Below are 144,179 nucleotides of genomic sequence, written 5' to 3' on the forward strand. Positions count from 1 at the left end.
CGTTTTAGGTGGGCTATGGAATCATTTTGCAGGAATGTCAATAATATTTATGCCCTAACTTGCATGTATCTAACTAACTAGTTAACAGAGACACACAGTTTGTTTGCTAGCTGTCGCTCACACACAGAGAAGCACACGGCCAACTACGCGACTTCTGAGTTCACACAAAGGCTCAGCAAAACTCCTGTTTCTTACCGGGCAACTTCCGGGATTGCATTTGCGGAGGGGAGGTAGAGGAACAGCAAGCTCAATTCAGTACAGGCGGTTTCAAGTCGCCCTTAGTTGGGCTCTACTGTAGCTAGAGGTTTGTTCACGGCGTTTGAAATCGGTGGAGGAAGAGAGGGTTGATCAGAGTAGACTTGAAACATTTTAAACTTCTCAATCTAATGGTGGTTTTATCGTGCATCTACAGGACATCGTAAATAATATGTGCAGTTGGAACTGCAGCATAAAACGTGTCACCCTCTGTTGACTGCTGAATCCTCCGCGCCACACGCTGAAGGTGTGGGACCGAAGTAAATACTTCATGAGAAAACTGACTGTTTAAGTTAATGTTTATCCCTTCCACGTAGTTTTACTTGAGTGGCATTTGAGTTAACATTAAGCTACATTATTGTCAGTAGAGGTAGTAGCAATTGCATTTACAGTAATTGTAATGGTAGCAATACCTGTAGGTTGCGGTTTTTTAGTTGAAAACAGTAAACAGGTGAACTTCCCTTGCCCACTTGCACTTTGTCAGAAATCCTGACAAAAACCTATATTTAATATACAAATGGCATAATATTGATGTCATCCAATAGCCCTGTTCTGTACTGGTGATGTTTTAGCATTTGTATTGTGATATAGGCTTTATTCTGAGATACTTTATTTGTCTTCTCTGAACTTTAGGTTTTAAAGCATGTGAATGAGACCATGTTTAAAGACTTATAATTTAAAGATTCATCATTCATTCATCAGATAGAAACCAACAAATCATACTATTAATTGCTAAAACATACAAAGTGCTTGAAAACATTGGTAAAGTACTGAGGCCTGCAGAGTGTCAGGGCTGCTAAATGAATTGCTGGGTAGACCAAAGTGTTTATTTTTACAAAATGTTGACATCTAGAGGTAAGTTTTGGAATAAACTGAAAGCAATTATCATAAGACACCTACCCTTAAGTACACTGTGTTGTAAACGAATAGGATTTACTCTCATAGCAGACAGAAGGGTCTGCCAATGATTGCTGTCCAGGATATTTCTTAACCAATACCTCACCATGGCTTCAGCCTCAGTGTTAATGAATGACAAAATGCTTATTAACATTTTGTTCTGACTTCTTGCTGTTCCTCTCATGCAATTTTTGAGTGTGTCAACAAAGTTAATTTTAGAGAAGCTTAAAAAGAGGGAAGGTGATAGTTAAACAGTATCTTTATTCATTTTTCCATTGTTGCCAAAGTAGACACTTCCAAATCTGTTGACTATGATCGTTGGCTTGGCAACAATTATTTTTGGAAGCAACTAGCAGGCGATTTATTCAGCAGCAAGAGACTTCTTTTTTAAGCCTTATTTTCCTAGTACTGTGTGGGCCTGACAAGAACATCCCTTGAGTATAATTGACTCACTCTAACCCTTCCTGCTCTCATCCCTGTGTGACATTTTGGCAGTGGCCACCAAAAGTGTGATTTAAAAACATCATTGATGAATGCCAAACAGACAAGTAAAGCGACAGATATTTCCAGAAACACCCCAATCAGGCAATGAAAATCTCTTCCAGGAACTCTTCCCAATTTTACCTGTTGGCAAAGTTCTTTTTTCAGCAAACAGTATTATGCATAAAAAACATGAACATGTTATACTGCATTGGAACAAAGTTGATCAAACCTGTGGGATGAACATCTCCCAGGAGCTGAATTTAAAGTAGCCAGAAACACCACTATGGTAGTGGAGAAATGATGTGGAGCAGCATAGCCAGTTGACTGTGGTCAGTGGCCAAAATGCCACTGAGACCAAGTAGGCTGAGAGGGTGCTGAAAAGTGAAAGGGTGGCAGTATCGGAACTGAAAGAGAGGGACTTTAGCCACAAGTCTTGTATTATCATCATATGGAACCTTTTTTTTAGAAAGATTTCTCTTGTGCTGTAAAACCGTCTATACCGTTCATGTGGTCTACGGTAAATCAGAGCAACTCTTTATTTTTTATCATGTCCCAAGTTTGCATCATCATCATCATCATCATCATCATTATCCTTGGTAATTTTGAATATTTTTAGTATGTTTGGTAATTTTTCAACTTCAAATGAGAGTCCCAGCATATGTTGTTTAACAACAAATTTACTCATATATCATGTGAGCACACACAGTTTCCCCCATGGTGGGAAAGGGCTGATATCTTTTTCAGAAATTGTACCCTGTGGAAATGGGGCAGAACCTGGGGAATGTGAGCTGTGAACTGGACCAACACGGCACAATGTGGTTTCTGTGTACAAGGATGTAAGACCTTTAAGATACTTAAGATACTTTCTCTATCCAACGTATCATATGGATGGCTTTTACCAGATATTTTTTTTTACTTCTGTACATGCAGTTTTTTAACTCTCTGATACATCCTTTCTAAGTAAAGAAAGCAAAGCAAAGCACCAAGGTAGCGAATCTTTTCAGTCTCCCACATGCTCAAATATTAATTTAGTTAATATCAAGAAGGAAGGAAGTCATCACATATTGTAGCAATATTTGCACTTATTACTTTTTTATGACCTGGGGGGTTTTGTCTAAGGCATAATAGAGTAATGAGTGCTTTGACCAATGTGCTGATTTAAAAGTCAGACTGCATCAGAAATGATACAGAACAGAGGCAAGGTACTGTACTCTCTTAGCACTGTAATGCTTGCTAAATCATTTACTGAGTCTAATGCATATGTAAAACACTGCAGCAATTAATCTCCGACAATTGTTTGTCTGAAAACATAATTGTCTGCTAATTGCCAAGCACAAACTGACATCTTTAATTGAAACAACATGATTACTTGTCAATATTTTTATAATGCGTGAGCATTACACTCTGTCATTAAATTAGAATGCCACTGCTGGCCCATTTAAAATGGGCAGCGCAAAGCATATTCAATCCATTCTGAGACTCAGAGGAAAGATATTTAAATGCTACCTAATTCCCATTGGTGTTTGGTACCCTAAACCTCAACTACATCAAGCACAAAGTGAAGAGTCATTTTCTGCTCCGCTCTCTATTTTCATGTCTAAATTAAAACACGGGCATGAGTGTCTAGACGTCCTTAATTAGCTGGCCGCAGACAGAGGGTTCAATCCAGACAGTGGCTTGGAGAATCCAATGTGGAGTCCACACGTGAAAACAAAAGTGTCATTTTGTTGGAATACCATATCTACAAAAGCCTTCATGAACAGTTCTCTTGCATATTCCTAAAAACAGAGAAACAAACCCTGTTGTGGGATAGCACGTCAGATTTTGACTAAAGGCTCTCAGCCACTCTGAAAGTTGCGAAAAAGTGGGAGGATAAACACACAGAAATTAGATTTTAAACATTTTCATAGCTTAGGTGGTCAACAGGTATACCCTTACTACATAGTTCTACTACATAGTTTACTACATAGTGTCATTGTTTACATGTTTGTCTTTTAATGTACACTTATCCTAAATTTCTTGCAGTTTCCGTGATAACCCAAAATAAATCTATTGTAATATACTGAGAAATGTGTTGTTCAGCCCACGAATATTGCAAATCCATTCAAAAAAATATGAATGCATACCAAATGTTATATATTGCTATATACCAAAGTATTTTCATAGATTGATGGAGCTAAAAATATATATATTTTCTAAAATGTAGTAATATATTAATATAATAGTATAATAATAGTATAATAGTAATATAATAAATGTGTAATATATTGTTTTTTGTATGGGTAATAATGTATGTGGCAATGCTAGTGCAGAGTGCAGCTATTAAAAACTTCTCTAAAATGATCAGGGTGCCCTAATGATTTATTTCATTTGTGATGTAATCAGGTGTCAGACACTTCACAGGGGTGTGAAAAGACTCCAGGTCAGGTGTGGGAAAAGCAGCAGTTGCTGTGAGCTCAAGATTCACTGTAATGTATGGTGCGTTATGTTCATCAATGGGTCAGAGTCTGTGGCAAAACATTTTGTGACCATTTTCCAATCATCTTGTTTGGTAGCCTATTTATCCATTTAGATTGACTTGAGTGCCATTGTGGTCTGTGACACTGATTTTCCTGATAAAAGGATTCTATAATATAATTTAATCACAGTGCACAACATGAAGGAGCTGTGCTCAATTTGTGAAAATGCATTTACAAGATGGCTCAAATGCCTGGTCCAGAGGGCTGCATGAGAAAATTGCAAACAAAAGGCAAGACATTGGAAAAAAAAAAGAATAGAATGGCTGGAGATCTCTTCAAGACGCATCTTTTTTGAACATGATGCATTGAGTGTTCAAAGTACGCTGCAGTTGGAGCATTTACTTTAACATCAGAGAAATGGCAAGGGCGGTTATGGCTTCAAATGGCAGCGGTTTCCCTGATTCAACCTCAATTAGCCATCACAACCTGTCATTAGCCAGCACAAGCTGAAACTGTCCTGAAGAGAGTACTTAGCGCAGGTGGTTGCAGTCTTCAGAAATGTTTAGTAATGGCTGGGCAGCACACACTTAGTGCTGTGCATGGAGAGATGCTGGAGCAATGTGGGGGGACAGGCCCCAGGAGACCTTGTTAATGGCATGTCAGATAGACATCGATTGGTTGATTGACTGAAGTGTCTGAGCACCGAGACCAGCAAGCGATGCTGTTTGCCGTCAACTTGCTGAAACGCCATTCTGAGGCACAGCTTCCAAGCCAAAGTTTGCCCGCCACGGTTTATTTATGGTGGAAGCGATTTTCACGTGTGTGCATCCATATCAGAATGCCATGGTAGGACTGTTTTTCAGGGCAGGCTATGGGCTGGTCCAGGAGCACTGATGGTTTTCTAACCTAGAAAGCTAGAAGGTGACATTAACAGGCGGTGTGGGAGAGATCGAACAGAGCTGGATTATCACACAGTGACGGCGGTGTGGAAAACACCATTGACTTTAATGGAATGTGACTTTTTTTTCAATCCAGTACAAAAGTGACCCTTTCGTGTGGAAGACCTGTTAGCTGTGGAACAATTCTCCAAGGACCCTAAGGCACTGGGGTATTGTTCATGATCACTCCAGGAAACAACATCCACACATCCTAGTTCACTTCTTAAGTATACCCTTGTTCAGAGGAACCATTGTACATGCTAGATTTATATCGTAGCCTAGCTCCTCATTAACTAGCTTTTTGAACTGTTAATGTATTTTTGATAGGGTTTATCTGAACCACCACTGTGAAATATTACACTAGGTCATGCTATAACTTGAAACATAAATGTTTAGTATTGACCGACTGAGGGTATTACCTGTCAAATGAGTGGTGGAAGGGCTTGTTCTATTCTCTTTCCATGACTTCGAAAATGTGATCAAACCTGTCAAGATCCAAGTCTTTCGTTTGTTCTAACAAGGAAATTATTATGGCAAAAGCAAGGACAGTCAGTAAAGACAGGACCGACAACTGGAGTTTCTGAACCTAGTCCTCTTCTTTACTAGACATTTGTGTTGCTCCTTTCTTCAAACTATCTGTTAACCTAAACTTTTTGCAACAGAAATCAATGGTATTGAACAGTGTACATCTGTTCCTTGTCTCATTTTTTCAACAACAGTACACACTGTGCTATCTGTGGTGGGGGCCCAGGGATGGCAATCGATACAAGGGATGTCTACATCATACCACGGCCTTCTACAACACAGCACAGCCTTACAGCAAGGGAGTGCTGAATGAACTCCATCAAAGAACCTTGCCAGGGGTTTCTTATATAGCATCCACAGCCCAGCCTCCTTGGAGCTATTTGCCATGGAGTTTCTTCAATATCCATGACTGCTCTCCCACCTGGAATCTGATGCTCAGTGCACTGTGGGCCATTACCTCTGCTGCGCCAAGGACCTGAGAAGAAACAGAGAGAGAGAGAGATACAGAGAGTGAAACTCTCTTTCTGTCTCTCTATCACACACACATACCCCACAACTAGTTGCTTCTGATCAGTTTCTCACTGAAGCAGGATTTCAGCTGAGCTGTTGTGCTTAAAGCTGGAGTGACTGAACTGTAGACATTTATATGTTCTTATATGGATACTAAAAGTTGGGGTGGGGGAAGACCTTACCATTTCAAGTGGTGGAAAAATGGAAGGATGTAAAATATTTGCTCCAATTGCCAACTACAACTTTGGAATTAGTAGGTTCTAGCTACATAGTATATGGTCACGTTCAAGGATCAATCACTCAAAAAAAGTGGGGATATAATGGTTAGTTAATATTAATACTAATTTATGGTGTTTAAGATATTTTTGTATTTCTGTGCCAATGACTCTTTTTTGTTAGACAGCAGTTAATAAATGTTTAAAAGCACCAAGCACCATGAAAAATAAATATCTTAAATGTAGGTAAGTACTTCTCAACTGACTTTTTTTCTGGTGATTTGGGTTGTGAGTGCAGAGTTTGAGGGGCTCGTCAGCTGGTGCTAGTAGTGGACATTTCTCCCATCCTGCCCTGCTTCACCGACTTCACTGCTTTCCAATGTTCCGCCACCTTGATGGACGACTTTCCATATGTGGACTGACGGGTTGGATCAGTGGATCTCAGAGCACTTTGCTGTAAAATTCCCCACCTGATCTGCTGGACTGAACTGGCTGCCAATCCTATCCAAGGTCAGTGCCAGAAAATTGTCAGTTGGTGACCAATATGACAGAGAAAACACCCATGCAAAACACCGTCTTGATCCCCTCAAAATGCAACTAGGATTGCTCTGTGAGAAAATCAACCCTAGAAAAGTTGCATTAAATGGAGGTGTCAGGGCAGAGCATTAATCTGAATTTTAAAGGACATTTGCAGGGGGTAGACAAAATAGAGGAAACACCAAATGAAAAGGCAGTTGTACTTTGAAGTAACTAAATCACAAATAAAAAGGTGTTTACACATACTGTATATGTCTCATATTAATTTTGGTAGTAATTATCAATATGTTTTCGCTAAAAAGACATTTTAAAATCAGTACTTTAACATGTGAGTTTCTAAAGCAACATGAGAGATCTAAAAGATTTTGAAATCATTTTGACAGATGGTACTCAAATTGCAGGTTTGTAAGTCAGTAAATTATAAAATTATTTAATGGGTCAGGATAACATATGTCAAAGACGGAAAAAACTGTATCAGGAAAGAGGAACAATGGTTGTAAGTTTACTGTCAGGGATAGACGGACACTTAACAGTTTTTAAATAGTTGTGAAAAAAACACAAACCAACAGCCTCAAAAATGACCACTGGACTAACACTAGACATCTGTGACCCACTCTCAACAAAAACTGTATGTTGCGAGCTTTACAAAACTGATATATATGGCAGGGCTGAAATTCAGAAGCCACTGTAATGAAGGCCAATGTGCATAACCTGTGTAATGAGCACAAAACCGAGACTTATGAGCAGTGGAAGAAAGTAATATGGTCTACTGAGTCACCGTTTACTCAAAAGGAAGCTTTCAACCCACATTGAGTGTTCCCAGCTGTTAAACATGGTTGTGTATCTCTTTTGGTATGGGCAGCCATCGTGTTGGAGTCATTTGGCCTGATTCTCTGTATGGTAAAATTATGGCTAAGTAATACAAAGCCATTTTGGGAATCCTATGGTGCAAACATTATTTCCTGAAGATGTTCCCATATTCCAAGAGGATAATGCCCCCATACACACTGCTAAATGGATTCAAGAGTGGTTTCATGAGCAGCAGGATGAAGTCAAACACCTATCATTGCCTGCCCAATCACCAAATCTCAACATCACTGAACCTTTAAGGCATGTTCTGGAAATATATTTCCACCTTCTGTTTCTTTCAAAGAACTGGAGGTTCTCTTTCTTAATTAATGGTCTAATAACCCCCTAGAAACAGTTCAAAACTTGTACAATGCCACCCCAAGAAGGACTGATACTTTTCTGAAGGCAAAGGGCAGTCCAACTCCTTATTAGTTAATAAATATTGTTTGCTGCTTCCAATGTTGTTTGGTGTTTCCATTATTTTGTCCACCCTTTTACTTTTTTGTATTTGGCAAACTAACATAAAGCTGTGTCTGTGGTTCAGCAAGTGCTTACGCACCTTTACCAGAAAACAGAACACTTAACGATTATTTCAAGATTGGATGAGTTGTACATGTCAAATAGTGATTGGATGAAAACTACTCAGAATTTTCAGGGAACAATTCAGCATTGTACTGTTTGTGTTGAAAAGGAATTAGCTTTGCTAACGTTTGATTGCTTGATGCTTCAGGACAAGAAAAAGCGTGGTAAAAATGCTTAATGGTTCCCCAAAATCCAACCCCTGATAGCTGCTTTAGGTCAATAGCAGATAGACTTGTGCACCGAAGGCAAGGAAAGTCCTGGATATATTTAACATTTGCAGCCTATTGTTATCCAGGGTCTGCACAGCACAATGCAGAACAAACCTGGCCTCAAATGAACTACTGAGTACACAAGACTTCTGTAACATGTACGAAACTCTCACATGTTATTTCGCACATGTTTCCTCTTGTTTGATTGATGGTGACATGACAAAGCTTTGTCATGAAAGAGCTGCTGGTACACTGGGGACTAGAGTACAGCCGCTCTAAATGGAGAAGTCAATTCTGATAGATTGCAGCTGCAGCGTTCAAGTTTGCCATTAACCGGGTTTGTGGGAAAGTCTCTGGGGCTTTCTTTGAGGCGTTGTGAGCACTCCCACCCAGGTTTCCTTCTACAGTACACATACCTTGGAGCTTCCACACCATCAGCTGGAAATGTTCACTGTTCAGTCTGCTGTACAGTCATGTAATTAGATCATTTTATCTGATATTAAACCCTCCATGTTTGAACAGGTCCTCTGGCTGTCAAAGAAAACTGGTGCTAAATGGGGTGCAGTAATATTTCAAATTGTTCTCCAAACTGAAACAATTAATCAACAGTAAAGTCCATTTCCTATCCAGATTATGCTACAACGTAAAATCTGATTTTGACATTAATTCAAAGTGTTTGGTTCAACATACCAATTGTTCAATTGAGTTTTTGAGGGGCTCATATTAAGCAGTATAGTACAGCTCTAATACACTGAAGGTTCAGTTTGATGCCATTTTCAAATTCCACCCAACATAAACTAGAGGTGGCAGGGTTGCAGGAAAAAAAACACCTGGATAAAACTATTGCTTAAGACAGGAATTCAGATCAATTTACCTTACATACATCCATATACCTGTGTGTATGTGTGTATGTAATGACATGTTATCTTATTCTGTTAGACTTGAATTGAGCTAATACAGATTATTGTCTGGGCAAGGGATATCTACGAAATTAAACTTGCATACCAGGCATATCTCATGTCTGTGTCGTTCAGGCAGTCAGAGATGCGTGGCCTGTAAGCGAAGCTACAGCAATGCATGAACAACAGAAGTGAATGTTACAGCTGCACAGTGAAAGGTTACAAGTAGAGGTTGTGTGACATAACAGTGGGTAGCCAGTACGTGAGAAGTGTGCCTATATATAATGGACCTATAACATATAATGGATATAATGGACTTCATTATGGGGGTTTAGAGAACTTTATAGAGATATTGGGGAAGCTGTGTTTATGTTTTACAGTGGTGGACCCTACATCAGGCAAGGAATCATTCTTTCCCCTTCCAGTCTGCTCAGTCTGATATTATCACAGACCAGCTGGTATGGGTTTGTCAACTAGAACTTCCAAATTCATAACCATGAAGAATTGCTAGAATCTTGTATCCATACATTTGTTTCTTCTTAATGCTTTGTGCCTTAAAACACAGAATCTTAGGTCTCAGCACTTTACTGATATTCCAAAGTACCACCTTGATCTCTTGATCTCTTGATCTCACTGTTAAAATATCACCTTGAATATGGCAGTAACTTCCTTCAGGGAAGCATAAAGAATTTTTTTTACTTTGCTTTTCTGGGCAAGAGGATGCACTTCTGTCTCTTAAAGTCTTCGACTTGATACTGGTGTGAAACCCCACCTCAAAAGATATGCCTATTACTGCAATCATCAGTCACTGTGGTGATGATTGGCCCCTTGGCAACTAATTCCAAAACTGAAAGTCTTGTGCATTGAAACAGAATGTTGTTTCTTTTCCCTTAAAGATAACTTTACTCAGACCAACTCAGAGCAAACCATTTATAGTGCTGAGGGCATTGGCTCTAAGTAGGTCACTTTCAGCTTTGTGTATGTGCAATATTACTGGCTAGTTACTCCCATGTAACTCTGAGGAGGGTGGAATTATGACAGAAAGTTTATGTCCCTGCTGCCTCTGGGCGTATTTCATCCTGAAGAAGGTGAGTTTGCCCAAACGTGGATTGCTGCTATTGCAGAAGGGAAAGATTACAGAGGAGTCACATGCATTTGATACATGAGTTTTTGGCTTTTTAAATGTCCTTTAAGATATCAAATATTTGCTGTATAAGATATCAAATATTATACAGTGCTCCTGGATGCATACTGTCAAAAAGAATATTGCTTCTCTATCCTGTGTCCTGAGAGCACACCCCTAAAACCACTCTTTTTTGATTCACCACCACTCCGCAGCATGCAACACTTTCACTTCAATACGTGTCTGAAAGCTGTTAAGTGGACAAATATCTTCTAATACCCGTACAGGGCCTGGAAGTCTTTAAAGAAAATGTGAAGAAGAACTTAGACCAGGTACCTTTAGCTGTATCTGACAGGGGCCAGGGATATGTGCACACATAAAGAATCAAGACATCCAAATGTCTGTCCAAATATAACGAGCCCCACACTGTCCCTTCAACCTCAATAGGCTACTATGCTTGAAAAAGCCCTTTCAGTAATTCTGCGTCTTTCTTAGCCAAGTACTTATAAACAGTTGCTTAAAAGTTGCATACCATGGATATTACTGTGTGTAGCTGTTGCAGTGTATATTTTACTGTCTATGAGGCTTTTGAAATTCAACATCATAATATTGTACACACAAATCCATTTCGTGTTTGCTAGCTGACCGAGCACTGTCTGTCTGTAGAGGGTGTGATTGTCTATAAAGGGAACAGCCAGTTGTTTAAAATCCTCCTCAGACGGTTTCAAATTCCCCTTCGAGCAAGGGGGGGGGGGCCAGCGAGGGGAGAAAAGAGGGAGGGGGGGGGTGTGTGTGTGTGTGTGTGTTGGGGGAAAGATCGCAGGCGGCGCGCGCTCCCAACAAGCTCAGCTAAAGGCGGGCGGAATGAGAAAGATAGGAGACAGCAGGAGGAGGGGTTGTGCTGCGGGGGGGGGGGGGGGGGGGGAGGGGGTTGTTTGGAAGGGGCGGGGCGGACTACCTGTCTGTCACGGCGGTAACCACTGAGAATGGGCGTTTCCTAACGGCAAGATATCCAATCGGAAGCGACGCTCCTTGTGTCGCCATGGTGACGGGGTTGTGCTCGGGGAGGCTGTGATGGGTTGACAGGTGCGTGACAATCGGAGCTCTCTGCAAGCATGTACGCCAAAGGCAAGAGTAACAACGTACCGTCCGACAGCCAAGCAAGGGAAAAGTAAGTTTTATTTATGGGGGGTAATCGCGATAATGAAGAAAGCGCATGAATAGCGGGGCGGCCACAGCAGTAACTACAGTGCATTGGCGAGGAGCAGATAATGTAGCTAGCTGGGTAGTGATAGCGGCAGAGTGCTGGTTGGCTGAGAAAGTTATTGTCAGTTGTCAGCATTGTGCAAAAGAAAAACGTAGTTAGATAGCTGTAGCAAGCTAGCAGTTCATGTAATGCTAACGTTATTAAATATGACAATACCTACTCCGTAGAAATGTGAGCGAGAAGGCACATCATTGGCATACCAAGTACTAGATGACTATATCTACCTAAGTTACTGAGTAATTAAAGAGTATTACTTGTTCGTTAGCTAGCCTGTTATATTACTTTGAGGTAGCTAGACAGACAAGCTAGCTATCTCAACGGTAGAGTTCTTGTAAGCGCAATTTTAAAAAATGGCTAGCTTCACAACTAGCTTGCTGTTTAGCTTTCTGGTTAACTAACGCTAGCTATCGTTGCACGTTTTTGCTTTAAGAAATGCATGATTAAAAGAAATCGCTGTCTAACAGTAGAAACGACGTGAGTCTAAACTTTTCCCGAGATGAACAATGCTAGGTTCGACGAATCAATCTAGCTTAATTACTGGCTGCTGTGCCAATCCATTATATCAACTCATTTGATAATATCTAGCTAACTGCCTAAGGTGTGACAGTATCAGAGGCTTGTGTTTGCTATCTTGGAAGCTGACTCGTAACTAGCGAGCAGATACAGGGTTTGGAACTGTGACGTTAGCTAGCTAGCGGCTGGACATCTACAGATTGGAGAAGTGTTTGAAAACACATTGATCGCTAGCTAGCTGACGTTACCTTGCTAGACTCGCTGGAAAACAAGGTCTGTGTTGGTGATAAACAGCGATAGTTTCATTGTAAAATTATGTTGTCTACCATGAATAATATGTCATTATTACGGAAACACATTTCAAACGAGTTACTGAACTAGCTAGCTACATTAGCTGTGTGCCTCACTGATATGTGCAATGATATCCGTTTATCTAGCTGTGCTAGCGAAATGTAGCGATTGTTAATAGCTATCTTGGTATCTTGTAGTTGTCTACACAGCCCTCTGGTATCATACGATCGCATACACCCTGGCTTTCTCTTTGCAAGCAAGCTAACTAACGTTAGTTAACTTAAATGTCATAGTGCTGTTCACATTTGTAGACGGGGGGAAAGTTCCCTGTGACTTACATTAGCGTTTTCAAGTTATAAATAGTTTGCATTCGATGCAGTATTTCTTCGCAGTTTAAGAAGTTATGAAACAAAATTGGCCTCCATCGCCTTCCTGTAGGTCGGAGTTCTGTCCCTGTCACACACAAACACACCTTCCTGTAGCACACAGTTTTAGCTTCGTGAATTGTGCAGCAAACACGTCACATGTCGTTGTGGCTGTTAACTACCTGCAGATTCCAGTATTGTTACACATTTGCAAACGATATGGTGGGAAAGTAATCGCAGCTTTTACACACCTACCTACCTGTCTACATCTAGAACCTGTCTATCGTTCGTTGATTACATTACCCTGCCCCACACCTCAACTGATGTTAACAATCTGCTGGTTGGGAAACTGAATGGAATAAGTCTGAAACCGCTTGGCGTGAACATCTGCGTTTAATTCCTTTTTGCCACTGGCTAGCAAAAGATGTAACATGATATCACTATTTGTCCTTCTGGTCATGGGTTTTTTTTTTTTTTTTTTTTGCATGCTGCAAGTTAGATATTAGCTGGCTAAAATCTGAAGACGATTTTCCTGTTTTGCCTGTTCTGACACAAAATAGTTGCTCATGAAATGTTCAACTACACTCATACATCCATAAAATATGTCCATATAAACATGACATACTTATATGGACAAAATGTAATATTAAATGCCTCTGTGCCTACAGAGTAAGTAATTGTGCTGGACAGTCATTGTGTTTGCCCATACAGCTTTTCTGTCTGTAGTTGCGACTGTTGTTGCATGAACAACAGTCCGTTATGATAGTCTGCGAGTACAGTAGTTATGCCTTTGGGGCTATGGGTGATCTCCCCACTTTGGGAAGATGTATAGTGTCGCTCCGGTTTCTAACCAAGTAGTTGAATGTCTGAATCTTAAACTCTTCCTTCCTCTTCCTCTTCCTGTTCCCGTCCAGCGGAGTTAACACAGCTGTGTGATTCTTCTAATTCAGTGCAGGGTTTGCTCTGTTGGGTTTTCACAGGGCAGGGACGGTTGGGAGGCGATGTCTGTGTTGTGATAGACGAAGTGACATCTCATGTCAGAGACTGCGTTCTGCCACCTCCATCGCTTATGTTAGCACCACCTTAAAAAGGCCTGGATGCACACTCAAAAGAATTGAGAGTGGAGAATTATATAGTAAGACCGTGAAATGGAGCAGGATTTGATGATTGTCATGCTCGTGTTGCTTAAAAGATGGGACGTTAGGCTTGTCTGTGAAGTGTATAAAAAAGGGTGGGGGCTAAAAATTGGGGTCGTTGCATCAGTACTTTGCTACGCTCTGTCAGTCATCCGGAGAGATATGTAGCATTTCCGGCCCTACAGCTGTTCTTTCTTCCTCATAAATTCTGAGAAGTTAGGTTTTCTGCAGGTTCAAGTAACATGACTAATTATTGACAGGTGACTAGCATTCATGTCATATAACCCATAGGGTAACCGAAGAAACAGCTGAATTTGTGTTAGTCTGCTGCTGGCAGTTCTGATCATTTAAACGGAGTCTCTTGTCATGTTATTTGAAAGGATAGATCATGTGTGTGCATGTTGCTTCTCAGTTAGACCCATGTGATGACACTGCTAACTTTGAGTTTTAAGCCTCTCGGAGAGCTCTCCTCTGCAGATCAGACAAGACAAATACAACTGCACGTGGACCGCGAGGGAGAAAGCAGGGAGTCGTGAGGGGCGCGCTTCGGTCGGATATCCTGATTAGCGCTTCAGAGACGTCATGTGTGGCCGTTCTTTCTTGAAACCAGCGAGTTAATGCATCCCGGCAGGGCCCCTGTGAAGGCACGGACAGGGCACGGTAAAGACAAAAAAGGGCTGCAGCCTCATTAATTTGCAGCTGACCTTTGGGAAGAATCCCACTGTTACACAGCTTCCCCGTCGCGTCCGCGCGGGGTTCTGCTGTTGTGTTTATCGAGCGCGGCCTCCCGCATGGAGCCGCGCGAGGGGAAGCCTCCTTTGAGCGTGAGGGAGAAACATGCTGACGAAGTGTTTACTTGCCAGCCGAGTTCCTGTGGTTTTGGGGCTCTTATTGCAACCAAACGCGGTCTTCTGCGGAGGTCTCACGATGAAAAAAACCTGCAAGGCGCTCTCTGTTGTACAAGTGTTATTAGTTTAAACGCCATAGATGGGGAAAATATTTGGTACAGGTTTTTGTAAGGTTTCTGTGTGATTTGCATTGTAGATTGGAGGTGTTAATATTTTTAGGAAAAGAAATGATGGAAATTAAGCGGGGGGGGGGTCAGTTAATGATAAAGAATTAGCAAATTGAAGTTGGTGGAAAGTGGTGTGATTGGGAGCTTCTTGTGGAAGCATGTGCATATTTGGCTACCTGTAGTGAATGTTCCAAGCTGCACGAACTCATATCTTATCCGTATGTGCACCTGCTGGTGGGAGAAAACATAGATGGTGTGTTGCCCTTTGTCATATTTTGGTTTAACAACTTTGCCAGTACATCAAGCAGCATGTAGACTTTCAGGGCTGAACCAGTCCAGCAGGGTATTGGGGGCTGGTTAGAGAACACCGGGAGTAAAAGAACACCACTATTTCAATGGGAGGGATTGGGAGCAATAACTCATCCTCAAATATGATGGCTCTGTGTACAAATAGAGGAGAAAATTGAAAACGCACGCCTGATTGAGAGTGAGGTTTTGGTTCCTGAGAGGAAGTCTGTACTGCACTGAACCATGTGTCTGTTTCCAACCAGGGGTGCTGTAATATGGTGACCTCACCTTACAAGGAAGTGATGTGGATGTAATTATTATGATTGACATGGTTTAATTTGTTTTAATCATTTTATTTTGTGCTCTTTTTTACATTCTCACTGTCATATGTGACACGTCGGCCACTTTTTGCGGGTTAATATGCTCTGGTTAGAAGGGCTTTCCGTGGAAAAACTAGGACTACGTAGACAGGAGGAGGTAAGACTCCTTGCAGAGAAGTAGTCTGTAAGGCCAGAGGGCTTTGCTACTGCATATCTAGCTAATGGTTTTGACTGACTGAGCAGTAAACATACACGCATGTGCAAATACACACATGTGCGCACACACACAAACACAGTGATTATCTTGAGATTCATTGCTCCTTGGTTGTGCTCAGTAACTTTCCCAGTTTCCATAGATATCTTCTCATTTTAACAAGTTATGCCTGGCACAGTAAGCATGAGGTTGTAATCCTGGGAGGAATTCTGCCGCTGTTTTCCATGATAACTCCAATGACAACCTTGATCATTCCCCCAAGAAATACAATGACTAGTCTCCCTATCACACTGTAGTTGACCTGTTATAACAATGTCAGTACAAATGCAACAAAAAGAAACAAGAAGCTACATAAGCTTATATAGCTGCTTGTCCATTGTACATTCCATTGATAAACTAAAATAAATAAGTAAATAAATACTTAAATAAAGGGGAGAGGGCAAAGGTCTGGTATTTTGATCCTCTGTGTAGTCTAGGCCTAAGAAGTCCTAAGAAGTGTTAGCAGAGCTGTTGGGTCAGTGGGGTCAGTAGGAAAGTTTGGCATCACGTGGGGGCAGACACATTGCCATAGTGCTGGCACAATCTATTCCCTGTGCGCCTGTCCCCTCCTATAGACGCATCTCATCTCTGCACACTGCTCCCCCGCCAGCTCTGCGCCTCTGTGTCTGCCCTTCGGTTCGGTAAACGGGTGGCCTCAACAGATCGTTGTGTGCTGTTCGATTATAGCATAACAGATCGTGTGGATCTTGGAGGAGCCCAAGATCTGCAATTCTTTCGCGTGCGACAGAGCCACAGAGCAGTCAGCTCTACGCATCTCACCTGCACCGGGGGTGTAGGCCACTGGCAGCCCTGCATCACCCAGTGGCCACCTCAGTGCTACCTCCATCTGTCCGCAGGCCACCAGAGAGCAGGGACCTGCTGGCCGCGGGTCCCTTGCGCCGAACAGGCAGGAGCCCCAGCTGGTTCGGAGTGGAGCGGTGACGTGTGTTGGCCCGGCGACCGCCTGGCACGCCGCCCGCTTGCACAGGAGCGGGCAACACCAGTCCCGCTTGTTCAGCAAGCCAGACGGCACGTGTGCCAGACACGCGTTTTTTTCCCCCCTCTTTGTATTATTAATCTTGTCCCCGTGGCTTCTGCTGCTAAGGAGACAAGGGTACTCAGTAACGCGGCTTTGTTCGTCCCCGTGCCCAGCTGAGATGGGGTGGCACACGTCGGTGACAGCGCTGCCCAAAGGTGCCACAGCCTTGAGATGTTAGGAGAACCTGCCCTGCCACCCTAAAGGAGGAGTCTGAATAGTGTCAGCTGCCACCGCGGCTACAGAAAGCGCTGCGCTTGATCCGGCGGTTTCCGGAGCCGCCCGGGACGGAAGGCGGAGTAGTCGGACGGTGGAGTCTCCAGGCCCGAGGTCGATCCATTTTTATTTGGAAAATGCTATATGATCACTCTTGAGCCCGAGCGTAAAGCTTCGCACAAGAGCAAGACTGCTCCTGCTATGGACTGCCAAAAGGCTGAGCTTGAAAGAGCTGGTACCAGCATTGCTGTACGGGCTGATGAAGCGGCTGCATGGCTTTGTTCTAAGGCTTCTCGTCCTTCTGTTTGCAAAAACATCAAAAAAAATTCTCACTCAACGTGTAGCGTGTCACCCCACCACTCATTTCCATTGATTAAACTCCAAAAATGCATAGCGTTTCCTAATCCAAGCAATAGAGCAGATGCATGTTTGTTCAGGGTTTTTCAAGATCTCTGTGCACAAACACTGAAACACTGTTAACTTATTTAAATAGATGCCAGACAGATCCAAGCACTGGATAGTGAAACAGTAGTTCCAATGAACTGACTGTGTGGTGCATGGGGTGGTATATATGTATATAGCACGTTGGTAATTATGGAATCGAGACATGACTGTGGTTTCCCAGAGCTTCATTAGGGAGCCTCTTGGATCAACTCCCTTTGGCTTGCTTTGATTTGGGGGAAGTTGAGAACCGAATGCACATCACTCGCACTGACAGCTGGCAGCTCTGAGAAAGAGTGGTTCTCAGTCTCCAAAAGTCGCCCAGCATTAGAATTCCTGTGTCACCCCCAAGAAGTGTGTACAGTGCCACCAGAGCGGTATGTCTGATAAGAGCGGAGAGAAAGGCAACACGGCGTTTTAACAAAAGGCCCCTCGCCAGCCGGCCTCTGAGGACGTTCTGTGAGCCGCCGGACGTGACGGTGGCGGGCGAGCGGTATCAGATAACACGAAAGGCAAAAAAAAGGAAGGAGCGCTTAAAGGATTCCGGGAGCCTTTTTATCAGTCCCGTTAAAGACAAGGGGAGAGCGAGAGAGCGTTTCCCGTGTTCAGGGAGGGGGCAGAAATCCCAAGCTGGGGGGGTTGGCTAGAAGAAGGGCTTGGACCCCTCTGGCTTAATTAGCCACATCTTCTCTCCGTGCCTCCAGAGCGCTCTGAGACTTTCAGGCTTAAATTTGCGCCCATGAACGCAGGCCTGCTTCGCGGCTGAGGAGAATCTCGCTTCGCCTCTTCGATCCTGTCCTAGTTAGGCTGCACAACCTAGCCAGAGATTTCCATCGTTTGCACAGAAACGAGCACCTCTCCCCCCTGTCATGGTCACGGTCGCTGGGGGAAAAACAGGGTCAATACTATAGAGTGAATCTGTCATTGTTTACCGCCATACCTTGATCTTCACTGTATTGTGTTTAAGGTGCTATTTATCAATAAATCGGTGTTAATTCAAGCCATGGGCACACTTCATCAGTCAAAGAGCAGGAAAGTAGGTCTGGGGTGCTATCAAAGTAGTTCAATATCACATCCTTTCATTAGGAAATGGCTAGCTTTGATGTTTTGTTCCAGCACGCAGCCAAAAGCCCAACATGGTAAACAATTAACACGAGGGCGCAGTCTCGACGGGTGTCTGCAAAAATAAGCGCCAAGGTTTCAACGAGTATGAGGCGTGTTGACTCGGAATGCTCTCTCCCTTTGAGCGATGACGTCTGGAGGCAGACTCAAGATTCACGGCCAATTGCATTTCAACACAGCAGCACTGTGAAGAAGAGTTAAGTCATTTGCAGCAGGAGGGAGGGTGGCAACGACAAAGTGCTTGACTCCTTGTCAGACGAAATGGGCCTTCCCGCCATCCAGCATACCCAACTCCCCATATCCCTTCTTCTGCATGTGTAAAGGATAGGCAGCTACCTCTAGCCGTTATGGTTGTGGCAGGAAACCCAGTCTAACCACCCCTCATATTAAGCACCCAGTGTTGAATTTGAGAGAGCGTAACTGAAAGCGCTCTAGCGGACATATTTCTAGTAACTTGAGTGCAGGCTAAATTTGAAATGCTATGGTGGAAACCTTCACCGCATGGTGGTTTAGGAAGGCTGGTGAGAAGTGACATCTTTTTCAGCAGGCAAAACAGCTGCAACTGGTCTGGTGCTTTATTAAGACGGGGTTGCCAACTTGCTGAGTTTGTCTCCAGAACTAGACACTTTCACAGCATTCTAAAGGTGATGACACACAGAGGTAATGAGAGCACTAATCAAATCACTAATGTGTTTTTTCATAACACAGAACTCAAAAATAAGGAGACACATAAAATCCACAGAACATGGGATAATCTCCAGTCGTATAATGTGCAACTTCGGTTGACAGAAAGCAACTTTTGGATGGCAGTTAGTCAACATTTTGCTCTTAATTTAATTTACACTGATTTTTTTTTTTTTTTTTTTTTTTTACAAAAGATGTGTGAATGATAATATAGTTAGTCTACCATACAAAAGAACAGCACAAATTGTCTTTGAGACACAGTTATGATATGATTTGATGGCTTCATTTGCAGTAAAGCTTTTTTTCGATTAAAATATTTGTACAGAAATAAATTAGCTGTAAACATAAAATGTCTTCATTCAAAGTTTTGTTTATGAGCATGAGACTAAAAGTATTTTGGCCTATTACCTCAGTCAGTGAAAGGCACTGTTCTGTTCGACAACCTCTTTATATACCTAACTCTGAAACTTCACTACGCATGTACTAATTAATTGGAGAGGGATTGCCAATCAGTGCCTTTGTTTGCACTAAGGTTATTAACAAGTTCCATGGTAGCAAATCCCAAAGGGACTCTAACTTTTCAGTTGAAGAGATTTTTTTAAGGCAGTAGCTTCTGAAATTCTTTTGATCTACACACCTCTGTTTTTTTTTTTTTTTGCTCATAGAATCTTAAAAAAAGCACAATCCATTCCTGTTGAAAATGCAATTAAAGGGGAAAAAAGCACCAGTGGCAGGTTCTGTCACTTTGTCTCCTGTTTGTGTCATCCTGATGTTTGGCTCTTCAGGATTTTGTCGTTTTGATTATTGACCACCCTTGATGATGTCATCTTTCCTTCACCTGTCTTTTCTGGCCTTTGCAACATTTCCATTGTGAAGGGCCACTACTTGTAGTGGTGTATTGAGTCACATTTCATTCATTGATTATGTACATTGCAGCGTTTAGGTATGGGTTCTGTCTTCCTACGCAATGCCCCCCACGTCTCTCTTGGAGGGCCCTGGAGGTAGACCTCTCCTCATTAATATGCGAGGGGTGTCATCCTCGCGCGAATGCAGGGCTAAGCAAGCATGACGGAGAAGGCAAGACGCTATAGGGCTGCGCTGCTCTCCTCTCAGCCCCCCTCCCCCTCTCTCCGTTTGGGAATGTTAATGATAGAGGTCTCCTTTCTAATCTGTGTAAACGTACCTCAAACATTGTTTTGTCCTTTTTGAACAAAGGCTGTATTTTTTTAACCTGAGGTGCCTTGAGGGTAGAGAATTTTTGTCTCTGTTCTCAGCCCAGTCAGTGCTGTTTTTCAGTCAGACAGAGATGACATCATTGCATTCTTGCCATAAATGCATGTGCTCTTACAGTATTAAGTAGGGATGTTGCCAATCTGTTGATTATTGCACATCGGCAGTAAAATCTGACCGTCGACAAACTTTTTTTCCCCCAACCATTGGAAATAAAGGAGGACGGTTTATTGGGCGATGAGCTTTCTCTTTCTCATCTCAAGCTTTTCAGCAGAGGAGATGGCTAGATTGCTTAGGGGTACTGCATGTTTACATGCAACTGCATGTGATTGCAAAGAAATGAGTGCTTTGGCATTCAGTTTAGCTCTGCGTGATAATATTAGGCTTATTCATTTAATTATGTCAATATATTATGGCAGATTGTTTCACATAATTTATAGTCAGTCTAAACCAGTCAATACATCCCCTTGAGAGAAGAACATTGCAGTGTGATTTCACAGTACAGAAATATGTTGCAGTGTGGTCCACCTGAAATAGTACAGCACTTATTTTTCTTTTTGCTTAGGCTAGTTGGCAGCAGTAGTGTTAGATTGAATGGCTAACACTGGACACACTAGTTTGCTTAATAATCTCTCACTGGCTGTCACACTGAGCTAGCTAAAAGGCTAGCTCTGTCAGCTAAAATACGAGCAAGTTAATGTTGACTCCCTAGTTAGAATGTAGTTTAGTTGAGTTTCCTATCAAGAAATGTCATTATCCTGTTCACTGAACATTGGATTCTGCAGCATCCAAATCATTTTCAGCAAGTCGCTGTGAGCACAAATAATGTACAGCTAATGTTAAAAGCCGGCTAAATTTGCTGCCAAGATAACTAGCAAATGTTAACATTGAAACGTTATGAAACTTAACTAATGTGGTTCAATGGCAAAATGTGCATTATGGTAACTGTGAAGACTGTTTCATGTAGAAAAGCTTAGGCTTTTAAATAGTCACATTGATTATTTTGTGGAAACACCATATTTTTTTAATACATGCAGTGGTGTTATGACGGAATGTACTTGCAACAATAAACACCTTATTTCATTAAATAAATGCAAGTTCTTATTCATTAGTCGTTTGAAACCATTTAGGCTTATTCTGACAGGGCTTGCTGTGACAAAGCATGATGACAGAGCATCTGTTAATGTGTGATGTGTGCAAAGAAGCATAAAATGATAGTTTGGGGGAAATAATATATCAGGCACATTTGCATTTGGTTATGTTTTTATCTTGCAGTTTGCTTTGATTCAAGTAATTGATCCATTTTTCTCAGCAATATCCTATCAGAAAAGAATGTCAATATTATTTGAGATATTTCATCCTCCATTAACAAGTGACCAATAATTACCTTTCTCAGCCATCAGCTAATTGACAGTCAGAAGTCATTTACATTGCTTGTATTAAGTAAGTAAGTGATCCTCATAATGATTTTAGATGTTTTGGTTTCAAATTTATACTTTGTTCAGTAGGGTACAGCGCACGTGTACCCTATTGAACTTTGTGCACGGGCATATATTATGTTTCACACATGTCATGGGCGGTAGTGTAGCATAGTGGTAAGGAGCAGGGCTTGTAACCAAAAGGTTACTCGTTTGATTCCCCGCTAGGGCACTGCTGGTGTACCTTGGGCAAGGTGCTTAACCCCACATAGCCTGCTGTACAATTGGATAACATAAAAATTGTAACATATGTAAATTGCTCTGGATAAGAGCGTCAGCTAAATGACAATAATGTAATGTCATTAGAGCTGATTGTATGGAACAAACACAGCTTCATGAGAAACACACCAGAAAACACCATGAAGGTGTTTATACTTTCCATTAAGATTTTAATTTCCCTTGAAAATCTTGTATTCTTTTATTTTACACATGGAAGAGAAAGTGTGTTTCATGTGAACGAGGGTATCCAAGGTTGGACACCTATCTCCAGTAGAGATTACAGTGCTGGGCATGAAGGGACCGAACCATCTGTCTGCATATCTTATCCACAGAATGTGCATCTCTCTGCCATCTGGCAGCTTCTGATGTCTGACAGACAGGTGTCAGACTCACGTCTGATCTAATGCAGCATTTATCTGAACCCCTCTGAACTGGGTTGGAATTAGCAGAGTCAAGTCAAGGGGTCACAAATAGAATTGTAACAAAATGTCACAGGTATAAATTAATCCCACCAGCCTCTGACAGGTAGCGCCACGAGATGGGCCCTCGACTCCAAGGAGTGTGGTGTTTCATTTGGCTAATTTAATTTTCCAGAGATCCCTGTGTCTGTCATCAAGGTGGTCCATTGATTGAGTGGGCATTTCTGTTCTGTCACCACGGGTTATTACAGCGCAAATAGGATCAGAGTAGGATTTTGCAGGGTGTGTTGTGATTGGTTAAAAAAAAAAAGTACCAGCCAATTTCAAAATGGTACCAGCAGGCTGAGGTCATTAAAGGTCGCATGATACTGATCAGTGGAGTCAGAGGTGGTAAAGGAGGTGCCCCCTTCCTCAACATCTGGTTGCTTTATCATCTGTCCTACAGCTGGTTCATTCCCAACCCTTCTTGTTTACCCTGGTCGTTACTTAATTGTCAGTTAACCTTTCTGGTTAAATAAAATTTTAAAAATGGCTTTGTCTTGTAAGGGGATAAAATAGAATGCATTTAGAGAATACCACATACAGTACGTGCTGAACCATCGCTAAAATGGGTGCATTAAGCAATGGGAGAACATATTCATTTCCACCGTAGGATTTTTTTGTGTGGTTGTATGCCTTTCCCACCCCTGTAGTGTGTTCAAACTTCTGCGCACTGTGAACACAAAGCTTGTCTCCCAACAATGACATTAGATCATTCAACTCAATAAGAATGTGGAGGGAGATGATAGCCTATATTTTACCGTGACACTTGAACAGTAGTGAAAGGCTTTGGGAAGAACATAATGTACAGTACAGTGGCTCCTCACCGTCGTACATCTTTATGAGCTGTCCTCTGTTCTACTCAATCAGAGATTGGTGTTGGAACCTCTGGCAATAACACCAGGAAGTATTTATAAGGGTCTGCTAGGAAGTAGGGTAGGAAGTATAGTTATTAATTGATGGAATAGATTAGCAGAACTTGTAATGGAAGCAGAGGCCCTTGGGCTTTTCAAGACCAGCCTTGACACCATGCCAGCTAGATACTAGATACGCTGTAGGCACACTGGGAAGCTTCATTGGGCTGAATGGTCTGTTCTTGTCATTAAACTGTGTTGTGTTGTGACTCCTATGGATCCCAGCACTTGCTTTGGTAGACATTGAAGCACTCTCTTAAAGTACCCGTTTTGATTTCAAAAATGTTTATTTGACCTGTGCTGCTCAATTACCCGTGTACTCCTGTCACGGCAAACAGCGCCTCCTTTTTTCTGTAGCTTTGGGTCCCCTTGAAATTTCCCCCCCCCTCCCTTGTTTCTGTGTCTCTTGGTTCCCTTAAAACCGCTCCCCTTTTGGATTTTCTGCAGCTCTGGGTTCCCCTATAATCGCCGCATGGAAGCTAAATTTGTTTCCCCATAAGCGCATATGCAATTATGGCCCATTAAACACGCTGAAGTGGAATTTATTTCCCTCCACTTTGAAGTTTTAATAACACCTTGGTAAATTCTTCTTTTGCTGATTTCTTCTGGGCTCCCCGTGTACTCTTAAATGCACGGTTTGGGACTATGGGAACACCTCACCCCCCCCCCACCGCTCTCTCGCAACGCCCCCGCAGGCTTTCTGAACGAAATTGCGTGGCTCCTAACGAAGCGGTGAGGAATGCGGGGAGCCGTGATGTTTCATCTGCATTCGGCGCAGCAGCGGCGGCGGCTCGCCGAGGAGGCTGGGATGTCCGCGCGTTATTGAAACCTTGTTTGTTCGGTCTCCCGCCGCTTGTTATTTCATCTGTTTACGTGTTTGCGGTTCTGATGAATCCCTTTTCGAGCAACATTAAACCCCAAAGCAAATGCGTTCTATGTGGTGCTTTACCTTACGACTCTGTTTAACGTCTCTACCCTTACCTTTAGTGGCCACGAAAATTATGAACAAATAGTTTTTTGTTGGGGGGTGGGGGGGGGGGGGGTGGAGGGCGTTAGGGGATGAGGGTTGTAGGAGCTGTTCCTTTCATTTCTCACCCAGTTGTCACTCACCCTGATGTTGGAGTGTTTGCATCTCCCTCACATCTTCTGTCTCCAATTAATTGGAAACACTTTTAATCACATTGTATTTGTTCAGGCATATGTTTACAGTGGAAATTTCCACAAAGTATTGAACATAGGGAAGTGAATGGGATACTTTGCTTCAGACCTCTTGCAGCATGCCAGTATGAATCCTCACAGCATGTTCAGGCAGATGTCCTGGACCAGTTAAACTGTTTATATTTTCATGGGTATGTTCTTATTTGGTAAAATTTCTCATGGAACAGACCGTGATCCTTGCAACTTTGCATCTCTCTCTACAGTCCCCAGCATGCACTGTAAGTTACTGCGGTTACTGGCATCCCCTCTGTTTGTGGTAAAAGGAAATGCAATCTAGGACTTCAGCTACCATGGAGTCGCTTGCAGAACTGCAAAAGTAATTCAGAGTAGCTTGTTGTATTGTTTAGTAAAGAATTTCATGCTTAATTTAGCTACACTTTAGCTATATTTATAATATTGATGTTGAATTCTACTTGAAGGCTTAAGCTGTGCATATAAATACCGTCAACACCTGGGTAAATGGGCCTAATACTGTTCACCCTTTTATTCAGAGTATTTACTTAATTATTTAATTATATTATTAAATTATAGCTGCCAAACAGTGAAATCACTGTGTAGGTCTGAGTTGTGCTGCACGCTTACTGTGCCGGCCATACTGCACGCGTAAACAGATCATCAAAGCAGTCCTGTTCCGTGAACTGTGACATTAGAGCGAACCCCCAAAAGGAGCTTATTACCAACAAAGCGCCAAAACGAGGCGATCCTCGGGGGCTCGTCGCTCTCTGAAGCGCAAGCGTTTTCTGACGCAGCCGAGGGGCCTTTTTTTTCCCCTCCCCCCTGCTGCGACGGTAAGCCGGCAGGGGCCCGGGTCCTGTTAATGCATCCGCAGCGCTTCGCCACGGAGGCCTCAGAGCCCCCCCAAGTCTCGCTCCTCCCGCTATGTTTGATAAGCCGGTGGCATTTCCTGTTATCCCGGCGAGAAACGCCGCTTTGGCTTTCACAAGCGCGGGCTGTTACGGTGGCGGAACGTCAAACTTTCATCGGGACGCCTTTCTCGGGTACTGCAGTGGAGTACAAGGGGTGGGTGGGGATGCTTTCTCTCAGGCTACATTCCCGTTGTAGTGGGTTGTTTTGTTTTCCTTCTGGGAATATGAGACACTGGTTTCCTGCTTATGGACCAGCTCAGGCAAAGAAAGTAATAGGAAGACGCTTTTGTTTTTTTTTTGTTTTTTTAAATCGGGCCTACATTGAGAACACACCCGTCAAGTTGCCATCAACACTTAGTCATGCTGGATATTGCACACTGGGTCTATATTCACATCCTCACATCCCTTTCCTTTTGGTTGTTTACTGGAGAAGAGGTGCTGGTAATAGTACTGCATATACATACATGTGTGTTTTTCAGTGAACTAGTAATATAAATACAAAGTTATGAAGTTGACTAAGACTGTGATTCCAGCAGGTTGACATTTTACTTTATACTATATTTACCAAGGCTTTCAGAGGCAAGATATTTCAGGCAGGGATAATCAGAGAGCTGGAAAGAGAGGGAGAAAGAGAATAGCCCCACATAATTGTATTTTATGTCCACCCTTTGACATCATCACTGTCAGCTTCTGAATTCACATCAAGCTGCCGTTGACCTGGCAACGCTGAGGGAAGAGGGCTGCAGAGTAGAAGTCTCAACCTCTCTGCACTTCCTGTGTCTCGGGAATGCACCCCAGTGCGACAAGATCTGAGTGGCATTAGAGGGTGGACTTTGGCCAGGGTTGGACCGACCCAAGTGACAGAGGCAGTGAATGCGAATTAATCAAAGGCAAACATCAGGGCCACAGAGGCGCGCCAAAGAATACTCCGCTCGGCCCAGCTGTGCCACTTAGCAGGACAGCAGGGCTCGGGACATGAAGCTTATTTACTGGTGCCTTGTTTCGCATGTTAACATTTCTCTGATGTAGGGAGCCGATCGGGGGTCAGTCAGAGGCCACTTGTTATGAATTTGTTGCCCATACCTTAAAAAAAGTACATGGAAAGCTCTGCTCCCAGAGCTGTATTTAGAACAGGCTTCAGTGCCAAGTCTTTACTTAAGGTTCAAACAAGTTTGCAGTACACGAGAGGGCTTGACCCTGGAGGTAATGTACACAGATGAAACCACCAGGCCCACAGGATGCGTTCTGCAGAATTAAGCGGAACCTGTCTCTTTGTGGTCATGTTCCTTTGAGGTCTCACTTCAGGTTACAGCGGCAGTGGTAGCGCGGAGGTGAACAGCAATATGCATTCTTTTAAAAGTGGGTGTCATTATTTATTTATTGTTTTGGTACGTTTCATTTACAAGCGTTGATGTGTTTGAAAGTGATATGACGCTTTGAAAAAAGAAAATTGAGAGACCTACTGATAACATTTGCATGCTGTTTTCCTGAAACTGCACTGTATTTCAGTCCGTTTTGTTGATAAAACCAAAATTGCTACCTAGAATGTCTGATTCCAAAGAAGAATTACAGCGACTGCTGGAATGAGATTTTGGCTAATTGTTTTTGTGAGTATATTTCTGACTTTGTGCTGACATGTTTTACCGGCATTAGCAGGTCGCTTGCAGTAAATGGCCTGATCAGTAATGCATCAGCACATGAGGTTGCAGCCAAGTCTGGGCTTAAGGGCATATGGGGACATACAGTAGCCTACACTTTTAATGGGAGGAATGGATGGAGATCCCAGGCGTGCAGGCAGTGGTTTTGACTGTAGGGTAGGACTGTGTTTTCCTTTTAGAATATCTAATGGCCTCTCTAAGTGCATTTTTTTGAAAACCAATGTGATAACTAAATAAATAAAACAGAAAGTAGTACTCTGTGGATAGTGTTTTTTCACATATTGAAATGAAAACTGCTCTGTACATATACAGTTTTAGCATGCAGTTCTTAAGCATTTTGTTGTTTTTGTGTTTTCTTTTGAGGGGGTGGTGCTTTAGAACATGCCTGAGATTCTTCTAAATTACAGTAAGACTCAGGAAAGTTACGGTTGGTTGGAAAAAGCATTTGTTATTCAGCTATGCGAAGACCTTTTGCTTGGCATTTGTTTGGTACTTTCAGTTCAGAACAACTCCCTTGCATTCATTTTCAGTGTTAAATATGTTGTGACTAAAAAAAAATTAAACTGTAGTTATATAAAGGCCTTTGTGCCTAACTAAAATGTGTAATTAAAAGTGGTCCAGATACTAGGCGTTACGTGGGCTTTGGAAGGTGTGGAATGTTTTTAAAGAAGGCCTTATATTCTCACCTGACACTCACAGGAATAACGCCTTAGCACTCTGTGATTGGATTCAGTGTCCTTGTGGTGAGAGTGTCAGCCCTGACCCATGAAGGCTGTGGGCTCAACCCCTGTCCAGGTCATACAGATATCCTGAAAATGGCACCCACTGCCTTACTGACTGGCACTGAGCAAGAAGAGAGACACATTAGATGGTTAGGGCCCTTCACTAGGCTGCCGGCCCATCAGAATTTTTCGAACCACAGAAATTCGGGGGAAGCAGTTCTGCGCATAGCTGCAATGCTAAAGTAGGCCTAGCTGTTGATGTGGCGTAGCTACAATCCTTAAAAAGCTGTTGGTGTTGCTGGGATCCTGAATCAGCTCTGGTGTTGCCGGGATCCTGAATCAGCTCTGGTGTTGCCGGGATCCTGAATCAGCTCTGGTGTTGCCGGGATTCTCAATCAGCTCTGGTGTTGCCGGGATCCTGAATCAGCTCTGGTGTTGCCGGGCTCCTGAATCAGCTCTGGTGTTGCCGGGATTCTCAATCAGCTCTGGTGTTGCTGGGATCCTGAATCAGCTCTGGCGTATCTGGGATCCTGAATCAGCTCTAGCGTATCTGGGATCCTGAATCAGCTCTGGCGTATCTGGGATCCTCATCAGCTCCGGGCGTAAACCTCTACCCGGGTGTTTGTTTTGTTTCTGTAATTTTTCACAGCAGCACAGCTGTCAGAATGGTGCATCTCTTCTTTTTTGTTTTCCTTCCCTCGCGCCTGTTATAGCTCCCTCGCCACCCACTCGTCTTGGCGCTGGGTGTCTGCGGGAGATGCGGGGATGGCAGCCTCCCTGCTCCACCCGATCCGTCTGATTAAGACGGTGAGAGCGCAGGGGTCACGACTGGATTTGGAGCTCGGCTCCAGCGTGACCATCCACCAGCACCCACTAACCCTGCAGCACCGAACACCCAGTCTCTAGAGCAGCCAGCTTAAATACAGCCCCCTCCCCCCGCCTCACAAAGCCTCCGCCATCCCGACCGATCCGGGTTCAGTTTGCAGGCCACTGCAACCCGCCGCGGCGTTGATGCCTAAGAAACTCGGTTAATATTTGATTGAGCAGCACAAGCATTGCCAGGCAACGGCGGTGTGATTTCCTTATTTGTCTCTCCCTCTCAGGAGCACACGGTGCATTATCTCCGAACATGACAAAGCCTGACGGCGCTACCTGAGCAGGGCGCCAGACAATCTATTTGTGCTCGCCCAGGTTTCGACAGACCCCCACCCCCCCCTTCCCCTGCCGTCCTCTGGAAGGGCGACAGCAGGAGATGTTTTCTGAGCCCTGAGCGGGGCTGGCCTGAAGGGAGAGGAGGAGGAGGGGGAGGAGGAGGAGGAGGAGAAGGAGGGAGGCAGGGAGGGACAACAGGGCAGGCGAATGCTCGGCTTTCCAGGGAAAAAACAATAATGGTCTTCAGAAACTGAAATGGAGAAATGGAGATTGGCTGTATGTTATCAAAGTGTGATGTTGATGTGAGACTGAATGGGCAGGATAATACAAAGTGAGCTGTGGGGCTAAAACCGATACAGAAGATAGAACTGTGTACAGTGTGTGTGTGTGTGTGTGTGTGTGTGTGTGTGTGTGTGTGTGTGTGTGTGCTTGTGTACAGGTGTGTGTTTGTGTGTATTTCAGGATTAAATTAATGGTGGCATGAACGCTATATGCATCATTCCAAAATGACATTCTTATTTGCACTCACCTCCACCTTTCACCAAATCTTTAATTGTCAGTGGAAGCTGTGCAGGTGTGGTGAGATCAGGCGTGTCTTACCTGCCTGCCCGTAAGGACATGCTCCTGTGAGTCTGATGGCCTTGGCGTGTCCACGGGCAGAGGTTTCAGAAAGGAAAATGAAAGGGAAGATCCTCTGTGTTTTCTTTCTTCCCAGGCCCTCTAATCATGCTCTTCGTCTCCCATCCTAACCTACATCGCCCAGCGCAGTCCCTCAGTCATGAAATATTTATCCTCCTTTCCTGTCTCTCCCTTTTATTTCTGGTAAACAGAATAAGGAATGCGATGCAGGCCTAAGTCAGGGCCTGCAAATGCTGACTCTGATTGGTAGGAGACTCCCTTAGATGGGCCAAAGTTGACTTCAACACGTGGCTAACGCCGCAGTCGATATGTTTGCCTGGGCTGCGTCATGCTTTTCAAGTGCTCCATTAAGACAACACTGTTATCTAATGAAAAGGGGAAAAATACTGATTGCACAAAACCACACTCTATTTGATGTGTTTAATAATCTTGCTTTGGCAAGAGTGGTTGTTTGCATGTTCTCACTCTCAGGATTGAGCTTATTTGCGAGCGTTTTCTCCAACTCCCGCCTATCTATTTAGCTGTACCCCATCACCTTTGTTTTTCTCCGTGGAAAACAAAGTGTTTGCTTGAAGGGGGAAGGGTCAGACCAGCCAATGACTCAGTGCGAGGTTGTCGTTTTCTCCTTTCTCAGGGGTGAAGCTAAAGGTGAGAGTGAAGCACCATCTTAACGTGCTGCGAAATAGTGCTCCAGACTCCGCTCTTCTCTCGAAGCAGTCCTGTGGCGAGGCAGAAAGAGCCACCAGAGTGTGTGCAGGCAACAGTGACCATAGAGCTTGGGTACAGACCCACTGGCCTTAAACTGGTCTGAGCATTTGTGGAGTTTGTCCCCCCCGCCCACCCCCGGTGTTTCTCTTCTCCGCAGCGTCCACGGCTCAACTATTGCTAGCTCTCCCGCTTTAGAGGCAGGCCTGCAAACGCCGCGGAAGCCTGCGGCACCTGTTCACCCATCCTCGCTGTGGGCCGGACGTGTTGAGTAGGGATCCCGCGCTGGTGGAAAGGATGAGTGGGGGGGACGACTTGTGGGGGAGGTGTTACACAGACTGCTGACAACCTAACTGCTGATAACAAGCAGTTGCTGCCTTTCAATCAGGATGGGGGGAGCGAAAAGGGGAATCCAGGATTATACCGTAATGAAGATGTGCGTCTGGAAAAAAAAGTTTCACGGTGATGACATTAGCTTGACATAAGTGACATAACTCTGTTGTCATATGCCAGACTACAAGGGCTCGGTGTCATGCCAAGCATATCCTCTTGCTTGTGTCACTGTTCCTACATGAGGCATGTTAGAAAAGCCTTGAGGTTCTTAAACTGCTCTGTGAAATAATGGTGTCACACACATTCGCCTGTGCATGTCAAGTATGTGTTTAATGTGAAAAGCTCGTGGCACGCTATGCTTACATTCAAGTAGGGCTGCAACTAACGACTATTTTGATAGTCGAATAATCTATGGATTATTGAAACAAATAATCGACTAATCGGATTATGAATCGCACAATTACTCAGTTGTTCTTATTTATCTATCGGCTTTTAAATTTAGCTTGAGGTTGTTTTAGGCATATATGCTAACTAACAATAAAAACAATGACGATGAGAACTTCATTCAAAAATACGTCTTTTAATGAATGGTTACTAGGACTAATTCAGTGAGGGCAGTTGCTTGCTGGGGAGTACAAGTCTGCTTCCTTTGAAGAAAGCCATCCATGGTAGCATTACGAGGTCCAAAAAACCCATAGCTCGTTCGAATTAATTCGAATGCAACCCACATTGGGCACGCACGAGTAGACATGAGTTGTAGAAATCTTTCGCCATTTAGAAAGTAAAAAATTCTGTGGTGTTCTCTAAACTTGTAAATAAGTTATGTGCGAAAGGACTGAGAGTGAAATGCTGCCACACTTTTGAGGTCTTTGGTTGCGAAGGTGTTGCCATCTCTATTGTTCACTCCAATCAATGTCTGAGCATTCTGAGTCAGCACGAAAAACACACGTGATGACGTCACTAACCAACTAATCGACAATTAAATTAGTTGGCAACTAATTCTGGTCATCGATTTTAGTTGATTATGCCGATTATTCGTTGCACCCCTACATTCAAGTTACATTATGTGGTTATGATTTATTTATAGGGTAACTGAAGTGGTCACCTACGCATTAGACATTAGGTTAGTGTATGGTCAATGACTGAGAGGGAAGAAGTATAAATGGCAGTTTTGACAGTAATCCATTTAACACTGGCTCATTATGTGTCATTAAAGATGGGTAGTTTTGCATGAAAAGCGTTGACAGCAGAGATTAGGTAAGTAATAGGTATATATATAATATATATATATATATATATATATGGAGTATTAGTATACGTGTGTGTGTGTATGTGTGTAATAGAACTAATTAAGAAAGTTCAGAATGAACTTTGAAGTGTATGTGTCTGTGCACACACACACACACACACACACCCAGAATGTAGCCCATGCCAAGCTGTGGCAGATATTAAGGGAAATGGGTTTTTGAAGTTGATGGAGATGAAGACTAATGCACTGCAAGCCCCTGAAAGTATTTACTTCACCCGTTCTTTCGGCCTGCCTGCGGTTTGGACTTTTATCTCGGGGAAGATCCCGGAATTATTCCAAAGGCAGCCTACTTCAACCCCCCCTCCACACACACACCCCCACACCCCGCCCCCCCCAATCCCCACGTGAGTTCTGTGGGTTTGGGTTGATTTGTGGAATTGAGGACACAGTAGGGGGCACTCCGCCGGCTGCTGTCTCTCTGTCACATCCATCACCGTCAGAATACCAAAGTTTCCACACCTCAGGGGTATTAATTGTTGCGCTAACCCCCCCCCCCCCCCCCCCCCCAAACTACCCTCCCTTTCCCTACATCCACCCCCACGATCCCTCCTGTCGCCATACCCTTTCATCTCAGGATACTTAAGGACTCTCACGTCATCATAACGTTGTGTACTTTTATTCCGTTTGTTTTGTGTCTCTCCTTGTCTTATATCACACCCCAGTTGTTTAGCATGTACAGTAGGCACTGTCCTTAGTACCACAGCAGACACATTAAATAGTGAATGTCTGTTTGTGCGGCCCTGTCTTGTATGTACTGTTACATACAGATACTTCCTTGTTCATCAGTATGTAACAGTACATTCAAGTGTAGCAGCCTCTCAGCTCAGACATGTGAAATAGTGCAGCCACTTACCCCTGGACTCGGTCAACACACGCTCTTAACTTTGGCTCACAATGAAATGCAAGTGCTGGAAGGATAAAATGTTTATTGAGTCTAGTGGTCCGTCCTTGGAACAAGCACAATTGGAACTGGCAGATGTGCTGCTCATTAGATTTGGGTTGTGCTCAATGGTTTTTTAAAGTTGAAAATTCTCCATCTCTCTCTCTCTCATTATAAAAATACGTTATTTTTTAAACTGTTCTGTTTCGCTTGCTTTTTTTGGGCCACGCTTTGTTGCGGGCTTGTTGCTCAGTGTAGCCGCTAGTTTTGGCAAAGGCTAATCAATGTGGCTGCTTTATCTTCATGGTTCGTTTCAAATTGCTTAAAGGCACACCGTCTCAAGAAGAGACTTTTCAGGTAACTTTCAAGGCTCTTAAGCCTTTTATAACTTACAGTGAATAAGCCTGTTTATTGAAGCATTACAAGCTGAATGCTTTTGTTGCACGTTTTATAGTAGTACTTTAAATTCTGAACAGAAGTAAATTCTCCATTGGTCATTACGTTTAAAGTCTTTCTGCGGTAGACCTCATAGGTCCGCAAATGGAACTGACCTTTGGAACATATTGTTGCTTTCGCGTTTTTGACAGAGATCCATGTAATTTAATTTGACCTCTTTAATTTGATCCTGCACCAGCTGAAAATTGTCCTTTATTTGAAAAGAAAGTTGGTTTCAGAGTTGTTTTAAAGCTAATTAACTAGGCTGTTACATCATCCTGTAATTTTTACTGAAAAACTGGAAAATTAAAAGTCACTGGGGTGACTTCTTGACCTTTGACCTCAATTAGCTCAAAGTCTGCTTTTTCAGATTCAGATACTGTAAGTTAGCACCTAAAGTGGTGGTGTAAATAAATCTCAACTGCTTTATGTAATACAACTTCCGTTAGATCAATGTAAACTATAGAGAGACTTGGCAGTCTTGTCGTCCCTCTTAATAAAATGATGTTCGATAAGTGATCGATCTCAAACTGATATTTTTCAAAAGGCTGATAACTGAGTTGCAAAATTCTGGCCATAACCAGAACTCCCACATGTCTTTAAAACCCACTGGGTTGAAGTAAAGACCAAGCCCTGCCTGACTCGTAGAAATGTGTGCTGTTGATTTGATGCATTAAAGAATGCAGTAAAACACTGAATTTCTTCACTCGTTGATCCAGCCAATCAAAATGAACACACCTACACCCTTAAGTAATTAGTGGTTGTCTAAAAGCCTCAGACTGCAGTGTTCCAAATATTGAGAACTGCCAAGATCAGACTTAGTGAGCGATCGTATCTGTGTTGTCTGAGAAAGGTGGTGAAGAATCACAAAAATATGCTTGGGTCTTTAGTCAGTCATAATTGGTCAAATTAGCAATGACAAGATTTTTTCAAGATTGACTGAGCATGCACCTTTACCCTTGATACACAGTCAGTTATATGTGGAACATGTATAACTGGGATAACAGTCAAAATGGAAGTGTAGAAGTAGTATGGAAGTAGTATTTTGTAAAGGTGTTCCATTGAATTTACTGAAGACAGTTTCATATTCATATAATTCATCTGGAAAGCAGGCTTTACTTTTTGACTAAAACATTTATACCAATTGAGCATCTATAGTGAAAGATAAAGGTCTATAGACATGATTTGTGGATATTATGTGTAATTATATCAGAATGAGCAATAAAATGCAATCAAAATGTTCTACAATCAATTATGTAAAGCAGTCAGGTACTTTCAGATGTTTGGTTTCATGTTGCTGAATAGGCAATATAGCTACCTTACTCTCTGCCTGTTTAGGATGCATCTGTTAGCATGCTGTACATGTGATTATATTATATATATATATATATATATATATATATATGTGGTACTTCCAAAATTTATTATTATTTTTGGTTTTCTTTGTATGTGTCCTTATGACTTTTACCAGGTGACATGCTGTTTACATTTTGTGTTATAAATGTTATAAACTGCATTTCTTTAATAATGTGTAACTGCTTCAGTAAACGCACATAATTCAGTAAACTCAGTAAAAATTCTGTGCATGTAGACTGTGAATGCTTTGAACCTACATGTTTAGAGGTGCTCCTTTTACCTAGGTAGCCTGAATCTGGCCCTCTGTGGTTTGCTGTGTCTGCACATACTGTAAGTCTAGACTGGAATGTATCCAGCTGATTTATTTCAGCTGCAGTCTTGCACAATTCACCACTGAGCAGGTAATTGCTATCCCTCATGGGTGTGGACAGAAGTCTGGAGGAGCAGAGGGGGCGCAGACAATGGGGGAATTATGCTTAAATTAGCATAAAAAGAAGAAATGCTTCTCCATGACCTGACCTGAGTGTGACTTCAGGGAGAGATATCCTCATTTACTACAGGGTGCACCTTGGATGAAACGGTTTCTCCACCATGTCCGTCGAGGTTTTCAGCCTAATGTCAGCCTCTGAAAACAACGCCCACCCTGGCTTGGTCCGGAGGGTGTCTCTCCACCCACAGCTGCCCTTAAAGCAGACCTCCCTTTGAAAGTATCCCAGACTTTGAAGACAATCACGAAATGATGCTTTGAAATCAGTGCTTGACACACATAGGCCCCGGTCCTGAAAATCACAGCCGTTCCTGACCGGAGTGCAGTAATGGAATACACAGAGGGAAGGTTATGCATTGCAATACACTGCACACCCTCCGCTCAGTCATCACATGCCTTTTGACAGCGACCACGGAGGGCTTATATCAGTGCATTTCAGCTGCTGTGACACAGCACATCTGGACCAGAAATTCAGCTAAATTAATAGCAGCACACAGCTACACCCAGTAAGCATGTGGGTGTTGGATTTATCATAGGAATGCTGTTCTGTGTACGTACTTTTTGTTATTGTTGTTATTATTACTACTGTTATTAACTTAGTAGATGCTTACATTTTCCCATATTATTTACTTATATAGTTGGGTAGTTACTAAAGCAACTCAGGCACCATAAACCTTGCTCAGGTGTACAATGCCTTACAACACCCACAATACTCAATAGTTGCTCAGGGTGCAAACCCTGATGACTGTCCTTGTAACTTTCTGGATAAGAGGCTCAGCTGCATAACCTCTGTGCTATGTTGCCCTCCCTCGAAGGAGGTGGCGTGAAGTCGCCAGACCGTCCAGTCAGTGTGCGGAACGCTTCCCAGCTCCGCAGGCTGGGGTGGGGGTGGGGGTGCGCCGTTAGGGAGTTCTGCACGCAGGGAGTCTTTTAGAGTTCAGCAGTCCCAAGGGAGCAGCATACTTCAGGGGAACGCTCCTCAGCCATCCCATCACATTAGACACAGTGGGGCGGCCAGGGTCAAAACGGGTGACGCCTTGAGACTGCAAAGGCTGCTGGTATTGGGCACATGCCTGAATCGAGGATTCTCCAGTTCGAACAAGATGAAGTCTAGATCTGCAGACGGCTCACATTTAAAATTCTGTCGTTGAACAGTGATGAGTGGAAGGAAGGTGCCATCAACTGAAGTCAGCACAGTGGTCCATGTCAAAGATAATAATCATCCCACTCTCCTGTTCACTGTTCATCTGATGGTACTTTTAACAGTCATTCTGAAGGCACAGGTCTCCCCCCCTTACAGCAGTAAAGTAAGCAGGTTTGATGGTATCATTTCACTGCATGCCGGTTTCATACTCCACTTTTTAACCTTCTCTCCTGGTGGAGTTCTGATTCGAGCAGAAGTGCTTCTCTGATCAAACGTTTAGGTCACGCGACCCTGTGAAGTGGAGCACTTACTCATCAGACAAGTGGAGTTACAGCCATTGTGAATCACCAAGGTCCATTAGGCCAGGGATTTAGGCTTTAAAATTGAGAGTGTCCGCTGGTTGTACAGTCTAAGGTTAACCTGTTTTACCCTAGGCCGGCTGGTCCTTGGTAAGGCTCTCTGACCCTCGGTAAGGCAATCTCTTCGCTCTCCCCCCCACACTCCCTCGCTAATGGACATTTGCACAGACTAATGGGCTAATGCTTGTCTCGTCCGCGCTGGGATAAAGCTGCTCCTGATTAGCACTGAACTGTCCTCTCTGAGAATTGGGTCTCTTTTACGAGGTCTTTCCAGGTGTCCGTTACACGGGTCATGGGTTCCGTTTTTCTGAGGCTGATCAAAGCGTTAGGCTTACTGCTCATTACAGTTAGGTGTATTTCCCTGTAGGCTACTCACTCTGTTAGGAGGAAGGGCCTGCAAGGATATGCAAGAGAAACGGTTGTGGAGCACAAAAAACAGTAAACAGTAACTCCGCACTTTCAAGGTATTACATGTACAATGTGAATTCTTGACTCACTATGGCCATTGATGACCCCTTGGCACTAGTCAGGAGAGTGAGGGTGTTAACCTCTGTGTCCTGGTCAAAATCCCACACTGGCTCCCTAAATCTGTCCACCTGGTACCTGCCCTCCACCCCCTACATTTGATTGGTGTTTCCTGCCTACTTTCATTCCTCCAGTCATAAATGTTAAAAGGGAATGGCTTCTCAGTTCACCTTCCTGATTTAATAAAGCTTCAGTAAGCATCTTATTATATATAATGTCATGGCCAATTGTAATTTGAAACTCATTTACAGTAATTCCTCGCACTACAGAATGAACGTGATTTCCTTTTTCAGATTTTATAATGGAAAATGCAGCACTTTATACATACAGTATAAGCAAACACATTTGCTTCAGCATCTTATGCATTTAAATATTCATATTAAATATTGAACACATAGCGTTTCTATTTGTAAACACATTTTATTGATAACTAGATGTTATATGGCTCAGCAATGACACACAGTCATAAACGATGCACCATATTCAGCCACAGTGGTTAAGTATTGCGAATGGCAAAATGGGCAGTCTTTGTGATGTAATATAATGGAGCTTCTTTTTGACTAGATTATCTTAAATTAAGCATAGGCCTAGCTAAAGCTGTATAGACTGTTCCTAAGGAAGAACGTAACTGTTTTCTTAAAGGGCAGTATTGGGAAGGTTCTTTATGTGCTGTTATCAAGCTGTCCTTCTTCCTGTCACTCTGACATTAATTCCAAAGATTGATTACATCTTGGTTTCGCATCTTAAATTCCCTCTCTTTGGTTCCACGTAGCTGTGCAGAGTGTGATCGAAATTGTGAAGATGAGAACGCAGCATATAGGTACAAAAGCTCCAACCTGGCACCGCTCTCCTGTTCACACCCCCCCATTAGTGGGGCAGTCTAAAAGAGGTTACCACACTGTTGCCTGAGCATAAAGAGAAAAAAAAGGTGAAATTCCTAAGAATTTTCCTCAGGTTGAATCAGTGTGGATGAATGGAACGAAATAAATATGAGGGGTGGATGCTTTAGGGATTAATGTATGTTCTACCCTCGTTCCATGGCAGAACTCCAAGTCTCCAAGTCTTGTGAATGTTTGCATAATTTTCCCCAGTGTGCATACAGTAAGGTAAAGCTAGCAAAGACAGTGGGAGCTCTTAGACCTGAATTCAATCAACATTTGTCCTTAACTATTAACTACAAATGAAAGTGCTACTTTCCTCAATACAGATGTTTTTTTTGCATTCGTTTTGGTGAACTCAGGTGATCTCGTGTTTAATTGTGAGTTGGGAGTTGAGGACAGATATTGATTGATTCTAATCCTCAGCCCTCGGAGGAAGAGGACAGCAATGGAGAAGGTGGGGCCTGATACAGACATTAGACAGGGTGTGTGGACACGAAAACGGGGGTTGGCTGAGATGGGCCTGAGTGAACCATTGGAGACAAGACCGGCACTGGTAGGAAGGAAGGAACAGTAACAGACAGAGATAAAGAGGGACCCTGGGAAGTGGGGAGGCAGAGGAAATGTTTCATTCACATCAGTGCCCTGAGGTGCCAAGATCACTGCTAATGTATGTCAGTGGCTGGTCCTTCCCCTGTCATAGCTCTGGTCAGCATCAGAACACTTCAGAAGTTTATATCCTGGATTTTGTGTTCTTCTGTTGTTAGTGGGATGAACAAACCCACGGACGCATGCTTATAGTATTCCACTAGGAGTAATATAGGTGAAAAGTTTTGGGTTGGTGCATTCTGGGATGCTTAGGTGTTGGGACCAGAGGCTGAATTTTCTGGAAGCGACAGATACATGATTCAGTGGACTGCAGGGCTCCACGAGAGCAGCTCTGGATCAGAACAGATCAATATAAACAGAACGTTCTGATCCTCTGCACACTGAAAGAGGCAGACATTCCACCAATTTATTTTATTTTTATAAAGTCTAATTCTGTTGACTGAGTTACTTTATCCACCTCGAATGACTTTTTTCTGCCTGCCAAAAGGAATGTTACACTCTGACAAACATCAGGACATCTGTCACAGGCTCCCTCAAAGCCAGGGCAGAGTCCGCTCTTCCAGCAAATGCTCCGAAGGCTGAAAAATCAAAGGAAATAACGCCGGGGAATGCGCGACTACTTGAGATGTGGTTTGTCATAAAAATATTAATTTTTTAACGAGGCCTGATATTTCCATCAGTAGGAGTAGGGCCCTCCATGTCAAACCAGTTCCACCCTTTCTGAGGCCCTGTGTCGGTTTCTCCTATAGACGTCTTTGCCTCCACCCAGACAGGGACATTTGTCCAGTTCATGGTCGGTGACAGCATTAAAGATAAATCCAGACCAAACTCTCACTGAGGTGTACGGGCTCCCATGTTCATCTCTGCCTCAGCTGTGCTAAGATAAACCAAACCTAACAAAAAACCAAACAAACCCAAAAATCCTCCTCTTCAGTCTGTCATGCCTGTCCTGCAATTCCAGCTTTTGGATGCAGACTTGAGATGTTTTTCTGATGAATTTTTCACGGTGGCCAATCTGTTCTGCTGTGCGCTGTTTGTGTGTTTTTTGGGGGGGGGGTTGGGTGGGGGGGGAGGCCTGTGCGAGGGGGAAAGAGCTGAGGTTTTTCGGGAGGAAGGTCGAAGCGGGTGTCGGCAGATGTCCCGTTTCTCCTCCCGCGACTGCAGCAGATGATTCCTCTTGGCCGGTGGCCTGAAATGAACCCTGTCATCTCATCCCTGCGCTCGCTCTCTTTCTGTCTGTCTCTCTCTCTCTCTCTCTCTCTCTCTCTCTCTCTCTGCTGTTCAGTTGAAGGGGGGCCACCTGCTTTTTGAGCGTACACTGCATCATTGCTGTGCATTATCATTTGCATGGAGGAGCTAACAGCCCCTCTCCGTTTCATCCAAACCATTCAGGCACGAAAAGCTGTCTCTCTGCCTATGGATTTACACGCATTTACTTTGCGGGTCAGAACTCATTTTGGCTGTGAGTGGTTTATCACAGGGTCTGTAAAATTCTTTAAAAAGACTTTGTCTGGATAAAAGCTTGTCTGTGTTTGAGGGTGGCGCGTCTATAGATCTGACACAGGCAGTTCACAACCCTGCTCGTTTCCTCAGGGAGAAACAACTGGCTCTGACATAAGACTCTTAGCCCTACCTAACAGACAGGACTTCTTGGTGCTTCTCACTACGTACCCACAGCTTCTGAGCGTCTTGTGTTATCGGAGTCTGGAGCATTACCACCGCAGTGAGTGATTTATAGAGGATTCTGTCAACATTGTGACCAGCTGGCTTGGCAAAACCAAGGACAGAAAACGCCCGCTCAGAAGCTATCAGCTTTAAAGCCTGTATCCAGCTGTCTTTCGCACTTAGTGTTGCTGCGGTTTGGATCTGCTCAGTGATGTCTTTATAAGACTGTTAAATTTCAATGGATTTCATGTGGCTGGTGTAAAAACAGTGTCAAATGAGGGGGTTATATGTGGAAAAACCAAGCATTTGGGGTTAGGAGTTTGGCTTTATATGGGTCAGTTGAGTATATTAGCCTCAACATAGAAGATTTTGCTTCAGACTGCTAGTTCCCATATAAAGATACTATTATACTCACAAACACTGTGTGTATATAGTCCCTAACCCTTCACATGGGTCAGTTCCTGTCTGTGTGTTCCACCTTTACCTTGAATAAACCATATCCCAGGCTCTGTTTCTCAATATATTCATTTGAGATACCATGTTTTAGTGCAGTTTTAACATTTTGTTGGGGGTAGCAGTCACCCCTATGTCAGGTTATTCATATTAATTTCTTAATTCAGCATCTTGGATTAATCCACAACCATGGAACTGGACTGTGTGTTCATTGTTTCCCTCTCTCCCCCCCTTCTCCCCAGGTTAGCACTGTACGTGTATGAATATCTACTCCATGTAGGAGCTCAGAAGTCAGCACAGACCTTCCTGTCAGAGGTGAGTACAAGGCCTAGGGGGGTTTTATTTTATTTACGGCCCGGTTATTGCCCGGCCGAGAGCAGACTCAGCCCGTCGGCCTGCACTCTTGGGCCCGCCGCTAATTTGATTACACATGGACGTAATGCTGAGCAAGCAGGACACATTAGCTGCGAAGCGTCCATTAAACGGGGGAAGATTGAGAGACGGCGCATCCGAGCAGAATGAGGAAGGCGCCTCAGCGAATTTCTGCTCTCAGCCACAGTACTTACGCGCTTAATGAGCGGAGCGTGTCAACACTTAGGCCTTACTTGAACCCAGTTGTGTTTCCGAGCCCTTGTTTTAACGAGGGGGGAGCACTTGATGCATTGAGTCAGTGGAGTCACAGTGAGGGTGGATGGGCCACTTTCTTTACCTGCTGTATAGTTTATGTGGATGGGATTGCAGCAGGTGGTGAGAACGAGACGAGTGCATTCAGATGATATAAAGATCTATGAAGCTGCACATTCATCGCCCAGGGCTCTATCATTATGACTGTTTTTGGAATGAACTAGACATGGGTTTGTGAAGCTTGAAACTCTACTAATGATCTTAAGAAAATTATAGAATGGGCTGTTATTTTCTGTCAGTGTTGATTTTTACAGTGCACAAACAACTACATTTCCCAGTGAGCACTGCAAACCAGTCCCAGAATCCAGTGCGCAACAAAGAAAGGATTCCTCCAGCTTCTAACAGGTGGCCTCTCAGCAGTGTATAAAGTGTAATATTAGCTCTCAGTGCAAGTGGATCAGGAGATGAAAGGGAGACGGTCACGTTTGTCTGAATTCTGAGCGCAAACGCTGCTGTGCATTTCGAATTAAAACGGGAATAAACAGCTCCGTGCCTTTTGAACGGCGTGAATGAGAAAATTGGCTTTAAAAGACTGTTATCCGCTTGATCTCTGTTTATTGGGCCAACTTGTTTTCTGAGGTTTCACCAAAAGCTGCAGCCTGAAATGGGTGACAAGGCCATCGTCAGTTCTTTTTTTTTTTCATGATTGCTGTCATATTATAGAGGAACAGAGAGAGACTGCGGAGACATAGAGCAAGGAAGACAGGAAGAGGCAAAGAGGGTGTCCTAGAAAACAACTTGCACTTGCCACTACTGTTTTCTAAAAAAAAAAATGCCTTTGTCACCACAAAGCAATTTCAGGGAATGTGTGATAAAAGGTGATTAGAACATACATAATGTTAGCATTCAGTGCTACAAACCACAATAAGGAATGCTCACAGCCTGTGATATGTTCTACGGTTTTTAATCCGGTCACTTATTCCACTGGCTGAACCGAGAGGCGTTTGTGTCGGAATAACAGCCCAGGTGCTTTGAGCCAAGGCCCAGTGTCTGCTGGCCTCAGAACGGCGCTGCGCTTTGATCCAGATAAGGGCCGACACGCCCCCGTTATTCGCGACGGCGGAGCGTTCTCCTAGCAGGGCCGCGGAGCGCGATACGGGTTAACACGGCGACCTTTCGCGGCGGTCCCCCCGCCGGTCGACGGTGAGTCACGCTTCTCGCGAAGGCTGGCTGAGGGGAACGGGACAAAGTTCAGAAAACAGCGGGGCGGACTTGGAGCGCCGTGTTTACAGGAAAGGAGGCGGGGGGGGGGGGGGGGGTTGAGGCCGAGAGCCAAGACAATAGACACGGTCCTGAGAGCCGAAATAAACCGGCTGCGGTCCGGATGAACCGTGACACTGCGGGTGCCGTCAGAGGGGCCGGAGCAAACGACAGCGATTGAATCTGACAGCCGTGTCTGTCCAGAACCGGTGGACACAAATCTAAAAAAAAAATAAATAAATAAATAAACAAGAAGAACAGATTGTGTACAGTAATGTTTTTGTCCACAGTTGTTAAACTGGGAAGGGTTGCTGATTGAGAGAGCAGCATGACTGTGGCACCGGTGGCTTTATCAATGGGACTGCTGTTTAATTGCCATTCATTACCCAGGCTCACACAGCCATGTGGAAGCAAACAGGTGACTAATTTGGCATTAATACCACATTATATACACAGAGCAAATGGGGTAGGTCACTCCAGATAAATCAATGCGGGGAAAAAAAAGAGCAAATGTGCTTGATAGACTTCTGGAGGGCTTCCAGCTGCTTACTGTAGGCTTTCGACCCGAGTCGTCATGATTACTTTTCTAATTAGGGCTCATCAAAGCCGATTGATCTGTCGCTGTTTACTTTTTCCCCCTCACAAGTGGACACGCAATCTGTGGAGTGTTTTGCGATGCAGTGTTGATGTTATTAGCTTGAGTTGCTTGATCATGACTAGCTACATTAAAGAGTAAAAATAAAAAAAGAACTTCACGTTCTCAAATTTCATCCTGTCTTACGATATATGTTCCACTGTTACAGGGTACATATGTGGAAAAGGGAAACATAGCTCCGTTGTAGAGTGAATAATCTAGAACACCAGCCTCATTGATCTATTACAGAGTACATAATGTAGAGCAGGGAACCATAGATGTATTGCTAATTACATAATGTGAAGCAGGGAACCCTAGATCTATTACAAATGACATAATATGAAGCAGGGAAGCGTAGATCTATTGCAGAGTACATAGTATAGAACAAGTAGCCACAGATCAATTGCAGAGTGCATATGTAGAACAGGGAAGCACAGATCTGTTGCAAATTACGGTTCCCTGCTTTACATTATGTAGATCTATTGCAGAGTAGAGAATGTAGAACAAGTAACTGTAGATCTATTGCAGGATGCATATGTAAAACAGGGAGCTCATTGATTTATTCCTAGCAACGTTGTCTGCAGTGTTTTCTGTATTTGAGGATGGCACCTACATTGGTACAGCGCTGCCAAAACATGAGATTATAAGGGCCGGGTTGCCGCGGGTTATGCTTAACTCTCCCCAGGCACTCCTGTCAGACACTTCGTCTTATTTCCTGAAGGTACACATTTTGCCGACTCCGTATCCTCCGCTCACCCCGTTCTCTTCTTTTCCTCCAAGATCCGATGGGAGAAGAACATCACGTTAGGAGAACCTCCGGGGTTCCTGCATTCCTGGTGGTGGTAAGTACTGTTGGTCGGCCGGGTTTTATCTGAGCAGGAATCCAGTTGCCGCCTTTGTTCATTTCACCACACTTCTGTGCAGTTCTCTCACCATGCAACTCGGCTGCAAAGAAAATATACGCAGGAGGGAGCTGAAATGTAGTCAGATACACTGCATACCACCTTTCTGTGCAAAGTTACCGCATGAGTGTGGTTGAAACAGGCTTGGAAGTGATTGACTCTCGATGCAAAATCCCCCGGCTTAGTTCGTCACGAATGATGATGCATTTACGCGCTGCAAGGTCTCTCTGTGATGACAACTCAAGCAGTCTGCCTTCACTGCGACCCCATGGTGTCCTGTTTCTTTGCCTGAAGTGGAGAAGGTGCACAGTGCCTGCGTTCACTTATCCGCCTGTGTGTTGCAGTGTATTCTGGGATCTGTACTGCGCGGCGCCCGAGAGGAGAGAGACATGCGAGCACTCCAGCGAAGCGAAGGCCTTCCACGACTATGTGAGTAAGCTCCTGCCACATGCCATGGGGCGATCTCCTGTGGACCGGCAAAACTCTGCTTGCTTTTTTTTTTTTTTTTTTTTTTTTCCCCTGTTTTGTCATTTCGGTTCAGTGTGGAAGCTTTGGGTTGGCTTTTCTCCTGAAAAAGCATAACGAGTTGCAGAACTGCGTGTTGTGTGGTTGGTGCAGTGAATTATGGAGCTCAGTGTTGGGTTGGGCTGGTGCAGGCAATTGCAGAGCTGGCTTTCTTACTTGCTGACTGATTCTCTGAGTGAGCAGCTATCACGATAACATTGTTTCGCCACTAGAAGGCAAAAATGGCATCACGGCAGTCGTGGCTGTTTTACAGTCCCCTAGTTATGTTATTTGTCAGTTCTTCAAAACATGCCAACGCATCTTATCCCAGTTTTTGGTTGTATAGTGTATCAGTGCGGGGGTTCCTGTTAGCTCTGCTGCCACAGAAGGTAGGTTCTCTGGATGCTCTGTTAACACTGGTGAGGAGCGTAAGCTTGTGGCTAAAGCCATACTGTGACGAGTTGTAACTTAGCAGGTGTTGGTGTCCAAAGCCAGAGTAAGCCAAAAGGCTATATGCTGTTGTTGAACTGAGCTGTGTTTTGATAAGTTCCTCGGAACTTGCAACGGAGATGTTTTCTGGTGAGTCATGTTGCGGTAAATGCTCTCATCTGACATTGTCCTCTGATTGGTTAAATTGAGGATGATGGCAATAGAGAGGAATATCATTCCAGCAGAATTTCAAAACATTGAAAAAAGCCGCTGTGGAGCTGCAGTCTTGTGGCGACACCCCTTAGAGCCATTTCCCCTCTAGCTAAGTGCAACCGTCATGCTAGCCGGGGTATTGGAACGTGGAGTGCTGGGGTCGGATGGTAGAAGTGCTGACCAAAAAGAAGCCGGTGCCACCCTTGCTGGAGCTTGCCTGAAAGCAAGGAAGGAAGTGGGTGGTGATTTCCCTGGTACCTTTGGCAGTTCGGCAGGAATGCACCGACGATGCTCAATCTGCGACACGCCGCTGTCTGTGCAGCTCTGTGTTGTTTGTGTCTGGGCACCTGGGAAGGTCCAACTTCAGTCTAAATGAGCCCTGTCGGCATGACCATATAAACACATTAACAAAGAACTGGAATTATATGAACCACAGCACTGCGGTCAACCATAACTAAAGGATAAATACATTTATTTAAAAAAGTGAACTGAAGAAGAACAAGAAGCAAGCCTTTCCCTTTCTGTCTGCAAATGGAAACCTGTGGTGACCAAACTTCTACTCATTTTCCCTCAGAGTCTCTTCATTGCCCACATTGGAAGTAGTGCATATAATAGCAAATGCATTTATCTGTCACTAACAGAACTAATGTATTGGATGGAGTGTACATGTCAGGCAGAATCCCTGCTTTTTTCCACCAGAGTGTTACTGGCAATGTCTGAGTAGACTCATGGACAAATGTAATTAAAAATGTAAAGCAGGCTGTTTTGAAATTCAGTCATAGTTCCACTGGTATTTGCTCTATTGAAACAGATGAGGAGGCAGTCATGGTTTGTACACAAAGCAATAAAGTAATAAACAAATGCACTCAACAGAAAGGAAAATTATGAAATGTTAAGCTTTATCTATGTGTAATGGAACAATTGTTAATGAATAAATGAACAGTCAGCTGTTGCTTGCTGTGAAACATTTCGATGACCTTTCTGCTTGTTAGAATAAGTATTTTAGTTTTTATTAAACATGTTGCTTCCTGGCAACGGCCTATTGATTGGCATGAAGACTGCACATGTGAGAAACCCACACTTGTATGTTAGCATTGCAATGGTAATACTTTCCCACAGGGCACAGGCAAGCTCAAAACTGGGAAGAAATATCTCGCCAGCGCTAAAATTTTTGTTGTGAGAGTGATGTTGGCTCATCTCTGCCTTCCTCCTTCCGACTCATTCCAGAGGATCATGGGTATTTTGCTGTTGACTCAGTACCTGAGTTTGGGGTGGGACAGCTTCCAGGACCAAGGGCAATGATGCCATTGATATTACTCTCCCTCTCTCTCCGTCTCTCTCTCTCTCTCTCTCTCTTTCTCTCCCCCCCCCCCCCTTGTTTGTCTTTGTGTCTCTGTGAGGAAAGGTAAAACAGCTGCCGGGGCGAACGCAGTTGATGAATGAACTCGAACACCGTGTGCTGGAAACTCTCAGTGCTTTAACATGTTGCTCACAAGCGTTTGCAATGCTAAGTGACGAATTTTACTAAGGGACAGACAACGAGATGTTATGAGAAGACATTTGCGTATTCATTTATGAAAAGTATTTTGTATATAGGTCATTCTAAACATGCACATTTTTAATTGGATACCAAAAAACAGCGTGGGTGAAGTGCTGGGTGCAGTTTTTTTTTTTTTTGTATTGATAGCTGTCAGTAGGTTTAAGGACTACACAAGTTTAAGAACTTAATGACATGAGAACATGGTGAAGTATAATGATGAAAACAGGCCATGCAACCCATCTAGGGCTCATGATTTTACCCAAAATTCAGAGAGAATCTACCACCATGCCCAGTTCTGTCTTGGGTCCCAAGGTCTCTGACTCCACTACGATTCCTGGCAACCTATTCCGAGCATTTTTAACTGTGTGGCGAAGCGCTTCCCAGCGTCAGTGTGAAATTTACTATAGAAGAAGAGATTCGGCATTGTGACGTGATGGAAGGGAGGGGGGCGGGGATTACTGCCGGTAACCGCGGTGAACAGGAACTGCTGATTGAGGGCCAGAGAGCTCCTTCTCCTCACAAGGGCCACACGGTTTGGCCCTGAGCTCGTCTTTATTTTTTTTTTTTCCTCTATTGCCAATTAGCTGCATTTCCTTGGAGTGCTGTTGGAGAGCAGCAGAATGGGCCTAATTATAGATTAAAGGCGCAAATTAGAACTTTTCAGTCCCAGAGATCAGCTGTGGTGTATAGTTAAGATCCGCAAAGCCTACAGTGCAGAGGAAGAGATGATGAATTATACAGTGCAGCGATTACAGTAAATAAATGCACTGGATTTTAAACGCCACCAGTCCGCTATAGCGAGATAATGGGTCACCGCTGGGAAATCCCTTGCTTTCCTTGCGATCCTAAGAAAAAGAGAAAATGGAAATTGGGAAGCATAGACTCACCAGCTGAAAAGTCAGCGTAGTGGTGCCACACAATGGTTGGGGTGTAAGTACAACAGTGGCCACGCATCTGTGATTCTGCCGTTCGTCTGCTCATCCATCTTTGCTAAGAGCAAAGACAGAGCCGAAAGCATTTGTTCTATGCAGATTTATGCTAATGACATATGATCTGCTTCGCGATTACCGAGGCTGAAGTTTGTTGATTCGGAGTGCGGGGGGAGAGGCGACAGCGCCAGCCATTGGTGTTTGTTTTAGGTTGTGCAGCGTCAGAATTGCGGAAAATTCATCTACAACCCAAACATACAAATGAACTGGTAGTTAGGAAGCATTTTGCCAAGTAATTGCATCTGCCAGCTTCACTACAGCGGTATTACATCTGCAGAAACGTGGAGCAAAGCAAAGAATAATCTCTAACCTGTCTGCTCATGGCATTAATCTGATTGAGGATGTTTAAACCGCGCTGTAACTCCTTTATGTTTGACCCAGAGTGGCTCTGCTCAGTTCTGTCTGGTTGGTTCTCCTGGGTGCACGGGGTCCAGACGGTGCTCCACGTGTGCACCTTTCAGGCAGACCAGAGACTGGCAGTGAGGAACACAGCACACTTCACACACACACACACACACACACACACAGGAACAGATGATCATGTCCTCAGACAAGGTCACACCACGGCGCATCATGTCCACAGTGCAAAATGCTAACAAGGAGCTACTGTGTGCCCTCCACACTCTTCCACCTGTCTCCTTTCTCTCCCTCTCTCTCTGTCCCTCTCTCTCTGTCTTTCCCCCTCTCTGTCTCTCTCACTCTGTTTTCATCCCTCTGTCTTTCTCCCTCTTTCTCCTTCGGTCTCTCTCTGTCTCGCTCTCTCTCTCTCTCTCTGTCTCTCTCCCCCTCTTCCCCCTCCATCTCTCTCTCTCTCTCTCTCTCTCTCTCTCTCACACACACACACTTTTTCTTCCTGTGCATCTCTCTCTCTCTATCTTGTTTTCTCTCCCTCCCTCTGTGCTACAGGACCCAGGCTTCCTGGCTACTGCTTTCCTGGCCCAGGACTCTGCCCCATGTTACCTACAGACTCATTTAAGCTCATAACAAACGTCCTGTTGCATAATTCTTTTCTGCTTATGCCACCTGTAATGCAAAATACACAGAGACCAAGAAGGGGAGCTTGTATATACCGCAAGCTCATGTTACAAGCGTGTGTATCTGTTTACATGTTTACATGGTAATGATTTTAAATAATCCTCAGACAATAACTTAAGAAGTGGAGTAAAAATGGCATATCTATGAGATTAATGGAAAATGCATCAGTGATGAACCTGTACATTCACTCTAGCCCTGTTCTGCAGTACTGCTGAGCTTGCTTGGCATTAAATAACACCTCTTAATGCCTCCTTAACTCCTCACCACTTGTTCTGTGTGTGTTAATTAATCTTCACTAGTGCAGTTAAAGGTAAAGTGACTGTGCTCAGTATGAGGTCAATATTGTAATGAGTGAATGAGTCCTAGCTGGATCATTGCCCTTTTCTCTCCCAGCCCAACATTAGCTTCCCAGTACAACTGCTTATATCCCCCAGCCCAATGTTAGCTGCCCAGTGACTCCTCAGTATGCTAACTGTCTTCCCCAAACCCAGCCTTAGCTCCCCAGTATGTTGCCTGTCTCCCCCAAGCCAATGTTAGCTCCCCAGAACGTTGCCTGTCTCCTCCAAGCCAATGTTAGCTGCCCAGTGGTTCCCAAGTACGCTGCCTGTTTCTCACACCCAAGCCCAAAGTTAGCTCCCCAGTACACTGCCTGTTTCCCCCAGGCCAGTGTTAGCTCCCAGATTGCTGCCCGTACTACAGTATGCTGTCCCACACACCATGTGTTACCATGCTGGGGTCAGTTGCCAGCCCCACCCCTTTGCGAAGAGCTACATGCCACACCAGGGTCTGTGCCCCCCTGATAAAACCCCTGCCAACGCTGTGTTCGCCGATACCAGGGAGTGGAGACTGGCTGAGACAAGCGTCGCAGACCCACCCCCCCATCTGTCTTAGTAACGGAACGGAGCCACAGCCAAGGCACTTTATGGTTTGTGTTAATGATTGTGTATCAATGGGCCCTTGTTCACCCCAAATATTAGTCTTTTGTGCACTTTCCAGAAGGTTCTGTGGATTCTTCCATGCAGGAAATGGATTGTTTTTTGTTTTTTTTTTTATTAAGAACACAAGGTAGACTTTCTTTGTGAGTTTTGTCAGGGAGAACCTGGCTTTCTTTTTATTTATTTATTCATTTTACTTGTTCACTTCATTTATTGGAACATCGCTCTGTTTCCATTTTGTGTTGGTGACATCCAGTTATTTTTATCCTGGCTTCTTGGTTTGGAGAAGGAAGAAAAGGGGTAAACACTAAAACAAATGAAAAAGATGAACATTGTCACTCAGGTTGTTTCCAGTGTCTTATCTGCTGAAGGCGAGTCAATACAAGGAAGCTTTTGAAGTTCAGTGCTGTGTCACCCTCATAGCAAGACACCTGAAGGATTCACAGTGATACTGTGCTTCCCAAGGCCCCCCATTTGCCATCACCTCCGAATCGCCTCTTGTTTCTCAATGACAAGGCATGAGGAGAGGAAAACGAACAGGTTCAGGAAAGGTTAAGCTGGCGTGCGCTCGATGTCTCTTGATAATAGACTGTGTGTGGCTGTTATTTGGGGACACAGTATGTTGGAATGTGTGTCCTGCTACCTGCTTGTCACAGCATGGAAGAGGGGGCACCGAGTACTGAAATGGGGGCAGTGTGTTAATGCGTGTGTGTGTTGGGGACTCTTCTTTGGGCGGGAGTGACAGAGCTGTGGTCAAAGCCTCTACCTGTCAAAGGCTTACAATGAGGGTAAGCGATACGTGTCACTGCAAATCACTCAGAAGCGCTCAGAGATCGATATCCCGCATTTCCTGGCTTCACACCGCGCATCACGCTGGGACTAAGTGGTAACAGTAACGGATTTACTCCACAGAGATGGGTTTACTTGTGACTCAGATCACACCTAAGGGGTCTGAGAGGGCCTCTTTTTTTATTAGATGGCCGTCCGGGACCGCATTTTTGGGAGGATTTACTCGTGCCCTCATCCTTTTTGCAGTCACGCGCTCTGCACCTCGCCAGCTCTCCTCAGCAGTGTGAAAACAAAAAAACCGGATTTGCAAGCGGGAGGTTGCAGGTTTGACTTCTAGATGAGGCAGTGTCACTGCACACCCAGGCTGAATTGTGTCAGCGCACAACCAGCTGTGTCAATGGACAATCTCAGAACCGTGAGCCATAGAAGTCACTGAACAGGGGTGTCCACAAAGCAAATATATACAACGGGAATGAGAATGTGTCCAAACTGTGTTGCATGCAGAGGTGCATTACCGTGAGAAGCAGGGCCATTGCTTCTTTACACAGACTGGAAATCAGTTATTGCTGTTCTGATGTTATAATTTCTTTTTCAGCTGTTTACTCAGTGGTATGAATAAATATATTGTTTAAACACTGTATAAAAGAGATGTACATGTGCATACATACATTGTCTCACTGTATATGTTAGCGTCGTACCTAGACATCATTCGTGTTTGCGAATCAGCAGAGATTAAAAACGCAGTACCTGGCTGTTTCTGTGATACTGTCACTAGGTGATCTGATCTCTCTTTGTCATTGTGTCGTCGCTCCTCTTTTTTTTTCCATTCCATTTCATGTTTTATCTGTGATCGTTTACATCGCCTCTCTGCGACACGCGCTGTGAAGCGCCGTGTGACAATGCCTTTGTTAAGAGGGCCGTATTAAGTCAAATTCGATTGATTGCGGGCCCCCCCCCTCGCTCCCCCACCCCCCCTTTAAGCCAGACACGTCCCCATGCGTTTTACACAGGGGGCAGAACAAAGAGTTCAGCACAAACACGAGCAAATTAAACACGAAAATTGGAAAGAGCGGCGGCATGAAATAGCTTGTTATTCCAATGAAGGCAATTCAGGGATGCTCATCCCAGTGGGGGGGAGAAAAGCGGAGGCATTGAGCATGTACTCCTGCCTGGGAAATCTTTCTGAGGTGCACAGGCAAGGCCCTTGCCTGTCTTCAGGATCATCCTACAAAAGGACAGAGCCCATTTCCCCAGACTGAACCAACCCCAGGCGCCTATCTCTGTCTAACAGGAGAACGGCTGGGATCACCGGGCTTCCCGGTGGCGTTGTCTCCTCACTGCACGTCTTAACTTGCTCAGGTTGTGTCCAAAGCATCGGCATGTCGCTGGGAATTGTCTGGGAATGGAAGACATTGTATCCGTTCCAGCAAAGGTCCCCTTCTCTGCATCAGAGTTTTTTCGTTCTTTTCTGGCAAGTTTGTTAACCCCAGGGGGAAAGGGAGAGAGGAGGAAAGCACCACTTCTAATGCCCTCGAAGCTTTGACATTGCCCCTGTTAACAACCGCACACAGTCATCAGCCAATCCCCTTTCCACCTAGTTTTTGGGAATAGGAACAGGAATGGGAACCCAACAGTTATTTTTGAGTTTTGTCACGTCATGTTTGCTGGAACAATGTTCTCCCTTTTGTCATTTGCTTAATTTTCTTTTTCAGACATCTCGTTTTGCAGCTGAGTTCCACGAACGTTATAACTCGAAGACGTGGCCAGACTGTAAGAATGGGAGTTTGCTGCACTGGCCTCACTCCAGGGGACTGGTGGTCCAGGCCCAAATGCGCAATGTCAGGCGAAGGACTCCGGGTCCCGGCGCCGACAGCTGCTGGCATAGATTGCGAAAAAAAGCCACCACCGTTAGAAACACTTAAAACGTAATGTGGGCTTCAGTGGGGATCAAAGTCTGCGACGGGCCCGGACGTCCCAGCGCCCTGATCCAGTATTTTCTCTGTGGATTAAGCTCGGCGCGGACGATCAGCGGCCGACAGTATTCGAGGGGATTTCTTTGTAGCGGGCTTTGGTGGGGTGGGGGGGGGGGGGGGGAGAGATCGGCGAGCGCTAAGCCTTCAGCTTAAGCCCCACGTTTTCCCCCCTCCCTCTTTTCCTTGACACCTCGGTTTGGGACACACACGGCTCAAGGAGAAAACTATCTTGTTTTTTTTTTTTCCCCTTGCGTTTTTTTTTTCTGTTCGGTATCTCGGGTCAGCACCGGTAAGCGGTTCCTGACCGCTGAGCCGTCGCTAATCTCAAAGCTAAAGACCAGCCGGCAGTCCCCCCACCCGCTGTGCGCTGAGGCTCTGCAGGAACAGGCTTGACACCTGGAGGCCCTGCGCGGCACAAAGTACTGCCTGGAACTTATTGGCCACCTCCTCTATTTGTTCTGCCCCCATCTCCTCCTTCACTTCGAGCAGGAAAGTTTTTGCCGCTTCGTGCCTTAAAGTGTCAGTCAGCTGGAGCAGCGGTGTGGTGTAGTGGTATGGAGCGAGGGTGTGTGAAAGTGGTGGAGGAAGGTTGCCGGTTCGATTCTCGGGTGGGTCGCTGCTGTTGTACCTTTGAGCAAGGTACTTTACCCAGATCTAATCAGCGGATATCCAGGTTTGTAAGTGGATGAGATGTAAATTGCTCAGGATAAGGGCGTATGCTAATATAATAAATAGTTGTGAACTAAGTGTGTAGTTATTTAAGACCATATTAGCATGTCACCAAGCACATCACTGAGGTCACTCTTTCAGCATGCTTAGGGACTGATGATGTTAAAGGTAGGTCGAGGGTGTCTGAGCCCAGGTACGGCGAGTGACATCCGGTGAGCGTGGCCATTAAAGCACCATGTGGCAGGGTGGCTTAGTCACAGTCTCTGTTTGAGGGTTGTAATGTGAAGACAGGTAGGGATCTGCAGTTCAAGTGCAGCCCCATGGGTAAAAATCCCATCCACCTGTGTAAAAAGCACAGAACGCATAAGAACTGAAAGTGAAAGCATCATAAGTCTACTAGTGAGAATGAAGATGAAATAAACAGACGTGTTATTCATTGACATCTCCATCCCACTGACAAAGCTTATTTTTGCAGGTATATGGATATTTCATGTTACATACCTTAGTCTATGGTGTGACAGTGGTATCCTTGGATTTGAACCTTCTGAGTACAACCCTAGTTCCCTAACAAATAATCAACATGGCTACCCCATGCATCATTTAATAACATATGGTAGAGATGATTTCAAGGAGATGTCTCACGTTCATCAACTGAGGGAGAGAGACTGACAGAGAGACACATTCTGTTTGTTCCACTCCATATTATATCTAAATGCAGAATTTTCTCTTTTTTTTTTTTTTTTTACCTCGGCATTGCTAGCATACTTCATGTCTGGTCTCTCCAGTAATGCGTGTGTGGCGTTAGACACTGGCTTTTCATGGGACTGTGGGAATGTTGAGCCTGCCCTAGCTGGTGTCGAAAGAGCGCAATGGTTTATTCGCTCTCTCCCTGCTCCAAGCACAGGCTGGCTCGCACCCTCACCAGCTCTCCATACACTCTCATAGTCGTAATCCAGAAACGTATGAAAGGGCCTCCCGGTGAGACCCGGTAGATTTCTGAAGGCCCACCCCCTCCAGTAAAGGGTTAAGGAGCTTCTGTGGAGGCGAGAGTGAAGGGTTTCTGGGAGCCGGCAGCATTGGGATGGGGTAAATGATTAATGGGCACGGGGGGGGGGGGGGGGTGGAGGGTAGATGCGCCGGGGATGGTGCGGGGGGTTTGCCGCGCGCCTCACGCTCTCTTCTATAATGCAGGAGGCTCAGCCGAGAGGGGCGCATACCGGGATTTGGGAGATGCAGGTGGCCCTTTTCAATCACCCCCCCCCCCCCTTTTTTTTTCCTCCACGGTGAGAATTAATTTTTAATGGGACGAGAGACAGCCGGGGAGCTCTGTCTCAAAGCTGGTAAGAAAAAAAGCAGATAAAATCCACGCTTCATTGAAGTGAGCGGGGAGCAGAAATCCTCTGTGAACACACCCCCGTCTCGCCTCCTCCGAGTTTGAAAAAGTTCCGACGACGCGCTCGGCTTTGCATAATGTTTGCATACATTGTTTATATTACTGCATACGCAACAGCACGTATGTCGTATGTTGCTTTAGTATTCAGTCGTACCTAGCCTGGCACATTTGCTCATTTAACACCTCTGTATGATGCACCTTTCTAAATCAATCAGAAGTGAATGATGTGAAATGTGCCAGAAATGTGACAGGATCAGTAAGTATTACAATTGGGCAGCAGTAACTTACCACATGAATCTATGGTTAGGACCTCTATGGAAAGAACTCCAGTGCCTGTGATCTACATGTGTCTGTAAGTGAAAGAAGGTCAGTGGTGTTATGCTGTGCTGTGTATGGTAAGTGACTGAGAGGGTGCACATGTGGATACAAGATTGGTGTAGAGGTTAGAGACCTCTTCATTCTTCCAGATGGCGCATGTTAGCGTTACCCATCTCTTACTTCAGTGTCAACAAGTGGACCCTCCAACGTATCGCGCAGCGTAGCGCGGCTCCCAGACAGAGGCATCTTCAGGAAGCCGTGCTGAATTAATCAGGCATCCAATTAGTGTTAATCTGCATATTAATCAGAGGGGGTTCTGACACTCACCAGCTTTTTAATGATGAGGTTGATGATTATAATATTAGAGATGATAATGACATTAGGAACACATTCCTTCTACCTCTTCTACTTCCACCGCTCCAGATAGGAGTTGCCGCGACGGTAATCGCCCTTTCCCAGACGTTGGCTTGTCGCTGCATATGCTATGAACTGGGGCCAGAGTCAGCGGGCATGTTCGCACACGCACACTCAAGCGTAGAACTGAGCACAAACATATAATCAGAGGTTCTAATCGCACCAGGGAGAGCGCTGCTGTTTGATGTTGACACAAGGAGAACAATGATGTTATTGTCAGGGTATATCACACACTGCCACTGTTTCAGGAAGGCTCTGATTGGTGCTTTATATTGAACGCTGCGGTCTGGTAGTGGGCGGGGCTATAAGAACAGAAGACTGCTGTTTCTGTGTTTGCACAGACAGTCGTCTCCCTTAAGTTAATTGAATTGTTTAATTGAACCATTACCTTCATCTTCACAGATTAATTTACACTCTCACGGTATCAGATTTCATTGTCTACTTCTTACTTACATGCACATTTGCAAAAAATGCTTTGAGGACATACCAACTGGCAGCAGCAGTGATCGGCTGAGATGTAGACTGTACATCAGCTGGGTTGACTGTTGCCCCTCAAGGTCCACAGTCCTGAGAATTCCACAGACCTCTTTCAACTGGACGCTTATCGACACCTTTAAAACCAGGTGATCTGAGTTCTCGTCCTATCAGTGGCTCCAGTTTAAGTGATCAGAACCCGACTGAGCCTGGAACATGAGGGAAAGATTGGATTCTTGTGCATGCCGGTCTGTCTCTCCCCAAACAGCCAGATATGTGTCTCTGAACACAGCATGACTGACACACTGTGCTGTTAGATTTATTATTATTGCTGTTATTATGATTGTCATTGATTATTGTCATCATCATTTACTTTGCTTCCTGTGGGGAGTATGCAGAACGTATACTGTTGTTATGGCTAATGTGCCAGCAGTCCTGGTGTGCATATCAATCAACCAATCAATCAGACAAATTTAAGTGTAGCACCAAAGCACTTGACAGTGGGCCATTTTCCAGAGGGAATTAAATTGAAAAGGAAGATGCATGCAAATCTCAACATTGGCCAGAAGGTCCCAGGATTTTTGGGATGGATATGAAGCCCCCCCCCCCCCCCCCATGTCAGAGTCTGAGTTATCTAAAGGAATAACAGTGCCCGTCACCATCGTAATCTTCCATCATCTGCTGCCGTCGGGACAATGTGTGACACCTACCAGCGTGCCGCCTTGTCGCGGTGACGGCGGGGACATTACGTTTCAGCAGCGGGAGACCATTTCAACCTGAAAGGGCCAGCCACGAAAGCTTTTCCGCCGCGCGGGAGAGTGTCATGCCAGCGGGACGGAGCGTCGAGCGAGCTCCACGGCGCCGCCGTTCCCTCCGGGTCCCGTGTTCCTGTGACAGCGGCGTTCAGCTGCGGGTAACGTTACGTTCTGGCCCCCGGAGAACACAGCGCGCTGCGCACAGCGTCGCTCTCCTCTCTCCCCTGGCGGGGGCCTTGTTTTCTCCCCGAGGACGGCAGCCTGAAACTCAGGTGCAGCAGGCAGATAACAAAACTGCACCCACAACTGGTTTCATGGCCTGTAGATCCCAGATCCCTCTGCCCACCCAAAGCCCATATAAAAGAAAAGAAAAGCTACCTCAGTAATTATTAGGCAAAGAACAAAACATGATCATGTACAATGTTAGCGGAGCAGAGGTTCCGTCTGTACCCCCAGTTTACGCTCTCCAGTGTTGTTTCAGTGTACTGTGCTGTGCTAGTGTTCAGCGCTTTACCACAGTCTGCTTCTGTGTCGGTATACTGTGTTACTGCACAGCTCTCCGCCGTTAGCATAAAGCACGGTGGCTGCGCGCACTGGGTGCGGTGCTGCGACAGTGCTCTTCAGTGTTCTCTCTTTGCACCGTGCCGTCTCAGTTCGCCGTGCCGTGTCCACGCTCCCTTGCATTCCAGGGCCAGCTTACAGCACAGAGCCAGATCAAGACTCGTTCGGGTAAAAAGCAGGATGTGACGGCTTCGTACGGACGCTTGTCCGGGGGACGCGTTGAACCGTGTTGCAACAGCCGATCGCATTAGCATTCAGAGCACAGGGACCAGACGAGCCACAATTAGCCCCACTTGTGAGAAAACCTTCCACCGTCTCCCACAGGGGCTGTCTGGGTGACAGAGGTGACAGCACTGGCACAGTTGCAGGGTCAAACGTGGGCTACCACCACACTGACTCAGAGCTCATTCTCGCACAGACGTCCAATTCACTCTACCCAGACTGCCTGTATTCTCTGCAGTTACAGCACAATGACTATGTCTCCTTCACTTTTTTGTGTCTTGAAGTTCAAGTTTTAAAGACCTTTGACTGAAGACGGAAAATTACTTTTGGAGTTAATATATCAAGGTTTTTGGACCCTTGATACAAGACATTAACAGGATACACAGATGAGCCAAAAACATTATGACCGCCTGCCTAATATGCTGTTGGTCTTCCGTGTGCCGTCAAAACGGTGCCGACCCGGCGAGGCATGGTTCAGGCGACCTTCTTCCACTGCTCCAAGGTCCAGTGCTTGCGTGCCCATAGTAGGTGCTTTCGACGGTGGACAGGGGTCATCGTGGGCACTCTGACTGGTCTGCGGCTATGTAGCCCCATATGCAGCAGGGTGCGATGCACTGTGTGTTGTGACACATTCCTCCCGTAACCATCATTAAAATATTCTGTGACCTGTGCCACAGTAGACCTTCTGTTGGTTTGGACCAGACGGGATAGCCTTTGTTGCCCTTGCACATCGATGAGCCTTGGGTGCCCAACACCCTGTCACTGGTTTGTGGTTTGTCCCTCCTCAGACCACTGTCGGTAGCTCACTCACTCACAGCACTTACCACTGCTGACCGGGAGCACCCCGCAAGCCTTGCCGTTTCAGAGATGCTCTGACCCAGTCGTCTGGCCATAACAATTTTGCCCTTTTCAAAGCTCAGGCCTTTACTCCTACCCATCTCTCCTGCATCCAACATGTTGACTACGAGAACTGATTGTTCGCTTACCATCTAATCTACCCAGACCTTGACATGTGCTCTTGTTTGGAGATGATCAACGTGATTCGGTTCACCTGTGAGTGGTCATAATGTTTTGGCTCATTGGTGTACATAAGTAATAGATTTCTCCCCTGATTTGTTAGCTTTCAAAATGACAATATCCTGACTTCATGTTCTCATTCATGATATAGTCAGTGTTCTTACCTTTGCACTTAAACTATTGGGATCTTTTCTTTTCACCTACAGTCAATTCAGATGAATTGCGACGTTGTGTGGGTTCAAGGCTGTAGATAAGCGACTCAAGAAAACCTTTAGTTCAGCCTCTCAAAAAACCTCAAGCAAAAATATAATTGCCATTCAGAGTAATTATTCCATAAAAAAGCCAAGGTGCTGGCAGCTGGGTTGACTAATAAAACTTCTGATTGTCTCTTTGTGGAGAAAAATTAACCTGTACAGTACACCATGAAAACAAAACTAAAAAGAGTGGCACCCTATTATAAATAAGAGCTCAGTCAAATGAGAAAGGTGTGTGTTTATCTGGCTTTTCTGCCAGTGTGTTGAACTACTGTTGAACTTTTGAGAGTACATCTAAAAAGATTGCTCCAGCACAAATAAGCCTTTATAATTCAAAATGTATTAGTTCTGTTATTATTAGTGTTCGTTTTAGTGTAAGTATTAAGAGCTGCTGTTCCTGCTCTTGTAACGACATCAATATCAGTAATACTAATAATTTATTTAAATTTGAAAAAAAGACTTATCATTTTTGAAACAAGCAAGAATAATATTTGAAAGATAACTTTGAAAAATCCTTAATTATAGCCCAGTCCCTGCTGCTTGAACTTAATTGGATGCAGTTGATTAATTTCACCCCGATGATTCACCTTGCTGGAGGAAGCTTTGTGGTCATACTTAACTCTGTGTGTATGTGTGATGTGTGTGTGTGTGTGTGTGTGTGTGTGTGTGTGAGAGAGAGAGAGAACACCCTGCTGTTGTGAAACTCAAAGTCTGAGGGTGGGCGTGGTCCCTTCTGTACCCTGAGCCAACCATCTGGCTGCAGCCCAGAGAGTGGAGGCAGGGTGAGGGAGGGGCAGGCCAGCAGCAGGGCTGGGTCCCGTTTGAGGTTAAACCGAAACACCCCCTACGCACACATACACGCACACACAGACAGACACTCCTGTGTCCTCATGTGGCCTGCGAATGCTGCCTCATCATGACTTTGTTCCGTTAGAGCCAGAGAGGTGCGGAGTGTGACACAGCTCAGTGCCTCACACACACACACACACACACACACACGCACGCACGCACGCACGCACGCACGCACGCACGCATGCATGTGCAATCATGAGATTGAGATGGAGATAGTGTCCCTATCATATCTGCCCGTGACGTTGCCGGACCTGTAGCCGTGGGGTCAGAAGAGGGTGATCTCTCAATCTGCAGCAACCAGCAGTCCAGAGCTGACGTCAGCCCTGACCGCGCTGCGTTATGTCATCTCCTCCTCATCTCATCTCCGGCCTCTCGGGGCACAGACATAAACCTCCCCGCCATCCAGGGTCAAGCCCTTATTCGCTGTCACCTTATTAACCAGCGATTTATAGAAATATCCCCCCGGTCCTGCTGAGCGCAGAAGGGTAACCGATTTGACAGGGCCAGCGCTGATCGCGGTAGTCTGTCTGATGAAACTGAGAGTGCAAACGGTAATAGAGGGCTATGAATGACATAACTCTGGTAACAGTGCTCAGCCATCATTGTGCGAGAGAAGGGGCTAAAAAGTGTAAATTCTCCAATGAAGAGCTACAGGTGAAGAATCAGTGCTCTTCTGCCGTTCATCCTTAGAATGCACAGCAGCATCATCGATATTTACTATATTTGCAATTGTTTTCAAATGACCTCTCACCTTGAAAAACTACACGCGTCACATTTTGATACACCAGGCAATTGGTTTATGTGTTAATTGCGCAGCACCCTCCACCTACTTAAGACCAGACCAAGTGTTTTAACAATAACACCATGGGCAAGCATGGCCTTTGCTGACTTTTGGCACGACACTTTTATAGCAAGCAATGCAGGAATAGAAGGTCTTTGCTGAATCTTGTCAGGGCACCATACTCAGCCATAAAACCTCCCAGTGTGCACCGCCCGCATAAACAGCGGTATCTGTGTTTTCCGTCAGGTGTGGTGTCATGATAAGCCTTTCCGCACATGCTCCATGGGCTTTGCTGTGTGAGAGGTGCAGTTTGACAGCGATTGAGGCTCGGAGGGGTTTTACCAGCTTTGAGGCCAGCAGGAATGCTCTGTGCCATGCCGCATGTGCTGGTTTCTGCTTTTTAAGCAAAACTCTGACCTTTGACACCCTTTCAGCAAGGCGGTGTTTCATTAAAGCCAAGACAACCCCAGACAGCACACCCCACTTGACAACATTCAGCTCCTGAAAAAGGCTTCCATGGCCCCAAAGGGTGATGGGAGTGAGAGCGGGCGGGACCTCCTCACATCGCCCTTCTGTAAGCAATGGGTCGACATCAGGCAGCAGGTCACCTTGGGCACGCTCGCTGTCTCGAGGGTTCTCCTGCCCAGGGACAGCACACGCGGGGTTCTCCGAACTCAGGGTTCTCTGGGCTGTGAAACACGCTCTACAGTCCTCATTTCGGACCACGGCATAGCAGATATACAAGCCTCCCTCAGCAATGACCTGCGTTCAGGTCCTGCGCACGTTGCACAGGCGGACACTAAATAAAAGCTGCCGAAAACGAAATCGCAGCAGAATGTGAAGTTGCTGCGTAAGGGGGTTTGTGTCCGGTCCTGATGCGCCTGTGCCTATCGATTTGGGGAGCGGCTGAGGCTCAGAGGCTGAGGAGCAAAGTGTCTTCATCGCCGTGGTAAATACGGGAAAGGGAACCTAATTTGATTCTGGCGGAACGCTGTAGACCTCCAGGGAGACAGCACGGCTCTGGAGCCGTTTCCACGGCAACGGATGTCTTTTCCTTTTTTTTTTTCCCTCCCTTATTCCAGCAGGGCTGCGAAATGAGGCCCTGACGTGATTGGCAGGGCTGTTGAATATGTGCCCCCCCCCCTTCAGCCGAGCTGGAAAAACTGCAGCCCGGTACAGGAGCGAGAGAACGCCAGCACAGCCGAAACACACCGCTGCCCAAAAGCGTTCCTGTCCCTTTATTAAGAAAATACACCTATTGAAAGACTATGGTGCCCTTGGGGGCGGCGGGGGTCGTGGAGATCTCCATTCTGTGCAATATTAATATCTTTGTGATTTTATCACAGATGGGAATATCAATATTTTCCTGCCTGGGGCAATATGTATTAATGCAATCTAAATGCTCTTTCTTTGCAGAACCTCCCAGCTTTTCCTTCACGTTTGCAGTCTTGGGTCTGAATTTTGTGAATCTATTGCCCTCCCGTCCCTGGCTTCATACAGCCTGGTGTTGTTTGTGACTTTCTCCCAGTCCACAGATTACTGTCCGTTGACACACACGCTAACAGGCACACATGCTAACAGGCACACACACTCACCCACACACACACACACACACACACACACAGAAGCACACATGGGAGAGGCTGTGTAATTACCGCAGAAACAATAGTTCAGTTCCCACTAATTCTGTAAGCGAATAACAATACTTCTATTAATATTACATGAAATATCTACCACTGGTTCAGCAGTAAATGATGGCAGTAATTGCAGGTTACCATATTTAGTAAAACACCCAAATGGAAGTCACTCCCACACTGTGTTGAGGGACAACTGCAAAACCTTGGAAATGCCCAAGCTCGTATGATACAAGCGAGGGCTCAGTGCCTGGCGTTCAGAAGCATAAGTGGACTAAATGAGAAGTTACCAGTCAGCTCTCTGTTGAGATATGGAGAGTGAGAGTACTGGGGAGTGAAAGCTAGAAACAGCAGTGCGATAAAGAAGTACCTGCACACTTTCAGCACACGACTCTTTCTTTATGGAGGACCCAGATCCAGCCCAGATGCTGCCAGATCTGTGGTCTCAGTGCTCTCACTCCTAAACTCCTGAACCTAAACCTAAACCCCCCCATAAACCATCCCATACCCCCCACACCCTCACATGCTTGTCGAGCTGTTTCGATCAGTTTGTGTGATGCTCGGAGCTGCTCCCTTGTGTCACATCGGTCATTGCATCCGCAGTCTGGATGGCCTCGTGCATTAGTATTCTCCTGGTAAATCTGCGTTGTCAGATTGTGAGAGGAATGTGAGAAGGCTCACTATTGCACAGTGGTCAGAGTACTGGTCTCAGTGCACGACCGAGAGACTAGCCGAATAATTCCTGTTCAGGCAAGCTATCGATGTCAGTGAGTGACAGAATGTTTGTGGTACAAATTGTTTGCCTTAAATCCCCTCCCCCTGGATGAATATGTCTGTCAAGCAGATTAGTACTTATAATAATAGTTTGCCTTGTGAAAGCATTCTTGTAAGTTAATTTGGTGCACTCTTTTGTCACATTTTTTACTTTCTTACAAAGTGTTGCATTTATAACACTGATCCTGGCAGTACGGTTCTAAATGCAACACTTAATAGTGATATGGAAGGAATGGATATGAAGAAATATTATGTTAAATATCGTTAAATAAATGATATGAAATATTAGTTGTCCCGTCACTTTGGAGTTGGGGAGTTAAGAGAGGGGATGCGCAGTCTCTGGGCCAGAAATTCATGCGAGCGTGACTTAATTGGCTGTTTGTGGAGTGCAGAGGAGCTCCTCTCCCTGACTCTCTGGAATATAATGAGAGAGTGTACAGTGCAGTGGAGGTGCCAGGTACTGCCATCGCCCAGCCCCCTCCGCCTGATGAAGTAAACACACTCTGTAATTAGGGAACGGTGGAAGGCGTGTTCTCTCTTTAAACTTCACCGAGGGCTGGAAAGTGATCGGTAATTTACCTCGCAATTATAGTTTAACCTGTACGTCTGTGTCCAGGAACAGCTTTAAATTGCTTTCGAGATGTCTGGGGAAGAAAATCCTTAGCGTGTGTAAATAAGAAACGTTTAGCTGGACAAACTGTAACAGCGACACACCAAGGCAGTGGTCCTCATTAGGCGGGTTTGTAAAGGCTTTCTGTGGAGTGTATTTTCTCAAATAACCAGCACAGCGGTCTTTTAATTGAGGTCTTAGCTCCTTCAGATGTTTTGGAAACATGCACGGAGATTCAGGACAGACAAACCCAACCTCTGAGGAGTCACCACATGGCCCTCCTTTCCCAGGACGGGGATCAGCCCCCCAGATGCGTAACCCTCGACCTATCGCTCTGCTGCCGTCTCTCCCCTGTGTTTGAGAGGCCCAGATGGACCCTGCCGCTGGTGAATGGGATCAAGGGCTCTGGAACGCCTGCCTGAGTGTGGTCCCCCTTCAGCATTTCTCTGTTTTGCCGAGCTGAGGCGGGTGGGAAAACACATTGGTGTTTGCAGTGGTCACGGGGGTTTAACTGTTCTCCTCGCTCGACGGTAAGAATGTCACCAGAATGGTCTCTCCCGACTGGTGCTGGCCCTGTCTAGACAGGGGTTAAATTTAGTGGACCGGGCCGCACTGTGGTAATATTTGCCCCCGTCCCCCCTCTTGTTCATCTGCACGCTACGAAGGAGGCTGTGGAAGTGCTGGCAGACTGCTGCTGTTGGTTTTGGCTTGGAGTGGGTGGACACGTCCTTGTGCTGGCAGGTGTGCACCTACACAATAGGAAAGCAGGGGATGCTGGGATAGCAGGGTTCCCTGTGCATGCATGCATGTGTTTGCATGTGCATGTGACCTTTCAGCATCATCTCCTAATCTTGTGTACATGTCTGTGTCGGGCTGTGTAATTGTCTTTTCTTTTATTAGTGTCTGTGTAACTATGCAGCAGTTAAATTTTTTCATAGGTCGAGCAAAGTTGAACATGACCTTCACAAATAGACCAAACAGAACACAAGTAATAACTGCAAAATAATAGATTGCATGGTTAATTTAAGCATTGGAAAATGCGAGCCGTTAACTTTAGCCCTTTATTTTCCAGTGGTTTGATTGAGTCCACTTAACCAGTTGACTCATTTAACAGACCATACAGGAGTGGAGAAAAAAAGCAGGATTTGTGGTCCATAGTATCTTCCACAATTTGCAAGTGAGTGCATGTAAACAGCCTTTGTGGAAGGTGTACATTGCCACTTTCTTCAGTAAAAAAAAAAAAAAAACTTCTCTCCAAATGTCCATCAGTGTAAAGCATAACCGACAGTGAGGCTTTCAGCTTGAAAAGTACCCTCATTATTGTCTTTCAAACAAATTCGTCCCCTGGGGTGAGCCAGTTGGTCCCCTATTAGCCTCCCGTAGCCGCCTAAACCGTACCTCTCCCCGTGGCCAGAGCTGTCTGAGAACAGGAGGGTCTGGGCAGTGGGGGGTCCTGAGGTAAGGAGCTTGCAGGGGGATTGTGCTGTACCTCACAAAGCCACCTCCTTCCCCTAACCCCGACCCCGCCCCCCCCCACTTCCACTGCGTGAGCTTCGCCGCCGTTTCATAACAGGATTGGTTCTGTTGGGTTTTAACCGCACCAGCACTGTCTCTGGAAATCGCAATGCCAGATGGGACCCTTGTTGACAGAGGTACTTCTTGTGCTTTGGTACGGCTGAATGCATTTGTCCGGCCCAAATTTTTACAGTGCAGTGTAAACTTTTATTTTAAGTGTCAGGGACAAGACAAGTCTCCTTCCATATCTGGCCTCAGTGCCTGGATGTGATGGTCGTATTCTACCGGATGCACTCCCAGAATGAAACATTCTGCCGACTCCAGAATTATTTGCAAGAAGCCATTCTGAGCTTTTTACAGACCGGTGTAACCATACCCAAAGCGATTAAACCTGACTGATTCTTTGATGTTTGGCAGAGGAGGGAGATGCAGGACTCATATTTTCTGTTTCCTCTGACCGGTCAGACTGCAGACTTGATTCAGGAAGTAGACAAATGGCATTTGGGGGAGGGAGGGAGTGGGGAATGGGGGAGAGTCTGGGAGGGGGGTGGTTGCTGGGGGGGGGGACTGGGGTGGGATTTATTAACTTCCTGAGTGGTGTCATTTGAATTTCCTGTTGTAAGTATGGCCTTAAAACCAAAGAAAAGCAAAACCGCCTGTCCTCACACCCTACAGCAGACTGCTGAAATGGCTATTGATCCTTCACCCCCCTTGGCAGAGAAAGAGAGTTGCCGTTCCTTTTTACAGACATTGTTCCTTTGAGCAAGTGTCTATTCACTTAACTCTAACAAGGTTTTCACTCTGAGAGCAGTGTAATTGTGGCATTGTTCACTACAGTGACATCTCAGAGAAAAACGAGGGCAAGACCTGTGTGGAACAACATGGGAGAAAAACCTCTCCATGTAAATAAAGTTTTGTGTTAGTCAGTTGATTGTATTTCTCATGCACTGCAGATTTTTCTAGAGTGATTTTGAAAACGTACCTTACACACTGCCACTTATGGACAGCGATCTTTGACTTTATTCTAGTTTTTTAAAAAGGTGGCTTTCTCTATTTCAAATTCATATTTCTAAGTGACAACAAAGGGCTGCTTGCCTAACGCAAACGGCCCTTTGTTAGGTTTTTGTCCCACACCCTATCCAAAGCAGGACTTGGAATTCTGTGTGCGTTTCCTTGAGAGAGATTTTTTTTTCCTAATGAGAATGGAGAATAATTCTAGCCGTGTGCGACTCCTGGGGCAGCTCTCCTCTAAGGAGGATGGTGTGAGTGAGACGAACAGGAAATAACCTTGAAAACACAGTGAAATTAACATGCGCACAGTGTACAAGCGTATAGATAAACCTAAAAGCTGATTAGAGGCAGTGATGAAAGGAAACACAGGAAGCTAAACACACAGAAATCTTAGCATTAATATATTTAATACTCTAAAGGGCAGATCAGAATGACCCCTGAGCTCAGCTGCAATGCATAGATCTAATTGGAAGATATTTACTGTACCAAACCAATTACCTCAATTACAGACCGGTTATAAGTGGAAATTTCTGCTGTATTCCAGATTGAATGGCGATAACACTTATGGCACTAACGGGATCCCGAATACCAAGCGGCAATTTTACTATGTCGTAAATGTTGTTTATTGTAACCACCTGCCAGTCCATTGTGAGACACGGTTGTTAGCTGGAGATATAAACGATAACACCGTCAAATTAGAAAGCGATTAATCAAGCCGAAATATCAGCCGCTGTTACTGATCGGGGACTGGGCTGCTGCGGACATACGGCTCATGTTTCGGGGGTTCCCGGCAGTCAATTTAATTGTCTCGCTGGGTCTTGGCCTCGGCCTCTCTCTCCCTACCTCAAAATCGGTACTCTCCCAGCAGTAAGGACACGCTGGTATCGGAACGCTGCGACGTTTTGGATGGATGATAACTTAACAAGCTGTGCGCCAGAGAGGCATTCCATTCATGCCACTCAGACTCCTAGTTAGGCTCTCCGACGCAGCTAATTGATTACATTAATCACCTCTAATCAGAAACCCCCTCTCGCTACCGGGCAGATAGGCTTGGAATGACCCCAGCGCACACTGTTGATTTGTTAATCCTGTCAAGTGTTTTTATTAATACTTTGCTGGCCGGATGAAAAGGAAGACAAGTCTGCAATCAGTAGATAATAAGAGCTTGTTCGTGAGTGAAGCTGAGGAGGGGGCAACAATGCCACATCAACACCTCATCCTGGATTGGTTGGACTCACTTTTCAACATCATACAGCTGTATTCAACAGGAGGAAGGGAGGAAGTGTCACTTACACTTAAAATGGGGAATTGAGTGAATTTTGCCAGGTGCAGGCCCTATTTGCAGCTCAGACATTTCCTTTGTGTTAATACCTATGGTGATGCTGTCTGAGGGTGTCAGGTTGTGAGCTGCTGGAATACCCAGCGTGCATTGCGTCAGGGAGAGTGAGCTGGTAAGCGGAGCCTCACAAGAGCCAAAAGGCACACGGGGCCGACATTAAAACCCAACCTGCCATTCGGCGCACCACTGGTAACCCTAGTTGAGGATTGAATAATTCAGGGAACAAATGTATTTGCCAAAAGGTGCTAGTCTTTGATTTGGAGAAGGCCAGAACTGCAGGTGAAGTTCATGCATGGAGGGTAGTTATGCTCCACTAATATCATACATGATCGTGTTTTGTCCTTTTCTTAATAATTCCTGAGTTACCTTTTCATGTATGTGTTTGGGATATGGGTAAGAGATCTGAGTGTGAAAGAGGTTATAAAACCCATTGTGTGTGCATGCGAGAATGGGTTCCTCACACATAGCATTAGCAGTCGTACACGCACGCACACACACACACACATTTTCACACATAGTCACACACATGCATGCACTTACACTCGCAGTGTGTAGCAGTGCTGGGAGGGCTCATGTGGCTGGTTCATGATTGACAGGCCAGCCTTCTGCTCATAGATGAATGTAAACTGCAAGGATGTGTGCTGCTTTTGTAACACCTGCTGTGGATGCAGGAGTTTGCAAGTGTTCCTGCCCTTTCACAAAGACACATTATTGCAAGTACTCTAGCACATGCTGTATGGCAGCACACGAGCACCAACTGTAGAAAAAACTATTATATAAATTATTTTTTAAATACTTTGTTCTCTCACTCCGGCTAAATTGAAATTAATGGTTTGCCAACATGATTTTCTGACCGTGTGACCCTGAAACCTGATAACAAACATGAAAGGATCTGTCTCCATCTCCACAGCTGTTGAAACATTTGTTCCAGCGATTTGCTTCTTTCGTCATATCCCAAAGTCCTAATTATCAGGCTGTGGAATTTATCATCTGGGCTATTAACCACTGTTCAGAGAAAGACTCTCTTAAATTATATCTGCCTGATTGTCCCCCATTCATGTGTTCTTTCCCTCATTCAGTGGAACACAAGGCTATTATATACCGTGAACATGCACAGAACAATAGCTGTGCTAATCGCTGTTATCTTGGTGATTGCTGTGCGGTAGATGCTGTTCTTTTTATAGTAGTTGCTCTCTTGTGAAGAGGCAGGGGAATTGAATGTTGTTTGTCTGTTAACTCCTGGATGTTCGAATGGTTGCTTGGTCAGCAGCCCCAATAGCGTGCACACACATGCGCATGCACACACATTCACACTCATGAACACATACACAACACACACACACGCATATACAGGCTCCTACAGTTAATTGTCAGGAGGCCCAGGCAGAAACCAGACTGCAGGCCTACAGGCTGACAGGAAAGGGAGGGGGTGCTTGGGAAATCATGGAGCTGGTGGGCGTACCTGCACAGAACAGAAAGAAATAACTTTGAAATTTCTTATTATCTGACCGTCACAATCTCCGTGGAGAGTGTAGGGAATTTGTCATGGTTCCAGGCAAGCGTTGCATGGATTATGAAAAAAAAATGACAAGACCTGAAGGCACTGTTTGATGGCCATGGCCGCCTTCCTGGCCTTTTCGCACCCTAGTGGTAAAATATTTTTACTGCAGTTCATTACCAGGGGAGCTGCCGAGTGAGTGAGTGAGCGAGGGAGCGTGCGTGCACAGGTGTGTATGTTCTTTATGACACAACCATGGTTGGGTCTGCTTTCTCCAAACATCCAAAAACAACATGCAAAAAAGGAACCGGGTTAGGGTATTTGCATGGTTGTGGTCATAGGGGAAAACAGGCCCACGCACTCTACTTTGGATTTCTAAGAAAAAAGAGAAAGAGGCAATAAAAACAGCAGGGGGTGAAGATAGATGGGGGGGAATGAGGAGCTGTTTATGGATCGACTTGGCCCCAATTCCGAAAAAAAGTGCGCTCCGACCTAAAAAAGCAGCCAGTCGAAACTCCAGAAGATGCAGGCAAATATCAGAGCGGCCCTTTATTCTCTCTGCTCGGGGTGTGCGGAATGAGTGAGTGAGCGAGTAAAAGAGGGAGGGAGTGAGGGAGTCAGAGAGAGCGAGAGAGCGGCGCGTCCAGATGATCGCGCCGATGCCACCGAGATGCGAGCCGGAGGAGAGACGGAGGGGGGGCGCGTGACGCAGGGAGGGTGAAATTGCGGTGGGGATTGGAAACCGTTCAGGCGGAGAAGTGAAGCAGCGGGAGTCCCCGGGGGGAAAAAGCGAAATGTGGGGGGCGGGGGTGGGGGTTGGTGGGGAGGGGGGGGGCTGTGCTCTGTCATCTCTCACCGGCACCGTCGCTATCACAGCGGTCACTCCTGAGGAAAAACACGAGTGGCAGCAGAAGGCTCGCGAGATGATTGGTTTTGAAACAGCCAGACACAGTCACCGCTGCCAACAAGGAAAAAAAAAAAAAGAAATACAGGCTGAAGCCTCTCTGCGGAGACAGCAATGTGACGGCTTAAAGATTAGTTCAGAAAAAGCCGGAGAGCTCGGGGGTGTTGTTCTGAAAGATTATACGCTCGCTATTACCATCTTAATATATTTGATTGTCGTGGTATTATTCATTCCTGGAATAAGCCCGGAATGTTCTTCCTCCCAAATAAAATATGCTGAACTTATTAGCAGCGGTCAGCTATGGCTTTCAAATGGGCAACTTCAACAAACGCGGCAGTGCGAAGGCCTCCGTTGCCGTTCATTGGGACGTGGAGATTGACTGTGGTCGTCCTTGCTGTTAGTGTGTGTTAGCGCTGTTGGTGGTGCACCGCTGCTGAGCGTCTCTCCTCATCATGTGACGCCGCTGTGTGTTTTGCCGGTGTCGGGGGCTCAGAGTCCGGCGCTGGGTGACACAGTGGCGGGGAATGCCAGCTTTCGGGAAGGGCGTGGTGACCGCTCACTCAGCACCGCAGTTAACAGCGGTCGCCGAGTTTCCCGAACCCTCCTGCCATCCCGCTTCCATCCACCCCTCGTCTCCTGCCCCCCATCCGTACTGTCGGTGCCCACCCCCCATCCCCTATCACAGCAGAGGCCATTTTTAGCTCTGTTCCCATTGTCTAAATGGGTACTGGTGGGGGGGGGGGGGGGGGGTGTTGGCTCAATGCGACAGGAAGTTGCCCCAAAAACAACAAAGTCTCTCCGTGCTTTGGAAAACAAAGCAAAAATATCTGCTTTGAGGGACTGAGAGAGACATGACCGGGGGGTGAGGGGTGTGCTCTGTGTGACTGTGTGACGCAGGCCTCAGGAGCCCACGAAATCATGACTGAACACTGCTGGCATGGGCCGTTAACGTCTCTGCCAGAGCCTCTGTGCTAGGCCACTGTTCAAGCTGGAAGGGAGTTCAAGTACTCTGAAGATTACTCCTCACAGAACCGTGAGTGTCAATTCAGGAAAATGGGCCATTTAAGGGTCTCGCTTTTGTCTTTCAAATGTGATTTTTCTTCCTATTCAAGCTTTGCTGTATGTTTTTGAGCACACTGTGCTTGTGGACACATAATGACGTGGCAGCCGCTTAATGGAGGGATTCTCACTGCATGGCGGCCTGCAGAACTCCGCTCAACACCCTCTCTGTAGGAGGAGTGATCCATTCTGCCATCTTGTACTTCTTGTTTTGGGGAGAACAAAAGGGTGCCAGATCTCAAAAGCAAGGTACAAAAGTGGAATGACAGATTGTGTCGAATGAGTGACAATGGAAAGCCCTGTCCCAGCATCGTCCCAGTCCCATCCCCAGCAAAGGATTGACTTTATCCAAATTTCTGCTGTCTGAAGTTCCTTGATGTAGATTTCCACCCTCTGGAACACTGGTTTATCAACGTGCTGCTGTTACCCACAATTCACCTCTATAAAGATGGAGGGCTAAGCAGCGCCCTCCATCTTTATAGATTCCTTGGTATGACACAGTTGAGGTCTGAACCTAAAGTTCAACATCCTTTGCTGAATAAAGATGCTCCAACCTCAAGGATGCTGAAATGGTTAGCTTTTGTTTACGCTATTGTGTCCTTCTTGTTTCATGGTATTGTCTTCCTCCTGTGGCTGACTGGTCTCTAGTTCTTTGTGAGAGTGCCCAAAGTTCAAGGACCGGGTGAAATAAAGCTTGTTTGAAGTCGAGTCAAGACCTTGACTAAAGGGATAGAAATCTGCAGTTAACATTCCCCTACTTTGCTTCAGGCCTCGGTATTGTTGCTGGGGGAAGTCAGAGCTTCTGACGTCACTGCAATCATAGTATTTTTCAAAAAGTGTCATAAGATTCCATTGGTCCTCTAACAGGGCTCCAAAAACTGGTTCTTGTGCTATTTAACAATTTCTGCAGGCCCTCCTTTAGACACCAACTAATTTGTCTCAAATTGCTCATGATTGCCTCTTTTCATGTGTTCCGCATTTACCTGTGTGCGACTTAGGATATTTCCACTTCATCTTTTTATTGGTCAGCCTCTCCATGTTGAATAAAGTGGGGAATAGTGGAGTCGCTAACAGTGGAGTCTAAATTTTCCTCTATATGTAACCTTTTACAATGAAATGTGGCGTTGTGCACACTCTTATGCACAATCATCAATACATCACTGAAGGTACGGGTGTTCTTTTGAGGCAGTGGTGTCCATTTTTTTACTCACAGTACACAAATGGGATGACCACCATGCATGTCTGTGAGCTATGTGTGGAATAGGGTGTGTGTACACTATGTGTACAGTACAATGCAGCTGCCAGCTATAGGCACAGTCCAGCTGCTTCTCTCAGGCCTGTTTACCAGAGACTAGTTCACTTTTCCCTGTAGGATTGCATCAGATCCTCTTACTCTCTTCCTCTCTCTCCCTTTCTCTTGCTCTCTCTCACTCTCCCTTCTGAAAGTACCTGGGGTAGGAGCAGGGTCAGCAAACATTGAGGAGGAGGAGACGTAGAGGAGAGAAAGGAGGACACAAGAGTGTGTGTTAACCAGGCCAGAGGATATCGCAGAGGAGTACCCCTTTCCCACTGTAGAGCTGGAGCCAGGCTGGCCTGAGCTGGACCCGATGCTGGCAGACCTGGTACAGCACGATTGCGTTTCCATTGCGTCACCACCAACCAGAGATGTAGCACAACACATCATCATGAATACCGCTCTATTCCTAGGTTTAGCCATCTGATTAATTTCTTAAAAAATAAATGAAAGCATAAAATGAGACTCCATATTACCTCTGTGTAGCCAGTTGTTTGCTGTGGTCAGCAATGAGAGTCTGTGTCCTGCATTTAGTGCCTGTGGCAGCTGAAGCAAAGTAGCTGTGCAGCTTGCAGACTCACGGCTTGCCTGTAAGTAGGCCAGCATCGGAAACGCTAGCAGGCTGAGCTGACACTGGCCAGCACATCCGTAACGATAGGGAAAAACCAGACAGCCCTCACCAAGTGAGCCAGCCATGTTCCAGCTCAGCAGAAACGCAGCAAAGGACCAGTATATGTGCAGATGTAGGGACAGAGTCACTCTTTGTACTTGCAGGAAGGGTAATAAACAGCTGTGGCTTTGGCTTGCTTTTTTTTTTATATAGGTGATGGGGGGGCGTTGAAGTGTTTGGTGTAAAGTGGTATAGAAGGGGTGAAGAAGGAGTGTTGGGTAAGGCTGGGAGATCTGTCATACCCTTATATCATACTTTATCTCTCAGTGGCGTTGTACCTGCTCTCTCATTAGCAAACTGGAACAGGGGAGCGAGTTGGACAGGACTATAGTTCTTTGAAGCCCTCAGTTGTACTAATCCATGATTTATTTAATGCCTCTCCTGATTAATGAACCATTTTTCTGCTTTTCCTCTTTCCTCCTTTCTTTGTTTTTTTTCCTCCATCTTCCTTTCTTTCTTCCATTCTGTCTCTAATCACCTCACTATTTTAAGTTTTGAGGATCAGTTTCTCTGTGATGGGGTTCCTGTCTGGTGCGTGGCTGCCGGGCTTTTTCCACATGTATGTTCGTTCTGTTCAGTTTTTGCTGTGCTTTTTATGTATGCCTGCGTCTGTTCGATTTTTTGCTGTGTGGCTGACTGTAGCCCTTGCATGTGACTGACAGGTTTCTCTCTTCCTGTGTATGAGCAGCTCCTGGTGTCTTTGCTGTCTAATTCCGTGCCTGCGTGCAGTTTTCATGCGTGTGGCTGACTGCAGGTGTTTGTGCTGTATTCTGCCATGTGACTCACTGTGGGTGTTTTCCTCGTTTTCCCCCAGAGTGCCGCCGCCGCTCCCAGCCCGGTCCTCGGAAACATCCCTCCAGGAGATGGGATGCCAGTGGGACCCGTTCCCCCGGGATTCTTTCAGGTACAACCAACACGGACGGCTTCTCCCGGGACGGCACGATTGCGATTGGGACGGCCACCTCAGCCCGTGGAGCTGCACCCGCAGAGACACAACCACATGCCACATTAGCATATGCACACACGCACGGGCATGCACGCCACATTAGCATATGCTCTCACGCACGTGCACACACGCTTCATTAGTATACATAGGACAAACCACCTGCAAAACTCTGACGTACATAGACACTCAGTTGGGTAGTGACACACACATACGCACTCAGTCTCTGACAATACATATTCACTTACCTACTCACTCATGCAGGCACTCATAAGGATAAATAAATACACATGGGCAGTCTCATACGCTTGACCACAGCTGTTACATGTGTTTATTGGTCAGGATTGGCTGAAGTGCTGCAGAGAAAAGCTTGTTTGGTCAGTGGTAGGGGTGGTCATGGACCTTTTGGGAGGATATCGATGCTTTACTTCCTCCTTTTCTTGGTGTCTGAGGCCAGCTTATGTAAGAGCAATGACTTTGAAATGACAATAACAGTAAGCAACTGAACTGGAAATCGTCACTGATAGAATGTTTGTGGAAAGGCATGGAGATATACTTTTACTCAACCAGATGTTATCTCTTGAATTTCACTGCTGCAAGTGAATCCTCTTCCCAATTAAAAGCATTAATGCATCCTGGAGTTCGGTAATTGATTATTGAGGGCTGAGGGTTCTTTTCTTACTGTCAGATGATGGTGTCTTTGCCTGAGTTTGGTCAGTAGTTTCTGTTGACTGATCCACTGTTAGTTTTTGTCTGGATTCCGGTATAATTTTAACAAGGATTAGCAGATAAATATTCCTTTGAAGTCCCGAAAACTTTCTAAGTGGGATTTAACGCTTTTATATTTATGTAACGTCTCCGTAGGCAGCAGCCGTGATTCCGTTTAATCCCTGTGGGACTTATGAATATAAAGCATCATTTATACAGGCATAGCACAGGTGGCAAAGTGATTCCAGCGAACTTCCTACTGCCTCGGATCCATGTATTCAACGAGAGAGACAGAGGAAAGTTAAAAAGGACCATAAAATGAATATTAAGGGCGCATCAAACTGTGTTCTGTGAGCCGGCGATATTCGCAGAGGGCACTGGTTTTCTTCATTAGCGTTAGGAGAATGCAGCATTTTTGGGGCAGGACGCTTAATGGCTGTTAAATATGAATGATGTTTGTTGCCCTGGCAGCTTTACCTTGCCTTTGTGAGGTCAGTGCACACACGTTGTTTCAGACCACCCAAATACATGTGCTTCCATCATGGTAGAGAGATATGGGGAGTGTAAATGTGAAAGACAGATGGAGGTTATGGAGAATAAGGAGTAGTTAGTGTGCCTACAGATGAACCAGAGTGTATTTATGGCGGTTAGCATAGCCATGACACACCCTCACTCACTAATGTGTCTCATTGAATGAGGTCCACCTTGGATTTGTATACAATACCAGGAATTAGGTATGAATGGTCGTTGGATTTTTTGTGTTAGGCATGTGCTGTGTGGTGTTTTACAGTATTTCATTGAATAATTATAGCTTTAGAAGTACGGATCAATCTGTCATTCTGAAGGATACCAGCAAGTTCCTTGTGTAACACCACCCTTGTTTACGTCCAGGGTCTGGTTGCTCTCTGTGGCAGCTTTGCTTTCAAGCACAGTTCCTGGACAGGATGAGGGTCCGTTGCAAGGCCATAGATTACCTCACAGTCGTAACAGTTAAAAGGAAAGTGGCTGTGAATCATTTATTTATTTCATCTTTATACAGGAAAAAAAAAACAATAAAAGCATTGACTTTGGGCCTGGCTCAGTTTTTCAGCTGGTTACCGAAGTGTTTCGAAAGAGGACTTATTTCAGCTTAATAGTCAGATCTTCTGTTTGCTGAGTGTGATTTTTGTAGCAGTGTGTTGCTGGTGAAAATATCAGTTCCAGAGTGAGGCACTGTTGGGGGACTGGGTTCATGGTCACTGGCATGTTGATTCCACATGCCTCACCTTGAAACACACAGAAATTAATTCATTAAGTTCACTAGGTCTGCGCTCCCCGTCAGTGCTGAATTGAATTTGAAGGTAGCGTATACTTTCGCACAAGGCCCTTTGACAGTCACTCCAGAATCCCCAGGAACAACAACCCACTCGCCCTGGTACAGGAACTCGAGCATGTCGTATTTTTAACCCTCTCATTTGGTTAGCGTAACAGAAATGTCCGATTTTGAGCGTGTGTCACGAGGAAGTGAGCAGGAGGGGGAAGCGAGTCAGGGTAGCACCGTGTTCCCGCCGAGCCCATTTGCAAAGAGCAACATGCATCTGCGTAAAGAGTTCCCTGTGCGTTATCTTGTCCTTCAATTGAGTTATGGAGGCACAATGTATCAGATTGTGGTGTTCCGGAATTCGCTGGATGAACGGGGACAGAATGTCACACAGACAGACTGCACAGGTCACCTGGAGGGGGGAGTGGCAGGGAGAAAAGCCAGCACTATCCTCTATGAAGCTAATAACTTAAGACGATCAGATTATTTACGGTAAGTGGCTCAGGCGAGATTGCTTTGTTCTTTGTGTTTTTGTGTCCGGAGATGCTGGACACATGAGATCATGTCTCTCCGCTGACCTGGGCAGCGGCGCTGTGCAGATTCACACCTAAAAAACTCCCAGCACCGGCACTTAGAGGGAAGCCTCACGCACGTATAGAGGTGTACCGCTAATTAGCTGTCGGCCTGTCTGTCCATTAGCTTAATTGAAAGGGGACCCGGGGGGTTCCGCTGCAGGAGAGGGTCTCTTTCGGAAGGTGTAACCGTGCTTTCACAAACTGAGCGACAGGAAGGGCTGCTCAGACGGGTCAAACAAATAACACGAGAGCCAGAAGGTACCACACGACTGAAGCATAAAAGCAGCTATGCATTATTTACGGGCGCGCTCGCTCGCTCTCTCTCTTGGTCCAAGCGGAACCTCAGGAAGCCCTTCTCCCCTCTGCCCGGCCTGGCTTGGCCTGGCCCGCCTTCTTGGAGCACAGCGTCTCCTCTCATGCTTCAGCGGAGGCTCTTTTTTTTTTTTTTTTTTTTTTTTTTTTAGGAGTCAGTGAGGCGTGTTATGTCATCGAGTTCATACCAGAATCGCCCGGGACAGTCTGTTCTCCCCCGGCTCCCGTGTGGTTTCAGAGAATAGCTCGCGTCCCCTTGTTTTCGCACTTTTTCGCCGACTACGGTTTGGCCACGGTGGAGGTGTCGCTGGTAGGCGTATCTCTTTCTGTGGTACAGGGGGAGGAGCAGGGTGTTTGGGGGGTGGTGGTGGTGGGGGGGGGGTCCGCTCTGTGAAAAAGCTGTGTTGTCCCATTGCTTATATAGGTTTGGAACAGCAGCTCAGAAGCTGAGAGACAGCAGTGCCTTACCAAGAATGGGAGCCTAAGACCTTCTGGCGACAAGACTGGTCTCCTGCCCGCCAGACCACATGCCTGCCATGGCATCCATGCAGCCTCTGTTGCTTTAAGTCCCGATAAACCAGGCGATGTTATTGTATGTAAAGGAAGATGTAATATTTTACAACCTTAACCTTGCAACAGATAAGCCAGAATAATATTTTCATCAGTATGGTTGTGGTATAACTAAGTGTATACCAATGTGTGCACCCGTCCTGGACATGTTTTGCCAAGTGGAGGTGTCTGTCTGTGACTGCAGAGACTCTGGTCTGAGGAGAGAACAGCCATCCAAATGTAATATAATGACCTTCACCCCCTGTCTCAGTCCTCTGTTCCAGCTCTTGACCTCTTCTTCTCACTCTCAATGGAGGGGATCAAAGGGGTTGAGATCCTTCAGAGCCCTCTCTCTCTGGTCTCTCTTCTGACATCCGTCCCCTCGAGGGGTGCTCATCCATGTCCCTGAGTAACTCGTCTCTGGTTGGCTCATAGCCACCTGCGCTGCCTCAGCCTCATGTATCTGCAAGCCGTCAGAGCCGTTTCTTCGAACCGTCCACAAATGCAAGTGCAAATGCAAGTGCAAGTGCAGCGCTGTGTCCTGAGCCTGCTGCCGCAGTGATGTCAGATTCTGGCAAAAACCAGCGGTCTGAGTGGTTGCAATCATTATGCCAAACAACAGCAATGCCACAGCGGTGCCTGAGAGTGCATCTCCAGCTTTCTCTTGCTCCATCCTGTATGTTGACGTTATTTTGACCTATGGAATGCTTTAGAATAAACTGGTCTTACAATATGTTTGTGCATGTCTGCCTGAGACTGAGAAGGCATGTGGCTGTTTCCATTGGGACACCATTAAATTTCATATTGTTACTGTGTGTCCAGTCCAAAGCATGGAGAACATACACACCAAAGGAAGAAGATGGAAGCTTACAGACTCCACAGTTTTTATGCTGTGCTGTATAACTGTTGGCGAGACTCCTTACAGGTTTTTTGTTAATCCAGAATAAACCATCATGCATTAATATGTGTGCATAGGTTCTGAATAATTTCTTCCAGTCGCATTTCCCACACAGCGGACCCCCTCCCTTCCATCCTGCCCGGTCCATAATTTTCAAGGTGTAATGCAATCCCTGTTCTTGTCCAGCAGGTTTCTTTTGTTTTGCAGTGACTCTGAATTTAACTTTTATTCAGAAAGAAAAGGAAAAAGGCAAATTATTGAGAGGAGGTTGTCACGGAGGTGAACACCAAAATTCATGTGACATTGCCCCCTAGTGGTTGGGCATACCTAAGATGAATTACTTTTATCTTTAGGCTTTTAACTTTACATTATTTCTGTAGCAGATGCCTCTATTCAGTTTGACTTGTATTACATATATTTAAAGGTAAGAACCTTGCTCAGATTTCCAACAAAAGTGATTCACCTGGGATTGGAAGCCCAGCTCCTAAACCACTCTCTCACTGGGCTGCTAAATTCAGCCACACGGTTCATTGGTCTTCGAGCATTAGAGTGAGTTTCTTAAACCCCTTCTTCCAGATTGTAGGTTTGTGTTGTACTTTCTGCATAACCCTTAAGCTCTTGAATTGGGTGGCGCTCTGCCTGGCTCTGCTGACTTGACTGACAGATATCCAGACAAAGATGGAAATGTCTGCTGTAATGATCAATACCTTGAGGCAAACAGACAGGAAATATCATCTCCCCTACCACTGCCCTAGTCATAGTCTTGCTGAGAATGAACTCTCTGCTCAAAGATTAACACATTCACAGGAGTTTTTAAGGTAAACTGCAGTATCTGTCCCAGCTAATTTAAAGGTGGTTCCTCCTGTTTTAATGACTTGTTGAAGTTTTGATTTTACCTCATAATATCTTGATGCATGACACTCTGCAGTTTCGTAATCTCCAGTTCCCACTGTACCGTGACTGTTGACTACATTAAGTGTTAGCATAAATGATGTGTGTATGATAGCAGCCCTCTGATTTCATCATATCAGGCAGATCAATTTCCTGTATCCTTTCCAAATGACAACTGGGCATTTTATTTTCTGCTGTCACCTCCGGCATTGATTATACCATACACACCCTCAAGTTTAGGTTATTGGTGATATTCTATTGCATTGAAGTCCTATGAACTGTAACAGATATAACTAATGCCAACATTTTTGTACCACTGTACAGATTCATACTATATTTTATTGATTTTTCTGTCTCTGACTATGCTAAATTTGATTTGTTGAAGGAAGAACTATTCTTATTCATCTTTATTTGAACACCTGCATTGTCTAGTTTCCATCTGCTGGCTGCAGTGCCTCCTGCTGGCTGGAGAACTGAATGGCAACCATTTGTTGCAATTGCCTATACTGCTTTGCTGATGTAATGCGTCAAATCATCTCCATCTGGAAAGGATCAGGCGGAATGGTTTATTCTCCCACACTCCGCAGTTGTATACAATTCAGGGTTTATGATTGGTTACTGTCCTGTGGCTGAGAAAGGCCAACCTACCGCAAATAAATAACACCCCTGAAAATGAACCCTTAGGATGTCGGACAGAGGGTGGGGGCCTTCTGTGCCACAGTGGCTTGAGCTGAGACATCAGGGGTTGTGCAGTCTAGCGATGGCCCTGGCTTGTTATCCAGTGTGACAGGGCAGCCTGATGAAGAACGCTGAATGCTGCTCAAGGTGGCCTTTTAGTAGTGGGGGTTAGGGCTGCAATCTGAAAAACCGTTCGGAGTTCTTGAATCTTAAATAATTGAAAGGCAGCTACAAGACCAGCAAGAAGCTGAGAGTGAGCATAATTATTGGAGGGCTGCCATAAAGCCAACAGAAACCTGACCAAAGAGATCAGCAGCCGGTAACTATGGAACTGTTGAATGTTTGTCTTGCGATACAGTATGCAGGGTAATCTCTATGCATCTGATCTCAGCATCAGTAAGACTTGTGGGAAGGCCTGTTACACTGCTCGGTAGTTCAAGAATCACTGAATGCCCATATGAAGGAGCTATTGAGTGAGCCTGTTACATTTTTCACACGATCCTATGCGAATGGCTTTCAGAAAGAGTGAGAGCCTACATAGAACTGGTTCTCACACCCAACTCGCAAATTCAGCTGGGTGCAAAGTGAACACAATGCGTTTAACGCACATATTTATAACAGCACAGCAGTACGGTCTCCATTGGCATGCAGTTCCGTTCTTTGCCATTCTGTGCAGCCATCACCTTTAAGTTTAATGATCAGGGGAGAGACGTACTGCGCGGTTCTGTGCAGTTCGACACGTGCGATCTGGAGCAAGCGATGCTGATGAAAGTGAACGCTCAATGGACAGAAAAGAGCATCTTTTCTCGTTTCATCGTTTCTCGGTGCCGTTTCTTGCTCATGCAGGAGCGTGCTCAGTGTTTCCCTCCCTCCCTCCCTCCCTCCGTACGTGTGCGCTCGCTCTGTTCTATTTTGAGCCAGTTGGACGGTCGGAGGCTCCCGAATGGAAAGGGAGAGGGGAGGGAGCGGGAGGGAGCTGTGGGAGTAGACGGCATCGTGCTGATGTAGATTATGAGAGGCGAACTTCGCAATGCACGCGAGCGCTCCCAGGGAGCAGAGCTGGAACACACAGTGTGCCTGTGCGCGTTTGCGCGTGTGTGTGTGTGTGTGTGTGTGTGTGTGTGTGTGTGTGTGTGCGTGTGCGCGTGTGCGTGCGTGCGTGCGTGTGCGCGCGTGCGTGTGTGCGTGTGTGTTTGGATGCATGTGCGTGTGTGTGCGTGCGTGTGTGTGTGTATGTGTGTGGATGTGTGTTTGTGTGTTTGTGCCTTCATGCTTTTGTGCCTGTGTGTGGGTTTATATGTCTGTATATGTTGTCATTTGTGTGTATGTCTTCGCTTGTGTGAAAGAGCACTGATTATCATTATCTGAGAGATTTTTCCAACTCACACACACCCGCATATATACACACAAATACACAAATACACAAACACACACACACACACACTCATTACACCTCCAGTTTTCCAAATATCAGAATACTCATGCCTCCATAAATGTGTCAATCTAGCAAACAGTTTAAAGGCCTTTGAGTCATAGCCAGTTTTGATACCTGAGTGAATGTAAAAGGCACAAATGCAAAAATGGTGTGAAATACTGAAGTCCCAATAACCGGCAGCCATTGCCTTTACAGCACCCTCATTCAGTAACAAATTAACTCGATGTTTATTCTCAAACATGGAGCCCCCACCCACGCCTTCCTGTATCATAGTGACCTCAGTCTCCCTGGTAAGGCTACTTCCTTCAGCTTGCAGATTGTGGGTGCTTCTACCTTCAAAGGAGACACTGCCAGATCAAAACTCTTTAACAGCTATTGCATTCACAGTTTGATCTTCTGTATGCTGTGGACTTTGTTTCCAGTGTTCAGTGGCTAAACGTTGAAATGACAGGACACTGATATGTCCCTAAAATGAAAATCACTACATAGTGCCAAGAATGATCCAGTTTGACAGAAAATGCTTACCAGATGTATTACTGGCAACTGATTAGAGACTGAAAAGAATTTTCTTAAATTTTTAAATGTGGGTACATAACACAATGTCATTCAATAACTTGTATGCGTGACGTTTTCACTCAGTCAATTCATAGTAATTTTTTCCTGTCAACAAATGTGCCAAGACAGTATTAAGAATTGGCTAAATTGAATGCGATCTTTAGATAATGGTCATGCTTTGTTTTCATATTGTGTGTTTGTTTGCTAGACATAAAATACAGTTGTGCTACAACTGTACTACAGCCTGAATCTATGTAGTACAGTAATGTGCCACCACACTAAAAAAAAATGTTTAATTTAGATTAATGGTGCATCGGGTGTCACAACACACAGTAACTCAGACAGTTGATTGTCTGGCAACCCCCTGCTGTATATCCAACAGGCAGGTGTTCTTGTAAAAGGTGCACAGCTAATGCATCTAAATTCAACTTTTCAAGAACTTTTAGAAAGCTCGTTACCAGCTAGCGGCTACATGCTTGTTGTGTAGCATAGTTTAATGTTTGTGCAAAGGGGATTTAGGATTTTAGTTTTGAAGATCTGGGGCGTGCAAATGAATTTCAGCCAGTTTTAGATCTCAACAAATCTGATCCATAGGAAGGATTAAAGTATCCTGTCAGAATGAGGGTGGATGTTCAGATTTGGATACGGTTGATGCTTTTGTGTTGGTGTGGGATGACTACAGTCTCATGCAGTTGTTTTTTTTTCTGTCCCAGGGAGAACTCTACAGATTGGGATTCACACTTTGATTAATTGTTTACAGCCAAGGGCAATGAGATTTACACAGTTTCTGTAGTTTTGGGGGTTTTTGTTGTGTGTGGGATTTTTTTCCAAAGAACCTATATGCTGATTGATTCCTTGTCTTCTTCCTGTCTCCAATCCACGCAAGATGCCTTTGTGCTTTTTTTTTTTTGCTTTGCTTTTTTTCTACAGTGATAAATGAGTCAGCTTTAGTATATTATTTATTTGCCTCCTTGGCTGGTGATGAAAGGGGCTGCCAGGGCTGAGCTTATGGTAAGACGGGTCTGTCAGGGAGCACGAGGAAGATCTCCTGCATCCTCATCTTTGGGTTGGACGAGGGCCCGCCTTTTGTTGCTTGCGCTGAGGTACTGGTGGCCCGGCAGCTCGTCTGTTCACCGCGGTGATTAAGCTGACGGGGTCCCCTGTCGTCCTACTTGCCGAGGGATGAGTGTCAGGGTCACCGGGCGCTCTCCTCTGTGAAGTCCACTACCGCCCTGCTGATAAATTATGCAGCCGGACTAATGAGTTTGGCCTTCCCGCCCTCTTTCTAATTAACCAATTGCTCCGCGGTGGGTCACGGGACGGAGCGGCGCAAGAGGACGGCATCCGGGGGAGGCTTGCGGCTGAGCCTGGTCCTCGCTGTCCCGAACCGGCATGTCATGAATGAACACAGCCTGAGTGCCCACTGCTAAAAAGCCAGGGAAGGGGAGGGACAGGAGGATCCAGCTATAGCACGCTCCTGCTCTAGATGCCATGGTTCCCTAGTCACGCATCACTCCTGCTCCCCAGCTTTTGGAACACTCCTTGTTGACGCCAAAGGCTAAAAATAGTCTAAAAGCACATTAACTGTGGCTGCAGCTTCTGACCGGCAGCTGGAGCCCGAAGTCTGTCTTGTTTACCCCATTATTTATTTGCCTAGCAGACACCCTTATCCAGAGAGAATTACACAGCATACATTTTTTACCTTATCCATTTATGCAGCTGGATATTAAGCGGAGCAATTCGGGGCTGAGTACCATGTTTAAAGCGTGAAACGGCAGCGCCCCACCTCAGAATTGCATCTGCAACCTTCTGGTAGCAAGCCCAGCTCTGGGCGGAGGCATCTGTTTGACCTGTGTACTGGAGGCCGTGGCAATCCAGTGATGCGAGAGGCTAGCAGGACAGCCGGGCACACACTCACACACGCACACACACACACACACACACACACACACACACACACGCGCACACACACACGCACACACACACACACGCACACACACACACACACGCGCACACACACACAGAGCTCAGATTAAACCTCTGTGGCAGCTTGACACACGTCTGTTCCCGTTCAAAGCTGCCCCCTCTGTGCACCGCGTGGCCCTTCTCTGCTCCTGTGCAGAGCGGGTGTTGCCGGGTGCCACTCTCTCTCTGCTCGGCTTTGATGAACAAGAGGCTGTTCACACAATGAAACGGAGAGGGACATTCTCTCTGGGGTTTTCGGTGTGATCCTTACCGCTTTAAACCAAGGCGGGGAACCTGTGTGCGGAGTTGTGTCATTTGTTTAAACATGCAGTGGCCGTATTTCTCATTATCGTGAAGCAGAAACAGTGATTCAGTCTTTCCATGACTTAGTATATCAGTGAGCAAACAGAAACCCTCCAGGGCGGAGTTCTGTTACCCTTTTGGAAATCTCTGGCCCGTTCATTGACGGGAATCGCTGTGGTGAATCCGTTACATAATCAGTGCGTTGATGTGTTGTGGTCACGTGTGGTCATGAGGTAATGGCGTGACCTTTGCACTGTCGGTCACACGCGTCCATGAGGTAATGGGCTGACCTTTGGGTTGCGGTCATGTGCAGTGATGGAATAATGCCGTGACCTTTCTGTTTGCCGGTGAAAAGTTTGTGCTTTTATTCCGAGAAGCGAAAAACTGCAAAAGTGTTGAGCAGGCTATATGCAGTACCCTAGTTTTGAGCTGTGTATTCTTTCTTAGCTCACGGACCAAACGCTTTCATTGTGTAGTATTCCACACCCCACCTCTGGAGTCCCAAACCACCTGCTCAAAAACTTCAGTTTGATAGTGTAGAGAAGCAGAGCTTTTTTGAAGAAATAAACCAGTAAGAACAGAAATCCCGGCGACCCAGGGAAGCAAAGTCATTTTCCACTAGGAGGGCCTGAGCCTAAATGCCCCCCAAGACCCCCGACCCCCAACCCCAACCACAGTTGCTCTCGTCCCTCAAGTACCCCAAACCACCTGAGGGGCTCCTCCTCTTCCTCTCTCTGTCCCCGGGAAGGGGGCCGCTAGTGGTGCCTGTGTAACATATGGATCTCCTCTTCTCTCCATAGGGAGCACCCGGTTCACTGCCATCACCCCACGCACAGCCTCCACCTCACAACCCCAGCCACCCCATGATGGGCCCTCACACGCAGGTAATACTGAGCACAATAACAGAGGGGTTTGTCTTGGAGACCCCGCCCCCCTGCCTCCCAGTCCCCGCCCACATCCAGCCCCACCGACCCTCCCTAGCATTAGGAGTGTGGCACGGTTGCCTTTTTTTTAATGACACGATTTACGATTTATGCTTCATTTTTCGGAAACAGGTTTATTCATGCAGACTCGTAGTGTTCGTACTGTACAAATATACTGAGGTTACGAGGAAGGAGGCATATACATACATGGTCTCCACACTCATTGGGCCTGGTCATGTTACAGGCCTGCCAGTTCTCTTGTTTTTCACGCATCTTAACATGTCTTATACAGACTTCAGTAATGAGTTGTGGTGGTTCTTTCTGTGTGTGCTTATGTGTGTTTTCCAGGCTTGGGTTGATGGGTAATGTTCAGTTATAACAACAGTTGGCTCAGAGTCTCTTTATTTATCTTTATTTTTTATCTTATGTTCTTATATCCTGTTTTCCTCCATGGGTGTGAAAGTGTGCTGTCGTACTGAAGTGTGTGTATGAGTGCGTGTGTGTGTGTGTGTGCGCGCACGTTGCTGCTTGTGTCTGTACTGAGAGAGGGAGATATGAGAGGCAGAGATATTCAGTAAAAATGTGGTGTCCTCTCAGCTTTGGGGTAGGGGGCAGGTAGAAACAGGGGCTGGGAAAGAAGATGTGGGTTTAGGGTAAGGCCACCTACTCAACTTTCAGCACATCTGCGTGACCAACGACGGAAGAGGAGAGAGCTTGTCACAAGTGCTTTTGATGCATGTAAGCACAAATAAACCTGTCACATGTTCAGTGGGTTCTTGTCTTCATGGGAAGTTGCAAAGGGGCACCCTCTGTGGTTTGGGGATTTGAATTGCAGTAGTTCAATGGCTGAAACGTTGGACGTCAGCGTGTTAACTTCAGGGTATGGTGGAGTTCAGAAGAGATGTTGACTTGCCCACCCAGTTCAAAAAACAGCATGGTTCGGCACAGAGTCCTTTGTTTCTTGAATGTTTTAACTGGTTTTGGTCGTTGTTTATTGGTACCCACAGTACTAAGACGGCTAACATATGGGGCCGTTATAGCTTTCGGGTTTTATTCTGTCAAACCACAGTGCGTTTTTGCTTTTAATTTTGAGAAGGGTGTATTTTTTTCAGTTTTTTCACAATTTCCATTAATTTCAGTGACCGCATAACTGGTGATGCTTTGTACTGGAAAAATGTAATGCTTGCTTAAATCCTTTTCTACTCAGGGGAAGTGGGTTTACAGTCTGGGCGCCTCCATCCAGGGGGGGCATGAATTTCATTCTTAGGTGTTCCTCTTTTCCTTGGTCAATGTTTTACCTTCACAGTGTGTTTGGAGTGAAATTGTACAGTGACCACTGTGTGGATAACTAGAAGATATATGGATGGGTTTGTATCATAAGTGTTGGGCATATTACTGTGGGGACAAAAAAAAATGAATTTTGCAGAAATTGCAAATTGCAATTTGCAGAAAAATGCATTCCCTTTGAACACAGAAAGAGGGGTCATTTCATGTGAAACAGGCATTTAACCAAGACGACCACGTGTCTTGTTTTGTCTCCACAGCCTTTCATGTCTCCCCGTTACCCTGGCGGCCCCAGACCTCCCCTCAGAATACCTAATCAGGTACAGGCCATGGTGTGCCTCCCAGTTTCTCTTGGGAAGTGTAGTTCTTGTTCAGTTTTACAGACAGAGTGACCCTGTTTCACATTTACTTTGAAATGAAAGTAGAACGCTGAGTTTTGCGTTGCCGCATGTACTTGATATAACTTTGAAACCTTAAAACTTTTTTAAAATGTTAGGTTTCCTTTCTGTTAACCATGCATATTTAGACAATTGTATGTCAAACTGGACCCTGCTCCCAAAATTGATGTCTCTCTGATGTTTAGTATGCCTTGACGCATATGCCTTGTATTGCCTTGATTGTCCTGGTCTGTACTATATCTTTCTGTTTCCTGTTCACCATGAAAGCCCTAGAGACACACACAAATGTTTGTGCAGCGATTGGTTTTAGCTGTTTCACAGTCAGTGGTATCGCAAGAATACCCACAATTCCTCCACGGCTGAGCCGAAGCCGCAGACTCCTTTAGGGAAGGCGTTAATTGGCTCGTGTTGGAAGCCTGTGCCCTGTTTTTTTGTGATGTAACGTGCTAGGCCAGCCAGCTGCAGCGCCTGTGGCTCTGTCATTGGCTCAGGCAGTAGATGTAGCCCTGTACACACCCCCCCTGAGCTGTCTCTCACCCGTGCAGGCGCTGGGTGGAGTCCCAGGAAACCAGCCCTTACTGCCCAGCGGAATGGACCCCTCAAGGCAGCAAGGTTTGTGCGCAGTCATGTAACATGACAGGACTACCGTTCCTCTACATAGTAGAGCGGGACCTTTCTGTGTCAAAGATGTGTTGGATGTATGTTGTGTGTACACAGATGTTATTAAGTCATGTAACATGACAGGACTACCGTTCCTCTACATAGTAGAGCGGGACCTTTCTGTGTCAAAGATGTGTTGGATGTATGTTGTGTGTACACAGATGTTATTGTTTTTTTAGGATTGTGCACAGTCATCTAATGTAAGAGGACTGTCACTATTGAACAATGTGACACAAATGTGTTGTATACCTTTATGTTCTGGACACACAGTGTTTGTGAATATATGCTGTGAAGCTGTGGATAGTTTTGAATGTTTCTTGACATCTATCTATGCCTCTTTTTTTTTGTTTTTTCCTGCCAGGACATCCAGGCATGGGCGGGGCTATGCAGCGGATGACTCCCCCAAGGGGGATGGTCCCACTTGGGCCACAGGTATGTGATTGGCTGACGGGAACGCTGGAAAAGGAAGTCATGTGAAGCAAACAAACAGTTTTAGAGCTTCCTGTAAAACAGCCACCTTTCCTGGTTCACTTTCCATTGTAATGTGACGGACATTGTTCTCTTGCTCCTAAAAATGACCCATCAAAAGGTGGGGAATTTTCTGAATTGTATTCATCTCTACTGTTTCACCATTTCATTTGTTTAGCAGACTTCCTCATGTGGAGGAATCTCTATAGAAACAGCTGGATATCTACTGAATCAAATTTGCAGTTCTGTGTCTGGAAAGTGAACCAGGAGCCTTTAGGTTACATGGCCTGTTCCTTAACCAGCGTACTACACTGCCACCCACTCATGACCTTACCCCTACTATTACAGGGCTATGGAGGTGGAATGAGACCCCCAATCAATGCTTTAGGGGGTCCTGGAATGCCTGGAATGAACATGTAAGTACTATGTGTGTGTGTGCATGCGTGTGTGCATGTGTGTGTGTGTGGGTGTGTGTGTGTGTGCATGGTGTACGTGTGTGTGCGTGTGTACACATAGGAGGATGAGGGTATTTCATGTAATCTTCTGTTTTAAGACGGTGGTTTTTAACATGACTGTTGTTGTCCCTGTTGTAGGCTGAGAGGATGACGAACTAAACAGACAGAATGTTTCTGTGTTTGACATTGTGCCGTCTCTCCCCTTGCTGGCAGGGGAAACGTGAGTGGGACTGTTTCAAACATTAACCTCCTCTTTAATTTCTCTCTCCAGGGGTCCCGGAGGCAGACCCTGGCCAAACCCTCCCAATGCCAACTCGGTAAGCCACCCCAAATATGGAAGTGTGTGTGACGTAAGCAGGGTGTACTTACCGCAGTTGCCGCCGAACTGCTCTCTCTGGCGATAACATCTGTCTATAAATAATCACCTCGACTAGACTGCAAAAATGCACTGCCCTGGACTCCCAGCTGTAGCACTGCACAGAAAGTTGAACATTTTTAATTCATTTACATTTACATTTACATTTATTTATTTAGCAGACGCTTTTATCCAAAGCGACTTACAAAAGTGCATACAGTAAGTATAGCGACAGTACGGGGACAGGATGTGTACAGTTCCACAATGAGACAGTTCTCAGCTGAGAGCAAGGTCTGCAAGGACACAGTACTATCAGATTTGTACAACTACAGCCTATAGGGCAACTAATATGATACACTTTCAAATTCATGCTGGTGCTGTGCATATGTTGTGTCTATGATATGGGCATCCCATACAGAAAGATCCGGTTTTTTGGTCCATTCACCTTCATCATTCACTATTTTTGAATTATTGAGTGATTGTCCAGGCTTTGACTGTAATAAACACCAAAGCATGTTAAAAACTAAATGCTAAATTTCAGATTCTGTTTCTTTACATCGCCATCACCCATTCTAATGATGTCTCAACGCTATAGATGATGTCAGTGTTGAAAAGACATGACTCAAAATAAAGCTAATCTCACTACCTTTGTACCAGCAATGAATAGGTCTCTCAGTCTGCTGGCTCCAGTTAAGGTCAGCTGACACAATAACTCTTTCAAAGCATCAGTGCTTGGTTAGGAGTTTTACATGAGCTATGATGGGTGTACCAAGTGCTGTCAACGGCTACTGGTCCGAGCTCATTCATCTCATGCAGCTGATATTAGCAAGAACAGAAATATACATGGATGTTGTAACAATGATTTCTACCTTATATTATATTTTGTGTTTTGTTGACTCTTCTCTCTCTCTCTCTCTCTCTCTCTCTCTCTCTCTCTCTCTCTCTCTCTCCCTCTCCCAATCCCATGCTCTCCCTCTCATTCCTGATTCTCTGTACTCCGCTCTCTCCTTCCCTTTCCTCTGCTGCCTCTGTATCCCCCACCCCTTCTCGCCCCCCCGTCTCTCTCTCTCGCCCTCTCCCTCGCTCTCTCCCATCCTCCTCTCTGTATTCTGCTCCCTTCCTCCCCCTCCTTCTCCAGATCCCGTACTCCTCAGCGTCTCCGGGGAGTTATGTGGTAGGTGCCGGCTGAGCTGCATCCTTAATTCATGCACGAGGAACAGCTGGCCAGATGTTGGGGGATGTGGGAAGGACACCTCTGTCCGCAGGGGCCAAGGACTGAGCATCTGACGGTTGCCGCTCTGCCCCCTCCCCCACAGACACACACACACACACACACACACACACACACACACACACACACACACACACACACTCTTCCCCTGTCTCTTTCAGCACACACTTGGCTCCTTATTAGTGCAGATGCCATCCGTTCGCTACAGATTACCCTGAAGGGGCGGCGTTTAACATTTCACACAGGGGTGGCGGTGTAGCACAGTGGTAAGGAGCAGGACTCGTAACCGAAAGGCTGCCGGTTCGATTCCTCGCTCGAGCAAGGTACTTAACCCTCAGTCAACGTCCAGCTGTGTAAATGGGTAGCATGTCAAAAACTGTAACCTATGTAAGTCTCTCTGGGTAAGAGCATTCCCTTAATGCTAATAATGTAATGTAATGTGACACAGGTGTAAGGGGCTCGGGCAGGAAAACATAAATGGCAGCAGAAAGGCCCGGGGGGTGTGGGGGACCACCGTGGAACGGGGAAACAAAGAGTGCGGAGTGCTGTGGCTGTTTACTCATCGTCTGTCAGCACGGTGGGCCGCATTGAGGATGACATCATCAAACCACGCACCTCCATTTTAACCTCCCACCTTTTTAGTGAAGCATTTTTTTTCTGAAAGTGAATTCCTGGCAAGGCAACGCACCATTCCTATACTGGCTTGTTTTTATTTCCAGTGGATAGGCACTGGTGAAATGTTCGACGGGGCGTGAATGAAGCCGTGGCACAGATGGGCATCAGGATACCAGGATCTTGTCAGAAGTTCACCCCCCCCTTAGTGCATAAGTGTTCAGCCGAGGCCTGTTCCAGCACTGTTTACTGAAATCGGTCTGATGCGCGCTTTGCTCGGGAGGCTCTGGCCAGCTCAGCAGAAAAGCGGCTCTAATTTGATTTGGGATCTCAGGGACGGGACGGAGGGAAGGATTTGGGGGGGGGGGGGCGTGCTCTCGTCCCGCTTGGGCAGAGCAGGAATGCAGGTTTGCTGACCGCCCTGGGACAGAGAGGCGGCGATGGCAGCTCCCTCTAATGAAACTCGCCCCGAAGGCTGTCAGCCTTGCTCTGTTCCGCCGCGTCTGCAGCCTTTTTGATGCTACTGCCAAGTCTTGTCGTCATTGGCACTGAAGGGCAGGCCCCTGCCAGGAAGTGGCCTGTGTTTCCTGTGCCGGCCTGTGCTTGCCTGTTTTTATTCTGTGCTATCGGCCTAAATCTCACACGGCATTACCTTTTTCTCCAGGGTCCACCCGGAGGAGGGGGCCCCCCAGGAACTCCCATAATGCCCAGCCCAGCAGGTAGGTTAATGTGCATTTCAGATGCGTAATAGTTCTACAGGCCAGGAGGAGGGAACTAGGGAAACTCGGGGAAAGTGTTTGGTTGGCCACGTAAGACATTTATCAATAATGGATCATTAACAATATCAGTCAGAGACTTACTTTGTTTCTGCTTAGAATGTCCAGCCAAACACTTTTCATGGGTTTCATTTTCAAAAAAGGTGTTAAAAAAGTTTCAGTCTTCAGTTAGATAAACAGACAACATGTGAACAGTCTCTAGCTGCCCTCTTTATTTATTTGCTGTAGATTAAGTGATAGGCTCTTATAGGGAGTATTCACCATATTGTAACAGTGAGATTTTTAATTGAAAAAATGTACCTCTCCTTCATTTCAGACTCCACTAACTCTGGTGAAAACATGTACACTGTGATCAACGCAGTGCCTCCAGGAGGGAACCGGTCAAACGTAAGAAACCTGGTTGTTTCAGTCTCTGTACTTTCAACGCAGACTTCAAAGGGAGGTTGCAGAGTGGAGATGTTGCACTCAAGCAGAGAATCAACGCGCCAGACGGACAGATAAACCTGCTCGTTCTGCGCATATCGGTTTGCCCTTAAATCGCGACCGCTGATCCTGATGCAGTCCGGAGGTGCGGTTTCTGCGTGGCCTCCTCTGGTAGGGGATGCACATGGGCTCGCAGCTGTGCGGCGCTCCGAGGAACGCCGGTCCACTTCCCCGATCCCAGGTGTGATTTACCGTTAGCGGCTGACTCACAGGGGCCACTCTGCTCCGGGACAGAGTTCACACTGACCTCTGCTGGGCTCTGTCTGACTCAGCCGCGGTGACTAAGACGCGGCCGGGCACATTTCCTGTTTGGTCGTTTTTTTTTTTTTGCTTTTTTTTTTAATCGGCGGGGTTCTCTGGGGCCCACGTTGGCACGGGGGAGGGGGAGAAACCTCGAACTCTGCAGCTAAAAAGAGATGGACACGGCGCACGTATTTCAGCGGAATAATTTGGTGGAGGGTAGCGGGGGGTGGGGGGGGGTGGAGCGGTAATCTCCCGCTGTAGGAGCTGGCAGCGGGGTGGCATCAGAGTTTTTCATAATAGGATTTGTTTGCGAGAGTTAGCACGCGGGGGAGGCGGCGAATCCGAATTTGGCCGTCACTCTGTCCATCCTGCCCACCAGCCTTTGGGCAGGAGAACACGGGGACTTGTGCGTGTGTGTGTGGGCACGCTTTTGTGTGTGTGTGTGTGCATGTGTGTGTGTGTGTGTTTGTGGGCATGCTTTGTGTGTGTCTGTGTCTGTGTGTTTGTGGGCATGCTTTTGTGTGTGTGTGTCTGTGTGTGGGCATGCTTTATGTGTGTGTGTATGTTTGTATGTGTGTGGGTATGCTTTGTGTGTGTGTGTGTGTATGTTTGTGTGTATGTGTATGTTTGTGTTTGTGTGTGTGTGTTCGTGGGCATGCTTTTATGAGATTGTGTGTTGTTTGTGTGTGTGTGTGTCTATGATTGTCTGTGTACCCTATCCCAGCATCCCCTGCTACAGCTGCTACAACTGACCCTCACTCCCCCTTGTTCGTGTGCTTGTCCCGCAGTTCCCGATGGGCCCGGGAGCGGACGGCCCCATGGGGGGTATGCCGGGAATGGAGCCGCACCACATGAACGGGTCGCTAGGTAAGACACCGGGGCAGAAACTGGGCGAGGGGGGTGTCCCGGAAGGAAGTGTGAAAACCCGATCGATACAGCAGAAAGTCCCGACACAGGCGAGCGCGCATCGTCTGCCCGGCACCCTGCCGCGCGCCGCGCAGGATCGTGAGGAGCGCAGCCAGCAGGACTCCGGTCCCAGCGGGCGTGAATCAGTTCAGTGTGTCGTTCGTGCGGGGGAGGCCAGTGGGCCATCTGAGTCATCTGATGAACTGGGTAGTTGAAGCGCTTTTCTCTTATCTACCGAGGGACATCACTGCAGTGCTATTAAACCATAAGCACTTATGGATGGTGTCAGACTGGCTCTGGAAAGCACCAGGGTGTGTAAAACTGTCTCTGAAAATAGCGCCTGACAATCTGCAAAGGTGGTGTTATGTACACTAATGAGAGGCGAGAATGACGGCCACGTCACAATATTTCCCTTCGGTCACAAATGACAGCAAAAACTAATTTAGCTCTTATGTGAGTGGACCTGATCAGAGTGAGGACAAACTGTTTGTCTCATATTTATCTCAGTCTTTCTCACACACGATGGACCCATCGTTCTCAATTCCAAACAACATCCCAGTTCATGGTCATTGTTTTGGTCTTTCCTGTGTTGGGCTTAGCATGTAGGATGAATTTGCTGACCTTAGTGGTGCTTTGGCGCCCTCTTTTGGGCATTCACAGCTGTGCATGCATATTTTCAGTAGCAAATTCTGTATCTATAAATATAACATTCACTCATTGAGCATGTTTTTGAGCTTTGTGTTCCATCAGGCATAGAGTAATGAGGAAAAGAGTCCATTTTTCACTTTTGCCCTGTTTACACTGAGGATACCATGTATTTTGTCAGTGAAATGCATGCTAGCATAACACTAATACCAACACAACGCTGGTTCCAGTGTAAATGTGTGCTGTTGACAGACTCTGAGTTGCGCACAGCACACTACACTCTCTCTATGCATCCCATTTAAATCAGAACATCTCCAGTTGAGCAGCTTGTAGGACCAGGCTAATTAATGATGTGCAGTACTTGTCATAAAAAGATAATCTGTGTTTAAATTTTGGACCTCGATTTCAGAGTCTCATTCAGCATTGTTTTTCTCACCAGGGTCGGGTGATATGGACAGCCTCCCTAAGGTGAGACCCATTCGCCTGATTTGATTTGGATAGAAATGTGTACGTACGTATAAAATCACGGAGAACACCACATGGAAGTGTTAGTAAATACACTTGTGGGCCCTCTCGAGAAACTGTAAACACTGCGGACTTACAGTTACTGCATGGTAATCACAGTAACTGATTGCAACAGAAATGGCACATCAGCATGTGCTGTTCAGATTGTTTTAAAAGTAAAGGTAAATTGTCGTATACGATTGGTATTTGATAAGCAGCAAAGCAAAGCGCTTGACAGCACAGCTGGGCCCCTGTGCTCTCCTTACCATGTCAACTGGACTGCTTTGAGCTTCTTTTCATCACAGACTCGGAATGATGAAGCTAGCTCTTCATATGACAACGTTCCCAGTCGGCAAACCCGTATTACCTGCCAGCTCAACCTTGAAGGATCTTTGCTTCTAAGAATAGCCTCTTAGCCCAGCGTGCGTGGCTACTGTGTAAACAGCACACAGCTGTCTGCTGGCAGGGGACTGCGATTGGACAGAGGGAGAGGGCTGAGCCAATGACAGACAGCGTCTGCTGTCTGCCGCCCGCGCCTCTCACCCAGACCCCACTGTGTCCTGACGGTGTCCCCTCGTCTGCGGTCTGTCTGTACAGACCGATACCGCTATCCCCTCACTGTCTGGGCAGACCTTACCGCTGTCCTCTCTCTGATCAGAGGAATACCTTTGCTGCCAATTTCCCCTTTCTGAAGAGTCTAATACCACTGTGTCCTGTGTGTCTGTATGGACTGACACCAGAGCCACCTGTGCAGACACACAGGAGACGGACAGGCACTACAAACTGGTATCACTGCCCCCTATATTTCTTTACATGCTGATGCTATCATTTGAAATAAAACTCAAAACTGTGATTGAATGATTATGAATTGATTTATTGATTCCCTTTGACCAGTCTCACTGTTCCCTAGTGTAAATTCACGCTGATCCCAGCTGTACATTTGCATTGATCCCTATTGTCTACTCACACCAACTCCTAGTGTCCATTAACACTGATCCCCAGTGTGTATGTGTGTGTGTGTGTACACACTGATTCTATACTGTCAGCCATCCGCCCTGGCCTCCAAGCCCGCTGGGTCCTAACTGTGCCCTCAAGCAGCTGATTGAATCACTGCAGGGGTGGGACACAGTTCCCAGAGGAGCATTGTGCTGTATGCTGCTTTTAGCAGTAATCACTTCTCTTAACTGCTCAATTAGCTCCAATTTTTTTTCAGTTTTGTAAATGACTCATCGCATCTTGAGATGTTGGAGAGATTGTAGTATATATTATGTTAAGAGTGTCGCTAGAGCACATGTGCACATGTTAATTAAGCAGCCGGACTACTCATGTCAGGGGGAAATGGTTGGCACAACAGCTAGCATACACAAGACCCTCAAGAAATTGAGTTTTTCTCCCTTGAATTACAGACCCTCCACACTCTCCATGTTAAAACGGAGTTTTACATTTTAACACACATTTCACCAGGATAATATGATCCAGATGCATTGATCTGTATAGGCAAACTATAGGCGAGCACCTTCATCTTCTGTTACGCGCTGAGCAAAGGAGCAGGCAGCCGTCCGTCTCCTTGCTCATTTTCGGAGGAGATGAATTATTGTCTTGGCCTCGCGTTGTCCCTCAGGGGAGCGCAGGGTAACTTCAAAGCCTCCCCGGCACTCATTATCAAAGAACGGGCCGCTCCCACAGCAACGGAGGGATCTGACAGAAAAAAGGCACATAATAATGTGTATTTCAGGGGAAATATCTTACATATTGCAGTTTCACCAGACCGCCAGATGAATACACAAACGTTTCACTTCCCTGTAAGTCGGCACAAACCCTTAAAGAATTGCAGCGTTTCACAAAAAAAGCGTAGCCCTTCTTATTCTCTTATTCATTGCCCAGTATCAATATCTATTGATAAAATCTATGCAGTTGGCTTAGATGTAGGTCTGTCTCCTTGATGACCATTCTTCATAGCTGTCACTGTCTGCTGATGTCCAGTTCCAGCTGACCTACATTTCCCATGATTCTCTGGCTCAAACTGTTTCCCATGCCTAAACAGAACTCGCCTGGCAACATGAGCATGAGCAACCAGCCTGGAACCCCTCGGGATGACGGCGAGATGGGTGGAAACTTCCTCAATCCCTTTCAGAATGAAAGCGTAAGTGGATATTCCTTCTACGTGTGAGTGTGTGTGTGTGTGTATGTACCTGCGTGTAAGTATGTATTCCTTTTCCGTGTTGGTATTCATGTTTCCATAAGCTACTCATAGTCTGTTACATTAATAATGTTCCTGTTCAGAGTTTTTTTTACTTACATATGAATATGTCCGGGCATACTTGTTAGATACTGTTATATGCAGTGCTTCCATACAAGCTGAAGATGCTTTTCTGTCAGGTTAAATGTCACTTCCACATGGATTTTCTTTCTTGTGTTCTCATAGTACTTTCCAAACTTTGTCACAAGCATATTATATCTTTTGTGTCACCACAATATTATCTAAACATGACCATGGGTGCTTCATCTCTAATTTTTCCCTGTGTTACTTTTTAAACATGATGATGAGCATTGTATCTCCTGTGTCACTACTATATTCCACACACATCACCTGGAGTGTTTTACCTCATGTTGCCAGAATATTCTCCAAACGTGACTATGAGGTTTTTATCTCTTGTGTCCCCACAGTACTCTCCAAACATGACCATGAGTGTGTGACGCATCTTGGGGACGCCCTGTGGAGTGTACAGTGAATCAAGGAACTCACTCAAATCCGCTGTATCAAGCCTTCATCAGCTCTCTGAAGAGTGGCTCCAAGCCTTTCTGTTCCGTCTTTGGTTTCATCTTACCGTCATTTTACTCACAAGACCCTTAAAAGACTGAAAGACTGAACGTAATTTTGAGAATCACATGGAGAAGGGGCAACAGACTGAAAAGGCAGTGAGACCACAATTTATCTATATATTTATATATTTGTGTATATATGTGAGTGTGCAATCACATACATGTGCATGTATATACAAATAGAGATGTATTCCTTGACCATCCTTTGGACTGAAAATTCTGAAAAACTCTCAAGAGAAAAAAGAAAATTGATGATGGACTTTTATTTTAGGTTCGGCTTCACGTCTGCATCTTTTAAAAGCTTTGCGCTTCTACTTTTTTTTCCCTCATCTATGTACACTGGTGAGAGATTATTTTTGGGGTGCAACTGGAGGAAGCAGCCCTTGAAACGGTAGTGTCCCTCACTGACCGACTCACTCACTCACTGACCGACTTTTTCAATAACTGAGCAGCTGCCGACATAGCCATGTTCCAAATCTAGAGGCCAGCAAAGTAGTCACAGTCAATATGCGCAGTGCCTGTTCGGTCCTTGTTTAGCAAGATACAAGGATTGCAAGTTTTCTGTTGTTGAGAGAAGAGAGGGAAGAGCTGGACGATGGTTCTTCACGTGAAGAAGAGGGTCCCAAAAACCACACTCCAACCACAGTCAGGTTTTCTCAGACACTCCGAATATGATCTCAAACAAAACGTATTCTCAGAAGACGTCTTAACGGCATTATGGGTCTCCCATAACAGGTGTGCATCATTTGGATTTAAAGGTATACTAACATGTTTATAAAATAGGGAAAAAAAACTTTTGCTTAGATTCAGTAAAAAAAAAGAAATGTAACATTTTCTTTTTTTAATATACTGTATCAAGAGAGGTTCTGTTTTTGTTGTGTTCATGTTCAATGGCCCCAGAAGTGGCAGTTTTAAGCCCCTCCCTTGTTTTGGAAACAGTTGCCATGCGTGCTGTACCTGTGTACCACCAACCGCATCCATCGTCACTTCCCCCGGGTCCCCAGAACACCTAGGATGTGACACGGTGGCCTCTGGGGACCTTCCCTCGCCATGAACATGCTGGCCTCCTTCCTTTTGTAATTTTTCAACTCTAAATTTAACCCCTCTGTGTAGCCTGAATGAGGGCAAAGCAGTATAAATCAAGGTACATATCTCTCACACACCCCTCTTGCGATTCATCTCTGAGCAGCAGGTAATGATAGAAAGCTGTCCTGTAGGATTGGCCTGTAAATGCTAGGATTAGACCAGTGTAAATGAAGATCTGCTGGACAGTTCCCGAAGTGTTGGAGAATAACAGCTAATTTTTCTGTATATCTAGGTGACTAAACAACTATAAAGCCATTCAGCCTTGGCGGACCAGAGCTCCTAATCTCTGTTTTATATATGTTGTTAAGTAAGTTCTGATAGGTGTTTGATGAGGAAGTGTGATATTTTGACACGTGCATTTTCAAACACTTTTTCAATTTTGTTTTATTGCTGTTTTTATTTCAGCATTCGTTGGTGTACTGTTAAGGTTTAATTCCTCCTACTGCTCTGGAAATACATGACGTACAATTTCAGATAACAGTTCAAATGTCAACATATGGAAACATTGGAACATGACTGAACATATGTTGGATAATAGGAAAGTCCTACAATAGCAGGCGTGTTATGAAGCCACCCTTTAAAGATTATACAACTGCCTTTTTGTTTTCTGCCATAATGTTAACAAAGTATGAGGTTTATTATAAAACATTACATAAGCCACTTAATTTATTTTTGTAAGGAACCTTATTTTAACTCATAGGACAATCATTTTTGGACAGTTTTTTTAAGAACTGAAATGTAGAAGAGAACTACACATATTCTCCTCAAACTTCAAACTCCTTGCAAAACCCCTTAATTTTCCAAAAAGAAACCTTAAGTATGATGTAGTTTTTGTTATTTTTCAAGATCTCTCATACACATGTAATACTGTAACATGTATGTACATGTAATAGCTATAACAATTACATCATTATTCAATACTGCACCATCATTGTAATCCGATAACTACTACAGTGCAGAGGAAAATGGTAGAAGAATTTGCTCTGGAATTGCAATGCGTTCTCTTTCAGTCTAAGCCATTCTCTTTATTTATGGTCGTCATCCGGACAAACTGTGATTTCTGTACTTATCATTTTCTTTGGGGGTAAATAAAAAAAATACTTTATTCTGTTTCTTACCGTAAACCACTGCCCATTGTTATTACAATGATTATTGTTATTATGATTAATGATTATTCTGAAAAAGGTCGAGTTTTGTGAATTGTATTGTCCTCTTCGATCTTTTTATGCAGCAAAGTGTAATTTTATAGCTTGGAATTCATCTGTGTTGTTGTGAATTATTTAAGAAATATCTAAAAAAAAAAGAGGAAAGATGTTCACTTTTTCTAGCATTACTACCATTGTAATTGTATCAACCATTTTTTATGTCAAATTTTGCCTGTTGGAAATATGAGGGAGACCTTTTTTGTAAATTGATGACTTGCCACTTTTTCATTTTAGTTCATTTGTTTGTTTGTTCATTTTCATATTTTCATTTGTGATGTGTTTATTTTTTACCTTGTGTTGAGTTTTGTAAATACACTGAGAAGTTCAACATGGGTTTTGGATATACTGATATAAAGCTTCTCTTACCTGTTAAAACAAATGGGTTGTTTGTGTGTGTGTGTGTGTGTGTGTGCGTGTGTGGGTATGTGTGTGTGTGTGTGTGCACGTGTGTGTGTATGTGTGTGTGGGGGTATGTGTGTGTGTGTGTGTGTGTGTGTGTGTGTGTGTGTGGGTATGTGTGTGTGTGTGTGTGTGTGTGTGTGTGTGTGGGTATGTGTGTGTGTGTGTGTGTGTGTGTATGTATGTGTGTGTGTGTGTGTGGGTATGTGTGTGTGTGTGTGTGTGTGTGTGTGTGTGTGTGTGTGTGTGGGTATGTGTGTGTGTGTGTGTGTGTGTGTGTGTGTGTGTGTGTGTGTGCGTGCGTGCGTGCATGCGTGCGTGTGTATGTGCGCACACGCATGTTTGGGGCACGGATACATGCATATGTGTGCGTGTGAGTAAGCACATCTGTATGCATGCGTTTGTCTGTGTGCCCATGCATGTGTGAGAGTGTCCTGCTCTCATTTTATTTATTCGTCTTCATCAGCCACTGATTACAGAAGTGCAGACCACTGCAATCAGGCCCAGATCCCATCAAGTCAACAATATTATCTGAGTCAGCCGTGCGGGGCTAATGCTGTTCATATGGCTTTCCCTGCTGCTGTTGATTGAATCAGGTTCATTTAAGAAAAGGGTCGTTCATTGACAGGCATCAGTAAACGTGTTGAGTACTACAGAAAGCCACTCATCTTCAGTATCCATCACACAGGACCTGAATACATCTTATCCCAGGCCTTTGGCCCAGAACAACAGGGCAGGGACCTTACTGCAATATCATTTGGAGAGCCATCATTGGGTTACTTTGAGGTGTCTGTCTCGCCGCTTCGTAGCGTATGAAGACCCAGTTGTGCTTTCTTTGGCAATTGTATCCAATTATCCTTGGCTTCACTCACAGTCAAATACATTGTGCGACAGCAGAGTGAGTGCTCTTCTCCTGCTCAAACACTTGTCCTTGATTAGAAAGATCTGGCAACTGCGTTTCCCCTGGAGTTTACAGCAGGGGCTGTTTGTTGATCCTGGCAGGACTTCTGCTTCTCCGATTGATCCTGTGTGTGGGGGCTGTCTGTGTGTTTGTGTTTGTGTGCAAGCGCATGCGATTGTGCCTCTGTGTCTCTATGTGCGCACGTAAGAGTGTGTGTGTGTGTTTGTGTGTGTGTGTGTGTGCGTGCATCGGCTGTGATCAGACATACAAAAGCTGAATAATCTCAGATACCCAGTCACTTTGAGCACTGCTGGGTGGCTGACCCACTGGGGCCCTCCAATTTCAGCATCTCCCCAGCTCTGCTCTGTTCGGGGTGTCTTATTTGGGGGGGGGAGCACATTAGGCACCAAGCTGGCAGACTGTCATTGTTCCTAAAAGAGAGTGCATCTGGGGCTGGCATCTGTCAGTGTCATTAGCTGATAAGGCTGTGGGGCGCTGTAGGAACAGGCAGCGGCCCATCAGTCAGGCGCAGACAGTTTACTACACGTTTGTAAATACCATGCAGTATCTGAGATGACGCTTTTTTATGGCCCGAGATTGCACAACGATAGCGGGAGGGAGCCGGCCCGGGTTTGGGTGCCTGCCCCAGTCCAGCGCTTAAGATCTGGGATCTGGGCAGGCTTTCAGGCGGGTCACCTGACTGGCCATTCAGCGCTCACCTGGCTCTGTCCCCGGGGTGCCCGGAGACCGTGTCACAACTCCCGCTGACTGCGGTGGGGGGTTCTGAACCGGGGTCGTCCTTCCCGCGGAGAGGTCATTGACCGGACGTGAGCGTGGCGGCGCAGATAAGAATCTGAGGCAGGCAGGGCCACTTTGCCACAGAGTGCCTGCTCGTTTACTCTCTCTCACCCGGACCTGTGCTCACACGCCGGGGGCGAGCGATGAGCCGGGAGCTCAGCTGCTGTAATGGAGCCGCGGCCTCGGGCGGCCCCGGGAGATCCAGGCAGGTCCAGGAGGAGAGCCCGAGCGGCCCGGTTCTGAATGGGAACGCGGAGGGGAGCGGGGTCGGAGGGCCGGCCACGGCAGAGGTACAGATGTGCCAGCTGGTCTTGCCCTGCCACGCCAACCACCAGGGCGAGCTGGACGCAGGGCAGCTGCTGAAGTGGATGGACATCACTGCGTGCCTGGCAGGTGAGTGTGACCCTGATGCTGGACACAAGGGAGTGTAGGCAATGTGGAAGTATCAGCTTAAATCTGAGAAATACACAGAAAATGGTCACATTTGCATATATTGCAAGAGAGAGGGAGGGAGGGAGAGAGAAAATTTCAGGGGAATCTTCGCTCAGTGTGAAAGTGCTGGTTTTTTTAGAATTTGGAATTTAGAAATTTTTTACACTAGAACTGAGGCAGGCATTACAGAAATGCGTTCAAGCATCATTTTTCCCCCGCCGCTTTTGATTAAACTGTTTGGGTGCATAACCAACTGTCTTAATTGCCGCTGTTTGTCTTCACAGACGTATAACAGTAATCATAGATGTCTGACGTGAGGCTGTGTGCTTGTTCGCTGTCATTCTAACATCAACACAGGGACTGCCAAATTGGACTCCAAGGAGACGCAACATCGCTTTTGCTCGCCGCAAAACCTGGGCCAAAAGTCAGCTCTGTGTAACCAGCGGCCAACTGTCATGTTCGCCTGGTGCTTTCAGATCACAGTCAACGCGTTTGTCTGTTTCAATAATGATGGCTGTCAGCAAATTGCGCACACGTCATGCTGAGCTCCTCTAATCTCCGCTATCTGACTCTGATCTGGGGTTTAGTTTCAAAGATATTGCTGCATGTCAGTCTTGAAGTGGCAGTCGAAAATGCCGGTTGCTATGGAACTGATTTTTTTTTTTTTTTTTCGGATTTGCAGCTGACTCGAGATGAAGGCGTCGTTTAGTCGTGCCAGATGTGCAATATGATTTTGACGTAGTTTAGTTCCGAATGCACTTGTGCCATAGATTGTCTATGTATTGACCAGATAGTCACCTATCGCCTTGAGGCGTGACACATTGAAAGCTCCGTCTCTGATATTTTTGAAGCTAAACGTGTTCTGGCTCGTTATGAATATTCTTGAAGGGCGTTGTGTATAGTATGTTATCACTAGTAAGCACAGGGACGCAGAAGGCATCGGGACCTCATGTTACAAATCGTAGCCTCCCCTGGACATAGTAAGGAAGGCATAACAAGAGCTTAATATCTGGAAAAAAAGAATATCTGTGCTTGTACCGCCTTCGCGTACAGTTTCCAAATGCGTAACTAATGCACGGTGCTGTAAGTAGGTGGAAGTACAGTCGTAAATTCCATTACAATTTCACATCTTCACATTTGTCAAATGTTTAGATGTTAAAATACAGATTAGGTTATTTCCAGCCATTTAAATGTGCACATTTCATTCTATAGGAATGCATTGTAAACATATTTAAAGGATCCGTGTGCTCTCAGTGTATGGTTATTCAGTCATCAGAGTAGCCTACCGTCTCCCAGTTGTCATTTATGTAATATTTATATATTCCTATAATTGGCGATAGGTTTTTTTTTTCGTTTAATTTATTGCATCTGTATTAAACCACGTGTGTTAAATAAGACTGTCAATTGTTCTACCATAAAGACTCAGCCAAGAGTCATAGGCGAACAGGACGCATAAATTAAAACAACAACAACAACAACAACAAAACGATTGGTTGGGATTGCAGTTTATTTGCTTGGAAGACTAAATTAGCGCTTGCAGTTAAATGCCTCAGTTATCCGGGACTTAACAGTTAAAAATAAGAACAAAAATGCTTGGTGGCAAATCGGGGGCTTTTCTTGAGACAGCCTTGGTGTAGTGTATAACGTGCCAATAGGTTTTAATTCTGTTTTGAAGCAAAGGTAATCCAGCCACATGGTAAAAGTACACAGTGGTGGAAGCAACACTGGGAAATATCGCAGACTGCAGAATGATGACAACGTTAATCTAGCAAGTAGAAATTTAGATGAATTTCAATGGATGTTTTCACTGTTGTCCAGAGGGGATGTAATGGGTGCTCATGTTTAAGTGTTACCTTGGTGACATGAGTAAGGTAATTCTTATTGTACTACAGGAAGCCTTACATGGACAGTTGTTGACAGGACAGTGGCAGACTTGTTTATTGGGATGCTCTAAGCATGACACATCTATCTATTATATGGAGCTGTTTTTTTTTTTCTTTTTTCTAAAGATCATTAATTGTATTTTCTGATGGGTTAATAGGTGCTTTGGTTCTTTAGAGATGTGGTTGAAGATTACAGTAGACACTTGTCACTAGTGTCTAGCCTCATGCCCTCCCAACATGCCACAGTCCTCCTGTGTAGGTTTGCTAGCAATAGGTGGTACATTCTACCACTCAGAGCACAGCTTGATTTACAGATACCTTCAAAGCACTTACATTGACATAAGAGAGAGAGAGAGAGAGAGAGAGAGGGAGAGAAAATCATTGAGAACTTTCCAAAACAATGTTATGAAATTGACAGGACTTTGCGCTGGCAGGGTTACTCCAGTGCAATTCCCTTTCACCTCCATTCTACTCCAGCAGAATCTCTGCAGCACCTATTGTGAGTTTACGCTGGGCTTTGTTTCCCACAAAGGCATAAATGATTTACTCGTGTCCTCTCTGGCCCGCAGAAGTTCACTTTTCACCTCTATCAAAGGCAGTTTGTTGCCCCAGTTGCAGAGATAAAATATAGATGGCATTTTGAGAGCGCTGGCTGTTGGTAAACAGGCCCTCAACATGGCGAGAAGTGGGTGAATTCTGGAGGGAGCTGGGGGGCTGAATGAATAGAAAGTTGAATGAGCTCCTCTGGAGTTATGAATCATTCATGTGCCCTGAAAAGCCTCTTTATGAATAAAAACAGCTGTGTGTGTCGAGGGGGAGGAGGATTTCAAAGCCTCTCATAGCTACATGTGGCAGTTCAGAATCTCCCAAAACAACGATAAATAAATATCAGCAGTTCCCCATTAAAAGCATCGCTACACAATCATTAGGTTTCGAGAAATTTGAAATAGGGCTTTGCCATTTACTGTGGTCTTCTTTAGTCTCTGTGTTTACTGGTCTTAGATCACAGTTAAACAGTTCTATTTATTTATTTACTGTTTTATTTCATTTTTTTACTGATTGCACATAATTGTCGAACTGAGCAATTATTTTTCCTTGTTTGTTCAGTGCATGCCTGGCAATATATAGCTGATATGTCAGTGTGAAAGACCCCTAGTGCTTTATGTTAATTGATGAAATACTACCTTGTGATGTTGACAACAGATGTCAGTACACATTATGACCTGCTGTCTACTCTAATGTTAATAGCGTGTCCATCTGACAAATTGCTCCATGTAAAAATATGTGCACACATTCAGCTGGAGATTAGACAAAATATCAGAGGATTCCACATTCTGGTCATGTTATAGCTCATGTTTGATGTGGGTGTGGAAGTTGTGGTTGAGTTGAGTTGTTTGTGATTTTTTTGGCTGTAACAGGTGCCCAAGAAGTTGCGAGTGTCTTCTTGAGACTGTTGTTTTTAATGGTTGTTGATGTTGATGATACTAAATGATGAGTGTTGTGAATATTCCTATGCATAGATAATAGCTGATAATGATTTATGTAGCAGTATGTACAGAAATGGGCCATGCCAGTTCACCCACTGTAGCAAATTGTATTGTGGAAGATTGTGTGGTTAATATTGCACTACTACAAAAAGTACAGGTCAGGTGGATGTTGAACTTGCTGTCACCAACTCATCCTTATTATCTCTTTGGTATAATATTGTTATGGGATTACATGTATTGCTGCTGACTTTACAATGCATGTAATAACATGTAATCACATGGACTTTCCCCCTCTTTCTCTTGCCCTCTCTTTCATTCTGTCACTCTCTCTGTCTCTTTCTGGTGTGTCTAGCTGAAAGGCATGCTGGGATACCCTGTGTCACTGCTTCCATGGATGACATCCAGTTTGAGGAGACAGTGAGGTACCATATCTCATACTGTTCTTGTCCACCATAATCAGGTGGCGTTGTTCTAAGACAACATATTTTTGCCTCTGTCTTCGTAACATTATGGACCAGTTTAGTCTGCCATTAATCTATCTTGCATGCATTGTTTTCAATTTTAAGGCTTTTCCTTGCTGCAATGGCAAATGTGCATTTTTTCCCTGATTTGTGGATTACTTGGAATACGTATTTTCCCCCACTTTTTTGCTTCATTTACTTCATGGAGGCTGTCAAAGGCCTCGAGGGTGTTAAGATGTGACACTAAATCTACTCCCATCAGAGTAATCCATTTAAGTCTCTTTCCTCTCTTTGCCATGTTCAGAGTTGGTCAAGTTATCAACATCAAAGCCAAAGTTAACAGAGCTTTCAACACCAGCATGGAGGTAGGCCAGCCTGCCTTGTGTTCTCTGCTTTCTCAAGAGAGAAGATTTGGCAGAAAAGACATTCAGCAAAATCCTACATGCCAGTGCATGTTCTCTGCTGTTTCAACAAGGAGCTATTTCCCATGTTCTGTAGACTCCAATGCACACATTTGAGGTAAATATTTAATATGGGAGCTGATTACAGTAGTTCTGCTTCGGATCAATTTTACTGCTGGAATAGTTGCTTTATGTAGTATTTGTGTGTGCGCGCGTGTGTTTGTGCGTGTGCATGTGTCTGTGTGTATGTGTGTGCGTATTTGCAGGTTGGCATCCGTGTTTCAGTGCAGGATGTGCTCAGTGGGGTTCTGAAGATGGTGTGCGTGGCCTTCTCTACATTTGTGGGAAAACCTGTGGGAGCCCAGAAGGTAGGCCAGACCCCACAGGTAAGAATCACCCTTATATTCTTAGCAGTTTAAATCGTATCTAAATATGATTCGTGCCCTGCTGCAGGTGCATCTGAGTCCAGTGGACTTTTCCGGTTCTGTGGAGGAGCAGCTGGAACACTCGCTGGCCTCTGAAAGGCGCAGACTCCGCCTTTACAATGAGCAGGCATTCAACAACCTACTGCAGGACTACCTCACCCTGAAAGGCAAGAGCTACTACGGCCTCTCATAAAGGCCCACACAAACCTGACATGATATATTAGTATATAATCATATGTTACATATAATCTGTTTTCCAGGAGTTCTTCTCAGTCACATTTTATAAAGGGTCATACTTTTGTTTTCTTTTTTTACCATTTAGAACCACTTAGCATGTTTCTATTTTCTGTTTTTTTTCTACTTTTTATTCCCTCTGAAAATAGTATATTATAATAGCACATAAAGAGATAAAGGAGGGACCAACCAGCCAGTCAGAGGAGGAATAGGAGATTTCCATAAAGGTGTTATTCAGGACTGTAATTTGTGGCCTTAGGGAAATCATAACAAGGGTTACATGACGGGCAACAGTAAAAACGCAGGACTAGATCCAATAAGTAGTAAGTAAGCAATAATAATAAGCACTAAGTAACACAATTAACTACTTGTAACTTCTTTTGTTACTCCCACAAAAATATTAATTACAGCAACTGCCAAACTCCTCGTGCCATATCAGTCAGTGAAAAAATTCTAAACAGTCTTCATCTCATCAATTAAGGACAAACATATGAATACGTTACATTTACATTATATTACGTCATTTAGCAGACGGTAAAATCAGTCAGTAAAATACTGAGTTAAGTACTAAACTAGTGTAGAGTGCTTTTTTAAAATAGAAAATAGGGATAGAGATTATAGTTAGAGGGGAGGGTAGACTAGAGATAAAGCTTGAATAGAATCTGAGATCTGGACCTTACAGGCTTCAGTACAGAGGGTTCAGTCAACAGCTACCCCCTGCTGCAACATTCAAAACTCCACCCCCCACACTGCCCCCTCCCTCACATGCCCCTATCACAAGCCCAGAGTCAGGAGTTTCGCCCCGCACTGCCGGACCTGCTGACCTGTTGGAGGGCGCCAAGAACAGCGTGCATCTCGGCAAAGCCGGCCCTTCCACTGGAAAGAATGCAAGCGTGGAGTCAGCCAAAGGGCGGGCCCCCCGCCAGGGGCGTGGGCCAAAACTACACAAGCCTCTTTGTTTAGTGCAACCAGTGATGCATAACTGATACATAACAGCGTTTCCTGTCTATAGCTTTTTTCCCAGACCAAGTTTAAAGAAATACCAGAGCAACTCAACAAGGTTACTGTAGTATAATGTCAAATGTTGTTCATTTATGCTTAGTGATTAAGTACTGTATTGTCTTTGTTGTTTCATGTTTTGTCCTCCATTCTCCATGTCTAATGATGTATAATACCTTTTTTCATGCATATTGCCATTAAGCTCAGATAGTTCATGTCCTGCAAATGTCTTTACAGCCTGCAGTTTAGGCAGGGAGTGTAAGGGGCTCTGTCTGTTTGGGGTAGGTGGGCCGCACAAGAGGAACAGCACCCCCCTGAGGTCAACAGAGACAACCAAAGTGGAGAGCATTGAACTGGTCCTGCCGCCACACGCCAATCACCATGGCAACACCTTCGGAGGACAGATTATGGCCTGGATGGAGAATGCAGCCACAGTGGCGGCCAGGTGCTTAACAAGGCGCTTGACCTCTGTAGAAATGCCTACACAGGGGCCTACCACTTGACTGCAATATGCCTTCATCAGTGCTCAGCACAGTATAGGTGAAAAAGTTACACCTGGGCATGCAGAGACTTGAGATTTGAGATTAGAGATTGAATAGAGATTCAATACATGACATATAGAGTGCACTCTACATATAAGAACTACCGATAATAGAATCAATTGCTTTTAAGAAATAACGAGAAGCTACAACACCGGTCAAACAGCATTATTCTCTGAGATGGAGTGTTGTTGCATCTTCAACGAGGAAAAATAACCTTAGTACCCTCTCCCGCCCCTTTCCAGCCGCCTGTGTGGGACTTACCCCACCCTCCGGTCCGTGGACATGTTCAAGTTCCGGGGGCCCTCGACCGTAGGGGACAGGCTGGTGTTCAAGGCCATGGTCAACAATGCCTTTCAGAGCAGGTGCGAATGAAGACTCACAGAGAGCATACAGAGACACAGACACACGCATCCACATGCTCACGCATTGTCGTAAGGGATTGCTGCTCTGTAACACGGGAACACGCATCCCTGTGCACTCAGTGTGGAGGTGGGGGTGCGGGTGGAGGCCTATAACTGCGAAGAGTGGACCTGGGGCACGCCTCGACACATCAACAGTGCCTTCCTCATCTATCACATGACCAGCGGCAAGGGCCCAAGCCAGACCTTCCCTGACGTCACGTTCACCGGGAAGGTAGACGGCTGTTCTGCTCACTTTGGCAGCAGACGACATATGACAGATTTCCAGAGGATATACATATCAGAATCATATTTACACTGAAGTAACAGTATATCGTGAAAGTCACCCCGGTGAATTAGCTGTTCACTAGTGTGAGATGAAGTAGTGACAGCCTCAATCCTACTTATTGGCCCATGGGTACACAACGCTGAAAGTTTTGTGTGTATTTTTGACAGCATAAGCATGTCATACAAGCATTTCAAAATAAATAATATTGAGTATATATTATGAATTTAATAAGTCAATTATCCTTTCGTGGTCCTTTGAGATGTGCCCAGGGGCCTTTTCATGCCTGTGAGAGGTGTCTGTTGTGTTTTAAAATAGCCTACTTGGCTAAAATTGCCCATTGAGATGCAACAAGCATCTTTTGACCTATGGTTAGGGCTTTAAGCAATATTGTTTGAGTGAAATGGCCACACGCAAACAACATATCTAATTGTTAAATTAAAACTGTGTATAAATAAGTAAATAGTGTATAAATTTTATATACAGAGAGCTGGATGACTTGATCATTGGTAGCTTATTCCCGGCTGCTCTCTGATGAAGCTGAATTTATGCTTACATATAAATTGTATTGAGGGCCACTGCCTTAGAATGGATGCATGGGAGTTTACTGGTAACAGAAATATGTTCTTTTCTCATTCCTTCCTGGAGGATGGAGAGAGACGGTACCTTGCAGCAATAGTCAGAAAGAGAATTCGTATGGCCAGGTACCATATCCCTTGTTTGTTTTCCCTTTTTCTCTTGTGTTTCGACAGTTTTTATTTTGTGTACTGTTTACAAAAAATACAAACGCAATGTACCACGAAAGTCTCGGAATTATCCAGTCAATTCTCTGTAATACCCCCCCCCCCCCCCCCCCCCCCCCACCAAGTATGAAGGTACAATTCCTGATCATTGAAAATAATTGCCTCCCATTATGAGTCATGTGTCTGAATGAATCATGACATTTAAGAGATTGTCTATGTGCTGTTTTTTCACAACTTAATTGCACCATACCTTTCAACAATCAGAGACATCCTGTGTCATCTTCTTGCAGAAAGCACATCTTATCTTACAAAGATGAAGGGCCTCTTTCAGTTCCCTGGGACAAAAGTAATCAGGTAACATTTTACTCAGTGTCCTTTATGCTTCTTACACTTGCAGACAAGAAATAGGTTCATTAATGGAGCCCTGACATTATGTTTCCATGCTTTCCCCCTTGCATGTTTTGTACGTTTGTACATGTGTTACTTTGAGCTGTTTAAGACATGAAATCCCCACAATTCCTCTTTCTCTTCATCGCAAAGCTATTTCTTTTAATGTGTCAGGAAGAGTCAGCAAGTGTAGAGTGTGTTTGTAACTCATGGAAAGATTGATTTGTCTTTCACCGAGAGAACCAAAAGCACATTAAATGTACTGACAATTTTGATGATGTCAGTTATCCTGAGGGTTGAATTGGTTTCTAAATTCAGATGAAACTTAACGGCTGTGCATGTAGCCACCGTTCATACAAATGGAAGTGTTCTCTCTGCTCTGCACCCTACAGGTATACTTGGGCTATAACAATGTGGCGGCTCTCACTGTCTTGGCTGGAAAACATGGCTGGGAAGCGAGCAGCACTCACGACAAGGTATGGGTGAGACATTCCCACATACACATGGATCTTGTGCATACATTATGTAGTCTCAGCAATCTGTATGTGCATATTGAATATTGTACACGTTGTCATTAAACACTCCATATAGCATAGAATGTGCAGTGTTATCGTGTTATCATTATACATTACTACATTATATGAGCACAGCAATTTCTCCTTGTGGGACAATTGAGGATTCTTTTCTGTTCTGTCAGCACATAAATTGTCTTTGTGCCAAAGACAATTTATCACTATAGAGACTACACATTCTGTACTCCGATGAATCAGTTACATTACAGTTACATTATTGCCATTTAGCAGAGACTCTTATCCAGAGCGACTTACATAGGTCACAATTTATACATGTTACCCATTTATACAGCTGGATACTTACTGAGGCGACTGTGGGTTAGGTACCTTGCCCAAGGGCAGAGCAGCAGTACACCAGTGGGGAATTGAACCAGCAACTTTTCAGTTACGAGTCCTGCTCCTTACCACTATGCTACGCTACTGCCCTACCAATTTCTGTCCCTAATTAGATTGTTGAGCTAAGGGGTTCTGATGATAGACATTTTAGCTCAAGAATGTAGGGGCAGAACTTTCAATGCAAGTCTGACATCTCCTTTTCGATGGATCTTTGCTCTGAAGATTGGCATCTTTGTGAACGAGGAGCAGGATTCTCTGAGCATGAAGGTGGAGATGGAGGTCCATGCGCCAGCCTTCCACGTCTTTTCCCAGCTCTCCGACCTCCGTCTGAGACCACAGTGGGACAAGCACTACTTGTAGGGTGAACAATATGAAGGGACAGTGGGTTAAACTATATGCCTTACACCTTCTGCCTATCTAGCTGTACAAGGTGGACAGAGCTACTCAAAGATCTTTATCTCTTAATAATAGCTTGTCAGTTGTCAATACAGTCCCTAAATGTATTTGCAAAACTTTTTTTAAATGCTCGTCGCATATAATTTAGAGATTTTGGAATGCATAGATGGTGCTGAACTCTCATTGGCTAGCTTGTTTATGTGCAAGCCTCCCACCGGTGTTTGCAGCAACTTTTGCTCTCTTGCTCCCTCTGCAGGAAGTGTGAGGAGGTGGAGCATGCAGATGAGGAGGAGAGGGTGTACCACGTCAAGTGTCCCTCCGTCAATGGAGGCCGAGGTCGTGACTTCGTGCTCCTGCTGTCCAAGAGACAGCCCTGCAAAGATGGGTATGGTGACTCTGTGGCTTAACTCAGATTTCAAGGATATAGTAGGATTTATGTGTCTATGCGGCAATCCATCCTCCCATGTCATCGAGTTATGAAATGGCTTTTTGTCTTTTCAAGGACAGGAGTCTGAATGAGGGGGTGGGGGGTGGGTGTACTGCAGTGACCTTCAAACAGGGGAGGCAGAGGACTTCCCTTCATTCAATAAATATCCTGAAGCTCATTTTGATTGTTTTCCGTGATTAACAAGCCTGACATTTTAAAAAGGGGAATTGGCTGCTGTTAGGTGATCCTTGCTACAATTTGTAAATGTGTTAATGGCAATAAACAAGTTCAGGGTCAACATCAGGTTAACAGCGTTTTGCCCTCTCTGTCTGCAATTCACCAGCTGCCCCTGTACTGAATGCGACTGAGATTCTCTCTCTCTCTCTCTCTCCATAAAATAGTCTCATTGTCTCTCAAAATTTCACATCTTTTCAACCTTCATCTATAACAGACTCATTTTAACCAAGCGCTTCTTTCAAACCGTTCTTTTGTCTTAGTCAAAGCCGAAGAAACACTTGAACATGCAATAGGAAAACTTGAAAGCATTAGATTCCAACAAACGGGTAATTCATTTGGAGTGCAGGGATATGTAAACGGAAAAGCACTTCTGCAAAAGATGTCAATGTCAGCAAGCGCTGTGCTAAGAGTTCCTGTCCTTGTCATCGGGGGGGTGTCTAGTGTCAACAGAAACGGAGGGGTAATAAATCCCAGCCCCCTTCCTTGCGTGTCCTGTCAGGCGTCAACCGTCACAGGACACACTGGCGCTGTGACAGAGCTCTGTGAACTGGGACCGGAGCCATCGATAAACCAATACCAAACTGGCTGTGTTAAGCTCTGTGACCGTAGTCCCCATCACCCTCTATGGGCTGTTGGAGACCTGACACGGGGGCACGAGGTATACTGACATCACTGACTGCCTTGGAAAACAGTTATAGCGGAAGAGACCAAAGCCATATACACAAACCTGTCTGAGTGGGGAGACAATGTTGCAGCTGTGCTTTGTGGCAGGTTATGTTTGTCATCGTAATCCACTTTTTTTTCCATTAAATTCACCATCGTTTATGTCTGTGTCTCACTCTCAGTGTAGCTGGTAATCTAGAGTGCTGATTAGGGAGTTTTTGATCCACATCTGAAGGATTCTGTGCATAATGCTACTAATACTTCATCTCTAGGTTTAGACTTCAGTGATTTAATGAAAGGCAGTCATGTTATGTAGAAACAGTGACACCAAGTGGACAGATTTATAAGCAGTTCCACCTGAGCTATATTCCAAAAATATTGAGACTTTACCTGCTACAGAAATTTGCTTCCCCTTACAAGAGAAGACTAATAAGGAAAATGACAGCCTTATGTTCACCTAGGTTACATACATTTGCTTTTGTTAATGATTTGGACCAGTCTGCTGCTAAAGAGTGAGGGAAATTTAAATGGGAGTACCCAATAGGTCATAAAAAGCCCTCCACTGTCCTTTAAGATACCTACTGTATCATAGAATCAGTGGATTCTCATACACGGTCACAATATTAACAGTGTCCCCTGCATTTCCCACTTAGAGACCCGTATGTCATTGCGCTACGGTCTGTCACCATGGCGACGGTGCCTCCCCAGGAGGGCTACACCAGGAGCGAGGCACAGTGTGCAGGATTCCTTATCCACAGAAAATGGCACACTTCCTGTAAGGTAGGGACAGCCAGCCACAATACAGAGGAGAGGGGATGGACAGAGGATACAGGGCATGTGGCCTTTGTGTCCAACTGGAACACTAATATTACACCTTGTAGTGTGCACAGTAGTGCCTTCATCAGCACTGCTTCTCTAGATATAACCTTAACTGCATTCACTGAAGTTACTGTTCAGATACTGAAACATGTATTGTGGTGCAGTGACAATATCCTCAGTTACTGTTACCAGATAATAGAGTTTATTGTCCAGTTCTCATAATAAAGGTTTTACATTTGCCTTACGCTGTAAATGTTACTGTAAGCATAACTACATCTACTTGAACTGTAACTGCTGTAATTGCCAAGTGGCTTACTTTAATAAGTAATAAACTGGATGTGTGAGACGGTGGAGTGTCCCACATTGGTTCACTAGGGTGCTATCCAAGGTGCTGAACTTCCTCTTTCGGTGGTGATGCATCTGGACTTGGCATTTCAGGGACTGGAGCATGTTGTGTTGAACAATGTGGATTTTATTTCATTCCTTTTTATCCACACAGGTGTCTTACTATAACCAGGTGACATCGGGTGTTTTACCCTACGTAGCAGGGAGCTTAGCTGGCTGGTCAAAATCCATGGAGGAAACTGCGTTGTCATGTGTTGCATTTCTGGAGAAGGACGTCCTCAAAACTGCCTTATGAGACATGCTTTTTAAAATCGTTTTTGGTGTGGATAAATCCAAGCCATCATTGAGTATTACTTTCAACTTTTGGATCATTGCATCTTCAGCTCGAGCTCGGCAATTGTCCTTTCCATAGCTTACTTTGAGGCATTGTGTACCAAATCCTTCAAATACAGACTATTCAACTGATGACACACACCCCATTTCCTTGGTTCCATTTGGATAGTAAAGTGTTATGGGTTCAATTTGAGGGCAGGTGAAATAATCCCCACTTGTGTGTATCATTTTACCTGACAAAGGAACTTCAAGGGGAAATACATTTCTGTTGGTATCCACTTAAAAGAAAAAAATACCTTAAACACTTTGAATAACTTCATTTTGTAAATGCTGTAACACCTTTTTAAACTGTATAAACTGTGTAAAGCCAATCTTTGTGTGTGACATTGTCCTGTAAATGACTAGATGATTGTTTGGTCTTGAGTATAATTAAAAGCTTGTTTTTATACACCTGATTTTTATGAATAAGACACTGCTATAATGCTTCATGTCATTTTAAAAGACCCCACAACATATAGTTTAATTCCCGAGTTTTAGATGGAATTTTAAAAGGCCAACTAACAGAATTCACATCAGAGAACCTTTATTGAACAATTTTAAATATAATCATATTAATGTGATTCAAATACATATGTATTTGAATTATACATTTAGTAGGGCTGCGTAATGTAGTTTCACCTGCACTCACACAAAAATACTTCAGCTGTGGTGTGGGGCAGGCTGTAGCCTGTAACCAGCCTATAAAAAGGGGTCACAGGGTGCTCTGAGAAGTGTAGGAGAAAAAGGAGAGTGCCTGCATCAATGTCTTCCACAGCACACAGAAAACATTTTGACAAGGCAAGGAGCCAAAACCGAAAACTCCCCTGGAACAGAGTACAACGATGAATGGGCTGGAGGCATTCCTGAAAAGCCACTGCCCCACAAGCGTTTCATCACTGGAGGAGCTGGGCTGCTTTGGTTAAGAACTTGTACTGCCGCGTGCTCCATAAGAAGTGGTCTGCCACCTAGTGGGTGGAAGCAGAAGCAGGTGGTATCGCTAGGTTGTTCTCACTAGCCGTCTGCCACCGTGACTGGCCAGCTCTCTCTCTGGGGCCGGAAAGGAGCTGCAATCATCTCCACCACTGACAGCCAAAGGGGTTTTTTTTTTTTTTTAATATATAGACTTTTATCAGTTCATGGCCTATGCTTTTAGTGTTCCCCAACAGAAACAGTCTTGGAGGAGCTGCAGGGTTATTGGCAAGGTAAATGCAGTGTTTTCTGTCCTTCTGGCTGTCTGCAATTCCCTTTCTTCTTTCCAAGGGAGGATCTGCTTTTCAGAAAACGACCACCTTCTCCTGCTTGGGCTTCACCTTCTTGACCGGAACGTGAACGTCCTCATGGTCGGCACTCATGCGGTTAGACAGGCGGCCCACGGTAACTGCATTTGCTGTGGGAAGAGGACAGAAAAATTTACTGTAGGAAAGTACAGTAGGCCCAGAGGGCCAAAATCCTCTGAAAACCCAATTAGATCCCCTGAATCATTAGGTTCCCTTTTTCAGCAAAACAAATAAAACATAAACAATACATATTTTCAGCACTAGGGGTGCTATCTGCATTTTGTTCATTGACTAAAGTGTTTACATAACTCCCATACTGCAAGTTATACAGTTACGGCTGAACCAAACTCAAGGGTGAAGCAGTGTCTGAGATTGAAACACAGTGTTCATAGGGCCTATTAACTGACAGACATCTCCATCCCACTACCACATCAAAAGCTTCCCATGTATTTTTGCTCTTTGCACAAATGTGAAGAAATTGAGTTACCTGAGCCCTGGTGCTCTGGGCAGTCTTTCTGAAAGTGTTCCACAGAACCGCACACCCGACAGCATCCCCCTGGCAAAACCAACAAAATCAAGACGAGGTGCTTATTCACAGCACTACACACACATACAAAGCTGGAACAGTTATCACTAAAGACAACTGCTTATATAACACAGGAGTCAGGATGGTTTCAAAACTTTGTGGCATACACTTTAACAGCAAGCAAAACTGACCTGAAAGTTAAACAGCTAAAAATTACGGAAGAGTCTGGAATTAAACACATGCAACGTAAATACACCAATTTTGAACTGTAGACTCAAACAGAAGTTCTTAATTCCAGTCCACTTCAGAAATATCTACTAGGACAAGGAGGTGAAGAAGAAATTACTGATGTTTACATTTCTGAATGAACCACATCTCTTACCTGCTGCATACAGTCCTTTGGGGTTATCAGGGCAGGACTTAGACAGGTGGCCCATCTGATTGCATATGAAGCATTTGGCGTAAGGGTAATCTCCTGTGATGACACAAATGAAGAGGGAGTCAGAAACTCACACAGTCCACTGTAGAGTCAAGTCTGTCACGTGCACAGAGAAGACACAGATTAGGAAACAAATTCTCAAGCTCACAGACATTTCCTTCTACTCCATGCTATGAAAAGGACTCGCTTCTACTGTTCAGGACAGGACACTTAAAGTGGAGCTAAGAGTTTCAGGTTGGACGCTGGGTCATAGTTATGATAATCTAACCAATCTCATATCAGCAGAGAGCCAAAAGCCCACCTCTCCTCTTCTTCTGTGGTGATGTCACCACGGTCTCTTACCTACGGCGGGGTCCACTTTGGCCCTGCACCTCTGGATCTCGTGCTCCGTGGAGCCGCAGCGGTAGCAGATGCCCCGCCCCATCTCCTCGTCGTTGTCCGCCTCCGGGCAGTCAGCCAGCCCGTGGCCCGGCTTCCTGCAGTTAAAGCACAGCTAAGCAGGAGGGACGGAGGAATGCAGAGAGAATCAAAAACAGACAGAGAGTGAGGGGAACAGAGAGGAAGGCAGATGGAGTGGGGTAGGAATAGAGACAGTAGTAAAGAGTCACTCACTGCTGACGATGGTCACTGTGACGCTTTATGAACCCCTAAAATGGGTGGACTGAAAATGTTTATCAGTGACTCAATGATTGTAACCTATCATGCAATTTTTGCTGTGGAGACTTTTGATTTCTCCATACAAGTGTGACTGGCAGCACATCCCATAAAGGAATTCAGGAAGCCTTACTTTCCCATTGCGGCCTCATTACAGATAGAGACAGGAGATAAAACACCATGTTCCTCACAACGAGAGGTGGACCTCCTAGTTGTGTATCAGGTAAAAGACTGACCCAATCCAAAACCTTAGAACATTTTGAAATTGACACACACTGAATTTCCGAGCTTTCCCCCATCCCTCTCTCACCATGCCATTCTTCTTGATCTTCTGTCTCTTTAGCCTCCTGTCCTCACGCCTCTTGTCCTTCTTCAGCGCTATCTCCACCTCCTCCCTCAGTCCCTCCTCCACACCAGCTGCCCCTGGGGGCCCGCGGGGCAGCGGCTGACCTGTCTGCTGCAGGTACTCCAGGAAGCCATTCACGTCCACATTGTCATAGTCCTTCTTCTTCTTGTTGGGCTTCTTCCGTCCCTCGCCAGGCTGCGTCCTGCGGAGGGGTTGTTTTGGCTGATTGCAAGGCCTACCATGTCCCTTTCTCCCTGCACCCCTCTCACCCCCGCTCCCACCAGCATCGCCGCGCGCTTTTAGCTGGCTCCACGGGGTGGCGTCTGCTGGTTTGTGTTTGTGAACATTGTTGGCTCGAGCCCAGCGCGTCATGATCACCTGCACACAAATAAAGACAAACTTTTTAATGGCAGAGGAGTTAACAGTATGTTAGCTAGAAGATCATATTAACTTATTAATTTAACAAACCCCAGTCCCTTAGAGTCAACAGGGAAATTTTATTCAATACTTTAACGTTCCCAGAGTACGTTTTCAAAAGCGTGCCACAGAGAGGACACGTTTAACTAAAACGTCACAAATTCCAGGAGCCACCACAGTTTACTGCGGGGATGTAGCTAACGTTAGTTGCTGAGCTAGCTAGTTCCTTTCCCATAGCAGTTGTTTTCCACTTCCGTTCAGTTCCAGTAGTCTAGCATTTCAATTCTACACACAGTGTTACCTGGATCAGGTTGGAAACCTTATAAAGTCAGCTAGTTTACTTGCTATAAAATGTAGGCTAGCTAGCTAGCTCGGTAGCTAACGACTATGTTGTGGTTTGCTGATGACTACGCTATTGGCATTCCCTCCACAACATAGATAGACTAATTCTCTATAAAGTGTAGCTGGTAACTCATATTTAGCTTGACTACAAAATAATTAACTTTAACTTTCACCAGAAACAGAAGCTAACTTACTCTCAATACCACCCGTCAAACCACGCGTCTCTTATTTTCCCGGAAGTCCAGCGTAATATAGGTCCGTGTTGCAACAGCAACTTGTCGATCTGTTCCAGTCAAAGCTGTACGATTATAGTGCTCTGCGATTAAACGTATGAGCACAAAATTGTATAAATGTGTGATGTTAACCCTAACACTTTCCCTATCAACGTTATCATTTAAAGACATTGACAGCCGTTGATGATTACATCATGGTACTTTTAAAGGCGATTTTTTATTTCTTTAATTGCAACAATTTGTTTATGTATATGAAGAGTTTTTCATGATATTTCTAAAGCATCTTGACACAACAAACCTAATCAAAATCAAATGTCCATTTTGGGTAATAAAGTCATTGTGTGGCTGTAATAAATGCATGACATATTGTATATATGCCGTTATAATTCTTAATGACTATGTTCCCATTTATTTGTATTGTAACCCTTGTGTGAAAGTGACGTTTCACATGTTTAAGTCATCAAACTTTTTTCTTGTTTGTGTATTTATTGAATGGATTAGACTGCATTGTAATGTAACCTTTCCAATGCTGTCAGTGATATCCGATCTTAAGGAGCCAAAAAAAAAAACCAAAACATTTTCATAGCTTTCCTTTTGACCCAACCTATGCATGTTTTAAATTATAAAATTTATGAAATAATTATAAAAAATATGCCATCTTGATAAATGATTTTCCAGACTGGATTATCATGCCAACATGGCACCGTTAATGTAATTTTTACAATGAATGAATGAATTAGTAATTCCCTTTTAATATTACATCTTCCTCTTCCTTTTCTGTCTTATCAATGATTATATAGACAAACAGGTCTCCCATCTAGCTGTTAATGATGAAACAGAACACTCATGAATTGTACAGATACTCCAAGATGCTGAGTGAAGTTTATTACCACACACATACGAAGGGAAAAACACAACTGAGTTACAATTATCAAGAAAGAAAATCTGAACTGTTGATGTGATGTAGTATAGAGCAATTTGATTTTCTCCTTTTAGCCAAAACATTTTACAGCATGATCATATGTACTGGATGCAATTAATAAGTTTTGTAGTTAGCCATGAAAAAAACAACACAAACAAAATGCATTCTGAGCATTAAATGTTTTATTTTTGACAAAGATGGAGTTACTGTTAAATCATACAGTAAAAAATATTAACATAACATAATCATAAAGCTACAGGAAGCCACAGGTACTTGCTAGAGAAACATGATGATTTCTAATTAGTCATCCTCACTTCTGTGTTGCCTGATGCTTCTTTTGCCATAATATCTGCCATGTGCAGGTAAAAATATAAATTCTGCCTGCGTCATTCTGCCACAATATATAATATTTAAATACAAAACTGCATTCCCATCATAATACTCAAAGAGTTACTTCACAAAATGAAGGCATCATATACTTAAAGACCCTTCCTGGTAAATACTGCCACCATTCTCTTCTGTCATACTGAGTCAAGTTATGCTATGCAAGTTAATGATATGCATGGTACTATTCTCATCCATATATTCACAGCTCTACAGTTCAAAAAAAAATTCTCTGACTACATGACTTTAATCTCCACAAAACACTTTCACCATACAAAAATGCCAAGCTACTCATATGTATAAAAATATGTTCTCTAAAACAAATAAGCAAATAAAAATTGGCATTAAAAGATATGACATTAAAATTACTGGCATCATAATAAAGACAAGTTACCTTAAACATTCTGGCCCACATTACCACAAACAAACTAAATACTGACTATTCCAAAGCCATGCTAATTTAATTTTTTGTGCACCTTGACCCTGTGCGTTCTCATCTTACAATCTTAATAGACTGTGAACTTTCAAACTCACATTCATGCCTTAAATTTTGAAAAGACTCAAGATACAGTATGTCACATCCTTTCCATGCAATTTAAGTCCGTTGAAAAAATACCTGTGGAGATGTCTTGCTTAAACATAAACCCTGTACCTGCCTGAGTATATGTATGCCCATTTTCTATGCTCCATGTCTGAAAATGCTCACCTCCATATGTCTAAACTCAAACAGTGTGAGGAAATAAAACATCTTTTCTAACAGCGCAATATACACAGTTGAAAAAATACAATTTAAAAGAGATATGAGTGTAAGCTTATGAGTTACAACAATCTTCAAGTCCTTCAATATAACTTTTAACAAAGAACAATTATTAAAATCCAGCGATAGTGCTACATTCACAGACCCCAGTTCTACACCCTACAGCCGCTCCTTCCATCATGAGATGACTCAGGAGGAAAATATCATTTACGCTAAGATGCTACCCTGTCTGTTGGCTTCACACTGCTCTTAAACCCACAGGTAATGCACATGTGAAGATCCCGGTAACGCAGAGAGCGCAGTAGAAGTTGTCCTGTAAATTGGACTCTATTCCGTAATCTTTATGACTGCTCCCAGGCCTTTCGCTCTGTAAGATGCCAGAGTCACCCTCACAACCTCCTAAAAACACGTCCGTTCATACAGCCTTACAACTACTTCTGAATCTGATCGTATAAAATACTTAGTCTGACATTTAAAGAGAAGCTCCTGTTACAACCCAGAACTAAGAAATAAGCACTAATTTACAACCCTTTTATAGGAATTACCTATGATGCAGGAGTTGCATCCATGTTAATTATAGAAAAAATCTGAGCTGACACGATTACAACTGTTGGTTAATTCTGACAATTGCTTGAATAATTCTTATTATTCGTATATTCTTCTTACGTATAATGACAACACTAATTCTAATTCATTATGCTATACTACATACAACAGAAAAAAATCATTCTATTGCTGTTATAAAAAGGGCAATTACTTTCATTTTACATTATGGCAAACTATACTGAACACTGGTATGTTTTGTTCTAACACAGCACAGTATAACTACAATATTTAGGTCATTTCTGTCCATCAAATAAGCTTACCTTGTGCTGATCCCACATAATGACACTGCAACTTGAATGTGACACATACTTTCAAAGAACACATTCTCTTTAGATGAGAAAGCACAGGGCGAAGTTACACAAAATAATTCAGGAACAAAGCAGAGCACTCTGCATTAGTCATGCCACAGTCATTACATCTATTTACGCAAATACACCCAGGACATCAACAACGAAGAAGAAATGCCAGTTTCACCTAGCTTTCAGCCACCTGTAGCTCCCTCGAGCTTTGTGATCATACAAAAGGCAAGAGCAAGCAGTTTTTTATGGTCTTAATTTCATTGTAATTATTTATAAGCTATTATTTTTTAAAACACCTATTTTAACACCATAAAATATGTAGTCATCACATCATGAAATGTTTAGGGATGATTTCCCTTTCTTTTTACATGATGAGACTCACAGGAACCGGGAGTTCCAAGCAGAATTCACAACATGAAAACAGCCTGTGAACGCAAACACCATGTTCTAGAAATATGAATGGAAGCACTAGGCATTTGTGAGCCCCAACAACCGTAAGTACCAGGTCAACCACATCCTTGTGAGGAAGAAGTTGAGAAAAAATTCTCAGCTGTGGGGCATACAAAACCTTTTGAAGCGTTGGCTCAGGCCACCAAATAGTAACAGCCAAGACTCGACTGAGTGTTACAACCCTGGACAAGCAAACAAAGAAGCGAATCAGCTATGACTGGAAAGCATTCTCTGACAGCAAGGAACAGCAAGAGAAATATCAAGCTGATTTCAGAACCATGGTCAGTAAGGAGGCAACAGAATGTTGTGTCCCACTGATGGCCAAGCAAAAGACAGTTCAATTCAACAACCATCCAGAAGTGACAGCAGCTGGACTTCCAGTCCAGTGTGCCTTTGAACTGTAAACATGTAAAAGTAGATGAGATCAGTATCAGTGGGCAAGCACTCGAGGACACCAAGAGGAATAACTGTAAAGTATACAACAGGCTGAAAGAGGAAGATGTCACAAAGTAAATCATGCCGAGTCAGTAAGCTATGAACAGAATTACACTGAAGCATGGGCAGTCACAAATAAAGTGACAGGAAAAAGAAACTCAAGAGCTGGCCAGGTTGTGGGTTATTCTGCTGATAACAGACTACAGACCTGGTTTATTGAGTTCAAGCAAGGCCACACACAACAGTAGAGTGGCAATATTTGAGAATCTCTCAACTAAGGATCGTCCATTTAGTATAGAACACAAGAAAAGCAAAAAGCAAAACAAGTAATAAGGATAGTAAATTGTTGGGTATCAACATACAGATGAAGAGCTCAGGGAAGGTCATCAGAAACCATCTGGCACATTGTGTTGGCACAAGCAAGTAAGCGCATCAGCTACTCAACTATGTACACACGTACATGCCAATTATCAACCTTTAAAATGTTTATATATATATGTAAAAAATAGTTTTGTAAATATTTTAATGGTCATTATTATTATTATTATTATTAGTAGTAGTAGTAGTAGTAGTAGTAGTATTACTATTATTATTTACTTTTTTATTTAATTTATTTATTTATTTATATTTTTTAATTTCTTACATGTTTCATATGATGTTTGAGGTAAATAACTAATAGTTCTGCCATTTTATTACATTATATTTTTACCTGACATTAAAATCTAGCATTTAGTATTTTAGTAGTATTTTAGCAAATTTTAGTACTTTATGAACTCCCAAAGCACTGAACATAGTTTGTTTTCCAGAGGGAATCAAAAAACCAGAAACCCCAGGGCCAATAGGGGAAAAACTGGAAAATTATTCCCTGACCCCAAGAAAAGGCAGTCGAGAGGCTCCTGGAAAACAGGAAAACCAGCTGGTCTAAAATCTTTCCAAAACCTGAATTCGCTTAGGATGATGGACACAGCAGTAGCATAATGTCCACCCAACTTTCAACAAAAGAGCTGTTAGTTATCTACTTCTAATATTTGTTTCATTACCATTTTCATTCATAAAATGTATATTTCAATAAATTGATTGCTGCTGATTTGATAAGATACAGTATTTTAGTCTGTGCAAAGCATAATTTGTTGCACAGCAATGCGGGCGGCAAACCCACTTTTCTTAGTTTGCCAAACTACATTAATACTTGTTTTAATCTGAGTTTTCCTTTATCAAATGACTCTTTTCAAGTACATTTTTAAATAGTTTAAAATGACCAGCAAGGCTTTGCAATTTTATGGATTTAAAAATCCCTATTTGCAATAAACTAAAAAAAGAGGCGTTGTAGTGTAGGCAGTAAAAGAAAAGTACTTACTGGGTGAGAGATCGTGGAGATCAGACTGCTAAAGGAGGCCAAATTTAAAGAAAGTTACCAAAACAAGACTGCCATTCATTCATTCACTCTACCATTCTCTCCACCTGACTAAAAGAAGAGTTTGGTTAGGAGGAAATCTGCATTCACAGTCCACTGATGAAAGCTGCAGGAAGAAGTTCTAGGTTACTGCATGTGCTGTAAATTACACTATGCAAGCCTGTAACAATAACAATAATACTTAAAACATCATAACAGGATATTACTGAAATTAAAGAGGAAATGAAACACTTTTACTTGTAGCACTGATTCATCAGAAGATGTGTTATTTTCTACAGGATTACAGGTGATTGACTTGAAGAGTCTTTCAGATGACAGTTTTTATTTTGAAATTTATTTTGAAATTATTTTGAAAATGTGTGCTGCCATTGCTGCAAGCATTTTATATGACATCAACAAATTGTTCAGTGACAATTTGAACAGTCATACGTATAGCCATATGTACTTATTTATATTTGCGCATATATAGCTATCTATCTACCATATATCTATCAAGTATTTTAAGCATGACTGGACTTAACAGATACCTGAACTGAAATAGCTTGGTTGGATAAGTGCCCACCCCTTTATAACAGCAATCCTTAATCCTAAACCAATCCCCTTAAAAGTGATAATTAATAAGAAATGAAAGGTGTATGGCACCACCGAGGCTCTTGACTGCAAACCAGACGACAAAGCTAGAGGGCTGCCAAGCGGCAACTCTGAAAGAATTACAAGCCAAGAGCATTCTGGCCAAGACTGGTCAAAGTGTGAATGTAGCAACAATATCCCAGGCACTCCAGAAATCTGGCCTGTATGGTAGGATGGCAAGAAGGAAGCCATTACTCCAGAAAGCCCACCATGAATCAGGTTTGAAGAATGCACATCACCCAAGAACACCATCCCTACTGTGAAGCATGGTGGTGGCAGCATCATGTTAAGGGGATGTTGCACATCGGCAGGGAAAGTAATGAATGTAATGTAAATGAATGGAATAAAGAGCAGTAAAGTCCTTGAGGAAAAACTTATCCCCTCAGAAAGAAGGCTGAACCGGGGGCAGAAGTTAAGCTTTCAGCATGATAATGACCAGAACCACACAGCCAATGCCACACCGAAGTGGCAAAGGAACAAAAAGGTAAATGTCCTCGAGTGGTTGAGTCAGAGCCCTAAATTTGTGGGGTGACTTGGACATTGCTGTCCATGGATGCCCCCCAACGAACTTGGAGGACCTTTAAGTTTTGTAAAGAAGAATGGCCAAATAATGCCAAATCTAGGTGTGCAAAGCTTGTAAGGATCTAACTCTACAGAACCACAGCTGTAATTGCTGTCAAAGGTGCTTCCATCATGTGTTAACTCAGGGGGTGGAGACTTATCCAATTAAGATATTTCAATTTTGTATTCTTAATATAGTTAAATATAAATTTTAAAACAATTTCAAAGTACAAAAATCCCTTAACTGTGGAGTATGATGTGGTGATGAAGTGCAGAAAATGCTCCTGAGGCACTAACACAACAAAATGTAAAATATATTCAAACGGATGTAGACTTTCTATAGACACTGTGTATTTACATTTTTTAGCTAAATTATTAGTTAAAAAAACGCAACTTCTTCATTAAAATGGCCTAATGTGGTTTGGGACTTATCAAGAGATAACATCATCCTCATAAGCTTCAGCAATGGTAGTTCACATATCGAGACAAGTTGCTTATCAAGCAAACTAAAATCCAATGTCCAAGCAAAGTAATAACTGGAAACTATACCAGCCAATTCACCTGTTATTATGTTTTAGCACAGCAAACACTTGTTTCAGTATTTCATTTCCCCTTGATGTAATGAAGGGCAAGAATTTTATAAGGTTATAATGACAAGGAGACCTTGCAGTTGCCAACCGGTAGAGCAGGGCCACTCTGCAGATTCCTTTAAAGAAGACATGTTATGCTAGTATTCTATTGACCTCACAGATGTGTCACCTGCAATTTTGTGTGTTAGCTCTTGTGGTTTGACTGGTACCTACAGAAGCAAAAATAAATGTTTGAGAAAGGTTTTGTTTTTGTGATATTCTTATTAGCATTATCTATAATTATGAAATTGTGATTCAATACTATGAATACATCTCAGACTTAATGTAGATATCCTATATGAAATATTTGGCTTCCTTCAATCCTCTGTCCTGCTTGGATCTTAAAAAGGAAATATTATGCCTAAAGAACTGCTCTCAGCCTATCTCTGCAAAATGTTATAAAGCACACCAATGGAAAAACAGTCAACTCCCAACTATGTGGTTGTTGATTATCTGTCAATTTCTCAATAATCTATGTCAATAGTTGACAATATTTGCATGTGCAGTTTACAGTAATTAAAAATAAAGGTTTTCCCACATTTTCTATGTGATGTTTGGGTAGAAGTCAATGTAATGTATCTCACACAGCTATTAAACCCGACAGATTATCAAAAAGGAAAATAGTGCATTAATCTGTCGTTAAAATGCTGAGATGTTCAAAGATACCTAGGTAGCTACCTATAACTAAGCAATGATAAAAAGGTAAGATGACTTCCCTTCTTCAGCCCAGATAATTGGGTGTTGACTGTAGTAACAGGGCTGCATTCAATAATTGCAACGTTTCTGTACACAGTAAACATTTTTGTTGATGAACACACAATTAACCGCAACGTTTTCGCTACTTTTCTGAAGCGGTTCCCTTGTTTTATAAGTGTGTAAAAATGGGAAACGTGGCTGTCCTGCTGTGTTGTGCATGGATCTTGGTGTTGGCCGCTGATGCGATATGAACCACAGGGGGCGCACTTTTAAGAAGTCCCATAAATGCCTGGAAGTTGACATCAGCCCATGCTGCACCAGAGTGAAACAGGATGAGAATGAACCAAAGTGAGCGAGGTTACAGACACTGATAAAGTCAAAGCCAACCAGCTCCCCAAACCCAGCAGCACCAATACATGAAAGAAGCTGAACGGCTCCAACCATATAAAATTACAGCTAACTAGATGTTATGGGCCTCACACATGTTGTGGCCACTGTGAAACGCTCTGATCAGGTTTTCAACGCAACAATGACAAATACCCCGGTAATACTATTCTATAATACTCGAAACGGGCTAACTAGTTAGCTATCTTTATCGGAATTAATATAGTCAGCTAGCTAGCAGCTCTCCGTTTATTTAATTTGCAGCATCGAAAGATCAGCTCATTAGCAAGCAAGCTAGTATAAAATTTAAAACGACAGAGCTAATCTCCAGCATTTCAGGATGGACTGACATCAACTCAGTTAAAAGAAAAGGGAAAAAAAAAACTATATATAAAGGCAGTATCGCCTAAGCATTTTAAACCCGCTATGTAATCGTTCCAAGTATTGAATGCAGCCAAGTTATCTTAATGTTTACCTTCTACTAGCTGTTCTACAACAATTACTATTATCTCACATTATCTCATATAAGCAATTCCTTCACAGCCTGGCTCAAGCTCCTACAAACAAATCTGCAGGTTTTTTCAAGGGAAAAGCATGAACATTGTCAAGGAAAAGCGCGCACACACGATGCTCCCTCAGTATATGTGTACCACTTACCTCCAAAATGCTCAGATTACCTGTTCAGGTGTTACTGTACCTGATCGACGTCACACTCTGTTGAGGTTACGAGATGCGGTGTCCCCAAATTCCAGCGGTGGCATGTCAAGCGTAAATTGAATGCTACACAGCCCAAGTCTGGCGTCTTCATTTGAGCATTACACAACAAATTATACAGACAATTTGTTTCCTTTCATACAACAACAACAACAATAATAATAATAATAATAATAATGATAATAACAATAATAATAATAATAATTCGCGTATTTATATCCCATTTTCTCTGTGATTGCATGACCACTCAGGCGTTGTCACATAGCTTTTCACATCAACTTAAAATATCTTGAGGTTAGCATGGCCACACAAGGATACACTATACTATATAATAAATCTTTTGTTGATAATTCCATTCTGTGTTGATTTTAGTACGATTCAGGATGAATCGTGTCCTGTATAATCTGAATATACTTACCACAGTCTCCAAATAGTTACTACTAACCTCTCGTGCCTCTAACGTCTTTAAGTAGTTCTGTTAAAAAGGAAGCCTTATGACGATTCAACGGCATGTGTGCGTCACAGATTTAACAGAACATGGGCACACTAACGTTCCGTCTCTTAATATACATAAATAAACATTAACCGACTTAGCGAACACGAATCTCTATGAACTAAATGGGTCTTAATATGGGATCTATGACAAAGAATAGCAAACGAGAAATGATTATTTGTCTATGATGCAGATGTTAGTAACTTATACAATTTGTGGTGATAGCTTGCTCTTTGGACAACCCACCCATTTAACAAGCGTTATTTCTTGTTATTTCCATACGGGGATCTCAAACGCCACCAATAACCCAAAAAGCATCTTTAAGCATGCATATTTGAAAATAGGGCTGGATTTGGAAATAGCTGCTGTCAGAGTAAAACACCTGTTAATACATATTTTGCACTATTTAGGTGAAAATGTGTCAATTTCCCATCGTAGTCTTTTTCTCCTTAATTAATGTTGTGTCCACGAAAAGTCCTAAACCTGTTCATTCCAGCAATGTCATTGTTTCGGGAAGGACCTGTGTCTCATCTTGAAACTGGGGGCCAAGAAAGTTACATGTTACAAATGCCGTCCCTGCATAATTCACCTGTTTTCCCTTAATGTTAGGCTATACGAGGGCCAGGCTGCCTTCAAGGCTGGTAAAAGAACATCCTGGTGGTTAAATGCGCTGGCCATTTATGTATCACTGTCAAACTTAGCAGTAGGCCTACTCACTGCAATACCCAATGGAAAAAAGCTTATCAGTAGAAGTATTTTACGAACTAAACATTAAAAATCCACTCATCAGCAATGTAACACATTAAATCACACACAAGCACACCCTTGAGTTACTATTACTGAATACTGTAGCCAAAATTTGCCGTCAAAGATAAATCCCATAATTATTACTAACTAGACACTGCACTTCTGGTATCAAGCACAGCAAACGGCAAAACTTTCTTGTTTTATTTAACACAAACGCAAAGTTTGTAGCCATTCAAATGTATTTCATGTGGATAGGCTGGATCAATGTAAGGCACGGGAAAATTTAAGATAACTAAAATAATTCACATATTAAATAGGTCAATCAAGTATTGCGATTGTGCAACTCTGCTGTTTGACTGTAAATAGTTTGTTTATAATTTTTTTTCCTCTGGGAATTTGTTCTCTCCAAAGATTCAGCTGTGGAGATATGCTGTTGAGAGTATATTTTTATTATTATTATTTTACATAAATAATACATTGTACCAACTAGCAGAAATACAAAATATGAAATAAAAAATAATCACACACAAAAAACTACAATTCGCCCAAAAACAAAAATATGAAAAGTATAAAGAAAACAATTAGTAACCAATCTAATTCTTCTCAAGATGTCCTAACATTTGTGTATAAAATAAGCAGGAAAATCATTGAGTTTTGCTTTTGCATAGGAAGGTATCCAGTGAGTCTGGGGGTTTTCAGGGTATGAAGATGAAATTTACAGAAATGTGAATCATTACACTATTGAATTGTTCAATCTTGTATATTCTTCTCCACAAAATAAAAACCTGAATAACATTCATTTTATCATTGTCAAGCATTCCGGGGCACAATGCAAGGTAAAATGACAATTAAATGTGATCATTGTGATCTATAACTCCTTAGTTATGGGCAAATATAATTTCATTTTTCCCACTGAAAAACTGGGAAAACACACTCTTAGAGCACTGATGGAACTTTTGGTTGTGGTGTTATGATAATAAAAAGCTAAAACTGTGCTTGTGGTTAGTGGTGAAGTATACCATCCCAACAGTTGAGAAATGTTCATCATATAAATTCTCACTGTGAATGTAATGGTTTTCCTGCCTGGTGCTTAAGTAAAACCAGCAAACACACCGGTCCAATTTGCATCAGCATTGTCTTCGAACAGAAATCCTTTCTTATGAGTCTCCTGTCATGATTGAAATGAACTCTTCTTGGCTTACTGAAACAGAAAGAGAAATAAAACACATTTTACACACTTTAGCCTCTACACGGTACAAAGTGGCTCTCCACCAGGAATATGTACCTCAAACAATCTCTAACATTTGGTGAAATGAAGTCACCTGTATTTTTCAGTTTTGCAAACTATAAAACTGTCAAAAATCTGTCCAAACTAAACTTTTAATTACACATTCATTGATTTACACTGTACTTGTATATTTTTTGTAATGTACCATATGTGCAGTTGTGGTTGCGGTTGTGATTAAGTGATAATGGGTGTCTTAACTACATGCAACGTTTGTGTGTCTTGCCAAGTCAGGGTTCAGGGAAAAGTGGCAGAAGTCAGTAAAAACACATTAAAGGAAACAACTGAACCTGTGAGGCACAGCCGAGGTACATAAAAAACAAAATCAGAATCAGAATCAAAATCAGAAAGGTTTTGAACCACAGGCCTAACGGTCATGCTTTATACTTTGTGATTCAAGTTAAATTAAATGGGGACATTTTGCACTGCATGAATCAGATGTCAAGGCACATCTAGGCATGTCTCCCATCTGATAATTTCAGCATTTTAGTGGGTCAAACAGGCATTAAAAACCTAACTGATATAAAGGAACACACTTGTTCCTTTAGCACAATTATCTTTGGCAATAAAAGATGTGTGACTTCTTTGTCCTCGCTGTCGGAGCAGAGACACTCCGTTCTGAGGCTGCTTTGTCTACTTACTCTCTCCGTCCCCATCTGTGTCAAACTCATCGATCATGGCACGGAGTTCGTCATCGCTCATGTTCTCGCCCAGTTCCCTGGCCACTCTCCGCAGGTTCCGAAGGCTTATCTTCCCGGAGTCATCATCATCGAACAGCTTGAACGCTTTCAAAATCTCCTCCCGTGGATCTCTGTCCAGAATCCGGTCTGTGACTGCAGAAAGAGGAACACACACCTCAGTCAAAGGGGACTGCAAAACATGACAATGAGGACATTGTTACTAATATACCGTATGCATACATTTTACATATTTACACCACAGAAGTTTACAGACCACCTTGAATATACATGCAATGATTTTATACACAGCAAGAAAACAAATGTGTAATTTCAATCGTCCTTTTAGCAGCTGTGTTTTGGTATGTGGGGAAAGTCAAAAGTTAACTCACCTACTTCACTGAAGTCTTCAAACGTAATTTTCCCCCTCCCTTCACGATCATATTCCTTCAGTATTTTCAACACCTCTGCTTTCTTTACGTCAAAGCCCAATGCTCTCATTGCAACCTTATAAATATAATAATATAAATATAATGACCATTATTATAAAAACCCTGTGATTTTGTGGACTGAAATTACAGATGCATGAAATAAAACACTATGAAATTAAGTTCAGTATCAGCAAATGCAATTACATAATGATTCACATAAGAGAGCCACCAAAGGGAATGCCCTCTGAAAAGACGACGTTACCTTTAATTCATGATAATCTATTTCTTTGTCTTTGTCAGTGTCAAAGAGTTCAAATGCCTCTTTTACTTCTTGCTTCTGTTCCTCGGTCAGCTCTCTCCTCTTTTTCCTCTTTGTTCTGTCGGCAGCAAGTTCAGTCCTGAAAACAGAGGAGCTAAAGTTATGGCCTTACCGGCGTGGTTCCATGCACTAAACTGCTAGGCTAAATGTTATCGGGCCACCTAGCTAAACAGCAGTTTAGCGACACATGTTAGTTTGACACTTGTAGCGGTACAATGGTAGGCTAGTCTAGCTTGTTACTTACAAGGAACGTAACATACACAATAGAGACATATTTCGCCACACAAAATGTGGCTTGCTAACTTGGATAGCTACGTAGCTAGAACATAAGTGCCCTGTTAGCTGACCAATATTAAGGCATTCGGTAAACAGCTTAGTTGTCATTAAACAAAGACGAGTATCTTAATTTGCAACAATCACAGCCATGATATAGCTTGAATATATGGTTGTAACACTGACAAAACCGAATAAAGACGTGGCTATCTAGCTACCGAAATGAAGAGGGCTGATTTGCTAGTGAGCTAGCATACTAGCTGCCGTTAACCTGGTCTAGCTAACTGTGTTGTCTAACGCTAGCTAGCACTTACTACGATCACCTTAGCAACACCTGTCACAAAACCTTCTTCTGTCTATCATTAGCCACATAATGACTGTAAAATCTTTAAGGTAACTGAACCTTGAGTTGTTTATTTAATTGAACATACCTCAACGACAAACTCATCGCTGTTATTTTAATGTTAGAGGGCAAGTGACCAAGAAGCCGATCTTTTCAAAAAAATATATGCCGGGTTGTCACACTCAATGCAACAAAGCCAAAACAAATCTCTCCAGTCACTCCCATGAAGTTGATTTTGATTGGTTACGCATGATCACTAGACTATAGGAAGTTACTTCTGATTCGTCAAATTTATAGTATCTACACCTCGCGTTTGGTTGACTCGAAAATTAACTGAATTTTCCCAGAAGACCCTGCGGCGAAGAGTTGTGCGTGTACAATTTAGAGACCGTCAAAGATCGGTTTCGCTTTTATTTTTAAGACGTATCATAAAGTAGCATTGGTAATATTATGGTTCTGTCACATACGTTTCTGAAAAACTACTATTACGTAAAAGTTATATATCGTCCATATTAAACAATTTTAAAATGACCGTTCCAGCATTGTCATGCCCCACCAAACCCTCATCGCAGATTATGCTCCCCAACAAGATAAATTCACTTATTTCATAATTTTGCTATTTGATGTGGCAGGCGGATTTCCTTAAACGATGGCAAAATTGTTTCTCAGTACATTGTTGTAATAGGCAAAAGAAAATGCCATTCTGCCATCCTATGTGAACTTTGCAATCCCACAGTAAATATTGCATATATTATCTTCTCATTGTCCTTTACTCCTGATGGTGAGGCTGCGATAAGAGATAAAGGGAAGGAGGAAGAAACCTGATAGGAATATAAAGAAGAGTCAAAGGATTCTCAATTGCTTACTGAAGTCAGTGGATGACACGTTCAATTTGTAATGAAGAAGTGTATTTAACCAGGTACGTAACATAAAAGGTTAAATTGTATCCATTTTATACTTCTCATTATTAAAATTACTACACTGCAAAAAGAATTTGAGATGGTAGTGGTGGTGCAAACAGCAGTGACAACATCAATGAAGCCACATCAATTACTACATAGCTTGCATTAAAACTGCAAGGCCTCCAATTCAATAGTCGTAACAGGGTTAATTCCTTGCATATATAAACGAAATTCCCTTTTAAACACATGAAAGTTGTCCAGAAATGTTTTAGCCATGGGAAATGAGGCTTAATACACTCCATAATGTGTGGTCCTATCTTGTGTATTAATGAAAATAATGTTTTGTACCTACAAATCGGTATACTTTCCCCCATTCCATTCCATTCAGCAAACTGCGTTTTATTAACTGAAGCTGGGTTTGCTTTTGACAGGCAACAAAATTTAATTCAGATAAATGATACTACATTGCTGACCCCTGCGCACATGAGGAAGTCAGTGTTTTTGCTTAGGGGTACTGTGATAATTTCAAATCATCAGAAAAAAAGTACTTTTTGTATTGTTAAACTATATTTCAAATGACCAGTTTCGATTGGTCCATTAGGTTAAAATAAAAATGAAATAAATTCAAATTACAATGAATCAGTTGGGAAATACTCAAGGGAAACACCTAAAAATGAAAGGGTTGGGGGTAATAGCATCAAATGGATGACATAACCTTAAGCTATATCAGTGAAGCATCACAATTCATTCAAAATATATTTTATTTATTTTGTTTCTAACTGAACCTGCTACTTGAGTCCACAGGGAAAGGCACATACAGTACTGTTAAGTACACAGGACATTTTCAGCCAAAAGAAATGATCATTTAACACAAAGGAACTTAAATGTAACATTGTAAATGGAACATTGTAAATGCACTTCACATTTCACCTTCTGTTACTCACCAGTACAGCTCAGTGCAGTAATGGAATGCAAATAAATTAAAATGTTGTAGCGTTCAGAATATCAACTGAACCACACTCTTTACTTAACAACAATACTGACAGAAGTACAGATATAAGACAAGGTTTTCACATGAACAAATTACGTAATTAATATATTTTCCTGATCAAGACACAGTGGCAGCAATGAAAAAATCCAATGCTCTTGGCCCTCACAATTGCACAGGAGAGTGTTTACTAGTCCTCAAGGGAAGCTTCCCAAAAGCCTCCACATCCTAACATTTTGTCATCCTCATGGACAGCGGCACCCAATGGTTATGTCCATGTGCAGCAACAGGCATATCTGAGTTTTTCATAAGAAACATTGAGATATGTTACGCTGTTTTTTTATCTTTTACTGTTTAAGTGTGGGCTTCACTGAATGTTCATACAAGGAGTCTTTCCTTTGACAGCCCCCCTCTGAGTTAACTGAGGGCTGGCAGGGTACACGTTGTCCACCAATGTCCTAGTGCACATTAGAGTCCAGGTGTGCTGTGTGCCCTAGCTGTGTGGGCTGTGGGAGGAGGGTGGCTGCTGCCCTGAGGGACTCTGTGGTGTGGTGTCGTGGTTGCTGGCATCCACCTTCATCAGCACCTCATAGTACAGCAGGTAGAAGACGGGGGTGATGATACCCACCACCAGCATGATTGCCACTGCCGTCCACCACCTCATGCCCCAGTCTGCCCCGTAGTAGGGGTCCTTCTTGCCTGTGGGCCTGCGCTCGGGGTCCCCCGGCTGCCTCTGGGGGTTCAGGGAAGAGACCACCTCGTTAAGGCTCCCCCTGGAGGGGTCTGTGGACTTGACCAGCTGCTCGATGTCCTTGTCCTTCTCCTGCAGGAAACTGCCCACGCTGTCGATGGAGGAGGAGGAGGAGGAAGGGGTGGACGAGGACTGCTCCACAGCCTCTGGCATCAGAGCTTCAGAGAGCCGGCGAATGCCCTGTGGGGAGCCTGGCTTAGCAGCGGGGGCCGGGCTTAAGGTCTCAGTCAGGACGCTGAACTTCTTCACTGGGATCTTAATGGATCTGAGTGCAAAGAAGTCCTGCTCCGTCAGGAGGTTGTTCGCCCTCTTTATATCCGCCACCTGCGTGACACATGAGAATGCTGCACTTTAAATCCTCTCCACCCAATTTTACACTTAGAGACTTACCTACTAGGTTCAGCAACTGCAGTATCTACAATAGTGATGTTCAAAGGTAAGTGGGACACAACTGCACAACCACTGGTAATCAGACATTGTGCAACTCAACAGTAATAATATTACAAGCAAGCAAAATGCATATGCAGAAGCCTTAGAAATTAGACATTGTGCAAAACATCAACTGAAACATCAAAAGTAAATGTATTTGATATATGTACCCCTAGATTAGATTAGCTCTGTCTTGCTACACTGACCTTGTGCTCAGCTTCAGCACTATCTGCTTTGTATGACATGTACACATCTTGCCCTTGTGCCTGTGCCGGTTTGCCCACTATATGCGCTTTTGTACGTCACTTTGGATAAGTGTTTGCTAAATGAATAAATGGAAATGGAAATTGCTACCCACATATGGTGGTAGCTCCCAATAGGTTACCTATTTGTGCAAGTGAAATTAACACTGTGTTTTGTCTGGTCCACTCTTGGGTTGAAACGTGAAAATGTGTTCATTCGTACTGCATGCGATGAAACATGATAAAACTCCTCAGAGCTACTGCAGTATGTGAGCACATTCTCATTTGCAGTAATGTTTACAAATGTGACAGTAAACAAAGGATGACAGAAGAAACACACCTGACTGTTTCCACAACAAACATTTTGACGGTTTACTGAGTATGTCCCAAAACCACTTCAAAGACATCTTGGATGTCATATGTTACAGAACACAATATTGCACACTTTTTGACATAATAGATTGATTTTACTGTGTTGAACATATACAAGAGTTACATCTATTTAGGTAAACACTACATTGATTGACATACCGAACAGAAGTACTGTAGAGAAATGGCGTTTAAAGTATCTCCCTCTTGTATGTCTCTGACTAGGTAAACGATGTCGTCCATCCTGTCCCTAGAGGCACTTCTCCGCAGCCTCTCTCTCCCTCTTGACCGCAGCTCATAGCAGTCGCTGTCCTCCTCGGAGCACTCGTTTTCCGAGATGCCATTGTTCCCAAATAAGTACACATGTCCCCCTTTAGCAGGCTGTGCCGTTGTGGCAGGCTGGAAACCCCGCTGCTGGTTTCTGCCTGTCATTTTTCACTTCGCAGAAAAAAGGGGGAAAAGGAACATTATTTGACAAGAGCAGTTTCTGAAATTGCCAGTCAAGCCTGAACTTTGTCCAGGTGTTCACTGTTGGTGCTACTGCTGATTTAGGCTTTAGATAACAGAGTTCATGTGGCCTGAACCTTCGAAATGCATTGGGGAAAATACTAATTTATGAATTACTTGATCTGTGATGTGTGGTGAATATCTGCGGTCGTGGGGATACAGCAGCGTCTGCTTTAGCCGATGGCTATATAAAGCGTGTGATGACAATTGATTGTTCAACACACAACAGAAACGCCCCCAATAACCGTCAGATGGCAGATAGATAATCCAATGGGTTGTGTTAGAGATATCACTCTATATCTATCTTAGTTTTGTTCTGTAGTCGCCCCCCGCGATGCCCTGCTCACTCCAGTAATAGCAGTTTGATTTATACTGATAAAACTTCGCCTTGTTTCCCTGCTCAGATACTAAATCCTTAATCTGTACTAAATCCCAGGCACTTTATTTTAGGCAATGTAGTTATCTAATTTTCCTCTATGATCAAGAGACAAGCTGACTGTCCGTTACGAACAAAATACGTCAGGCTTTTCTTTTTGTAATTACTGTTAGGTTGTTTTCACTTTTTCCGAGTTTATGATAACTAGCTGTGACAGCTCCAATCGAACAGACAGGTTAAGGAGATATCTTGTAGATACCTAGCGCTTTTCGATACAGCTGACGATCATATACCGATCGAGCTAGTCACAAACAGTAATAATAAAGGCTCGTTAGCATAACGACCGAGCTGGCTACCAAGCGGCTCACTGATACTAGGTATATAGCAAATCTAATGACTGTCAAATCTAGCAAACTAGCAATCTACTAAACTGCTAACCCAAGCACTTTCGAGCAGTCTATCTCCGTCTAGTCCAGAAGAAACAAATTTAGAACTCGGGTGACACAGTACAATCCTCAGCACATACATTAACCGCCACAACAGTTGGTAGATAGCTTGCCGATATGACTAAAGTATAAACAGCTAGTCTATAGTCAATCGATCAGGGGCTTTAATTTACCTCGAGTGTGTTAGCTAACTCTTCATTCTTCGTCCTCCACAGCTCCTGTGCGTTTGTTTAGCTACGCCACGTCGACACTGTCCTGACGTAATGACGTACATTGTCCAACACTTGCGGTTCCAGAGATTTTTCATAACTGTGTGATGACAACGAGCACTATGTCACTTCCTGTGCGAGGTGTTGAGAAGTTTAGGAGTTCCGGTATTGGGCCATGAACGTAAATAATAGGAGGCCCAGACGTTTCAACATGGACAAAATATTATGAGTATCTTTGTGCTGTACAATTCTTGGTAAAGTTGTGCGCTGCGGATGTACCGTACAGCTGTAGTCAGCAATGAAAAGAAATATACGCTATTTATGGAAGTCGTATTGACAAGTGTTACTTTTGCATAGTATTATTATATTTTACAACGAAAGGGAATACGTGTAAACGAGTTGTACCTATTTTATTATCGAAGTAAAGTAAGAGATTAAGACACGAAAGGAAGATAACATACGGGAAGAAACGGAGACCTTTAAAATAGTTTAATTTTATGTTTAATTTTATTTACATTCACTGCTCATACAAAAACGAGTCCACTGTTTTTTCTGCAGTAGTCCTCCTGTATCCATGGTTACAGCACACCGAACCTATTTGTTATTCTGCGCCATCAGTGTTTTTTTTTTTGGACGCCTTCTACTACAGCTATTTAAAAGGCACAGTTTTGAGCTTCATAAGGACAGTTGTCCTCTATGATTAAAGTTCCTATGTCAAGACCTTCGTCGCGGCTGTGAAAGCAAAATAAAGAAACAAGCAAAGGCACAAAATAAAAAGCCATATAGCCGTTCTACCTTTTGCCACAAGGTGGTAGCAGTACATCATTTTTTGAATACCTGCCCAGAATGTTCGATCAAGTTACAAATGTGTCTCGTTGTGTGTACTCATTATTTTAGATAAGTGTTTAACAAGCAGTTGAATGCACATAAACATACGGTTTGTTGATCTACTGGTGAAGAATAGAAACTCTGATATCCTCAACTACCCGAATCATGTATAATTTGGACAACAAAGTTATCATATGGCCAGGGTAATCTGAATCATTGAGATGACTAACATTTCATAACCACTGAGTTTATTTCATCAATAGCAATAACACACAAACAACTATTATAATAACTAAATGGAAAAATGCTATTTTGCTCATATTTTTATTTGGTAGAAGGAGTGCGACTTAAGATCATTAAGTGAGATGTGCATGGTTGATTTGTAATGTGTATTATGTCACAGTAACTGGTCCTCTGACTAGTATTGTTGGAGGGGTCTCAGCAGACAAACGGGATCAATTCTGCACAGACCAAGGACAGAACTAACATACTTGTCCTCAAAAGGCAAAGTAACAAGTATCGGCCTTGGACATCTTTTAAGCATATTTGATCGGTTATCACTTGATCATCTTTACTAGAAAGCACCTTCGCACATCAGGAGGCACGCTCTGCAGCGGAGAAATTGAACCAATCATGTCCACCAGTTCAGGCTGAACCAAAATAGGGCATCAAATGTATGATTTTGATATTTTAGCAATGTTTGTACACTATATGGACAAAACTATTTGGCCACACCTGTTTTTCAGGGTTTTTCAGGGTTTGGGCTAGGCCCCTTATTTCCAGTTAAGGGCTTAATGCTTCAGCATACCAAGACATTTTGGACAATGCTATGCTTCCAACTTTGTGGCAACAGTTAGGGGCAGGCCCTTTTCTATTCCAACATGACTGTGCCCCAGTGCACAAAGCAAGGACTATAAAGACATGGTTTGATGGGTTCGGACCAAAAATTTCATTGTGCTTATGTACAACGATAATAAAGGAATTAAATTCAGTGCCTGACCTCATAAATGCTCTACAGAATGAATGGGCACAAATTGCCACAGAAACACTCCAAAATCTTGTGGAAAGCCTTCCAAGAAGAGTGGAAGCTGTTATAGCTGCAAAAGGGGGACCAACTCCATATTAAAGTATATGTATTTGAATACAATGTCATTACAATGTAATGGTCAGGTGTCTGAATACTTTTGTCCATATAGTGTGTATTCTGGTTGGAAGAAGATACAGTTTGGAGAAACAGATTGTCCAGTTAAATCAACGGTGATGTGAGAGCACCAGCAGCAATCTAAAGAAAGGAAACAGAGCAGGGGTGGCACTGTGGTTCATGTATTTGTCACACAGGCAGCGGCAGGACACACCTGTGGAGACATACGTCTGTCCCTCTCCCTTCTCCCTGGGCACTTCCTGTGCACTCTCCCGCTGCCAGCATCTGGTTTTGGCATGAGTTATTTTTGAGATCTTAGCACAGGCACTACTGACTCACCGCTGTGCCTATAAATCAACCCCCCCCCCCCCATCTCTTTGTCCTGTGCCTCAACCTTCTGTCAACAGCACAAGTGTCAAACGCAAAGAGCTGAAATCCTTTATCTGTACCCATCTGTGCGAAACCTGTGCAATGTATTGCTCCTCCCAAGCCACTGTTTAGTGCTCTTTTCAGTGGTACTCACACTGCCTTTACATTGAGGAGAATCTCTATTACAGAGTGGTGCATGCCTGCCACTTAATCTGCAGATGACATGAAGAACCCCATATTCCCATCTGAGAGAAGATGCTTACACAGACATTTTATATGTAGGCCAGATATTCAGCTTGGTGTTCTAATTTGCAGGACTGTTGTGAACATGCTTGAAGAGATGTAGTCTACAAGAGAACATCCACAGCTGGTGTAGCAATGCAGACAGCACCAGAATTTCCTGCTACCAACCGCAAAAATTTAGAAAGGAAGCATGGGAGATGGGAGGAAACTAAGAGCCTAATATCTGGACATAATATAGTGTGTCTGTAGTGTGTGTCTTTTATCTGGAGGACTTCAACACTCCCTTTCTCTGGCCATGCTGTTTTGGGTATTTGAGTATTGGTCCTGTCCTGGTGAATATCACACACATTGTCACATGGGCACATAAATAAGAGTCCTTATGCAGAGGTATCTCAGGGTTATTCAGTCAGCTAAAATGCTTGTTCCGAGCCCAGGCTGAGCACTACAGCCACAGTTCGAGCCCAGAAGTGTCATCAGCTGACAGTGAACCACAGTAGCCATCCCAATTGGCTTCCTCTGCAAAAGGCGACTTACAAGGTGCTTGCGCAGTCTCTCTGTGATGTCAGTGGCATGTCAGATGCACATGTCCTCCAGTCAGAATTTGCTGTGCTGTGGGGCACACTGGGACCTGCAGTGTGAAAAATAGCTCCTGGCAGCATCCAAGCTTACGGAGCATTGACATCATTCAGACAGCCACTGATTTTGTGACAGACACTTGATGTATAGACTAAGAGTCTTGGAGTGGGTGGAGGCACTGGTCCATGTTCTAAAAATGCCTGATTACAACTTTCAAAGACAAGGAGAAGAGTGACTAGGGTGCTGACAGGTGGTTTTGATGCAGAGCAGAATGGATTGTCTGGCAACAGATCTGGGATTAGTGCCGACTCACTGGTGGCCTCCATTGCTCATGTGCCTTTCAGCCAGTAGCAACGTGAGCTGCTGCTTCACACAGTTCAAAGAGGGCTGGGTTCTCTCTTCTCTCCTCTCAGGACTCAAACCGGTTATTTGTGTCCCTCTGATCTGCTGTTTGCCAGCCTCACATGGGACTTCCTCAGTGCCTTTTGATTTCGGAGATGAAAAGAAAATGCCCACTGCACTCAGCACGCCTCAACCTAAATCCTCCGTGCTTTTGTCTGATGGCTGACCTGAGAACTCTCTGTGTTGTTCTCTGTCACAGAGGCTGAGGTGGTTAGGGCCCACTCACTTGGCCAGTGGCACCCTGGTGGAACGTTTGCGGTAGCAGAGGGGACGGTGATGTCTTTGAGGTGAGGTGGAGACATGTGATCTCGGAAGTTCACCATGTCCTGTTTGTTCCCCTATAACCATTTATTCAAGCTGGCCCTGGAGCTCAAATCAGAGGCCTTGCTGGTGCCATATTAGCCAGTGGTGTGTGTTGGCACTGGATTTCAGACTCTAGTGTTTGGGGGGCTTCCCTTGCAGCTGCAGGCAGCCACTGAATGTGTCAGACAGTGTGTGGTGCTTCAGGAACTTTCTGCCATTGACAACAGACCTAAAACCTATATCGTTTTTATGAAGTTATGTTACAAAGTTATGGAGTTATGATGTTAAGCCTGGCCGTACCCTGGAGATGGGATGCATTTGACACATTTAAGTCTGAGGATGGAATGTGGAATATGTGTGTTTTTATCATATGCCAAACAACATATGATTTAATAAGGCCAAAAGTGCCTGCCTTCTCAGTCTGCAGTAGAGACGTGACCTCATTCTGACCTCTGTAGCCAGTCCTCACACACACACACACACACACACACACACACACACACACACACACACACACACACACGCACGCACGCACGCACGCACACACGCACACACACACACACACACACACACACACACACACACACACACACACACACACACACACACACACACACATACATACAGTGCAGCACACACAGCAGAAGCAGCTCCTTATCTGTCTGGTGTTAAGCTGTAGGCGTGACAGAACTGGAAAACAGAATAGAAAAAAATATATCCAAAAGCCAAGCAAACAGATGGGCCACACATGCTGAAGCATCACGGTGCTCCTATCCTCTCACCTGCCACAATAACCATGAAGAATCCAAAGAATCTAAAGATAGCTTTTTCTGGAGAAAGTCAGCACAGTAATAAGGTGCCTCACTGAGTGATGTTAGCAGTTCTAAAGGAGATTAATTGGGCCTCTAAATCAATAAGACTCCAGTGAAGGTGGTTGTGTGCTGCAAATTGCCAATGCGTGGGCCAAAGGCAACAGGCAGGGGAGCACCAGTATAGAAGGTCAGACCGTCTCGCTGAAGTGATCCCTTACGCATTAAATAAAGCGGTGATCTAACCTCACCCTCAGCTGTCATGGGTCTCTGGGCTTTGTATGTAATCATTGTCTTTCTCTCCTTCTGTAAATGGCTTCCACACCGTGGGAGTGTTGTTTCTGTTGTTGACTGTGAAAGATGAATGTTTGGGTGCTTTGTGCTGGGAATGATGTGCGCGTTTCCTGAGTCTGTCTCGGCCTTAGGCCCTTACGTCCTGAGCCCTAAAGGTCAGCCCTCATCCTGCCTGCATCCTCACACCACGCAGCTTGTCCCACGCACTCCCGCTAGTTTACAATGTGGCTGCGTGGCCACAGACACAGAGCCATTACACCCACATAGGATGTTCAGGCGATTTGGCAACGCCTTGTATGACGTCAAGGAAGCGCTGGCGTGAAGCAATGCTTAGACTGGGCCAAAAAAACTTGCTTGTTTAGATATCTTATAACAAACAATAGATTTTGCGGATGTATCAATCAGTCAGCTGTGGAATTATCTGGAAAGCAGTTGCTTTGTTTATCTGGTTGCAGGCACTGCCTGGAAGAGCTTTGGGCTGAGTGGACCACAGAGCCGATCAGGGAATATTCTCAGAGGGAAGGCAGTGGTCACCCACTGAGTAACCGTGTGCTTGACGTGACTCTGGAATACTGAGGATTGCGTATGCGTTGCATTATTTTGGGATCCAGTTTAAACTGTTACAGTTTAATCAAACAGCTACACAAGCAAAACATCCTCTCTTTGGATCCTTGTGTCTGTTGTCAAAGCAGCTTTGTTGAAACCCACCTGTTTTTCGCAATTATGACTGTCCTCTGGGCATTTTTGGATTCAGCATAGGAGTTAATAAGTAATCAAGCAGAATATAAGGCATCCTGCTGAAAGCAGTCAGAACTCACAACCAGTACCTTAAAAAATGAATTGCTTCAGTGCACATGGATTATGAAACCTTAATATATCACTTTATTGGTCTGTACCTCATTTGAACTTTAGTATGAATCATCTAAAGGTCTCTTTAAAAACAGTGAGTGTGCTTTGAAACTATGCATAATAATTGAGTGCGCTTGGTAGCAGTACCAATAGCATGCCTATTAACAAAATGGCTATTGTGGCAGTGGATTGTACATGGTCACTTTTGTTCAAATATCTTAATAACATTTTGTTGACCTGTGCTGTTCTTCATGTGGACTTATTTTATGAACTAATGTACCTTATTTTGTATGTGAACAAAACTCTAATCAAGCCACTTGCTCAAAGACATGTACACATACCCACAGGACCAGGTGTTCCTCAACAACTTGCTGAGTGAACTGAATAAAAAGACACATGAAGACATTGAAAAAAGCCCTTTCATTTTTAAAATTTCCTGTACATTGAATAACCAGAGTCAGAAGTAACACTGCACTGCTAGAACAGTACGGAGGGTTGCAGCACCGAATCTCATCACCAAGATTATGAACAGCTGAGGATGAATATTAGTAAGTGCGTCTCAAGGTTTCTCCTCTTGCAGCGCAGTCATTTATAACTTGTGAACCTCAAATTCAGTCAGTCTCTGCATCCCCATGTGATCAGCTGTGCCTGTCGATACACTAATTATAATGCAGACTTTGTGCCTTAATTTTTAAGTTGCCCCATAAATGTTCCTTTACCCCACAGTGAGCCTTTGTGCACTTTGCAGATGGCATTTTCAGAAATGTTTTGCCCAGCTTCTATATTCATTTAACATTACCTGGAGTTATGCTCTGTATTTCTGGAAAATGTAAATAATTAAACTCATTTGAAGTATTTTGCTGAACACAGTAAACATTTACCAATGAATCACAAACCCACTTAGTGTGTGCTCAGTATATGTGCTTTTCATTATCAAATACTCATTGACAGTTTACAGCTGGAAGCCCCAGTTAGGAAGGTTAAAAGATAAGATAAGGTATTTATGTGTTTTTTTTAGAAAATCCCCCTGATGTGCAGACAGAATGAAGGATTGCTGGGAACTACAACTCCATAAACCCCAGCCTCACAGAGAGAGATAAGGCTGCTGACAACTTTGCAACTTTGTCAAAGCTGAGTTGCCTGGGCTCAAGCATTTTGCTTTCATGGATTTTTGCATGCCAGTCTTCCTGCATAGTAACCACTTTAGTATGTTCTCTCCGGATTGCATTCCATCCTAAGGTCTGCCCCTGATGACATTCCAGATCCAACCAGAGACTAATGCCTGTCATCAATTGTTTGTGATCAAGCGTCAGGCTTACAAATGAATTCAAGCTTTAGCTTTTTTTTACAGTACTATGTAAACACAGATGTTTTCATTAATGCTGA

At 44.1% G+C, this 144,179-nt stretch overlaps 5 protein-coding genes across 6 annotated transcripts; 2 read left to right on the forward strand and 3 right to left on the reverse strand.

The window, feature by feature from the left end:
• Positions 1-11,548: 11,548 nt before the first annotated feature.
• Positions 11,549-98,626, forward strand: ssbp2 (single-stranded DNA binding protein 2). Of its 2 annotated transcripts, XM_036528666.1 has the most exons (18): positions 11,549-11,652; positions 41,363-41,435; positions 44,419-44,480; positions 44,885-44,969; positions 73,780-73,869; positions 84,878-84,961; positions 86,545-86,604; positions 87,228-87,294; positions 87,704-87,774; positions 88,159-88,226; positions 88,537-88,582; positions 89,759-89,794; positions 91,128-91,182; positions 91,556-91,626; positions 92,754-92,832; positions 93,956-93,984; positions 96,065-96,163; positions 96,688-98,626. In XM_036528666.1, exons 1-18 carry the CDS (start codon positions 11,597-11,599, stop codon positions 96,715-96,717), a joined length of 1,161 nt encoding a protein of 386 aa, XP_036384559.1. In that variant the 5' UTR covers positions 11,549-11,596; the 3' UTR covers positions 96,718-98,626. The 2 variants fall into 2 exon arrangements, with proteins under 2 accessions (XP_036384559.1, XP_036384560.1); XM_036528667.1 differs by lacking the exon at positions 84,878-84,961 and having other exon boundaries at positions 11,597-11,652; positions 96,688-96,717.
• A 2,716-nt stretch (positions 98,627-101,342) lies between these two features.
• On the forward strand, positions 101,343-114,331 carry LOC118777951 (acetyl-coenzyme A thioesterase). The gene is made up of 15 exons (XM_036529219.1): positions 101,343-101,625; positions 105,387-105,456; positions 105,800-105,860; positions 106,163-106,264; positions 106,350-106,488; positions 107,840-107,999; positions 108,339-108,458; positions 108,579-108,729; positions 109,429-109,484; positions 109,814-109,877; positions 110,303-110,386; positions 111,041-111,174; positions 111,471-111,599; positions 113,195-113,321; positions 113,860-114,331. The coding sequence occupies exons 1-15, from the start codon at positions 101,376-101,378 to the stop codon at positions 113,998-114,000; spliced, it is 1,788 nt and encodes a 595-aa protein (XP_036385112.1). The 5' UTR covers positions 101,343-101,375; the 3' UTR covers positions 114,001-114,331.
• Positions 114,332-114,683: 352 nt separating this feature from the next.
• Positions 114,684-118,314, reverse strand: zcchc9 (zinc finger, CCHC domain containing 9). Its single transcript, XM_036529675.1, has 6 exons — positions 118,273-118,314; positions 117,284-117,697; positions 116,662-116,812; positions 116,263-116,355; positions 115,842-115,910; positions 114,684-115,464 (listed from the first exon to the last, which is right to left on the reverse strand). Exons 2-6 carry the CDS (start codon positions 117,689-117,691, stop codon positions 115,352-115,354), a joined length of 834 nt encoding a protein of 277 aa, XP_036385568.1. The 5' UTR covers positions 117,692-117,697; positions 118,273-118,314; the 3' UTR covers positions 114,684-115,351.
• A 10,731-nt stretch (positions 118,315-129,045) lies between these two features.
• cetn3 (centrin 3) lies at positions 129,046-131,944 on the reverse strand. Its single transcript, XM_036529348.1, has 5 exons — positions 131,849-131,944; positions 131,088-131,223; positions 130,787-130,901; positions 130,359-130,550; positions 129,046-129,633 (listed from the first exon to the last, which is right to left on the reverse strand). The coding sequence occupies exons 1-5, from the start codon at positions 131,863-131,865 to the stop codon at positions 129,590-129,592; spliced, it is 504 nt and encodes a 167-aa protein (XP_036385241.1). The 5' UTR covers positions 131,866-131,944; the 3' UTR covers positions 129,046-129,589.
• Positions 131,945-133,815: 1,871 nt separating this feature from the next.
• On the reverse strand, positions 133,816-137,019 carry LOC118778228 (lysM and putative peptidoglycan-binding domain-containing protein 3-like). The gene is made up of 3 exons (XM_036529654.1): positions 136,944-137,019; positions 135,604-135,879; positions 133,816-134,725 (listed from the first exon to the last, which is right to left on the reverse strand). Exons 2-3 carry the CDS (start codon positions 135,871-135,873, stop codon positions 134,144-134,146), a joined length of 852 nt encoding a protein of 283 aa, XP_036385547.1. The 5' UTR covers positions 135,874-135,879; positions 136,944-137,019; the 3' UTR covers positions 133,816-134,143.
• Between the last annotated feature and the right edge of the window lie 7,160 nt (positions 137,020-144,179).

Source organism: Megalops cyprinoides, chromosome 5, assembly GCF_013368585.1.
Source record: "Megalops cyprinoides isolate fMegCyp1 chromosome 5, fMegCyp1.pri, whole genome shotgun sequence".
Lineage (NCBI taxonomy): Eukaryota > Metazoa > Chordata > Actinopteri > Elopiformes > Megalopidae > Megalops > Megalops cyprinoides.

Bases quoted from the DNA above. Each gene is read 5' to 3' on its own strand.
- LOC118777951 (XM_036529219.1), top strand. From the start codon at position 101,376: ATGAGCCGGGAGCTCAGCTGCTGTAATGGAGCCGCGGCCTCGGGCGGC. The intron at 105,861-106,162 runs GTAGGCCAGCCT...GCGTATTTGCAG, and splicing joins CTTTCAACACCAGCATGGAG to GTTGGCATCCGTGTTTCAGT. The intron at 109,485-109,813 runs GTACCATATCCC...ATCTTCTTGCAG, and splicing joins AAGAGAATTCGTATGGCCAG to AAAGCACATCTTATCTTACA.
- ssbp2 (XM_036528666.1), top strand. From the start codon at position 11,597: ATGTACGCCAAAGGCAAGAGTAACAACGTACCGTCCGACAGCCAAGCA. The intron at 88,227-88,536 runs GTAAGTACTATG...TTCTCTCTCCAG, and splicing joins GGAATGCCTGGAATGAACAT to GGGTCCCGGAGGCAGACCCT. The intron at 91,627-92,753 runs GTAAGAAACCTG...CTTGTCCCGCAG, and splicing joins CAGGAGGGAACCGGTCAAAC to TTCCCGATGGGCCCGGGAGC.
- zcchc9 (XM_036529675.1), bottom strand. From the start codon at position 117,691: ATGACGCGCTGGGCTCGAGCCAACAATGTTCACAAACACAAACCAGCA. The intron at 116,813-117,283 runs GTGAGAGAGGGA...CCTCCTGCTTAG, and splicing joins AGATCAAGAAGAATGGCATG to CTGTGCTTTAACTGCAGGAA. The intron at 115,911-116,262 runs GTAAGAGATGTG...TGGTTTTGCCAG, and splicing joins CAAAGGACTGTATGCAGCAG to GGGGATGCTGTCGGGTGTGC.
- LOC118778228 (XM_036529654.1), bottom strand. From the start codon at position 135,873: ATGACAGGCAGAAACCAGCAGCGGGGTTTCCAGCCTGCCACAACGGCA. The intron at 134,726-135,603 runs GTATGTCAATCA...TGTGTCACGCAG, and splicing joins CTCTACAGTACTTCTGTTCG to GTGGCGGATATAAAGAGGGC.
- cetn3 (XM_036529348.1), bottom strand. The intron at 130,902-131,087 runs GTAACGTCGTCT...TATATTTATAAG, and splicing joins TAGATTATCATGAATTAAAG to GTTGCAATGAGAGCATTGGG. The intron at 130,551-130,786 runs GTGAGTTAACTT...CTCTTTCTGCAG, and splicing joins TGAAGACTTCAGTGAAGTAG to TCACAGACCGGATTCTGGAC.